At 39.1% G+C, this 135,592-nt stretch overlaps 1 protein-coding gene across 1 annotated transcript; it reads right to left on the reverse strand.

Moving 5' to 3' along the window:
• Nucleotides 1–28,004: 28,004 nt before the first annotated feature.
• On the reverse strand, nucleotides 28,005–83,900 carry LOC140598720 (rho GTPase-activating protein 20-like). Its single transcript, XM_072757246.1, has 18 exons — nucleotides 83,506–83,900; nucleotides 80,377–80,497; nucleotides 73,071–73,177; nucleotides 69,684–69,830; nucleotides 67,464–67,578; nucleotides 56,547–56,856; nucleotides 55,442–55,609; nucleotides 48,320–48,469; nucleotides 46,529–46,570; nucleotides 45,808–45,892; nucleotides 42,077–42,154; nucleotides 39,880–39,940; nucleotides 37,057–37,245; nucleotides 35,277–35,449; nucleotides 33,800–33,961; nucleotides 31,918–32,027; nucleotides 31,212–31,401; nucleotides 28,005–28,025 (listed from the first exon to the last, which is right to left on the reverse strand). Exons 6-18 carry the CDS (start codon nucleotides 56,609–56,611, stop codon nucleotides 28,005–28,007), a joined length of 1,494 nt encoding a protein of 497 aa, XP_072613347.1. The 5' UTR covers nucleotides 56,612–56,856; nucleotides 67,464–67,578; nucleotides 69,684–69,830; nucleotides 73,071–73,177; nucleotides 80,377–80,497; nucleotides 83,506–83,900.
• Between the last annotated feature and the right edge of the window lie 51,692 nt (nucleotides 83,901–135,592).

The raw sequence follows: 135,592 nt of genomic DNA on the forward strand, positions 1-135,592 counted from the left end.
AAATGGCAAAAGATAGAGAATGAGTAAGAACTGCAGTTTAAAACATAAATACGTGGCCCAAATTTTAAATGTCTGTACTGCTCTAAGATGTGCCTTCTTAAATGATGTTCTTTTTTTATTAAATTACTTTCTATAGAACATATGATCCTCTCAGAAACAGAGAACATTTCATTGTTCATTGTCATTGGAAAGAAAATACAGTTGGGGCTTTATCACTTTTGTTGTGGTTGTGCTTAAAGAAAAAAAAAACAATATAACCAACTTCAGAACTTACTGTAATATGTGTGATGAGTTTGATTTTAGTAAAACTAAGAACATTTTGTCACATTATTCGGGCCCCTAACTACACTGAAGTCCACAAATTCTGAGTTGGGCTGGGCTTGGAAGTCAGCATGCTGATGAGGACAGAATGGGAAAAATTAGGATTTGTTTCTAAAACAAAGGATGGATTTATATAGAGAGAACCAGTTCTGAGATTTCTGAGACCTATTATCTGGCCCATGAATGATAAATGAACTCATTTGAGGCACTGCAGATTAACTTTAGAGGGCCAGGAAAAAAGTTTCCTGTTTTCCAATCCATTTATCTCTTTGCCACTCTAGTCATTTGCAGTGACTTTGAATCCTGTTGCTCTTACTGGACTCTGTTTAACATCCTTCCAATGTCTAAATGGCTTAATTACTGGAATTAAGATTTTGAAGAATCCATTAAGAGTATCTTCTGGAGATAGGATACCCAATTAGGAAGCACTGAGAAGGCAGCTACTCTGCTCCCAGCATCCTTCATCTCAGTCCTAATGGAATTCTGCTTTTCCCTCTCAAATAAGAGTAAGTCTTTTGATCTCTGTGAAAGAAGCAAAGATCAAGCTGATCCTCTGAATGAATATCCTCCTTCCTCTACTTCTTCAAAGATGTAGTTAAGTGTGAGTTGTACTTATTTTTTAAAAATGTTTTCCAATGCAATTACCAGACACAAAAGAAAATTACTTCATTATCATAACACAAAACACCATTTCTTTTTTCTTCTAGTTTTTTTATGTTACATTTTAAATCAATGAGAGTCTTGTAAATTTAATTTTTTTCTCTGAAAGTTCACAGTAAGAGACTTTCATGGTAATGCCACAAATAGTTGCTTTTTTTTTTTTTTTCTTGTGTAAGAACTGTTACCTCTAACACAAGTCATTCGGGGCTGTTGGTTCATAATTTACTTTGGAAACATAATGATTTTTATTTCCCAGAACAGCAATTGAGAATGTTTAACAGACGAGATGATATAGTGGATAAAGCTGTGATCTACTTCTGACCCAGTATTTGCTATTTGTTTTCCGCAAGTGAAATCTGAATTCTGAGCCCCCAGTTTCATATCTGTCGAACAATATTTGTCCATGGTGCTATTTGGAGGAAGAATCAAATGTGGAAATACATATGTGCTGTTTTTAAACTGCCAAGGCTGCTACGATTAAGTTTTATTATTACCACGGTGCTAGAAGAAAAACGTGAAAGGGCTCATGAAGCATAGCAATAGTTAATCTCACGTTTTAGTGCTTACTTTATGCAGCTACTTGCATTCATTTGAATGCTTTCAAATGTCATTTTGAGAGTTTGAAATGCCCCTGATGCTGTATCAGTTCTGCTCTAAAAAAAATCCAGGAGATGACTGCTGAGATTCCAAATACAGAATGAAAGAGCAGCTCAGATCCACCCTTACCTAGCGACTCTCCATCAGTCTTGACATATGTATCAGGGTACAGGTTTAAAGACTTCAAGAAAATTTACTTCGAGCAATAATGACACAAATGATACACCATCCATGATGTGAATTCAGTGGCAAATGTGTATTAACATTTTGAGATCAGCCTGCCTCATAGACATTTGCTTTTTTCACTCATTGTCTCTTCCACCAAACCTACCATGCAGGAAAACCTCTGATACACAAAGCTGTTGGGAATTTGGTCTTTGTGGCTGTGTCATCTAGAGAGCTCTTTGAACTCCTGATTAGTTCAGAGGTTTTAGGTCTGTAGCAGATTGGAGACCCTTACAAAGCTGAAATCATATTGCATTTTATTTGGTGGAGTAAGGTGAAATGAAGTAGAGCTGAGTGAGGAAAAGAGGTAGAAAACAGAGCCTAATAGATAATGACACACCGTGATGGTTAATTTTATGTGTTATTGTGGTTATGCTATGGTGCCCAATAGTTTGGTCAAGAACTAGTGTAGACATTACTGTGAATATATTAGATGTGAATAAGATTTAAATTAGTAGGCTTTGAGTAAAGCAGATTACATTCCGTAGTGTGTGTGTGTGTGTGTGGGGCATCATCCAAACAGTTGAAGGCCTTAAGAGCAAAGACCAGTTTCCAATAGAAGAAGGAATTCAGCCTCAAGACTGTGCCATAGAAACCTTGCCTGAATGTCTCATTTGCCTGTGCAATTTGGGCTCAAGACTATAACATCAATTCTTACCTGAATTTCTAGCCTGCAAGCTTGCCCTATAGATTTGAGACTTGCCAGACTCCACAATTGTGTGAGCCCATTTCCTCTTTTGAAATAAAGATTTTATTGAATGATTGATTGATTGATTGATTGAGAGCATGCAGGAGAAGGGGCAGAGGGAGAAGATAAAAAGTTTCTAGATAAAAATTGTGGTTGTTTTTCCCTCCAAATTCTAATCTTCTCTTAAGGATAATACTTTCTTCTTAAATTATAGCCATTTACAGATTTTCTTAACACCCATTAATGTGCTTTGGAAAGAAATCTAAAATTTGCTGTCTGCAAAGAACCATTAATGCTATAAAATTTGTGTTCATTCTGGGAGGCCTGAGGCACCATTTTTTAAAGAAAATGTTAGAAGGGAACTAACATTTAGGAGATTGGCACAGAGATGTTTGAAAGATTAAGAGGAGTGATGACTATGGATGTAGTCTGCATGTTTGCACACAAACCAATCAAGAATAAGCTGACCCAATTATCTAGACATAACTGTGCCAGTCTCTTTGGGAGCAGAAGCCTGTGTTCTCCTAAGAGAGACAAAGCTAAAACATACTACACATTTATACCAATATTTTTGGGTTCACAAAACTTTTTGCTCAGATCCAAAAATGAAGTAATAAAGCAAAAAGTATAAAAAAAGAGTTGAGCTGCTTGTTCAAGGCTGTGGAGTGACCAGAGCAAGGCTCCACTGGTTTGCTTAAATTTCCCACTGCTCTAGCCCTGCTCTTGTACGTGCCATGTAGAACCACCTGAGAACCATTCAGCAGTCACATTTTCTATTTCCTCATATTCTAGAACCCATGGATTACATATGTGTTATCCATAAAAAGCATTTGATGGGTAAACAGAGAATTGCTGAAAAAGATATAGATATACACACAGACAAGAGAGTAAAATTGAAATTTCAATTTCAGAAAATGTAAAATTACAAAATGAAACGTGCCTTAAAGACTACATGTCACAAAAATCACAGGAAAATGATTATAAGGTTACAGAAATTCACAAGAGAAAATGCCAACATGACTGAACAAATCAAGACAGACTTTGTTGGGAAGCTGACTCTATAGGTCGGACATGGATGGGAAGAGGACAAGAAGGGAACTGTCTAGGGATAGCAAGAGCATGAGCACAAGTGCTAGAGCAGAAATGACAAACTGAGAAATTAGGAAACTTGAGAATTTTCCACATCTTTGAGTCCTGACTTCTTTTTGCTTAATACCTTCTTCAACTCATTTCTCTCTTCTTGCATTTTAGTATAAGCAGTCAGGAAGAAACAAGCTCCTTTAAAACTTTCCTGAGCAATCTACTCAGATAAATATCTGATTTTATTGCTTCCAAGTTCAAACTTCCACAAAATACTAGAACACTCGTTAAGCCAAGTTTCTGCCATTTCATGACAAGGTTCTCCTTGTTTATGGTTTCCAATAACACGTTCCTTATTTCCATCTGAGATCTCACAGAAAGATCTTCAACATCCATGTTTTGAACAATCTGTTTCTGATTAGTTATGTATTCTCTTAAAGATACAATCTATCTCTGAAGCTCTTGATTTTATTTCTGAACTCTTACCAGAATCGCCTTCAACATCTATTATTTCTACCAATAGTTCCTTCACAGCAATGGGGCTTTTCCCAGTGTGGCCCTCCAAACTTCTACAGCCTTCCCCCTTACCCAGTTCTAAAGCTGCTTTGGCATTTTTAGGTATTTGTCACAGTAAGACCTACTTCTTGGTACCAAAATCAGAGGGGAAAATGAATGAAATGAACTTTTTAAAGATTTTCATTTAATTAAGAGAGAGCACATGAGCAAGAGAGAGCAGGGAAGGAGAGAAGAAGAGAAGGTATCTCAAGCAGACTCCCCGCCCAGTGAGGAGCCCCATGTGGGGGCTCCATCTCATGACCTGAGCCAAAATCAAGAATTGTATACTCAACCGACTGAGCTACTCACATGCCCCTGAAATGATCTTTACTGAAAAAATATAAAATTGTATGAATAGGAAAAAGATCTGATTAGTAATCCCAGAAAACATATAGGTGTGGAGAAAAGAAAAAATAGGAAAGTAAAAGAATAAACTCTAGAATGACCAAGGTTAAGGAATTAATAAACTGGAAAAAAGAACTGAGAATTTTACCCAGGATGCAGTACAAAGAGAAAAAGTGAAAAGGTTGTTCGTATCGAGTGTTCTTTGAGAATCATTGTTTCAGAAAATTTTAATGGATTCTTGTAAAAGATAATAGAGGAATATTGGAACAAAGTGGTCAAAGACATAATAGCTGAGAAATTCTAATATAAATAAAAATTGACACAGAGGATACAAAAATATGATTTATGAATCTAACAAAACTTAGGAAAGAAGAAAAAAAGAACCAGGAGGAATCTTCAATGAAAAAGAAACACAAAATACGGTTTGTCAGTATAACTCGAAATACACTATAATGACAATAAATGTAATAGATTAAATCGCTTTAATAAACATCAGAAATTATCAGTGTGGGGATCCCTGGGTGGCGAAGTGGCTTGGCGCCTGCCTTTGGCCCAGGGCGCGGTCCTGGAGACCTGGGATCGAATCCCACATCGGGTTCCCGGTGCATGGAGCCTGCTTCTCTCTCTGCCTGTGTCTCTGCCTCTCTCTCTCTCTGTGACTATCATAAATAAAAAAAAAATAAATTATCAGTGTGGATATAAAAAAATCAGTTATATGCTGCTTACAGGGGACACTGCTACACACACAACCTAAAACAGAAAATATAAAAAGGGAAAAAAAGAAATAGACTAAGCATATATGAACCAAAAAAAAAAAAAAACGCTAGTGCAACAATATCTGTCAAAGTCGAATATGAAGTTGAAGCATTAATGTGAATAAACCAAATAAGCTATAATATATAATTCATGAAAAGGCTATAGAAATTATAAATTTGTATGTGCCTAATAATATAGACTTAAACCATAAAACACCAAAAGCCAGCAACTACGAAAACTCAGAATTACAAAATAAAAGTGAAAAGCTCAGAGAAGCATAGTGGCAAAATTTAACACCTCTCTCAGAAACTGCACATTCGGAGAATATATAGAGAATTTGAGTAACACGTATGACATAATTGTGAGTTTACATATCCCTGCACTCAAAAGAGGATACAACAGAGAATAGACATTCTCCTAAAGCATGCATGCAACATTGTAAATATTTATAAAATCAACTGTACACTCTCAGTCACAAAGAGTCATAGTTATTCAAACCATATTATCTGATTACAGTGCAGTTTAATTAGAAATGAACTATTACAACTAGTAATTAAAATCCTACAGGTTAGAAAATCTGAAAAAAAAAAAAAACCCAAATGCTTAAATAATGACTAGGTTAAAAAAGACTTCACAAGGAAAATCATAAACTGTAATGGCTTTATCAACAAACTAAAATATGAAAAATAAATTTGTGAGGTATAGCTAAAGCAATACTTAGAAGTTCTGAATAGTCTTAAATATATTTACTACAATCAGCTAGCATTTAATCCAAGAAGCTAGATGAAGAAATCAAAAGAGTAAGAAAGTTGAAGCAACAGAATTATAAAAACAAAACACAAAGAGCCTAGGAAAAACATTTATGGAGATGATTTAAAAAATCAATTTCTTTGAAAGCTAATAAACTAGGTAAGCCTCTAGAAAGTTTGACTAGATGTGCCCACACATACATGTATCATCATATAATGGAATACTACTGTTCAGCCACTTGGACTGAGTGAACCAGATCATCAATACAGAGGAATCACAGACAAAATTGCTGAATGATCAGAAATTCTGTTTTTTAGGGACCTCTGGGTGACTCAGCGATTGAGCATCTGCCTGCCTTTGGCTCAGGGTGTGATCCTGGTCTGGGGATCGAGTCCCGCATCTGGCTGCCTGTGAGGAGCCTGCTTCTCCCTCTGTCTGTGTCTCTGCCTCTCTATCGGTCTCTTATGAATAAATACAAAATCTTAAAATTTCTGTCGTTTATTTACTTATTCATTAAACAGTATTTTGTATGTTTACATATACAATTCAATGTGTGCGTTTGTGTGTGCATGGGTATGTGGTAGATATTTATATGATCAAGTTACCTACAACATGTTCTTCATTAGTATGAAGCACATGGTGAAGTGTAAGCATTTTGAAATCTTCCAAGAATTTAAATTGATGTATGTGTGCTTGGAGTTTCTTTCTTTCCCCTTTCTCCTAATCCTGGTCTTTCCTTGCCCAGAGATAAATATTATCCTGAGGATGATGTTGCTTTGTTATGTTTTTTTTTTCCCCCAACTAGTTTTACACTTTTACATTTTGGAAAACCTCCCATTCTTATAAAGCAGTTTCTCTTTATCCACTTTAAGAAATTACAATTTTCCTTTGGCAATTTGGTTTTTCTACTTGTTTCTTTTATTTGACAAAGGAATGACTTCATTCTTTAAAAGAGCAAGCCAACTAAATTAATACTGACATTGAGGCCCAAGACTACGAAGAAACCAATTTGTTCGTAGCACCAGTTATGCTATGGGTAAGTAAAACAAAACAAAACTGGAAAAGACTCACCATCCACTATAAATCTTCAGAGTATTTATTGGCCCATTTGACTAGCATAGAAAGAATTACAGAAAAATATAAAATGCATTGTTCAGTGCTCTCTGAAAAAAAAGCTGGTTTCTTGTACTGATATATATTCCATTCACCAAATTCTTACATGTTCCTCGTATGAATAAAAACTGAGTCTTATTAGAGAGAGAGAGAGAGAGAGAGAGAGAGAGAGAGAGAGAGAGATTCATCATGGTAATTGATCCACCAATTATGAGAATTAGCTTTCTTATACTGGTAGCCTGTGAGTAACTTTCTTTCTGGAATAAAGTCAGATAGTCATTCTAAGTACCTTTGTTTTACTTTTAGACATGTTAAACCTTAACTGTATCACTAAGTGCATATTAACTAATGATTACACACACCTTACTCCCAGGTATGGTAAAGGCCAATGGGGAACACCTAATTGCCTGTCATTCATTCTAGATTATGCAATTATCCTTTTACAGTTTATCAGTATTCTCAGGATCTTCTCTTCAAAATTAAGAAATGAATTGCTCAGTCCAAGTTAACTCTGTCCCCAGAATTTAGTTTCTGCTTTAGGATTCTGCATGATTTTATATTGGCTGATTTTTTGAAGATGCCTCTGTGACTGTCATTTAACAAATTCTGTTAGGATTCATGGATTCATATTTGGCACAGGATGTGTCTTTAGTCTTAGGTAAGATGTTTTCAGTTGTTAGATTAGGTAGACTCAGTTGAAAGAGACTGGAGACTACTGTGAGTTCAGAAGGCAATGGGAAAATGTGAAGATGATTCATGCACAGAGTCCATTTTGACTGATCTGAACAGGCCTACGTGGGTCTCTGGAAAAAAGTGGAATGGACAAAAAGTTGTCCTGCTGTATTGGCCTCATGACTCTGCAATAGATAAATCAAATGACACTACCAAAGCTTCTCAGCCACAGCCAGGGGCTGTCTATAGATTTCCCCATTTGGGGTAAGTTTGCATGAGAACACTTGGCCTCTCTGAGGTCCCCCTCCTCAGGAAGGCAATAAAAGACCAAACTGAGACCTACCAGAATTGGGAAGGGCAAGTTGTCATTACTACAGATATCCACGAGAGGGAACTCCAAAGCGCTGTCTGGGATCTGCAGAAGGCTCAGGTGTGCACTTGTTGTTGCAGCAAGTAGCACCGCAGCACCAAGAGGCTAACCTTCTGAAAAGACTTCTTTTAATGGTCTTCTGGCCTGAATCTAAGGAAGAAGGGAGGTTAGTGTATTTTCATTCACTTAGCCTTATTTTCACCATTGCCATTCTAGAGCGTGTTCATTGTAGTGGCTAGAGGAGGGAAACGGAGTCATTTGTTGGGTACAACTCTCCACGTTGTGCTGTTGGCTAATACCATCGTTATGGTGTTGAAGAGTTCTTCCTCATATCCTTCAGACTGATGGTTAAACCTAGAGACTCGATCAGATTGAAGGTCAGTATTTCCTGTGCCATCAGTTACTGTCTTTGCAATGCAACAGGAGACACTGAACCTGGAGATGTTTGTTTTCTACTGGAGTGATCAGTGGGTTCAGATGTCAGATCTGATTTTAAAGGCTAGAAGGATTTGGTACGAAGTCAAACTGAGTGTGGTGATCCTCTGCTTTCACAGCCAGTCTCCCCTCAGCCTCAGATTTCCTCTTTGGCTTTCTGAGTGCTCAAGTTCTACCATCCAAAGGATCTGCCTCTCTGGAAACAAACAAACTTGCTGACCCTACTTCTCTGTTCCTCTGCTCTGGACCATCTTCAAGGATGACTTTCTGCAGTCAGGGTCCTTGGGAAGTAGTCATTACATGCTGGCTATGTGGTGGCTGTGTTCCCTTGTGATACCACTCCAACCCACCCAGAGATGATGTTTTCAGTTAAATAGGTTTAACATTTACTGAAAAGAGCCTAAACCACAATGAAGTGTGGAAACACTTCCTCACACACACACTCAAACATACATGTATATATACACCTACACACAAGCACAAGGCTTGAAAGAGAACATAGAATAAGGAAAATAAGGTATCCTGAGTTTATGAATGCATTTATTGACCAACAGCTTCCAGAGATGATTTTTAATTACTCAACATTCCCTATTGAAGGAAGAACTTTCCAAAGAAAAGGTGATCAGCTGTGAGAAGCTGAGTTCAAAGTTTCTACTGCTCAGCTGTGAATGTTTCACTTTGAAGATACCTTAACATTGCTTAAATAACTGAATTCTTTAAGAGTCAGCAGATGAGCCAAGGTGTCGAAGGATAAACAGATGAGGAACATTTCACCAAATAACCATAAACACCTGGCCACTACTATGCACAAGGTAATAAATGTTCCCAGGATGATTAATTAAAGGGGTCACTTCAAAAGGGTGGAATAATGTCAAATATATGTGGAAGAAAACTGGGGAATTTGACTTCCAAAAGGAAAGTAAGAATTTCGTAGACCTGTTTAACAAGGGAACCGTTCCTGGGAAAGGGAAAACAACGCATGGATCATATATTCTATATGCACTGATGGCAATATCCGTCTATACACTGGCATGACTCAGAAATGTACAGTTCTGTAGCTCTAAATAGCTCACTTGATGTCTAGTTTGATTCTCTGTTCCAAGACTGGTAGTGATTTAGGTTTTCTTAATTGCCCCCATGAGTGTGTCTATGTTCCGGAGTCTTCTGGTGCAGGACAGGTTGTAAAATGGTGAGGTGCCACTTATCTGGTTGCTCTGTGTCATTGATGTACACTAATAGCCGCTGAGGTGTCCAAACAGCTCTCTGGTCCTGGGAAATTGGTGTGTACTCCTGTTGCTGAGGCATGTCTCTCACACCCAGTGGCTTTCGATTTCTTCCAAGTATTCTGGGACTGATGGAGATACTTTTACTAACTGATCTGTTCCATGTTGAGGTATAAGAAACTGCATGGACATAGAGTGCCCCATCTTTCTTAGACATGTCAGCTTGCTATTCTGTGAGGAATTTCTGCTTCCTTTTGGTATCTATCCAGGGAAAGATGCAGATATCCCATATACCAACCTTGTGGTTTTGGCTTCTCCCATGAGATTGCCACCTAAATCTTCTACTCTATGCCACAAATCATTTTTGTTTCCTAGAAAGCTAAATCTGTAAATCTCATAAGCAACATGGGGATCCCTTTTCCCCATATTCTCCTCTTGCCTGTATGCCCTGAGGAGGTGATTCAGTTGCCTCTTAAGTCAGCTTAAGACAAGAAGAAGGATGAGGGAAGGAATACCTGAGGTAAAAAAATTAGTTAGTATTTCAAAGGTACTTCTGACCCTATTTGGAATACCCCTGAGGAAATGCTGGTGCACAGAACTGAGAATGAGAAGCCAGTGAAGAAAAGGATATGTGTGGTAGTGGTGATGCCATGAGTTTTATGATGTGTGGTCTCAAGAAATAATGACCTCTCGACTTGTAAACCAACACCTTTGGCGTGGTCCTTTGCACAGTCCTCTCGCACATTAACTCTTGAAAAGTCCCTCTTGCTTCTGGGAACACTTCCTCCACCATATGAAAGGAGGAGAAGCTACCTTATGGAAGACATGGGGACCAATTGAGAGCCAGCGCCAATACACAGACACCTAGGTTAGGTCGACAGGAGCTGCAGGCTACCTGCAAGTGCACAGGTGACCACACCTGAAACCAGAACTGTTCAAATGAGCTTCCACTGAAGTGTTATGTGAATCATAAACAAAGAAATGGTTGTCTAACCTACTGAGCTATGGAATGATTTTTATTATCCATATAAAATTATACAACACAACACAGTACACTACAATTCAAAAAGTAGGTCATAGGATATGGTCGGCATTGAAGATAGAGGAGATAAATTGTGGGAAGATTTCTCCAATATGAATATATGGGACCAAGGAAAAAACTTTAAATGGAAATAGCTGGGTCTTGGAAGGGGTTCATTCTCATTCATTGGAAAAACAGATAAAGAGGAAGTGTCAAGGGTCATTATGGAGTCCAGTCTTCAGTGCCTTACTAAACTGTAGACATGTAGGTGGATGGACCACATGGGGACTTGGTAGCATTCTGCAGTTGTGCTCTTCTGGAAATCACTATCACTCTCACTGGCTTGGATTCAACAGTTTGATTTTCTGTCACTGACGACATGAAAAACAAACACTTGTCTTGCACCAGCATATTCTCAGACATGGTACTAGACTCATCTTAATTCCTGATGACACGGATTATCCAAAAGCTTCCCTCAACACAATGAGGTATATGTCGTAAAACGAAGACATGTCAAAAGTATGGAGGGATTGATGATATGTGTTTCCAGGTTCTGAATCTAAACTTCATTTTACAAAAAATGGGGTGTTACCAGTGAGCTGTGATTTGCTAGGCGCCAATAATACTCGCACTAGTCTCAGGGGAACTTCTCCTAGTTCTATTAATTACGTTTTAGAAATGTGTTTTACACCCTTTATCTTATTGAAACTTGACAACATTTCTAAGATTTAGACATTATTTTTATCCACATTTTAGGCATGAATAAAGTGATACGGAGCTAGAGTAATTGGCCAAAGGTCCTATAGCTGATAAATGGGGGCACTGGAATTTGTACCGTGGGGAGGTTGTTTGACATCAAGTCAAGTCCTTTTCTCTCAATGATGCTGGTTCTTTTCAACTTATTTTAAAGAGCACTGGAATCCTGTGGTGCCTCAAGAGCCACTGATCATAAAGAGGATGGAGCAGGAATAAAAGTCCCGTGCTATGGTTTCAACTAGAGCACATTTATATATTATTACTAGAAATAAAGAATTATGCATTATATGCTTACCTACATATATAATACAATATAGATGTGGGATCCATTTAAAATTGTGTTTTAAAAAATCCCCAAACACTGTATCATACCATGCTATCTCCTAATACTGCCAAAAACGTCTTGGAGTTTCTATGCTTTCGTGGGTCTCCAGTGTGTGAAACCTCCCTTGACCTGCTAGCCAGCCTTCAGAAGAAGGAGCAGCTGGGAATCATTGCCCTGGGGATGCTCTGGGCTCCAGAACAGGGTTAAGTATCTGCCATGACCCCTGGCAACCTTGCTGTCTGTGTCTCCCTAAAGCTTATTAAATTATCCACAGTACCTGCAGCCTTCTCATTGTAATGACAACTCTTTGAATTATCTCCCATGAGAGAACTGATGTCTTCACCCAATATCTTCAGACAATTTTCATACAAAAATTGTATCAGAGAAGCCTGTAATGCAAAAAGAACACAATGGGGTGCTCTTTTTCATATGGAAGAGTTATAAGTCACATTTTGTTTATAAACCTTGGATCTAACCAAAACTGTGAAAGACTTCTATGAAAAATTCAGAGTTGATAAAAATATATAGAAAACCAATTTCTCTAATAAAATAACATAGAGTGATACTTTCCATTGTACTTTGAGTACAGATTTTAAAATACTACTAGTCAGTGGGCTAAAGTCCTAATTTGTGGCATAATTTAATAGCTAATATTGTGATACCAATGGTTACACCTTAAAACTAGGATAGCTTTCAAAGTAATCTACCTTCTGAAAGTTTACTTATTTTGTAAATATTTGCTTCCAGAAAATATTGGGATGTAACTTAGTATAATATATGATTAAAATGTATAGGGCAGAGACAAATTCCTATGAAATCAATTTCTTAAATAGGGCAGAATATTTTTTGGAAAGTGCATAGTCCTGTGGATTTTTTTTCTATGTTTTCTTTTGTTTTGTTTTTGAGTAAAACCTCACAGGGCTGGGGAGAAAACATGTCTGTCTCTCTAACCGAAGTCCCTTCTCATGTCTCGCTTTGCCTAAAGCTGGCTCTTGGCATGAGCTTGGGGAAAAGCTGTCATCTTATTAGGCATGTGTGGCTTCATTAGGATGTTCTGGAATATCTCTCTAGTTTCTGTCTGATGTAGCGGAGGCAAAACAGTAGCCAAGTATTTTTCTAAATGAGCCAAGACTTGCAGAGCAAAGCCAATGTGTTTGGAGCCATAGGTGCTCATAGTGCCCGAGGCACCTAGGATGTGCCAGTAAGGACCACGGAAGCCGGGGGTTGTTATCATTGTGTCATGAAGAAACCATGGCTTTGCCCAAGGTTACAAGCTCCCGCCTCAAGGATAAGGCTGACATCTGACCTTGGCTTGTCAAACTCTGGAGCCCAGGTCTTTTCTACCATATTACATCATTCTTCTCTCTCTTTTGTTTAGTCAGTCTAGTATTGAATCTCCTGGATGGGAAAGAAGCAACTCAACTGCCCTGCGTTTCCCACTTTAACAACACCCCTTCCCAGATTCCACCAGAGAAGGATAACAAACTCTGCAATTCCAAGGAAGCCTATGAAGATGTGCACTTCTCAGAACTGATCCATCCAATTGACTACTACACATTTCAGGTTCAAAGCATGGATTCTAAACCTCAGGGGACACATATGAGAGCTCTCCCTACCTTTTTTATGAAGTTCTCTTCCAATTCCAAGCTGCCACAATTAGGTGGACAAAGAATGCTTGGGGCTATACACACTGATAAATCATAAGCTGATATCTGGTTGGGTGAGGATTCTTGCTCAATGTTGCGTAGCACTCCGAAAAGGTATCGCAAGACAACAACATTCACATTTGGCAGCTGAGCTAGAAGCCTAAAGTCAGAAAGATGTACTTTTGAATAAGGCAAGTCATTGCACTTAGCAGCTGGAAGTATAGAGATGGAGAGCACAGAACATCTTTCTAGATCTAGTACACAGCCTGCTGTAGCAGAGTTCCAGGCATGAACGTATACAAAAATGTTTTACCGAATTCAATTTCTGAGATAACCCACTCTGTTTAAATCATTGACAAACTGAAGGTTATACCACAGACTGTTGATGCTCTGGCATCTCTTTTAGGCCACTGACTTTTGTTTACCAGTTTCATATATACAGAAGTTGTATAATGGCTAAGGAGTCCACCACGTTAATAAGGTCTGGAGAAGAGCAATAATAGCCATAAGGCATGCCTGTATTCTGAAACTGGCCTCCATGGGTGTGAAGAATTGAAACTATTTGGCATTGAATATTGTTTTAGTGGTCAAAGAGGGAAGAAGGAAGCCAGTATTTTCCTAATAGTATATCGGCTGTATTTCTGAGCCATGACCAGAGTAGAGTACTTATTGCATCATTACCTCTGGGCTGCATTTATTTTCTCCTCCTCGGTCATTTCGTCAAGAACACCAAGCCATTTTTCGTAGAGTTCCGATGAAAGTAAACTTCCTTCGATATTTTCAAGAAAATCCTTATGTGGATAGAAAAATAAATCAATACATGCAAACAGACACACTCACACAGACGCAGACACACACACACACACACAAATATATAGGTATATATGATACAAAGTATATATTGGAAATATCACAGAGAAAACACTTAGTTCAAAACTTCAGTTCAGTCCCTAATTTCTTCCTAGATACCCGAACTGTGACCCACACGGAGTTCACCTCATACTCTCCATTGACTTGCACGTGCAAAAGCAGGTTGTGGATTTTCTCCAACAAAAACGAAAGCATCAAAGCAGAGCCTACGCTTCAGTGGAAAGGAAGACAAAGCTCCCTTCTATCATATGGCACTTACTCTCTTGTGTGCTTTTTTGCAAACTACTACAAAAGCTACTCTCATAATTGCTTCATTCTTCCTTTCCTTAACTATACAAAAGTAGATGGTCTAATGGCAAACTCATGATGTTCCTGTGGATGTATTCATTTCTAGTGTAGACCAATTCTCCAGATAGTTTGACATCATACTATTCAGGCCAAGGTTGCAGAGTCTGTTCCTCCACAAAGATTAGTCAACTTTAAGTAGGGAAAGCTTCAGAAATGTCTAAGAACTCTATGCACACGTGGTCACCATCCTCCTAGGCTGTGCCTATAACACGGAAATAGAAAAGACCCTACTAAACCTTGCTAGAAACATCAATTGCAGGTGTGCACCTTCAAGAGGGCAGCACTTATCATGCTATTCGAGTACCTAATGTATCATCATTCTTTCTCCTGTGTCTTGATGCCTATATATATATATATATATATATATATATATATTTACTGGTGTGTTTTACTGTAGCCCGGTGTAGTAGTGGTCAGGGACTTTTGCTATTTATCATATAGTTGGACAGTAATGGGGGACAAGGAAAGACCACTTGTGACAAGGAAGGACCACATATGACCTTGGTTCTAAGAGTGCCATCATTACTGCCTTCACGTAGTTTTGTTCAGAGCTGTTAGCAAGTGCCAAGCTAGATGGATTAAATTCTTTGTTCTAGTTCTCACTTCTTTTTCCATTACCATTTTAGCAATAGAATGGGATATCTGTGATGTAGCTGTATAATTTCCAAATTAATCTAGTTCTTGAGGCATTCTACTGAATTTTCAGAATACCAAAGTACTTTTGTCTCCTGCACCTACTTCAAAAGTTAGATTTATCAAAAGAGGCATGTAGCTAGAGCTGGTTACCGTGTCATTATAACCTTGGATGGTGGGCTAGACATCACAAATATTAACAAAAGGATACCTAAGATCTGGTGAAAGGAGACACAAATGGCGAAATCCTTCCTCCATGACTTATAAAGTAAAAGGCACTAAGAAACAGGAGACAATGATGGCTAAGAATGATTTGGTCGCCTCACTGAGGCTTTTTGTATTCCTCATAAAGTAAACTTTTGCTTACTATTGTGAACTTCTAGATCTATTCTCAAATTTTTCATGTGATTTTTCTTTTGGAAACTGCCTTCATTAGGAGTGTGGTGAGGTAATCATCAGGAACAGGATGTTTTCTTTGGTAAACGTTATGTGTCAATGTATATTTTGAAATTTCTTATTATTATAGTAGTCACATTAGTACTAGTATTTTGCATGGAGTCACCCGGTGGGAGGTGTGTGGTGAAAACAGAAAGTATCTCTAATGAAAGGGGCTTTTTCCTTCTACAGTATCTTCCTTAAATTTTTATTTCATGAAGTGTTTTCCATCTGACCAGTTCTTAATCAGTTATGCCTATGTTGGTTCTTGGGCAATCATAATGAAAGACACCATCACAGCTTGAGTAACTCATATGTGGATAAAGCTAGAACTTTCCCCACCTTTAAAACACATGCTACCAGAAGATCAGATTCACTGTTCAAGTTCACTCTGTGCCTAGAATTTAGTTTCTCTTTTAGGATTCTGCATGATTTTATACTGGCTGATTGTCTGAAGATGCCTTCCATGAGTGGTCCTTTTTGATTGATAAAGGAAAGCATATAATGTAGGAAAAAAAGAAGAGTATATGGCATTTCATATCTCAAGCCCAGAGCAAAAGCTTGCTTCCTTTTTGAAAGAGCTAGGCTATTGGATGGTATACAGTTTTAGAGCTGCAGAAGTAAAGTCAATTTAGATTCTTTAGTCAATGTGTCTCTATAGTTTCTACCCAAAATCCACGTTGCAGTCATACACTGAAACTTTTTAATCACTTATTTAAATCAGATTTTTTCATTGAATTTACTTTTAAATCAAGCTTCCGTGATTCAAGGTCTTGTGGAATCCTCACCGGTCTCCTACTTTATCAGTCTTTTTTCATTATTCCCTTCCATAGACGCACTTCCCCATATATGGAAATCTTTTCTATACTCATTTCCCATTAGTTGATTCATCTTTAAGTGATTGTATCCGGGGATCCCTGGGTGGCGCAGTGGTTTGGCGCCTGCCTTTGGCCCAGGGCGCGATCCTGGAGACCCGGGATCGAATCCCACATCGGGCTCCCGGTGCATGGAGCCTGCTTCTCCCTCTGCCTGTGTCTCTGCCTCTCTCTCTCTCTGTGACTATCATAAATAAATAAAAATTAAAAAAAAAAAAAAAAAAAAAAAAAAGAATATTTAAGTGATTGTATCCTCCAATCCTACCATCTCTATTTCCCTTCCTCTTTAAAAGAAAAGCTCAAATGCTCTCTTATTCTCTGATTACATTCCCTTCATGAGTCTTTCAACCGTCCTTTGCTCTATCTTCATGCCCTCTCCCTGCAGTGTAGAAGGATAATAAGGGCTGGAGTCAGATGGACCAAGGGTTCAGAAACCTACTCTGCTTCTGATCTATTGTGTGACCTGGGGCACATGCGAACTGTACTGAAAACTTTCTAATCCATTTATAATGTGTGGAGGATGACAGTTATAGCTACCCCCTAAAATTGCTGTGATGCAAGGACTGGGGTAGTAGCAAGCATGGAACTAACGTGGTTAATTTCTTCACACCTAGGATAACATTCCCAAATCTAGTGCAGGGTTGCAGAGGTCCTGGATACTCCGCAGTTTCCATACCGACAATTCAGTATACCGATTTCAGATAACACAGGCCAAACTCTGTGGCTGTCATTTAACATGCTCTTTTAGAATTAGCAGATTAATATATGCCTCAGGGTGAGTCTTTATGCTTAGGTAAGATGTTTTCAGTTGTTAGATTAAATAGACTCCATTGAAGGAGACCTGAGACTAAGGTGAGTTCAGGAAGACAAGAGCAGAATGTGAAGATGATTCATGCACACAGAGTCCATTTTGACTGATCTGAACAGGCCTACATGGGTCTCTGTGGAAAGAAGTGGAATGGACAAAACGTCGTTCTGTGTATTGGCCTCATGACTCTGTAGGAGGTAAATCAAATGACACTAGCAAAGGTTCTCAGCCAAAGCCAGGTGCTGTCTAATGATTTCTCCATTTGTGGGTAGGTTTGCATGAGGACACTTGGCCTCTCCGAGGTCTCTCTCCTCAGGAAGGCAATAAAAGACCATACTGAGACCTACCAGTATTGGGAAGGGGAAGTTGTCCTTATGAAAGATATCCGTGAGGGAAACTCCAAAGAGCTGTCCTGGTTTTTCAGACAGTGCAGCTCTGCACTGGTTGTTCTGGCAAGTGCCAGCACAGTGGCAAAATGCCGAGTTCGTGAAAGCACTGCTTTCCTTGGTGTTCTGGTCTGAATCTAAGGAAGAAGGGAGATTAGTGTTTTTTTAATTCACTTAGACATATTTTCACCATTGCCATTATACAGCATGTTCATTGTATAGGCTAGAAGAGGGAAACTGAGTCATTTCTTGTGCAGAGCTCTCCACGTTCTGATATTGGCTAACAGCATCCTCATGGCATTGGTGAGTTCTTGCCAATAACATTCAGACTGATGGGTAAACCTGGGACTTGATCAGACTCAGGGTGATTATTTCCTTGGCCATCAGTTACTGCCATTACACTGATCTGGAGGCACTGAAACTGTAGATGTTTGCTTTCTACTGGTGTGATCAGTGGGTTCAGGTATCAGACCTGATTTTATTTTTTTATTTTTTATTTTTTTCTGATTTTAAAAGCTATAAGTTTTTGGTATGCAAATCAAGCTGAGTTTGGTAATCCTGTGCTTTCACAGCCAGGCTCCCCTCAGCCTCAGATTCTCTCCTTGGCTTTCTGAGTGCTCAAGTTTCTACCAACCAAAGGAATTGCCTCTCAGGACACAATCTGCCTGACCCCTACTTCTCTGGTTCCTCTGCTCTGGGCCATCTTCAAGGACGACTTTCTGCAGTCAGGGTCCTTGGGAAGTAGTCATCACATGCTGGCTATGTGGTGGCTGTGTTCTCTTGTCATACCCCACCAACCCACCCATAGATGATGTTTTTGGTTAAATAGGTTTAACATTTACTGAAAAGAGCCTAAGCCACAATGAAGTGTGGAAACACACTTCCTCACACACACACTCAAACATACATGTATATATACACCTACACACAAGTACAAGGCTTGAAAGAAAACATAGAAAATGCAAAACAATAAGAGGTTAGGAATGCATTTATAGACCACCAGTTTCCAGAGATGATTTTCAACTACTCAACATTCCCTATTGAAGGAAGAACTTTCCAAAGAAAAGGAGATCAGCAGTGAAAAGCTGAGTTCAAATTTCTACTGCTCAGCAGTGAATGTTTCCCTTTGAAGATACCTTAACATTGCTTAAATAACCGATTGCTTTAAGAGTCAAGAGGTGAGCCAAGCTGTCGAAGGATAAAAAGATGAGGAACATTTCAACAAATAACCTTAAACACCGGGCAACTTGGCTTTTCTGGGATGTAGTACGTGCATCAGCACCTCCACCCATGTGGGGCCAGCACTGCACCAGAAGCATCCTGGTTCTGCCACTTAGCAAGCTCAGCATTTTAAAGCTTTGGTTTGCTCAACTTTAACGTAAATGATGCTGTCTACACCAAGTTAAACTAAATATATAAGATACTATTCGGCACAAGGCAATAAATGTTCCCAGGATCATTAATGAATGGGGTCGCTTCAAAAGGGTCGAATAATGTGAAATATATGTGGAAGAAAACTGGGGCATTTGACTTCCAAAAGGAAAGTAAGAATTTCCTAGACCTATTTCACAAGGGAACCCTTCCTGGGAAAGGGAAAACAATGCATGGATCCTATATTCTATATGCACTGATAGCAATCTCCATCTACACGCTGGCATGATTCAGAAATGTACAGTTCTGTAGTTCTAAATAGCTCACTTGATGCCTAGTTTGATTCTCTGTTCTGAGACTGGTAGTGATTTAGGTTTTCTTAATTGCCCCCATGAGTGTGTCTATGTTCCGGAGTCTTCTGGTGCAGGACAAGTTGTAAAATGATGAAGTGCCACTTATCTAATTGCTCTGTGTCATTGATGTATATAAATAGGTGCTGAGGTGTCCAAACTGCTCTCTGGTCCTGGGAAATTGGCCTGTACTCCTATTGCTGAGGCATGTCTTTCACACCCAGTGGCTTTTTATTTCTTCCATACTATTTTGGGACTGATGGAGATACATGTTCCATGTTGAGGTATCAGAAACTCTGCATGGACATAGAGGGCCCCATAGTTCTTAGACATGTCAGCTCACTATTCTGTGAGGATTTTCTGCTTCCATTTGGTTTCCATGCAGGAAATGGTGCAGATATCCTATGTACCTACCAAAGGTTTTGGGCTTTTTTCCCGTGAGATTGCCACCCAAATCTTCTACTCTATGCTATGAATCATTTCTGTTTCCTAGAAAGCCAACACTGTAAAACTCATAAGCAACATGGAGATCCCTTTTCCTCATATTCTCCTCTTGCTTCTATGCCTGGAGGAGGTGATTTAATTGTCTCTAAAGGCAGCTTAAGGTAGGAAGAAGGTTGAGGGAAGGAATATCTCAGGCAAAAAAAAAATTAGTATTTCAAAGATTCTTCCTACCCTACTTGGAATACCCCTTAGGAAATGCTGGTGTACAGAACTGAGGATGAAAAGCCAGTGAAGGAAAGGATATGTGTGGTAGTGGTGCTGCTGTGAGTTTTATGATGTGTGGTCTCAAGAAATAATGCCTCCTCGTCTTGAAAACCACCACCTTTGGCGTGGTGCTTTGCACAGTCCTCTCCCACATTAACTCTTGAAAAGTCCCTCTTGCCTCTGGGTACTCTTCCTCCACCATATGAAAGGAGGAGAAGCTACCTTATGGAAGACATGGGGACCAATTGAGAGCCAGCGCCAATACACAGAAACCTAGGTTAGCTCGACAGGAGCTGCAGGCTACCTGCAAGTGCACAGGTGACCTCAGCTGAAACCAGAACTGATCAAATGAGCTTCCACTGAAGGGTTATGTGAATCATAAACAAAGAAATGGTTGTCTAACCTACTGAGCTATGGAATGATTTTTATTATCCATATAAAATTATACAACACAACACAGTACAATAGAATTCAAAAAGTAGGTCATAGGATATGGTCGGCATTGAAGATAGAGGAGATAATATGTGGGAAGATATCCTCAATATGAATAAATGGGACCATGGAAAATCTTTTGAATGCAAATAGCTGGGTCATGGAAGGGGTTCATTTCTCATTCATTGGAAAAATAAAGAGGAGGTGTCAAGTGTCATTATGGAGATTCCAGTCTTCAGTGCCTTACTAAACTGTAGACATGTAGGTGGATGGACCACATGGGGACTTGGTAGCATTCTGCAGTTGTGCTCTTTTGGAAATCACTATCACTCTCAGTGGCTTGGATTCAACAGTTTTTTTTTTCTCTCACTGAGGACATGAAAAACAAACACTTGTCTTGCACCAGCATATTCTCTGACATGGCACTAGACTCATCTTAATTCCTGATGACATGGATTACCCTAAAGATTTCCTCAACACAATGAAGTATATGTTGTAAAACGAAGACATCAAAATTATGGAGGGATTGATGATATGTGTCTCCAGGTTCTGAATCTAAACTTTATTTACAAAATGGGGTGTTGCCAGTGAGCTGTGATTAGCTAGGCTCCAATAATACTCACACTAGTCTCAGGGGAAATTCTCCTAGTTTTATTATTTGCATTTTAGAAATGTTTTTACATCCTTTATGTTATTGAATCTTGACAATACTTCTAAGATTTAGGCATTATTTTCATCCACATTTTAGGCATGAATAAAGTGATACGGAGCTAGAGTAATTGGCCAAAGGTCCTATAGCTAATAAATGGGGGCACTGGAGTTTGTATTCGGGAGAGGTTGTTTGACATCAAGTCAAGTCCTTTTCTCTCAATGATGCTGGTTCTTTTCAACTCATTTTAAAGAGCACTGGAATCCTATGGTGCCTCAAGAGCCACTGATCAAAAAGAGGATGGAGGAGGAATAAAAGTCCCGTGCTCTGGTTTCAACCAGAGTAGAAATAAATAATTATGCATTATATGCTTATCTACATATATAATACAATATAGATGTGGGATCCATTTATAATTGTGTTTAAAAAAATCCCCAAACACTGTATCATACCATGCTATCTCCTAATCCTGCCAAAACGTCTTGAAGTTTCTAAGCTTTCCTGGGTCTCCAACAGTGTGAAACCTCCCTTGACCTGCTAGCCAGCCTTCAGAAGAAGGAGCAGCTGGGAATCATTGCCCTGGGCATGCTCTGGGCTCCAGAACAGGGCTAAGTATCTGCCATGACCCCTGGCAACCTTGCTGCCTGTGTCTCCCTAAAGCCTATTAAATTATCCACAGTACCTGCAGCCTTCTCATTGTAATGACAATTCTTTGAATTCTCTCCCAAGAGAGAAGTGATGTCTTCGCCAAATATCTTCAGACAATTTTCGATCAAAAACTGTATGAGAGAAGCCTGTAATGCAAAAAGAACACAGTGGGGTGCTCTTTTTCATATGGAAGAGTTATAGGTCACATTTTGTTTATAAACCTTGGATCTAACCAAAACTGTGAAAGACTTCTATGAAAAATTCAGAGTTGATAAAAATATATAGAAACCCAAGTTCTCTAGTAAGATAACTTAGAGTGATACTTTCCATTGTACTTTGGGTACAGATTTTAAAATACTAGTAGTCAGTGGACTAAACTCCTACTTTGTGGCCTAGTTTAATACCTAACATTGTGATACCAATGGTTTCATCGTTAAAACTAGGACAGCTTTCAAAGTAACCTGCCTTCTTAAACTTTACTTATTGTGTAAAATTTTGCTTCTAGAAAATATTGGGTTGTAACTTAGGATAATATCTCATTAAAATGTGTAAAACATACATGAAATCCTATGAAATCCATTTCTAAAATAGGGAAGAATGTTTTTTGGAAAGTGGATATTCCTGTGGATTTTTCTTTTTTGATGTTTTCTTTTGCTTGGTTTTTGAGTAAAAATCACAGGTCTGAAGAGAAACATGTCTGTCTGTCTAACCACAGTCCCTACTCATGTCTTGCTTTGCCGAATGCTAGCTCTCAGCATGAGCTTGGGGAAAAGCTGTCATCTTATTAGGTATGTGTGGCTTCATTAGAATGTTTTGGAATATCTCACTAGTTTCTGTCGGATGTAGCAGAGGCAAAACTGTAGCCAAGTATTTTTCTAAAAGAGCCACAACTTGCAGAGCAAGGCCAATGTGTTTGGAGCCATGGGCACTCATAGTGCCCAAGTCACCTAGGATGTGCCAGTAAGAACCACAGGAGCTGGGGTTTGTTACCATGGTGTCATGAGGAAGCCATGGCTTTGCCCAAAGTTCCAATCTCTCTCCTCAAGGATCAGGCTGAGAGTTGAACCTTGGCTTGTCAAACTCCGGAGCCCAGGTCTTTTCTATCATATTATGCCACTCTTCTCTCTCTTTTGTTTAGTCAGTCTAGTATTGAATCTCTTGGATGGGAAAGAAGCAACTCAACTGCTCTGCATTTCGCAATTTAACAACACCCCTTCCCATATTCCACCAGAGTAGGATAAAGAAGTCTGCCATTCCAAGGAAGGCAATGAAGATGTGCACTTTTCAGAACTGTTCCTTCGAATTTACTACTACATATTTCAGACTCAAAGCATGGATTCTAAACCACAGGGGACACATATGAGAGATCTCTCTACCTTCTTAATCAAGTTGTCTTCCAATTCCAAGCTGCAGGAAACGGGTGGACAAAGCAGACTTGGAGCTATACACATTGATAAATCATAAGCTGTCATCTGATTGGATGAGGATTGTTGCTCAATGTTGTAGAGCACGCCGAAAAGGTATCGCAAGAGGACAACATTCGCTTTTGGCAGCTGTGTTAGAAGCCTAAATCAGAAAGATGCACTTTTGAATAAGGCAAGTCATTGCACTTAGCAGCTTGAAGTATAGAGACGGAGAGCAGAGAACATCTCTCTAGATCCAGTATACAACCTGCTGTAGCAGAGTTCCAGGCATTAACGTATAGAAATATGTTTTACCGAATTCAATTTCTGAGCTAACTCTCTCTGGTTAAATGTTTGACAAACTGAAGGTTATACCACAGGCTGTTGATGCTCTGGCATCTCTCTTAGGCCACTGACTTTTGTCTACCAGTTTCATATATAAGAGAAGTTGTACAATGGCTAAGGAGTCTACTTAATAAGGTCAGGAGAAGTACAATAATAGCCATAAGGCATGCCTGTATTCTGAAACTGGCCTCCATGGGTGAGAAGAATTGAAACCATTTGGCATTGTATGTTCTCATTGATTTGGGGAATATAAATAATAGTGAAAGGGAATATAAGGGAAGGTAGAAGAAATGTGTGGGAAATATCAGAAAGGGAGATAGAACATAAAGACTCTTAACTCTGGGAAATGAACTAGGGGTGATGGAAGGGGAGGAGGGTGGGGGGTAGGGGTGAATGGGTGACGGGCACTGAGGGGGGCACTTGATGGGATGAGCACTGGGTGTTATTCTGTATGTTGGCAAATTGAACACAAATAAATAACAATTAAATATATTATTAAAAAAAGAAACCATTTGGCATTGAATGTTATTTTAGTGGTCAAAGTGGCAAGAAGGAAGCCAATATTTTCCTAATAGTATATTGGCTGTATTTCTGAGCCATGACCAGAGTAGAGTAATTATTGCATCATTACCTCCGGGCTGCATTTATTTTTTCCTTCTCAGTGACTTCGTCAAGAACACAAAGCCATTTTTCGTAGAGGTCCGATGAAAGTAAACTTCCTTCGATATTTTCAAGAAAATCCTTATGTGGATAAAAAAAAACACACACACACACAAATATACACAGAAACACACACACACACATATGTATATTTAATACAAAATATATATTGGAAATATCACAGAGAAAACACTTAGGTGAAAACTTCAGTTGATTCCTACTTCCTTCATAGATACCCAAACTGTGACCCACATGGGGCTCAGCTCTGACTCTCCATTGACTTGCACGTGCAAAAGCAGGTGTGTGGCTTTTCTCTGACAAAAATGAAAGCATCAAAGCAGAGCTTAGCCTTCAGTGGAAAGGAAGACAAAGCTCCCTTCTATCATAGGGCACTTGCTCTTTTGTGTGCTTTTCTGCAAACTACTACAAAAGCTACTCTCATAATTGCATCATTCTTCCTTTCCTGAACTATACAAAAGTAGAGAATCTAATGGCAAACTCATGATGTATTCATTTCTAGTGTAGGATGTATCCATTTCTAGTGTAGGTCAATTCTCCAGATAGTTTGACATGATACTATTCAGGCCAAGGTTGCAGATTCTGTTCCTCCACAAAGATTAGTCAACTTTAGGTAGGGAAAGCTTCAGAAATGTCTAAGAACTCTATGCACACGTGGTCACCATCTTCCTAGCCTGTGCCTATAACACGGGAATAGAAAAGACCCTACTAAGTCTTGCTAGAAACATCAATTCCATGTGTGCACCTTCAAGAGGGCAACACTTACCATGGTATTCAAGTACCTAATGGATTATCATTCTTTTCCTTGTGTCTTGAAGCCTATATATATATTTGCTGTGTGTTTTACTCTAGCCCAGTGTAGTAGTGGTCAGAGACTATTGGTATCTTTTGTGTAGTTAAACAGTAATGGGGGACAAGGAAAGACCAAATGTGGCAAGGAAGGACCACATATGACCTTGATTCTAAGAGTGTCATCATTACTGCCTTCACGTAGTTTTGTTCAGAGCTGTTAGCAAGTGCCAAGCTAGATGGATTAAATTCTTTGTTCTAGTTCTCACTTCTTTCTCCATTCCCATTTTAGCAATAGAATGGGATATCTGTGATGTAGCTGTATAATTTCCAAATTAATCTAGTTCTTGAGTCCTTCTACTGAATTTTCAGAATACAAAAGTACTTTTGTCTCTTGCACCTACTCCAAAAGTTAGATTTATCAAAACAGGCATGTATCTAGAGCTGGTTACCATGTCGTTATAACCTTGGATGGTGGGATAGACATCTCAAACATTAACTAAAGGATGCCTAGGATGTGGTGAAAGGAGACACAAATGGCGAAATCCTTCCTCCATGACTTATAAAGTAAAAGGCACTAAGAAACAGGAGACAATGCGACAATGATAGTTAAGAATGATTGGTTGCCTCACTGAGCCTTTTTTAGATTCCTCATAAAATAAACATTTGCTTACTATTGTGAACTTCCATACCTATCTTCAAATGTTTAATATGATTTTTCTTTTGGAAACTGCCTTCATTAGGAGTGTGGTGAAGAAGCCATCAAAAGCAGGATGTTTGCTTTGGTAAACATTATGTATGTATCAGTGTATATTTTGAAATTTCTTATTATTACTAGTAATCATATTAGTATTAGTATTTTGCATGGAGTCTTCAGGGGCGTGGTGTGTGGTGAAAACAGAAAGTATTTCTAATGTATTGGGCTTTTAACTCCTACAGTAGATTCCTTAAATTTTGAATTCATGAAGTGTTTTCCGAATTGAGAAGTTCTCAATCAGTTCTGCCCATGTCGCTCCTTGGGCAATCATAATGAAAGACACCAATCACAGCTTGACTTACTCATGTGCGGATAAAGTTAGAACTTTCCCGACCTTTAAAACAAATGCTACCACATGAACAGATTTGCTGTAATGCCTCACTCTGTCTCCAGAATTTAGTTTCTTCCTTAGGATTCTGCATGCCTTTATACTACCTGGTTTTCTGAATATGCCTTCCGTGAGTGGTCCTTTCTCATTGATAAAGGACAGCATATCCTGAGAGAAAAAAAGAAGAGTATATGGCATTTCATATCCCAAGCCCAGAGTAAAAGCTTGCTACCTTTTTGAAAGAGCTAGGCGATGTGATGGTATACGGTGTTAGAGCTGGAAGGACTAAAGTCAATTTAGATTCTTTAATCAATGTCTCCCTATAGTTTCTACCCAAAATCCACCTGACAGTCATACGCTGAAACATTGTAATCACTTATTTTAATCAGATTTTTTTCTCATTGAATTTACCCTTTTAAATCGAACTCCCGTGTTTCAAGGCCTTGTGGAATCCTCGCCTGATTCCTTCTGGAATCAGTCTTGATTCCTTATTCCCTTACATAGATGCACTTCCCCAAGTATGGAAATCTTTTTGCCATACTCATTTCCCATTTGTTGATTCTTCTTTAAGTGATTGTATCCTCCATTGCAACTATCTCTATTTCCCTTCTTCCTTAAAAAAAAAAAGCTCAAATGCTCTCTTCTTATTAACTGATTACATTTCCTTCATGAGTCTTTCACTGTCCTTTGCTCTATCTTCATGTCCTCTCCCTGCAGTGTAGAAAGATAATAAGGGCTAGAGTCTGATAGACCAAGGGATCGGAAACCTATTATGCTTCTGATCATTTGTGTGACCTGGGGCAAATGTGAACTGTACTGAAAGCTTTCAAATTCATTTGTAAAGTGTGGAGGATGATAGTTCTAGCTACCCCCTAAAATTGATGTGATGCAAGGACTGGGGTAGTAGCAAGCATGGAACTAACGTGGTCAATTTCTTCACACCTTGGATAACATTCCCAAATCTAGTGCAGGGTTGCAGAGGTCCTGGGTACTCCGCAGTTTCCATACCGACAATTCAGTATACCGATTTCAGATAACACAGGCCAAACTCTGTGGCTGTCATTTAACATCCTCTTTTAGAATTAGCAGATTCTTATATGCCTCAGGATGAGTCTTTATGCTTAGGTAAGATGTTTTCAGTTGTTAGATTAAGTAGACTCCATTGAAGGAGACCTGAGACTACTGTGAGTTCAGGAAGACAACAGCAGAATGTGAAGATGATTCATGCACACAGAGTCCATTTTGACTGATCTGAACAGGCCTACATGGGTCTCAGTGGAAACAAGTGGAAGGGACAAAACGTTGTTCTGCTGTATTGGCCAAATGACTCTGCAGTAGGTAAATCAAATGACACTAGCAAAGCTTCTCAGCCAAAGCGAAGGACTGTCTAATGATTTATCCATTTGAGGGTTGGTTTGCATGAGAACACTTGGCCCCTCCGAGGTCCTTCTCCTCAGGAAGGTAAAAAAAAAAAAAAAAAGACCAAACTGAGACCTACCAGTATGGGTAAGGGCAAGATGTCCTTATCAAAGATATCCGTAAGGGAAACTCCAAAGAGCTCTCCTGGTTCTTCAGACAGCACAGCTGTGCACTGGTTGTTCTGGGACGGGCCAATGAGCTGGCAAGCGGCCGAGTCTCTGAAAGCAGTGCTTTTCATCGTCTTCCGGTCTGAATCTAAGGAAGAAGGGAGATTAGTGTGTTTTAATTCACTTAGCCTTATTTTCACCATTGCCATTATACAGCATGTTCATTGTAGGGGCTAGAAGAGGGAAACTGAGTCATTTATTGTGTAAAACTCTCCATGTTCTAATGTGGCTAAGAGGGTCCTCATGGCATTGATGAGTTCTTGCTCCTATCGTTCAGACTGATGGTTAAACCTTGGGACTTGATCAGATTGAAGGTCAGAATTTCCTGCCATCAGTTACTGTCTTTGCAATGCAACAGGAGACACTGAACCTGTAGACGTTTCTTTTCTACTGGAGTGATCAGTGGGTTCAGCTGTCAGATATGATTTTAAAAGCCAGAAGGATTTGTATGCAAATCAGGCTGAGATTAGTAATCCTCTGGTTTCAAATCCAGTCTGAGACCAGAACTGCTCAGATGAGTCTCCACTGAAGTGTTATGTGAATCGTAACCAAAGAAATGGTTGTCTAACGTACTGAGCTATGGAATGATTTTTATTATCCATATAAAAGTATACAACACAACACAGTACAATACAATTCAAAAAGTAGTTCATAGGATATGGTAGGCAGTGAAAAGGGGAGATAATTTGTGGAAGATTCCTCAATATGAATATATGGGACCAAAGAAAAAACTTTAAATGGAAATAGCTGGGTCTTGGAAGGGGTTCATTCCTCATTCATTGGAAAAACAGAAAAAGAAGTGTCAAGGGTCATTATGGAGATTCCAGTCTTCAGTGCCTTACTAAACTGTAGACATGTAGGTGGATGGACCACATGGGGACTTGGTAGCATTCTGCAGTTGTGCTCTTCTGGAAATCACTATCACTCTCACTGGCTTGGATTCAACAGTTTGATTTTCTGTCACTGACGACATGAAAAACAAACACTTGTCTTGCACCAGCATATTCTCAGACATGGTACTAGACTCATCTTAATTCCTGATGACACGGATTATCCAAAAGCTTCCCTCAACACAATGAGGTATATGTCGTAAAACGAAGATATGTCAAAAGTATGGAGGGATTGATGATATGTGTCTCCAGGTTCTGGATCTAAACTCCAATTTACAAAAAATGGGGTGTTGCCAGGGAGCTGTGATTTGCTAGGCTCCAATAATACTTGCACTAGGCTCAGAGGAACTTCTCCTAGTTCTATTAATTGTGTTTTAGAAACGTTTTTACATCCTTTATGTTATTGAATCTTGACAACACTTCTAAGATTTAGGCATTATTTTTATCCACATTTTAGGCATGAATAAAGTGATACCGAGCTAGAGTAATTGGTCAAAGGTCATGTAGATGATAAACGGGGGCACTGGAGTTTGTACTCTGGAGAGGTTGTTTGACATCAAGTCAAGTCCTTTTCTCTCAATGATGCTGGTTATTTTCAACTCATTTTAAAGAGCACTGGAATCCTGTGGTGCCTCAAGAGCCATTGATCAAAAAGAGAATGGAGCAGGAATTAAAGCCCCGTGCTATGGTTTCAACCAGAGCACATTTATATATTATAAGTAGAAATAAATAATTATGCATTATATGCTTACCCACATATAAAATATAATATAGATGCGGGATCCATTTAAAATTGTGTTTAAAAATATCCCCAAACACTGTATCATACCATGCTATCTCCTAATACTGCCAAAACGTCTTGAAGTTTCTATGCTTTCCTGGGTCTCCAACAGTGTGAAACCTCCCTTGACCTGCTAGCCAGCCTTCAGAAGAAGGAGCAGCTGGGAATCATTGCCCTGGGCATGCTCTGGGCTCCAGAACAGGGCTAAGTATCTGCCATGACCCCTGGCAACCTTGCTGCCTGTGTCTCCCTAAAGCCTATTAAATTATCCACAGTACCTGCAGCCTTCCCATTGTTATGACAACTCTTTGAATTCTCTCCCAAGAGAGAAGTGATGTCTTCGCCAAATATCTTCAGGCAATTTTCGATCAAAAACTGTATGAGAGAAGCCTGTAATGCAAAAAGAACACAGTGGGGTGCTCTTTTTCATATGGAAGAGTTATAGGTCACATTTTGTTTATAAACCTTGGATCTAACCAAAACTGTGAAAGACTTCTATGAAAAATTCAGAGTTGATAAAAATAAATAGAAACCCAAGTTCTCTAATAAATAACATAGAGTGATGCTTTCCATTGTACTTTGAGTACAGATTTTAAAATACTACTAGACAGAGGGCTAAACTCCTACTTTGTGGCCTAATTTAATACCTAACATTGTGATACCAAAGGTTACATCTTTAAAACTAGGATAGTTTTCAAAGTAACCCACTTTCTAAAAGTTTACTTATTTTCTAAAATTTTGCTTCCAGAAAATATTGGGTTGTAACTTAGGAAAATATCTGATTTAGATGTATAAAGCAGTGACAAAATCCTATGATATCCATTTCTTAAATATGGACAAATATTTTTTGGAAAGTGGATATTCCTGTGGATTTTTTTTGAAGTTTTCTTTTGTTTTGTTTTTGAGTAAAAACTCACAGGGCTGGGGAGAAAACATGTTTGTCTAGCCGCAGTCCCTTCTCATGTCTTACTTTGAATAATGCTGGCTCTTGGCATGAGCTTGGGGAAGCTGTCATCTTATTAGGTATGTGTGGCTTCATCAGGATGTTTTGGAATATCTCACTAGTTTCTGTCTGATGTAGCGGAGGCAAAAGAGTAGTCAAGTGTTTTTCTAAATGAGCCACAACTTGCAGAGCAAAGCTATGTGTTTGGAGCCATGGGTGCTCTTAGTGCCCAAGCCACCTAGGATGTGCCAGTAACGACCACAGGAACTGGGGGTTGTTACCATTGTGTCATGAGGAAACCATGTCTTTGCGCAAGGTTACAAGCTCTCCCTCAAGGATCAGGCTGAGATTTGAACCTTGGCTTGTCAAACTCTGGAGCCCAGGTCTTTTCTACCATATTACATCACTCCTCTCTCTTTTGTTTAGTCAGTCTAGTATTGAATCTCCTGGATGGGAAAGAAGTGACTCAACTGCTCTGCGTTTCCCACGTTAAGACCCCTTCCCATATTCCACCAGAGAAGCATAACAAACCTGCCATTCCAAGAAAGCCTAGGAAGATGTGCACTTTTCAGAACTGATCCATCCAATTTACTACTACACATTTCAGATTCAAAGCCTGGATTATAAACCCGAGGGGACACATATGAGAGCTCTCCCTACCTTTTTTTTGAAGTTCTCTTCCAATTCCAACCTGCAGGAATTAGGTGGACAAAGAAGGCTTGGGGCTATACACACTGATAATTCATAAGCTGTCATCTGATTGGATGAGGATTGTTGCTCAATGTTGTAGAGCACTCCGAAAAGGTATCGCAAGAGAACAACGTTCACTTTTGGCAGCTGGGCTAGAAGCCTGAAGTCAGAAAGATGCACTTTTAAATAAGGCAAGTCACTGCACTTAGCAGCTGGAAGTATAGAGATGGAGAGCAGAGAACATCTTTCTAGATCTAGTATACAGCCTGCTGTAGCAGAGTTCCAGGCATGAACGTATACAAAAATGTTTTACCGAATTCAATTTCTGAGCTAACCCACTCCGTTTAAATGTTTGACAAACTTTAGGTTATGCCACTGGCTGTTGATGCACTGGCATCTCTTTGGCCACTGACTTTTGTCTACCAGTTTCATATATTCAGAAGTTATACAATGACTAATGAGTCAATGTTAATAAGGTCAGGAGAAGTACAATAATAGCCATAAGGCATGTCTGTATTCTGAAACTGCCCTCCATGGGTGACAAGAATTGAAACTATGTGGCATTGAATGTTATTTTAGTGGTCAAAGTGGCAAGAAGTAAACCAATATATTCCTAATAGTATATTGGCTGTATTTCTGAGCCATGACCAGAGTAGAGTAATTATTGCATCATTACCTCTGGGCTGCATTTATTTTTTTCTTCTCTGTCACTTCGTCAAGAACACGAAGCCATTTTTCATAGAGGTCCGATGAAAGTAAACTGCCTTCAATATTTTCAAGAAAATCCTTATGTGGATAAAAGAAAAATACACACAGACACACTCACATATACAAAATATATATTGGAAATATTACAGAGAAAACACTTAGTTGCAAACTTCAGTTCAGTCTTACTTCCGTCATAGATACCCAAACTGTGACCCACATGGAACTCTGCTCTGATTCTCCATTGACTTGTACGTGCAAAAGCAGGTGTGTGGATTATCTCCAACAAACATGAAAGCATCAAAGCAGAGCCTAGGCTTCAGTGTAAATGAGGACAAAGCTCCCTTGTATCATATAGCACTTACTCTTTTGTGTGCTTTTCTGCAAACTACTACATAAGCTACTCTCATAATTGTATCATTCTTCCTTTCCTGAACTATACAAAAGTAGAGAGTCTAATGGCAAACTCGTGATGGTCCTGAGGATGTATTCATTTCTAGTGTAGGCCAATTCTCCAGATAGTTTGGCATGATACTATTCAGGCCAAGGTTGCAGAGTCTGATTCTCCACAAAGATTAGTCAACTTTAAGTAGGGAAAGCTTCAGGAATGTCTAAGAACTCTATGCACACGTGGTCACCATCTTCCTAGTCTGTGCCTATAACACGGGAATAGAAAAGACCCTATTAAACCTTGCTAGAAACATCAATTCCATGTGTGCACCTTCAAGAGGGCAACACTTATCATGCTATTCGAGTACCTAATGTATCATCATTCTTTCCCCTGTCTCTTGATGCCTATATATATATTTAGTGGTGTGTTTTACTGGACCTCAGTGTAGTAGTGGTCAGGGACTATTGGTATCTTTCATATAGTTGAACGAAAATGAGGGACAAGAAAAGACCAAATGTGACAAGGAAGGACCACATAGGACCTTGATTGTAAGAGTGTCATCATTACTGCCTTAACTTAGTTTTGTTGAGAGCTGATAGCAAGTGCCAAGGTAGATGGATTAAATTCTCTATTCTAGTTCTCACTTCTTTCTCCATTCCCATTTTAGCAATAGAATGGGATATCTGTGATGTAGCTGTATAATTTCCAAATTAATATAGTTCTTGAGTTGATCTATTGAATTTTCAGAATTCCAATCTACTTTTGTCTGTTGCACCTACTCCAAAAGTTAGGTTTATCAAAACTGGCATGTAGCAAGAGCTGGCTAACATGTCGTTATAACCTTGGATGGTGGGCTAGACATCACAAATATTAACTAAAGGATGCCTAGGATGTGGTGAAAGGAGACACAAATGGCAAAATCATTCCTCCATGACTTATAAAGTAAAAGGCATCAAGAAACAGGAGACAATGCGACAATGATGGTTAAGAATGATTTGGTCACCTCACTGAGCCTTTTTGGATTCCTCATAAAGTAAACATTTGCTTACTATTGTGAAATTCCCTACCTATTCTCAAATTTTTCGTATGATTTTTCTTTTGGAAACTGCCTTCATTAGGATCGTGGTGAGGATGTCATCCAAAGCAGGATGTTTGCTTTGGTAAATATTATGTATGTGTGAGTGTATATTTTGAAATTTCTTAGTATTAATAGTATCATATTAGTATTAGTATTTTGCATGGAGTCCTCAGGTAGGCTGTTTGTGGTGAAAACAGAAAGTATTTCTAATGTATGGGGCTTTTAACTCCTACAGTAGCTTCCTTAAATTTGATTTCATGAAGTGTTTTCCAGTTTGACAAGTTCTTAATCAGTTATGCCTATGTTGGTTCCTGGGCAATCATAATGAAAGACACCATCACAGCTTCAGTTACCCATGTGTGGTAAAGCTAGACCTTTCCCCACCTTTAAAACACATGCTACCACATGAACAGATTTGCTGTAACAGTTAACTCTGTCCCCAGAATTTAGTTTCTCTTTTAGGATTCTGCAGGATTTTATACAGGCTGATTTTCTGAAGATGCCTTCCAGGAGTGGTCCTTTCCGATTGATCACGGAAAGCATATCCTGTAGGAAAAAAAGAAGAGCATATACATTTTGTATCCCAAGCCCAGAGCAGAAGCTTGCTTCCTTTTAGAAAGAGCTAGGCTATTGGATGGTGTACGGTTTTAGAGCTGGAAGGACTAAAGTCAATTTAGATTCTTTAGTCAATGTCTCTCTATAGTTTCTACCCAAAAATCCACCGTACAGTCATACACTGAAACATTGTAATCACTTATTTTAATCAGCTTTTTCATTGAATTTGCCCTTTTAAATCAAACTTCTGTGTTTCAAGGCCTTTGTGGAATCCTCGCCTGTCTCCTACTTTACCAGTCTTGGCTCCTTATTCTCTTACATAGATGCTCTTCCCCCAGTATGGAAATCTTTTTGCCATACTCATTTCCCATTTGTTGATTCCTCTTTAAGTGATTGTATCCTCCATTCCAACTATCTCTATTTCCCTTCTTCCTTAAAAAAAAAAAAAAGCTCAAAAGCTCTCTTCTTATTATCTGATTACATTTCCTTCATGAGTCTTTCACTGTCCTTTGCTCTATCTTCATGTCCCCTCCCTGCAGTGTAGAAAGATAATAAGGGCTGGAGTCTGATAGACCAAGGGATCGGAAACCTATTATGCTTCTGATCATTTGTGTGACCTGGGGCAAATGTGAACTGTACTGAAAGCTAATTCATTTGTAAAGTATGGAGGATAATAGTTCTAGCTACCCCCTAAAATTGATGTGATGCAAGGACGGGGTAGTAGCAAGCATGGAACTAACGTGGTTAATTTCTTCACACCTAGGATAACATTCCCAAATGTAGTGTAGGGTTGCAGAGGTCCTGGGTACTCAGGAAATTTCCACACTGACAATTCAGTACACCGATTTGAGATAACAAGGGCAAACTCTGTGGCTGTCATTTAACATCCTCTTTTAGAATTAGCAGATTCATATATGCCTCAGGATGAGTCTTTATGCTTAGGTAAGATGTTTTCAGTTGTTAGATTAAGTAGACTCCGTTGAAGGAGACCTGAGACTACTGTGAGTTCAGGAAGACAACAGCAGAATGTGAAGATGATTCATGCACACAGAGTCCATTTTGACTGATCTGAACAGGCCTACATGGGTCTCGGTGGAAACAAGTGGAATAGGCAAAACGTTGTTCTGCTGTATTGGCCAAATGACTCTTCAGTAGGTAAATCAAATGACACTAGCAAAGCTTCTCAGCCAAAGCCAGGGACTGTCTAATGATTTCTCCATTTGAGGGTAGGTTTGCATGAGAACACTTTGCCTCTCCAAGGTCCCTCTCCTCAGGAAGGTAAAAAAAAGACCAAACTGAGACCTACCAGTATTGGGAAGGGCAAGTTGTCCTTATCACATATATTTGTGAGTGAAACCCCAAAGAGCTGTTGTGGTATTGCCGATGGTGCAACTCTGCACTGGTTTTTCTGGCAAGTGCCAGAGCGCCGCCAAAAGGCCCAGTCTCTGAAAGCAGTGCTTTTCATGGTCTGGCCTGAATCTAAGGAAGAAGGGAGATTAGTGTATTTTAATTCACTTAGCATTATTTTCACCATTGCCATTTTGCAGCGTGTTCGTTGTAGTGGCTAGAAGAGTGAAACTGAGTCATTTGTTGTGTAGAACTCTCCACGTCCTGATGTTGGCTAACAGCATCCTCATGGCATTGATAAGTTCTTGGTCATATCCTTCAGACTGATGGTTAAACCTAGAGACTCGATCAGACTCAAGGTGAGTACTCCCTGTGTCATCAGTTACTGCCAGTTACAAGGCATCAGGAGGCACTGAACCTGTAGATGTGTTTTCTACTGGAGTGATCAGTGGGTTCAGGTGTCAGATCTGATTTTAAAAGCTAGAAGGATTTGGTATGCAAATCAGGCTGAGTTTGGTAATCCTCTGCTTTCACAGCCAGTCTCCCCTCAGCCCCAGATTTCCTCTTTGGTTTCTGAGTGCTCAAGTTTCTACCATCCAAAGGATCTGCTTCTCAGGACACAATCTGCCTGAGCCCTACTTCTATGTTCCTCTGCTCTGGGCCATCTTCAAGGATGACTTGCTGCAGTCAGGGTCCTTGGGATGTTGTCATTACATGCTGGCTATGTGGTGGCTGTGTTTTCTTGTCATATCCCACTAACCCACCCAGAGATGATGTTTTTGGTTAAATAGGTTTAACATTTACTGAAAGGAGCCTAAACCACAATGAAGTGTGGAAACCTACTTCCTCACACACACACTCAAACATATATGTAAATATACATCTACACACAAGTCCCAGGCTTGAAAGAAATCATAGAAGCGAAAAAAACAATGAGAGGTTATGAATGCACTTATAGAGGTTATGAATGCATATATATATTATATATATATACGAAGGCACCAGTTTCCAGAGATGATTTTTAATTACTCAACATTCCCTATGAAGGAAGAGCTTTCCAAAGAAAAGGTGACCAGCAGTGAAAAGCTGAGTTCAAAGTTTCTAGTGCTCAGCTGTGAATGTTTTCCTTTGAAGATTCCTTAACATTGCTTAAATAACTGATTTTTGAAGAGTCCAGAGATGAGCCAAGGTTTCGAAGGATAAGCACATGAGGAACATTTCACCAAATAACCTTGAACACCCGGCCACTTGGCTTTTCTGGGATGTAGTGAGTGCATCACCACCTCCACTCATGTGGGTGCCAGCACTGCACCAGAAGCATCCTGGTCCTGCCACTTATGAAGCTCAGCATTTTAAAGCTTCGGTTTGCTCAACTTTAACATAAATGATGCTACCTACAACTCGTTAAACTAAATATATGATATACTACTCAGCACAAGGCATGGCTCAGGGCAGCCTTGAAAGTGCTCTGAGGGTATAGAGAAAGACAGGAGTTAAAGGTCTTCCCAAAAGATTTAAAACAAGGAAACAACCTTCATAGAAATGAGTTGGGTCTTGATGTCAGACTTTTGAATTTTTCTAAGCTTGATTTTGGGTAGTTTTTGCATTCTTTCCTATACTGTTCCTCCTCATTGATGACAATAAGCTCACCCAGAAAGAATAAACTGTGTGTCTGAATTGTGTTTAAGCATGGAGACATGAGCCAAGGGAAGGCACTTGAAGAAAAGCAAGCGGCTCACCTCTCCCTTGCTTGTTCTGGGCTGGGTGCCTGGGCTTCAGTATGAAATGGATTTGCATCTCTGTGATCTTCTGCTCCAGAAGGAGGGCCTCCTGAGTTGGGGAAGGAGAGATGGAGTCCTCTGCTTCCTTTGGCAGTGCTTTAGTAGATGGAAGATGGCTCATTTTAATTCCATAGGGATGTTCATGTCCTGTATGGAAAGAAACCTGAATATTTAGGATGATGGTGATGGCTGTCATCAAACTACCTGAGTGTAAGCATCACCCTATTTGTATATGTTGGTATTCTTGTCATCAAGAAAAAATTTGTATATGTTGGTATTTTTGTCATCAAACCAAACCTGAGTGTAAGCATCACCCTATTTGTATATGTTGGTATTTTTCTGGGACTTCTAGATAAAGAAGGCTGTGCCTCCTCAGTGAGCATCATATGCACCCTTGTGGGAACACCTTACAGAAAGCGTGTGCCCAAGGGAAAGATTTTAAGAAGAGAAAACAATTGAAAGCATGTTACTTTGCTTGAAATACATATATTCATGAGTGCAATAAACAATGCTGACTTTTGCTGGGTAACTATCTGAGAATGTTGAAGGTTTTCTAGTTTGTGCCTTGACACTAACTACATCTATACATCGTAGGCAAATTACTTGACCCCGTCGAGCCTTACACTAATTCTTTGAAATGCTTGTCCACACACAAACTTATCAGAGTGAATATATTAATAAGCATTGGTGGTTAATATTCTTATTTTTTACTTTTATTTTTTGGTTAATAAATTTTTAAATATTTGGAGTATATATATAAAGAATTGCTATCTTCACTATTCTCTCCAACAGAATGTCAGTCGAACAGATTTTTTGTTCATTTCCTTTTGTCAATTCTCCAGCCAGAGCTACTCTAGAGTAATGGGATGGGTTGCCCTTATGCTTTATGGTTCCCTTCCACTGCTGCCCTCCCTCTATGGGGTGTCCTGCCAGGCAATGATCAGAAGGAAGGGTGTGCAGAGTGGGAAACCCAGAAGCAAACTGTAAAACGATGGTTAGAGAATAGAAAACCACACCCAGAGCTATCCAGAATTGCCTGCCAAGTGATTTGTTTTGCTCTTTTATGCTTTAAATTGTTTTTCCTCTCTAGAGAATTCTCAAAGACCCTATGAAATGATATGGATTTCATTTTTTAAGAATAGAATGAAAATTCTCATTCTGTCATTCCAGATTTATTACTGAATGTACCTAAAGGAGCTTTTGCTGTTCTTTTCATCCGTCATGAATGCAATGTTCACAAGAATCACAGGGACTTCGCTCCATTAAGGAAAAAGAAGCTTCTATGACAGCAATACAACCAAACCAAGATAACCAGGAGTTAATCCACAATTGAGAATTGAGAGTATGTTTTAAAAAATGCATTTTTGAATGCTCTAATGGATCATCATGAACGACAGGCTCTTCAGATTCCTTAGAGCTGCGTTCGTGTGTGAAGCTATTCAAAGTCTCAAAAGTTACCATCTACATCATTTTATCTAAATTAATGCACTTTATTAAAACATATATAAGTATTTAACTTTTTTCCTTTTTACTGCTAAGCAACTATTTTTTTAGATTTTATTTATTTATTCATGAGAAACAGAGAGAGAGAAAGAGGCAGAGACACAGGCAGAGGGAGAAGCAGGCTCCATGCAGGGAGCCCAACGTGGGAGTCGATCCCAGCTCTCCAGGATCACACCCTGGGCTGAAGGCAGCGCTGAACCGTGAGCCGCCAGGGCTGCCCCTGTCCAACTTTTACAAAGATGTCAACATTAATTCAAAACAGGAAGTGGTACTGAGGGGTTTTGTTCTCAGTGATGAGCTTTGTGACTCTATAGTCTAAGACTGGGAATGTATATTTTGCAGAAAGAAATTGGTTGTTTTTTAAAAAAAGGAAATTGGTTGTTTAGATTTCCAGATTATTTGAAAAAGAGTTATAGCTTCACAGGTTTATTAAAAGGATAAAAAAATTTCATGTAAGAAGGAATGCTTTAAGATTTCTAGAAGAGATTATTGTCACCATTACCATCCATTACTATACTTCAAGGCCTGCTACCAATCCTGTCTTCTTTTTCTTTTTTTTTAAACCCTTCCATTACTGGAAACATTAAACAATTTTGCTAATCCAAAGATTTTTTTTTTCAGAGAACTTGTGCTAATAACTATTTTAGAAGAGGTGCAATCTGTTTATCAATAACCTTAAGAACAGTGATGGAAAAAACCTGAGAAACAGCAAAGTGCAGGCGATTTCATCAGTGAAGATGAGAGGAGTTTAAATGTGATTATCTAATTTTCCTTATGGTGCAGAGAAAACTGGGCACAGGGCAGGGGTGTTAAATACATATCTGTACCTGGATTCAGAGACATAACTGGATTTTAGAGAATTCTCACAAATAGAGGCTTCTTAGCAGTTAGGAACTAGAATTCAAAATTGACATATGAAAAATAAATGTATGGGAAAAATTCCAATCCATTTTGCTTTCATACCTAATGAGTAAATAAGTAAGTAAATAGTAAATAATCACACTTTTTCAAGACAGCTCTGTTTGTCAGGTAAAAAGAAGTAGAAACAAAAATTTACATTTCTCTCCCTCACTAAATCATAGCTGCTGAATGAAGAGATGTTATCAATGCCTGGGCAACAGTACCTGGTAATTCTTTATTAAACATGTGAGTGAATATTGCATGTGATTTTCACTTTTAAGGATTTTGAAGCTTAAGAAAGAACAACCATTACTTTGAAACTTAGAGTTACAATTTTGAACCTAATCAATCCCATCTTAGATTTTCCCTGACACTTACCAATTAGTGGAAGTTTTTCCTTGCCAGAACTCGCCCACAGCTGGAAGTCGTTCTCAGAGCCCTTGGAAACAAAAAGAACTAGGTGTCAAAACATATCTTTCACAGTACTTGAAGAACACATTTCCTTAGCATATCTGTGTTTCCAAAAAGAAAGAATTGGGGCCAGGATAAATGGTATTTGGTCCATGGAGGTAGCTATAGTACTTGTTAACTAGTTCCCCTCACAGCTTCCAATAGACTGTCCCAGATTCTTGCAATTTTTGATAAAGACCGGGAAACCACAGTACAGCCAGCCCCTCACTTTGTGGGTGGCCCATGGTGTAAGAAATGAGATTTGTGTCCCTTTACTATGGAGTAAAAGTCTCATCTCAGAGTCCTCTCTTCTGCTGTCTCTAGACTCCTTGGATAGCGTTGGCCTTTGTCTCCAAATGTCCCTGCCCAGAGATGCATGTTGTCCAGAGAGCCATATACTCTGCTATGACTAATCCTGAGCAAAGTAACTTGAGAGGCATCAATAGCTCAGCAGCCCTGAGCCAAAGGAGACAAATGCCCAAGAGACATTGAGGAGATAGTGGACGGAAGTCTGCCACTGGCTTTGGGGCAGGCAAACTCCACTTTAGGGAGAGAAAGGATGAGGACTCTAGGCAGCATGTCAGATGCAGAAAATGATTACTCCCAGCACAATTATTGCCCAGTAATACTGAAAATCCCAATTGTTTGAAACAAACAATTCTAAATTATAAAGATTGCTGAACTATTTTAAAGAGTCTTCCTGGAGACGAAAGCAAAAAAACGTTTGAAATGGAATTATTGGTAATAGTTATCATGTGCCCTTGACTCCTGATTAAAAATCATGGCCTTCACCTTATGAAGGAATGTCATAGGTATGGGCACAGACACAGATACACACACACACACACACAGCTAAATCTGCTCAAGATTGTGTTGCAAATAAGAAGTAAGAGCTAATAAGGTAGGGTAGGGTTTGGAAATGCCATGCTGGAATCCTTTAAATCAGGTTTACATAAAGCCAAATAAGCCCAGTTCTTTATTAAAATAGAAATTCTTTGCCTAGTGACATTGATCGCTTTAAGTAAAGAAAATCACAAACATGAAATAAAATGAGTTAAATCATTAGTCAATCTCCCCACCTTCATCCCTCAAACCACTCACTCTCTTTTCCAGGATTTAATTCTTACTTAGGGTTTCTATATCATACAGGTTAGAAACGTATGTAAAGATGTGCTTTAGTCAGTACATATAAATTCAATTTTATCTTGGATGTATTATTAAATGTTGTTTGTACAGAAATCATTGATTTCTTCTGCCAAATTCTCATTGCTCTGAAATTTTAAAGGCCTATATTATACCATTGGCTCAGATAGAATTTACAAACCATCTTATGATTATGTCACATCACATTTACAGAGGATTTTGGATAAGAAGCTGTGCTTTCCAAGTGCTCCCTTTGGTTCTCTCCATCTATCACTGTCCCTCTTTTTTCCCTTATAAAACCTCATCCTCAAATATATTTCTCTTTCATAAAAAGAGATCAGCCCCAGATCCATGGTCTTATTCAGAACTTGTCTTTGTCTTTACCAGTTGCTAAAGGGTATGAGCTGCTTCATCCTCAGGATCTGCATCAAAAGGAGGTAGCTTGTAGCCATGTAGTCTTTATGTCAAAATGTACAACAGAACATGTAATTTAGGATTCATTAAACAGATTGAGTCCTTCCTTGTGTGATAACTAGGGTCAATAGGGATGGAGACGTATCAGAATTGAAAACACAGAAAGAAGAGTCCAATAGAGGAGGAAATATTTAGAAATTTAGAAACAACAATAAAAAAGAAACTTAGAAACATCTTTATTGTCTGTATTTAAAATATATACAGTAAACTGCATATTGTTATTAGCACTCTAAAATTATAGTCCAATTTTAGGCTATAACTTTGAATTTGCAGAAAATTTCAAATGGGAATATAAGAATAGCACTCATGTATAAGCTAATACTATAGCTTCACTGCCTTCAATTTCTAAAGTTGGAAGGAAAATATGAGTATGTTATCCACAATAATCAGCTGTCTTATGATGGGAGGTGCACAACACCTACACACACACACACACACACACACACACTCACAAAACTCAAAAGTCAAAGTTGGTTCGTAAACTAAAAATAGATAGTAGGCAACTTACGGTTATTCCCAGCATTGTTAGTAACATGTTGATAGTGTCATTTGCTGTGTCGGAATTTGTCACTGTTACAGTTACGGACTGTAAAAAATAAATAAGAAAAATTGCTACAATTTTTTTAAAATTTAAAGCATGTGACCAAATAATTGTCAAATTATTATCCATACTCCAAAAGTAAAGCTTGTTTCCAGGTAATGACAAAGTAAAGCACGTGTAGAACACGAACCCTTAATTATATTTTCATTTTTTTATATAACATGAAGCTAGTAGGAAACATGTCAGTAAAACATATATTTCCCTCCAGGAATTTGTGGCATACAAAATACAGCAGCTGAAGCAAGGAAGAGAAAAATTGAGAATTCTAAGAGGGCACATGGGGTGACCCTCAGCTCCATAAGGCTATTTCCAAAATGGTGGGAGGGGGATAGTATTAAAGGAAGGCACTAGATACTTTCCTCTCTTACTGAGTTGTGTTTGTATAGTATGGCTTAGTTCCTTTGTTTGTTTGTTTCTGGGGTTTTTTTTTTTTTGGCTTAGTTCCTTTGTAATTACATAGTCGGTTTCAGTAAAATCAGGTAAGAACTGGCTATGAAAGACACTTTTTAAAAACTACTATTTAGTCCATATTTTCTTTGTCAGGCATCATGGTTAACTAAGACTTCCATTGTTGCAATCTCTTAAGACTGATGAATCTAGGAAATGAGACTGGAAATGTTAGAAGTTGATGTTCCATTCACAACTCTGCCAGCGAGTAGGTACTTCTAATACCTCTCTATCAGACCATACATTGAGAAACTGCTCCATACAACTAGGAAAAGTTTAAAGAAAATTTTCTGAAAGGGGTTAATAGCAATCTGAGATGGATCTATAAGACTATCTGAATTACAAACTATCTGAATTACAAAAATTACGAAAGTCATATAAGAGAATATGTAACCAGAACATTTACTATGCATACAGTTTTTATAACATGTTTAGGCAATGGGGCCTGTGTCCTTCGGGAAACAGTGCATAAAGAAGAAACAGCACAAGTGGACACCCACAGGCCTTGAAAATATTAAAAGCAAAGTTAAAAGAAACTCTTTCATAAATCACTCCTTGTCCTTTCATTGTATTTTTCTTCTTATGAATTGAATGCAATTGCTTGATATCACAGATGGTCCCAAAGTAATTCAATAATCATTCAAATAGCAATTCAAATAGTAATTTAAGGGATGTATGTATATTTTCCTGCATGTTGTAGGTTCTCCCAACAGACAAATTCCATTAGATAGAACTCTCTCTAAACAAATAACTTCAGAAAAATAAACTATTTTTTGAAATAATTCAAAAGAAAAAGAAAACTTAGGTTATGTTCATGAGTCAAAACTGTTACTTAATATATGAAGAACCAGGAAAATGAGATCAATTTTCAAGAGCTGAAGCCACACCTGAGATGATCTCGATGCTTAGACTATTAGCCAAACACAGCTATTACAATAATGCTCAATGATACAAATGAAAATATGTTCACATTAAACAAAAATAGAGGCATCATAGTATAGAAATAAGAAGTATTAATGACTTTTCCTTATTTGAGAGGAAAAATATTTAACATAGAAATTTTTATCGGAAAAATATTTTTATTTATTTATTTTTTTTGAAAAATATTTTTAAAAAATTTATTGACTAGGCTACATTGCATAATGGAGATGATGAAAAGAAGTCAGTGATTTGAAAATAGATACTAGAAATTATCCAGTGTGAAGAAGAAAAGGGGGGAAAAGATTGAAAAAAAATTACAGAGCCTGAGGGATCTCTGAACAATGTGAAAGTGTCTGATATGGAAAGAATGGAACTGTCAGGAGGAGAGAAAGAGAAATAATGAGGAAGGAAATATTTGATGAAATAATGATTAAAATTTCCCAAATTTGGTGAAGACATAAATTTACAAATTCAAGAAATTCAGAATATGTCAAATAGGACAGATTCAAAGACAACCATGCTTAGGAACTTCATAGCCACTCTGCTAAAAACCAAAAATAAAGAGAAAACTTGAAAGCAGCTAGAGAAAAAATGACAAATCACCTACTGAGGATTAATGTTTAATCACAGACTACTCATCAGAAAGCATCAAGACCAAAAGACTGGAACATCTCTAAAGGACTAAAAGGAAAAAAATTTGCAAACAAAATTCTACACCCCCAAAAATATCCTTCAAGAGTCAGTGTGAAATAAAGCCATATTCAGATAAAAGAAATTAAGTAAATCTGTTTGCAGCAGTTCTGCACAAGGAATGCTAAGAATCATCTTTCTAGGATGAAGTGAAACAGTGCAGTGGGAAACTTGGATCTTTAAGAATGGGTGAAGAACATCAGAAATGTTTATTTCACCAAAACTATACCTCAATAAAGTTGATTTTTAAAAATCTCAAGGTAATTTTCCAAGGAAAGTTCTGAATGTAAACCACTGCCACAATTGATATCAAAGGCAGAGACAAGAATGTGCTCTGCTGCTAGAGAATTCTCTCTCCTTCATGCAGTGCATCTAGCTGGCACTTAACAACAGATCAAACTATTTGCATGGCTTTTGCTTTAGCCAGGAATACCTTTTTTGTTCCACCTTCAAATGCTGTTTTGTGTGATCTAGAGCTACTTCGAACTATAACAACAACCACAAAAAATACCATTTAAAGATACCCAAAGTATCTTGTTCATCACTGTAAATGTCTTGGTTACTGTACTACAATTTCAGAAATCAAATTTTACACACAAAACTGGGCCAATTGGTTTGATTTTTTCCTCCCCACAGTATAAAGAAATTGAAATAGAAATATGCTGATCCCTTAAAAGTGTCATCCCTCTTAGTTCAATTCAATCCTGATATTCCTTGGAACAAAAGACTTTTTGAAACTCCTCTGCATTTGACATAACTACTCAATAAAACACCTGATCCTTAAGTGGATCCTGTACTAGAAAGGAGACATTATTGAGGTCAACTGACAAAATGAGAATGGGAATGGCAGAGTAAAGTATTACGCCAAGGTTAAATTCACTAAAGGTGATAACTGTAGAATATCTTTATTCTTAAGAAATGCTTAGGTTTAAGGAAAAAGGGCTATAGTATATGTATGACCCTCAAACGTATGTATACACATACATGTAATAGACACAGAGAAAGAAAATAAATGATAAAGCAAATGGAATAAAGTGTTACCAATAGGTGAATCTGGATAAAGAGTATACGGGGTGTTTTTTGTATTACTTTTATATTTACAACTTTTCTCTGAGTTTATAGTTATACTAAATAAAATATCTGGAGGGGAAAAAGGACTGTGGAGACAATCCAGACCATTCTGTATGTAAGTGGTGGCCCTTGGAAAAAATGATGGTTCCTTCTAAATCACTGTATTACAAGCCACTATAAGCAATTAGAAGGATCCAGAGAAATGTCATAGACACATAACATCCAATACTCTTTCCTTGCTTAAGCACTGTAGTATGTATTCCTCTTGCTTCATGTTACCTAGGACACAGTTTTTAGGTCTATAAAGAAGTACATGGAGAGGGGGAAAATACATTTTTCCTCATGGCACTTTTCTAAATATTCTCTCTCTCTTCCTACCTTTTGCTCTCTCCTTCCTCTCTCCCCAACTCACTGCTTCCTCCCTCTCTGTGTCTCCACCTCTATCCCATTTTTTCATTCAGTCAGAATTAGGAACTCAGAATTTAATTGTTGGTCTTAAAAATACTTACACAGGCACAGTTCTTGATGTTCTCAGTGAAGATTTTGAGGGGAATGCTTTTTGGCTGCTCCTTCTCTTTGGCTAGCATGATGTACCTAATCCAATTCGATAGTAACCCAAAAGAGAGTAGGATAAATTACCTTACTTTCAAATCAATTTATGTTGATCATATTTTCAACATACTTCGTTATTTTTAAATGCATATAAATAAGCTCAGCAAAAAAAAAAATTGGGGGTTGGAAGGAAACATGCAAAAATATTTCAGGAAAATAAGCTGTGACTAGGAAAACAATAGATCACTCTTGTCATGTGAGATTTGACCAGCAGATCCAGGCACCAAAGCTTTCCTGCCTAGACCGGAGGTCATACTAGCACCTTCAAATGTAGGAATGAGAAGTTGCTTTGAGCATTACTTGGTAGGGTAAACTGCACTTATGGAAATTTAATATATGTTTTGAGAATAATGTTAGCTATAATCATGAGGTTGGAAAGTGGGGGAAGATGAGAGTAATAACCAGAATTTCATAAAAAAAAATAAGCAATATATGGATGTAAAGGAGAGCAGGTTATTTGTAGTAATGGGCAGGGTACAATTAAATAAGAAATCATTGGAGGATAGTGTAACAATTCGTACTAAGGGGAGGGAACATAGTTTGGGGGCACTGCTTTGAAGAGATCTACATTTTTTTCATCATGGGTTAAAGACTTATAATATTACACTGACAAAATACCTTTGAAGGTAAGAACGCCATTTTTCCTTTTGTTCTGAAGAGCTGCAATTTAAAAAATGAGAAGAAAAAAATTGAGGAACGTACGATACTCCTACTAACATATTAAGATCACCACTCCAGACTAAAAATATGAGCAGCCCGTTGTTAAGGGATGTGGATGTGTAAATTGTACTCCCCTTAGAGTGGTTTTGATGGACTCCACTCTTCTGTGAGTGGTATTAAAGCAATGGGAAGTAGATCCTAAAGAGGGAGAAAAGTTGATTTCAAATCTGAAAACTTAATTGTGACTATGTGATGCAAGCTATGAGATCACGGGCACGTTGTTAACCACTCTGATATTTAGTTTCCAGAACTGGAAAGGGGTTAAATTATAGCTCAGAGTGTTCCTGCAGCTGCAAGGGCTATTCAGATATAAAGAATATTACCATTCAAATTAAATCACATTTAAGAAATTTAGCAATTTGATGGAACTGTCTTGGCTCAGAAACAAGAATATCTTTTTTGGAAAAAAACACCTGTAATAGTTTTATTTCCTTATGCATATGGCAGATTGTAATATGTTAAATTAGTTCCTAAAAACCTTATTCTTCATCACTGTGATCTTCTGAGAAAGATCAATCCCCTGATGCAAAATTACTAAAGATTAATATTTTCTCTGCTAAAATTTTCACAGCATTTAATATCCAAAGTTGCAAATGTCTTAAGGCTCATTCACACGTGGACTTATCACTTACCAGCATTCTTTTTTATTGTGGTAAATTACACATAAAAGAAAATTGACCATTAGTGACCTTTACTATATTCATCGTTCTGTGCAACGATCGTGACTGAACATGTTTATCACCCCAAAGCAAACATGTGTCTATTAAGCAGTCACTCTCCCTTCCCTCCTGTCCCTAGCTCCTGTACCACATTTTGTTATTGTTGATAAAAACTTGGTTTCTTCTTTCTTTCTTTCTTTCTTTCCTTCTTTCTTTCTTTCTTTCTTTCGGGACAACTACAACAGAGTGAGGTTCAAGGTCTCCTCTCCAAGATCCTGCCCTCTGATTCCCAGGAGGTATCTGCATGTTTAAATCACCGGAATAGATTTCTTGAGCAAGTACTATTAAAGGGTCCCATTAAATTTGAGAAATTGCTTTTACACTCCCAAGTTAATTCCCTTAACAACAGTATGTAATTATACAAATAAATTGATCATGCCATTGAATACTAGGTTGCCTGAATTGCTGTGTACAGATTATCTTAGTTGGTAACGATCTGAAACAAAATATGATTCCATTGAGGCACTAAACTCAGATTATTCATTTGATTCCATTGAGTAGAGTTTAGTTGTGTAAGACACATTCTTAGGCTGACATGAGGATGGGAATGTGGCTCTCGACCCTGGATATCCTGAGCAGACACCTCTGAGTTTACAGGGATCATGCCACACTTGCATCTCTGTTTGAAACATCCACACCCCAAGCCTCATTCCTGTTTTACGCAGTTGCACTTAACACACTGCTTTCTTCTCCTCACCCCACTCCACCAAAATCTCGCAGGTCATCATAAAGGTAAGACAACAAAATTTGAAAAACCATTGATCAAAACCGAAGGAAATTACTCCAGTAGTTCCCACTATACATTATCTACTTGTTTCCTTGTGGATATAAGCACCTTCTTACGCAGAGTACAAGGCAAAACAAGTGTCATGGGAGGTCAAGAAGTGAGTCACCAGCTTGGTAGACAATAGATTACAATGTTATCCTTTTCAAGCCATGTAGATACAGGACACCAAGGCATCGGTCTTACCTGAAGGTGGCCACGAAGTTCACCGTGGGCCAGCCCAACACAAAGGACCTCCCAGAACGGATGTTGGCATCTCCCACTGTATCCATGCAGTTGGCAATCCACATGGTGTTCAGTGGTATTTTCTTTTTTATCTTAAAGTTTTTCTTATACCTAGAAAGATCCCAAACAAGACCTCTGTTAGTTCATTTCAAAAATGTTATGGGAGCAGCTGTGCTCTTTAGAGACCAGTTCTCACTGCTCCAGGGCAAATCATGTCTCCCGCATCTCTATTACCCTCTGTGCACACACAGAAAATGGTTAGATGGGCCTTTGCAATGTGTGTGTTGAGCAAACTCTGGCATGGAAACCTGAAAACACTTCCTCTAAAGGCAGCAAATAGCCATATTTTTGAATGGTGAGTATTGAGTAACCACTGTATATTTTAGAGCTTTGTAGGAAAACCATTCATTCATTTTCTATTGCTGGATTTGTTACTTATTACAGATAATTTTTATGGCTAATATTGCAGTTAATTATTCATTTATGACTTGCATACTTCAAAAAGTGTTTGAGGGGCTGAAGAAAGGTACCTGATACATGACTTATAAAAACAGTTATATGCTTTTTTTTTTTCTTAAGAGAGACAAACCAGGGGCACCTGGGTGGCTCTGTCAGTTAAGCATCCAACTCTTGGTTTTGGCTTGGGCCACGACCTCAGGCTCTTGAGATCATGCCCCTGTGTAGGGCTCCCCATTCAATGAGTCGGATTCCTCGCTCCCTCTGCCCTGCCCCCCACTCATGTTTACTCTCTCTCTAAAATAAATAAATAAATAGATAGATAGATAAATAAATAAATAAATAATCTTTTCAAGAGTGTGAGGAAGACAGATGAAATCGAAACAAAAACATAAGCTTGGATCAGAAAGATTTAAAAGTTACTTTCAACGTTAATTTACAAAATATTTTCTAGCCTTTGAAGCATAGGTTATTTTCAATTTCCCTTCTTAAAATTTTGTCCATACCATTTTCCCTTAGATTCTGGCTAAAACAAAAAAATTGTTAGCCTACAGACTGAGCCCAACTGAAAAATCATCCATCCATCCATCCATCCATCCATCTGTCCATCCATCAATCCAAGATCAGTGGTCCGGAGGTCTTATATGTAAGTCATGGATACTTCCCGTTTCTCTGAGGAGTAAGAAGGGGTGAAATGGGTTTTTGATAATTTCTGCCTAATCCTCTTTGACCTCAAAGATGAAAACCACCATTGATTTATTTTGGTTGATTAATTGATTAATTTGGTTAATTCATAACTTTGACTCGCAGGTGGGCTTGAGATTTAAATAGTTACAAGTCCTATAAGGAATGCCTGGGGAACGTGGATCCTCCACTCTGGAACTCCTTACTATTCAGAAACACATGTGGAAAACACTGAACTAAACTGAGATGAAAGCCACCTCATGTGCAAAAATCCCTATGGCTCCACTGATTCATGGAACAATTAGAGCTAAACTCTTCAGTGGGATTTATAAAATAAAAAAAATCTTTTAGGAAGCCCACTTGAAGGATAATCTAGATTCAAACTTAGGACACAATGAATATAAATATGATGGATACCAACATCTTTCCACATTTTTTTTATTTCAACATTACACCCAAGTGCCTGTATCTCTGTGCTTGGAGATTTTTATGGAACATAGTCAATTAACAGATAAAATCATTTTTCTAGATAGTAATTCCAAAGGCATTGTCACGTCAAAAATATATGGCCAAGGGGAATGATAGACAGGTATCTGCTTGTTCTTACACATTTTTTTCTTTCTAATATAGGTATCTGTGTATATACAGACCCCTAAGATCCTGTGTGGAAACTTCCAAATACATTGACCTGGAAAAATCCATCCAATAACTTTAGTTCAATAAGGCACCAGGATTAGTTGAACCAAGGAATTTTCCTAGAGCCCAGTGTGTGGTTTCTACTCTCCTACAACGTTTTGAACACTTATCATATGCCAAGCTCTGTTCTAAATATTTTATAAATATAAATATAAAAAATTTAATCCTCAAGCAACTACACTAGATGGTCTCTATTAGCTCCATTTTACAAATAAGGAAACTCACAGAAAGTTTAAATAAATTGTCAAATGCAGGAGACAGGGTGTGAACCCAGACAGCCTAACTCCTAAGCCCATGTTTGTAACCACTTGACCGTGAAGTAACCTTTTCATCTTTCCTACCCTCATCCTCATTTCTGTCCCCAGAGCCATCAGGTTTTCTCGTGGGATTTACACTGGGAGTGAGAGGATAAATCTCAAGGCATTATATCAATAAAACCAGTTGCTAGCTTGGAAATATTTACAACGTGTACAACTAAGCTTTATACTTCAATAGATTCTTCTAAGGTCTTACTGTGTTTCTTTACTCTCAATCACTGACCCAATTGGATTATCTCAGCAGAAATTAGAAAGTGTTAATCTACTGTAAACTGACTCAAGAAGAAGAGGAGGAGAACTGCAGTTTTTATTTCTAAAAATAGTCATTTATTATAGTTGTATTAACATGATGTCCTTCTTGCTTTCCACTACCTTAATCTTTATGCCAGAAGGTAAGCCCCAGTGAACTGTGGAGTTTTGCAGTATTCTAGGGAGATTTCCTCTGTTCTAAGATAGAGGCATTCTCTTACAAATGTTGGGAGAAGGGGTCATAGTCTATTCTGTAACTATTCGTCATTTCACCGACAGTGAGTTAATAGTCATCTTCATCTTTTGACCAAATTAAATTCATTTTTTATTTCATTTCTACATTCCTTAATAACTAATGATGAGGAATGTGATGTATAAAAAGGGTGTGATCTAAGTTCAGTCCCTTTTTCTAAATTATTCACGGGTCTCTACTAGTACAAATATCTTAATATTTTATCAAATAGATACTATTCTCTCTTTCTTAAAGATTTCATTTATTTATTCATGAGAGACACACACAGAGAGAGAAGGCAAAGACATAGGCAGAGGGAAAAGCAGGCTCCCTCTGGGGAGCCTGGTGGGGGACTTGATCCCAGGACCCCGGGATCATGACCTAAGCCAAAGGCAGACACTCAACCACTGAGTCACCCAAGGGCCCCAAGTAGATACTGTTCTTAAAAATAAAATAATTTTTATTTCAATTTTTAAAGTACTTTAAAGTACTTTAATTTTTAAAGTAATTTTTATTTGAAAAATAACTTATTTAGCATTCTAATGAATATCAAAAGTGATAAGGAAGGTTCCATTTGACTTCAATTCTTGCAAACACAACTTTCTAGTGTAGGAAAGAAGTGACAAAAATCCCCAAACAATTTTCACTATTATTAACATCTTGTACAACTAGAGAAATAGAATTTCTTTGTGAAGAAACAAACATTTAATTCCCCTCATTGTTACACACAAGCCAAAATTCACTAATTCTGACCGAAAAATTGGTAGAAATTAATCAAGTATTTATTCAATTTCTGTTAAATTCTGTAGTGTCAACCTAAAGATGAGAGAGTCTCCAGCTGAAGCCTGAGGGTGAGCTGAGGTAAAATGGAACCTGGGTCACCCTACCCCCTTTTTATTGCTAATTGGAAAAATTAGGCACTAAACTCAGATTATTCATTTGAATAGATTGATTGAGGGTATTGATTTCTCCATGTAAGACCAAGGCATGACAGGGATTAAATATGTTGGTTATTTCAGGGGCTATTTCTTTTTAGTTTTTCCTTCTAGAAAAAAAGGTAAATTTTTTCATGTTAACAGTGATCATAAATATACCCAAATATTTACTATGGGAATGATCTCATAGTAGTTTTCTAAAGATTGTGGCAGGCATTAAGTGCTGCCTGCTACTGCTATGGATGAAATGGTGTCTCCCTCCCACTGCTTTCCTGCCTTCTTACCATAAAGCCCTCTCTGCCAATATCATCATGTTTGGAGATAGAGCTTTTGAAGGTAATTAAGTTTAAATGGGATCATCAAGGTAAGGTCCTAATCCAGTAAGATGGATGGTCTTGTGAGAAGTGGGAGAGATCTGTATGTGTGTACATACATGCATTGAGGTAATGCCTTGGGGCACACAGTGAGAAGGCAGCCACGTGCAAGCAGAAAAAGAGCTCTCACCAGAACCTGACCATGATGATATCTCGAACTCGGAATTCTAAAATCTGTGTTCTCTCTATATCAAAGACCTTGGCTTAAATATGAAACTCAAATGCCTGTGATCACTTACATTTTCTAATATTACCAATGTATAATATAAAGTATATAAGATAAACTTTTGGGAACCGAGTCCCTTTCAAAGAACATTAACAAATAAATTGATAAAGATTTTGTCATATAAAAACCCTTGAGTAGACATAAGGACATATCTCAAAAGCAATATGTGAAAGATGAAAAATGTTCAACTTGTTTTGTCTTAATGAACTATTCGAAATAAAAATTCAGCCCTTCAATAGAGGCAACTCTCTAGTGGAAAAACAACACTATCTTTATATAAAAATCTTTTTAGCAGAATATCGTAGGCTCTGTAAAACCCGCTGAGAGGTAGGCAGCACCCAGGAGAAGAAATAGCTCTGGTAAGAAAAGGAAAGTCTTCTCCTCTCCCTAAAGGCTATAATACTTACAAAGATGAAAAAAAAAAAAAAAGAACATATTCCCCTTACAAATTGAATATGAGTGGTCTGCAAGGTCCTAACAACCAGGAAATGAGTTTGCTATTTGTTAGCATGTCTCTTGGGCTAAGGATGGAAGGGTACAACATGGTATGTGAGGAAGAACATGGCCTTGTGATGAAGGCAGGCCTGGGTAGGAATCTCTTGCATGGTTTCCCTATGTATGACTGGACCATTTCTGAGACTTCCTCTGTCCCCATTTTCATCTCTGCAGCCTGTTGATGATAAAAAATATGGGCCTTGGAGTGCTGTGAGAAAAATTTTCTTTATGCATGAGAGATACACAGAGAAAGGCAGAGACATAGGCAGAGGGTGAAGCAGGCTCCCTGTGGGGAACCTGATGTGGGACACGATCCCAGGACCCAGGGATCACGACCTGAGCCAAAGGCAGATGCTCAATCACTGAGAAACCCAGGTGGGTGAGGCATCTGTGATGTTCCTAGTGTGGTTCCCAGCATGCATCCCGCATATTTTGGTCTCCCATACTCACTTTGGTTAAATAAAGAGAATGGTAACTAGTCTGCATTTTTAAAATAATGACATGGGCCTCTATCAAGAGGAAGAGAGTCTTTCATATGGACCTCATGCCAAGGCCTGGACATCCTTTTTCTCTTTGGCCTCCTTATGACATCACCACCCTCGAAGTTACATCTATGGGCAATTTCCCTAGTCTCAAATATATTTTACTACTATCTTTGCCTCTGATTTTTTGATAGCTATATTTCCTTCATTTTTCAATTCGCTAAGCGTTCTGATCTATTTGTTACCAAGCAGACTGGAGTTAGTTGTTCACTCAATGTAAAGGAAGGGTTGCTTTCAATAGTGAAAGAATCTAGGTGTTCATGGAATGTTGTATGAAATTCAGGAAAAAAGAGAGAATAGAAATGGTAGCACCACATAGTGAATAAAAGCCTGTGCTTTGAAATAAATAGACCTGATTTCAAATGTAGACTCTGTCCATTACTAATATGGTAACCTGGGCAGATCCATTAGACCTCTGAGCATCAAGGTTCTCCAATATAAAAATACTCCCATCTCACAGGGTCGTTGTAAGGTTGGACAAAATTAGGTACATAAAGTTTTTTAGCATAGTATCTGACATGTAGTAAGCCCCTGATAAATTACTATTAATGTAACTCAGATGAGTATAGCATTTTGCCAAATTATTACTAGCATGTCTTACCTATGACATGGCATAACTGGGATCTAGGGTGAAAGCAGTAAAAAAAAGAGGGAGTTAGTTTTTTCGCAAGACCATAGCTTCTTGATATTTTGTTTGTGGGAGTGTTCTTTGTCTTCCATGTTTTGTGAATAATGCAAACAGAGATGGAGTAAGTAAACAGGTGACCTTCCATGAACTGCTCCCAGACGTTTATTGAGCAATCATCATGTTCTAGACTGGATATTCGATGCATTTGTGTTCAGGGTTGAGAGGAAAGTGCACACAGTCGATTCTTTCTCCTAGATTCCATCTATCTGCTCCATCTTTTTTTTTTTTTTAAAGATTTATGTATTTATTCATGAGAAACACAGAGAGGAGAGAGAGAAGTAGAGACACAGGCAGAGAGAGAAGCAGGCTCCCTGCAGAGAGCCTGATGTGGGACTCAATCCTGGGTCTCCAGGATCACGCCCTGAGCTAAAGGCAAAGATAAACCCCTGAGCCACCCGGGTTAACCTGCTCCATCTTTCCTTTTTACTAAACTGCTAAGATAGAGCCCTGATACCATCCATCAGGACTATGGCCTCCCCTAACTACTCTCCCTGCTTCCACTCTTGCTTACCCATCCATCTATTATCTAGCAACAGTCAGAAAAATTTGCTAGAAATATAAATCAGATTTGGTCAGTCCCCTAGTTAAAAATCCTTTGGCAAAATATTTCCACTTTTTTACCATGGCCTGTGAAGACCCTGTGTGACTAGACCCCTGAGCATAGTATCATATCTGATAGCATGGCCTATGCTCTGGGCTCTAGTCAAATCAGGCTTCCCTGAGCCCCTCTCTCTGAGGGGTCAGATTGTACCCACGTAGGCCTGCAAGTCCCTCAGCCTCGACGGCTCAGGCACATTGTCTGGGAATGTGGCTGCTTCTCTTCTCATAGATTTGGTTTTAATGCTCCACCTCAGAGAAGCCCTCCTAGACTATTCCTCTCTAACACGTTCCCACCCTCTCCGCACAGCCCCCTATCCACCTTCTATCAGCAGCACTAATCATTATCATTCCCCCTCTTATTTTGCCATTTGTAAGTCCCAGGCAGGAGAGACATTGGCCTGTCACATTGGCAATTGTATTTGCTGCAGGGACATGACACAAAACAAGACCTCCAGAAGTACTCATGGAATGAAGGATTCAAGCATTGGCAAACACAAAAGGGAAAAAATGTAATGTTTTCGTATAGTAAGGGTTAATGGGAATGCAATTTTTTGGAGAATCACAAGAGCACGAAACATGGTACACCTACTTGGTATTAGACATCAGTAATAAATCGCTGTACAAGAAAAGCTGCCACTTCTTCCTCCTCCAGCCTTTCTTGAGCTCAACGGGACCATGGATGAGCAGGGTACGAGTGGCACCCTCAGATGATGTAGTGCTTTCGCTGTGGGTGTCCACCTCCACAGACGAGCTCTTCCTACAACACATCAAACACAGAGCAGCTAGTTACTGGTCAAATACACAATATAGTTTAATGCCAAGTTTCAAGGTTCACACAACACTAAAATGTAGTCTCAACCCCCAAAGCAGAGCTCCAGAGCTCAGAATCAGGGATTCCTGAGTTACCGAAAGCTATAGAAAGTGGTGAGGTCACTTGGGAAACTGATGCAGAGGGAGGACAGTTTCAAGGACAAAGCCCTTGGGCCTGCCAATACTTAGAGGTGTGGTGGAGAAAGAAGCAAAGCTCATTGTGAGCCATTAGGTAGGCAAAAGCCAAGAAGCCAAAGGTAGAGCACATTACAAGAAGGTGAATGAACAACAACAATAAACAGGACAACTTGTGGCCTAATATAAAATAAAACAACGTGTGAAGAATCAATTACAAATTGCTTTTATGTTAAGATAAAATGAAGATAACTGAAGATCCTGGAAGTTGACCCCCATCTTATCTAATTCAATATTCAAAATTGGGGTAAAAATTCTCAAAGATCAGCAAAAATATTGGAAACCTCAGAAAGTTTCTGCACACAAGAGTTTAGCTATTCCTTGGCTGAGCTCTGACAGGAATTCCTGGTCAAAATAGGTACTAAAACAACACAATTGAACAGAATGTAAAAATTCTTTCATAACTAGGACAGGTATTTTCATAGACCCACTGAAAATTCTGTCTCATGGAGAGAGAGAGTTGGCTCTCTCGTGGAGCCAAGAAAGTGTCTCCGCCTCCCCCAAGGATGTATAAAGCCTGCTCCCTTCTGCTCAGCAGCACTGAATCTTAAGAACAGGAGCAGCTTTTCAGGAAGCTGGTGCTGAAGTGACTACTTAGTTTCTATGTATTAGAGGAAACAAAAGAAAACAACAGTTCCTGTTATTGCCGGTCTGTTTGGATGATCAGAAATAGTGTATCAGAAGACTACCTCATGCGCTGAAGCCTTGAATGACCACCTGTGAGCTCAGCATGCTTTCTGATTGACGGGAACATCCTTTTCTCTTCAATTCGTGGGACGGGAAATCAAGGGAGTCTACAGCACTTGGCAGAGTACTGTCAACTGCTTGAAGCCTCAAGATTCCGCAGCGGTCCGCGGTCACTGCCATTATGATGTCACAGATTCAAAGCTCATGCTGTAACTGCCAAACTGACATACTGGTTTCCTTTTCTTGGCCTCCAAGTTTTGATTTTTTAAAAGTAATCATTTTATTTTGAGATAACTGTAGATTCGTTTGCAGCTATAAGAAATAACACAGGGAGATGACATCAGTTTTTTTTACAGATGGAGTCTTCCAGAGACACTTCCATCACCACAAGGGTCCTTCCTATTCCCCATTTACAACCACACAAATTTCTTTCCCCCTCCACCACCTCCTTAATCCCGGGCAATCACAAAATCTGTTCTCCATGTGTAAAAGGTTGCCATGTCAAGAATGTTATACAGATGGGATCACATAGTTTATGACATTTGGGGATTTGCTTTTTCCCATTTGGTGTAACTGGAGATTCATCTAGATGGCTGCAAGGATTCACAGTTCATTTCTTGGTGTCCCTTAGTAGTACATTATGATATGGATGTATCACAGTTTGTGTAACTACCTGTTGAAGGAGTTCGAAGTGTCTGCAGGTTTTGGCTGTCACTAATAAAGCTACTATAAACATCTGTGTACAGGTTTTTGTGTCAGTGTGAAGTCTTCACTTCTCTGGGCTAAATGCCCAGGATGGGAAGAGCCAGGTCATATGCTAGCTATTTTGTTGTTGTTGTTGTTGTTGTTGTTGTTTTTATATTTTTTTCTTAGGAACTGTCCAACTGGTTTCCAGAATGGCTGTGCCATTTCACATTCTCCCCAGTACTGTATGAGTCGTTCAGTTTCCCCCCATCCACACGAGCATTTGGTGTTGTCATTTTTTATTTTAGCTATTCTGATAGCTGTGTAGTGTGATATCTCACTGTGGATTTCACTTGCATTTCCCAAATGGTTAGTGATACTAACCATTGATTTGCCACCTGGACATCTCCTTCAGTGTCCAAGCACCTACAGGAGCCTGTTAAAAACATGTTACATGAAGACAGTGTTCCCTTTCCACTAGGAAACTGATGATTTTACAGATGATGAGGCTCCTGCGCATACAGGTTGGGCTCTGAATCCAAGCAGCCGTGACGTAACATGAAGGATTCAAATCCAGCTGACTCAGGAGGTCACGCAGCTTCCTGTGAGGACCCCCCACCCCCACTCTTCCCACATGGACAGTGTCTTTCTTTGACAACTGTGGAGGACTGAAATTTGATCCTACAGACAAAGTTTGTGGTTTCTCTTACAGGCTCCTGTAACAGGCATGTGAAAACCTATCTTTTATGCCCCACTAGACTCTAGGGACCTCAAGGAAGGAGTCTATGTCTGATTTATCATTAAATTCTCACAAACATTGACGCATCAGAGGAATCAAAAAATTCTGTATTGAACAAGTGAATGAAATAGTTTTCTGGCAGGGATGGACAGGGGAAAAGGCATGACATAAAATAGTCTTTGTCTTATTTACTTTATTCATTCAACGGATAGTGTTTGAACCTGTACTAGGAGAAAGGCACTTGATAGGTCTGGGCAACAGGGAGCCAGGCCCAAGTCTCACAAAACCAGGATTTAAGTGAGGAGGGGGGAAGACAGATATTAAACAGAGAATGCCATCAAGAACTGCCTAACACAGCCTCTGGGAAGTACTGCAGAGGAAAATTAAAGAGTGAGATGAGAAATTTAGAGAGGGACTTGACACCTGATTTCAATTATGGAGAGGAAGACTTCTTTGACGAGCTCATTTGAAATGACCTTTAAAGAATGACTTGGGACTACACAGAAGAGAGAAAGAGGAAGAAAGGGGCAAGGGAGGGAAGATACATTTGTCAGTTGAAGGGACAGAATGTGACTAACTGATGTTTCAGAAACATGGAAGACTTTGCTGGATTGGAGACACAGGCAGAAGGTACAGGAGAGTGAAATCGGCCTGTAAATTAGGTAGAGGTGAGAGCACAAGTCCTGGTAGTCCTTTTAGACTTTATTAAGGCTTCTCATCTTAAAACCAAACTAACACAGAAGTGGCATGTAGATAGTGGCCTCCAGGCTTCAAACCACTTTTATTAAATTTTTATTATTTATTTTTTTAAATAAGTTGATTTTTTATTGGTGTTCAATTTACCAACATACAGAATAACTATTTTATGTATTTGAGAGAGAGAGAGAGAGAAAGAGACAGTGCATGGGCACAAGAGGGGGAGCAGAGAAAGAAAGAGAGAGAGAGAGAGAGAGAGAGAAGCACAAATGGTGCTGAGTATGGAGTCTGACCTGGGGCTCTCTCTCATGATCCTGAGATCATAACCCTGAGCGGAAATCAAGAGTCAGAAACTTAACCAAGTAAGCCACCAGGCGCCCCTTCTCACCACTTTTAAAGGACAAGTGCTAGTCTGGCCATGCTTGACTGTATTCAGAACCATGGAGGCTCATTGGGCAACACTTTCTGGCCTCCCATCAAGCACCTGTCAAAATCTATTTCAGGTAAAAAATAATCTATTTCAGGTAAAAAAATATAGGCAGATTTCTCTCTGCACCTTCCCCAATTCTCAGAATATGTCCCATTCTCTGCGTCTCCCTTCAGAGAGGTTAGAGATTTAGAGGCCAGGAAAACTTCTCTCCTTTTAGAATCTCGTCCTGTTGATCAATTCTGATATGCATCAGACTCACTTGGGAGGCTTTTCAGGCACTCATTCTGAAACTGCCTCCCCCAGAGCTTCTGATTCATCAGATCTGGAAAAAGCTCTTTGAGTGATTCTTACATGTAACCAGGATGGTGAGTCACTGGTTTTAAGGAATTAATTGAGAAAGATACAGTTTTTGATAGCATCTTCTCCTTGTAGTAAAGCAAAGGAGAGAAAAGTTTGCCTGAGAAAGCTAAAGGGAGCTTTCTTTTACCATGTCACAGTTACCTTTGCAGTAATAAAGCTTAATTTCTTCCATAATACCATTGTGATTTATTTTAATTTGATGAATGAGCTCTAAAGAGAATAATAATGATGGGGTCTGTTTTCTTTTTTCAAGACTTTATTTATGTATTTATTCATGAGAGACACAGAATGAGAGAGAGAGAGAGAGAGGCAGAGACACAGGCAGAGGGAGAAGCAGGCTCCATGCAGGGAGCCTGACGTGGGACTCCATCCTGGGTCTCCAGGATCATGCCCTGGGCTGAAGGCAGCGCTAAACCACTGAGCCACCTGGGCTGCCCGGGTCTGTTTTCATCTATTTCACCGAACACCTATGTTTTCACCCTAAATATCAAATAGAAGAGATACTGTAAGGTGATCTTTATGCCCATAATACCGTATTATTGATCTATTGTCCATTTTTGTCAATACCATACTGTTTTGATTATTACAGCTTTGTAATATATCTTGTAATCTGGGACTGTGATACCTCCAGTTTTTTTCTTTTTCAAGATTGCTTTGGCTATTTGGGGTCTTTTGTGGTTCCATACATCCTTACGAATTACTTGTTTTAGTTCTGCGAAAAATACTATTAGTACTTTGATAGGGATTCCATCAAATCTGTAGATCATTTTGAGTATGGAACATTTTATTAATACTTGTTCTCTCATCAATAAGCATGGAATATTTTTCCATTTGTGTTGTCTTCAATTTTTTTCACCAATGTTTTATAGTTTTTCAGTGTGTATATATATATATAGGTCTTTCACTTCCTTGTTTAAGCTTATTTCTAGGTATCTTATTATTTTTGGTACAATTGTTAATGGGACTGTTTCTTAATTTCTTTTTTTGCTCTTCATTATTAGTGTATAGAAATGCAGTGGATTTCTGTATATTGGTTTGTATCCTGTGACTTTCCTGAACTCATTTATCAGTTCTAGTCCGTTTCTGGTAGAATCCTGAGGGTTTTCTACATATAGTATCATGGCACTTGCAAATAGTGAAAGTTTTACATCTTCCTTACCCATTTGGATGCCATTTATTGCTTTTTCTTGTCTGATTGCTGGGGCTAGGACTTCCAGTACTATGCTAAATAAAAGTAGTGAGAGTGGAAATCCTTGTTTTGTTCTTGACCTTGGGGAAAAGCTCTCACTTTTTCACCATTGAGTATGACATTAGCTGTAGTTTTTTCACATATGGTCTTCATTCTGTTGAGGTATGTTCCCTCTAAACCTACTTTGTTGAGTTTGTATCATGAATGGATGTTGTACTTTTAAATGCTTTTCTGCACCTATTAAAATGATCATCGTTTTTACCCTTCTCTTGTTGATGAGATGTATTATGTTAATGGATTTGTGAATATTGAATCACATTTGCATACTAAGAATAAATCCCACTTGATCATGGTAAATGACTTTTTTAATGTATTGGTGGATTTGGTTGGCTAATACTTTGTTGAGGATTTTTGCATGTATGTTAATCAGAGATATTGGCCTGTAGTTCTCTCTCTCTCTCTCTCTCTTTCTCTCTCTCTCTCTCTCTGTAGTGTCTTCATCTGGTTTTGATATCAGGGTAATGCTGCCTTCACAGAATACATAGAAGCTTTCATTCTTTGTTTTTTGACGTAGTTTGAGAAAAGTAGGTGTTAACTCTTCTTTATATGTTTGGTAAAAAAAAATTTTAAGTATTTTATTTATTTATCCATGACAGAAAAAGACAGAGGCAGAGACAGAGGCAGAAGGAGAATCAAGATCTACTCAAGGAGCCCGATGTAGGCCTCAATCCCAGGACTCTAGGATCACAACCTAAAGGCAGATGATCAACTGTTGAACCACCCAGGCGTCCCTACATGTTTGCTGAAATTTACCTATGAAGCCATCTGGTCCTGTACTTTTGTTTTCTTGGGAGTTTTTTTTATTACTGATTTGATTTCACTGCTGATAATCAGTCTTTCAAATTTTGTATTTTTTCCCAACTCAGCATTGAGACGTTATATGTTTCTAGGAATTTATCCATTTCTTCTAGGTTGCCCAATGACTTTGCATATAATTTTTTCATAATATTCTCTTAAAATCCTTTATATTTTTGTGGTATTGTTTGTTATTTCTCCTCTTTCATTTCTTTTTTAAAATAAATTTATTTTTATTGGTGTTCAATTTGCCAACATACAGAATAACACCCAGTGCTCATCCTGTCAAGTGCCCCCCTCAGTGCCCACCACCGAGTCACCCCTACCCCCCGACCACCCCCCCTTCCACCACCCCTATTCATTTCCCAGGGTTAGGAGTCTTCATGTTCTGCCTCCCTTTCTGATATTTCCTACCCATTTCTACTCCGTTCCATCCTAGTCCCTTTCACTGTTATTTATATTCCCCAAATGAATGAGACCATACAATGTTTGTCCTTCTCCAATTGACTTATTTCACTCAGCATAATACCCTCCAGTTCCATCCACGTCGAAGCAAATGGTGGGTATCTGTCATTTCTAATGGCTGAGTAGTATTCCATTGTATATATAAACCACATCTTCTTTATCCATTCATCTTTCGATGGACACCGAGGCTCCTTCCACAGTTTGGCTATTGTGGACATTGCTGCTAGAAACATTGGGGTGCAGGTGTCCCGGCATTTCATTCCATCTGCATCTTTGAGGTAAATCCCAGCAGCGCAATTGCTGGGTCGTAGGGCAGGTCTATTTTTAACTCTTTGAGGAACCTCCACACAGTTTTCCAGAGTGGCTTCACCATTTCACATTCCCACCAACAGTGTAAGAGGGTTCCCCTTTCTCCTCATCCTCTCCAACATTTGTGGTTTCCTGCCTTGTTAATTTTCCCCATTCTCACTGGTGTGAGGTGGTATCTCACTGTGGTTTTGATTGTATTTCCCTGATGGCGAGTGATGCAGAGCATTTTCTCATGTGCTTGTTGGCCATGTCTATCTCTTCCTCTGTGAGAATTCTCAGGTTGTACTACAAAGCTGTGGTCATCAAGACAGTGTGGTACTGGCACAAAAACAGACACATGGATCAATGGAACAGAATAGAGAATCTAGAAGTGGACCCTCAACTTTATGGTCAACTAATATTCGATAAAGGAGGAAAGACTATCCACTGGAAGAAAGACAGTCTCTTCAATTAATGGTGCTGGGAAAATTGGACATCCACAAGCAGAAGAATGAAACTAGACCAATCTCTTGTACCATACACAAAGATAAACTCAAAATGAATGAAAGATCTAAATGTGAGACAAGATTCCATCAAAATCCTAGAGGAGAACACAGGCAACACCCTTTTTGAACTCGGCCACAGTGGCTTCTTGCAAGATACATCCACGAAGGCAAAAGAAACAAAAGCAGAAATGAACTGTTGGGACTTCATCAAGATAAGAAGCTTTTGCACAGCAAAGGATACAGTCAACAAAACTAAAAGACAACCTACAGAGTGGGAGAAGATATTTGCAAATGACGTATCAGATAATGACAGGAAATTTGCATCAGCTCTCAATGTGGGTAGGAGACTCCTGATACTTTACAGAACGAGATCTTAGGTTTTAGACAGGCTGGGAGTAAGAGTCAGGACTGTGAAAGTCTAATGATTCCCCTCCTAATGTCCAGTGGTTCACATCTCTTTGATAGATACCAGGCTATGAATTTGTGGCTAAACATTTCCACTGCCTTCTAAGCTTGATACCCATCCTGGATCAGTATTATGAGTAATTTCTATCCTGATTCTGGCACTCTGGATTTTCTACTACCACTAATTGATCTCTATAAAGAGGGAAAAAAGGGAAGCCCAGGCCTTGGCAGTTGAGTGTTCACGCCACTACCCTTTGCTGCCCTCTACTGACCATATCTGGAAATTACTTTTAACCTTCCAGGTCCTTGTCCCAAAGCAGATAGAGATACTGCAGTGAGTGAAACCAGGCACACAAAATTTGAGATGCACCAAAAAACTAAGTAAAGAAGATATGATATTTTAATGTAATATTTTTAGAAGTCAATTTTCAAAAAATACATGATGAACAAAATACCGAAATGTACCCTAAAACAGTACTACTAGCTTATATGTACAAAGACCCTGCCATCCATTTTTCATTCAAGAAAAAGGTCTAATACCACAGTGGAAAATCATGCTACCAGCGCTGATGAACCTTTTTCATCACTCGCATATTTGGGAAAAAGACCCAGAAAATTTAGAATAAACCAAAAAAAAAAAAAAAGGTGCAAGTGGAACAGATATTATAACAGTAGACTCCTGAGAAAAACAAGAGAACGGAAAAAAAAATTAAGAAAACAAAACCAACAAACATCTTTAGAGTCAAGAAGCCAAAAAAGAGGTGGCTACAAAATAAGAACAAAGGCAGATAAATATTTCTTGTATATTAAAGGTATCATCGACCAAATTGAATAGAAAGTCTTGAAGATTGAGTTCAAGGAATCCTATTTGACCTTGACACTTGGAACATTCATCTTTCAGTTTTCCTGACCTAAGGTTACCCTTTTTTTTTCCTCAATAACTAGACCTATTTAGTCCTTCAGTAAGGAGAAAATTAATCATTGGAATAACAGAAAAGCTATTTTAATTGGTAGAATCAACATACAAACAAAGCTTGGAAGACAACAAGTGTAAAAGAGAATCTGACTAATATTAACACTGATAATATGAAATACTGGAAGTCTGAATATTAAAGCAGCAGAGAGATATGGAAGATAATGTCACAGATTTTTCTCACCTATTTATTTATATAGCAAGAAATCAATTATATACCGTGTAAAATTGATGTAACAAAATAGAGTTTAAATATACTCTTTAAAATGATAATCACCAGAAATATCAAAGCAATGTAACTGGAAAAATGTAGACATGGATGGATCAAAGAAATAAGTTTCGCATCTTCCAATAGATGCTATCTAAGGTTGATAAACAAGATAAAAGGAGAAATCAAGTATTAACACATATTTCAGGGGTACTGTGATAACCACCAGGAGAACAGAAAGTACTTAAAAACAGGGAGCTGGAAATAAGTCGGGGTACAAGTTCAGGCTGAGAATTTACTTTTCTCTTGGTATCATTCTCTACTGCTTGATTTTTAAAACATGTGTATGTATTCAATTTAAGTTTAAAAGTTAGAAGAAACAAAACCAACTCGACTTTTTGCAGCTGCAGCTCTTGGCACCACTTCCTTCCCATCTGCAATCTCTCTCCTCACACCAGTAGTCCAATCCTATGGAGGCAGGAAGGAATAAGAGACTAGAAAAGTTCCTGTCCTGGGGATCCCTGGGTGGTGCAGCGGTTTAGCGCCTGCCATTGGCCCTGGGCATGATCCTGGAGACCTGGGATCGAGTCCCACGTCGGGCTCCCAGTGCACGGAGCCTGCTTCTCCCTCTGCCTGTGTCTGCCTCTCTCTCTCTCTCTCTCTCTCTCTCTCATAAATAAATAAAAATTTTTAAAAAGCTTCTAAAAAAAGTTTCTGTCCTGAATTTAAGTTTTTTGGAATATTTTTGTTTTGTGCTTGGGTTCTATCTTTTCAATGTGCAACTCTTTGGAATACTAACTTTTGACTACTTTAATCTGTGATATCTAGATCCTCTTTAAAGTTTTGCTAAACTTTGTTATCCTTCTTTTACTTCTTGACAAAAGACTAATCTTGACTCATTGCCTCTTACTGTGATCACAGTATTTTATTTTCTTAGAATCTTGATTCTGTCCAACTACTGCTTTGCCTGGCCCAACTCAACCTGCCTAGGTAGGAATGAAACATCTATGGAAGAGAGATGACAATTATCATTTTCAGAAAAAATAAAACTTCATATACTAGTAAAACATAGCACTAAGGGAGTAGGGTGATGTTCTTTATCCCATTCCTCATGCATTTTAAGAGGAGAGTGTACTTCCCTGTCCTAGAGAGAACAGACTTGGGAGAATGTGGGAGGAGAAATTCTCTCTAGACTTGTGGTCTCACAATCTTGTACCAAAGTAGCCAAAACATGAGACACAAGACACAAGGAAATGAAGAAACCAGAATACCTATCTACATTTTTGAAGAAGGCAATAATGTCTCAAATGTCACTCTCTGAGAGAAAGTAGGTAATATATATGGGAGACCACTGCACACATCACCAAAACAAAACAACAGCAAAAGCAAAGGAATACCTATATTAAACATGGGGAAGCACAACTATTGATGGGCACTTTCTGCTCAGTCATACAGATTCACAGGCCATGGATTCAGTGCTGGTGCAGCTGGCTGGCTTGCCACCGGACCTAGACCAGGTCCTCGCTGTCTCCAGCATAGGTGCTACTAAGTTATCTGCTGTGCTCCGATAGCAGTATCAGATGCCATTACATAGTCACTTAATTGGGGTACCACAGTTTTGTTTGTGACAACTTCTATAGTGGACAGTTTCTTTTGTGACTGCTGACCCCTTGGAGACTAGAACTAATTAGAGATTTGAAGCAACTTTGAAGAGGCTGAAGAAGCTATACTCATTCCTGTGAAATCCCAGGACACAGCTGCAGCTATAGGAACCTCGGCTCTAAGTAAAAGCCTCTGGCTTACACTGAGCCAATTGTATAAAATGGAGAGTGAGAGCATTTGGACTTTAAATAAAAGCTCCATGAGCTTTTCCTTGCAAGGGGATTTAGTTTGTGGGGAAGTTGAGTAACAAAAATCAGTTTCATATTGTTCAAATTTGGGACATTTTCATATTGATATAGTTCTCTGTATTCATTTCATAAAATCTGGTGAGCTATTTTGGACACCATGACTGGGCATAATTAGTGATAAGAAATAGAATTAGAGAGTGAACTTTCAGCTTAGTACTATCTGACTCATGGTGCTAGTCTTTTATGGGCAAAAAGCAAAATGCCCTTCAAGAAGTCCCAGAAGGACTCTGTGTAGGGAGAAGCAGACATGGGGTCTGTGTGAGCACAGCAGCACTGTGAGCATGCACCACTCGGCTGAGAGGGACAGCTGCCTGGTCCCCTTCTGATGCCTGAGTACAAAGGGTTATGACATTGTTTCTCAGCCTTCCATCATGCGTACACCGCCTTCATGACTTTTCTACAAATACATGTTTTTAAGTATTCAGCATGGACTTTACAATCTTTGCTCAGGGTAATATGTGTTAAAACATGTTAGGAAAAAAAAAACAGGTATCTTTCTGACTACAGATGAAAATGCATACATAATTAATAAAACTGAAAAAAAAATGCCTGGGAGTATGCCTACTTAAAACAACTCACATGATGCCAGTGGAATCCACAATGTAATATATTTAAAAAATTAAAAAGCTGGCAAGCATTAGGAGGGATGCGTGTTATTCCCCTCTTCAGGATTCGACTCCAATCCTGATGACACAACATGGTGTTGGAGAAGAGATTTGGGGTCGCTCTCTTCACTTTCTCACACCATCCCAAGCAACGTAGAGCAGACCTTTTTAAGACCTATAGAAGCTGTGTAGAGCTTTTGTACTTAAAGAGTTTCTTGGTCCCCTATTGGAGTGGGCTTGAGTGAGGACAACTGCAGTTGTCTGGCCATCCCATGGCTTGTTTATGGAGATGCAGTAGCAAACCCTGTTTTTGCATGACGTCTAAGCCTCTACCCAGCTTTACTAGGGAACCCTATAATTTGGATGATAACATACATTTCAATTGCCTGCTGTGTCCCCTTTCTCGAACTGGTTCCAACCCGTAAAGAAGCCCAAATTCCAACACAGCATGTAGTTACATAAACAAGTGAAAGAATGAGAGAAGAAAACATTGATGGAAGAAAATGCATGCTGCTATTATACAGCAAAAATACTATGTATATATAAACATTTAATGATAGCTTATTTTGAAAAAGTGTTTTTTAAAAAATGAATGCAACTCAATACTCAAATAGTGTTGAGTTCTCCTTCCCCAACTTGCAGGTACAGTCATGTAGTATTCCAGTCTTTCTGGCTGAGTCCCTGCAGCTGGAGCAGGGCACCTTCCGCTGTTGCCGAGTTTCTGAAAAACAATGAGAAAGAATATTGGTTTAGGGTCAGGCCTGGGGCTAGATCCTGGATGTCTGAAGTTCAGCAAATTACCTGGCCTTCCTGAGTCTCAGGTTTTATACGTGTAAAATGGGAATAACCCCTCTAGATTTGCTGTGAGGATTAAGTAATAATGCATGTGAGTCAGTGACACTGCCGTTCAGAAAGAAATTCAGATCCATGTCTAGGTATCCACTGGGTATGTCCATAACTAGATAGTTTTGGAAGAGGTTTGAGATCTTTCCCTTGCATGGATAGTGGAGTATGTGTGGTCGTGCCTATAATCAGAGGCTTTTGTTAGCACAGATAAAATGCCAAAACAATAAAGATTTTGATGTCATGTGTTCCTTTGTGCAAACAAGCTTGCCTAGCAAAATGGTGCAGATAAACACAGATGAATGGAATTTATACAAATAAATGAAAATTATGTTTCTCTAGTATAAAAATAGATCAAATGGTAAGAGCACAAAAATAGGTGAAATGGTAACATAAACTGACTTTTGTAATCAGAGGGTCAACTCTTGACATTTTCCTCTCTAAGCTTTTTCTGATAGTTTTGTTGCTAAGGCTACCATGTTTTTGCCAGATTGGAAGAGGACTGTCAACTCTAATGAAGATTAAGTAGATTTCCCAACGAGATTTTTTAAAAATAAACATCAGTTAATGCTGCTGGCTTTCAAAGCCATATTCATGAAGAATGGAAAGATCTTTAAAGAGTTGCTCTTAGAGACTCCTAAATCTGGGAAATGAACAAGGGGTAGTGGAAGGGGAGGTGGGTGGGGGGATGGGGTGACTAGGTGATGGGCACTGAGGGGGACACTTGAAGGCATGAGGACTGGGTGTTATGCTCTATGTTGGCAAATTGAACTCCAGTAAAAAATAAATAAAAAATAAATAAAAAACAAAGATCTGCTCTAAGAAGGTGTAACTAATAAAATTTGAAATTTAGCAGCATTTCTATTCCATAGTTATTCCAACACACAAGTTTTTATCATGGTTACATTGTACAAAAATAACTTAAAACAGAGCTTTACATATTTAATAAAAAGATGAAGATATTATTATTTACAACTTTAGCCAAAAATTAATTCCCTAAAGAGTAAAAGGTTATTTAATGAACAATTCTTTTGACTGGTTGGGAAAGTGTTGCACAACGGTTCACAAATTCACACTTGATTTATTCTTCGAACGATATAGATAACTTACAGGATTCAGTCCTCTGTCTTTTGGTTCCTGCCATTAATTGGTTAAAGTCATCCGAGGACAGTGTAATTACAACGCTCCCAAAGAAACCTGGAGTTTTGTAAATACAGTAAATGGAAAGTAATGTGTTATGGACATTCAATTGCTAAAAGGATGTAAAAGGGTAGGAGCCATTAGGAAAGGTGAATACACACTTCTCTTGATGTGCTTGCTGAGGAGCCAAATGAGCTTCTTGATCATGGACAGAAGAGACCACCTAAAGTTTAAAAAATGTAGAGCTGTTTGTGTGTCCATTGATCCTGCAATTCTACTTGTGCACTAAAGCAGGAAAATTAAATGAAAAATTACCTAGCCAATACACGTGCTGTGTTTTCTTCCTCTGATGTCTTTATATCTTTGTAGCCAGAAATCCCAATGTTAATTTCGAATAGGAAAGGCTGAATACTAAAGTTAAAAGTTCACCTTAATTTGAATATTGTAGCATTAGTGACATCTGATGGAAAACGAGTTACAGGGTAGCATTATTTAGGTATCCTGATCTTTCTATCACTTTCATCAGATTTTCGCACAGCCCTCTCCCCACGTCCATGGGAAGAGTGTACTTTCTGGCCCCATTGAAGTTTGGCTTAGCCTTAAGACTTACCTGCATCAGTGGAATATGGGCAAAAATGTCAGTGTGAAAGTTCTGAAGATAAGCTTTAGGAGTCCTGGTGAGCCATTGCCCCTTCAATAATAGAAGGAGACACGTGCCCTGCAGATTTGCAGGGGCAAAGAAGAAGACAAGCACTCCAGATAACCCACAGACTACACGGGAAAAAATTGTTATTCTATGGTTGTTTGTGCAAAAGCCAATTAATACATGAGACTATTACACACCTCTGTGTGAATTCCCATGGAAGCTTGACTCCTCTCTCCAATTGATGACACTGGGAGAAGATTCCTGGAGACGTGTGGTTCAGTCCCTTCTGGGGCTCTATTTCAGACCCGGATAGGCCCAGTCGGAACATGTTTCCATTCCTCTACCTATGGTAAGCAAAACTGAGTCAAGAGTCCAGGGCAGGCCCATTAGGCTCTCTTAGAATCTTGGGTTCACTGTATAACATGGTGTGGAAGTCATGTAGGGCTTTTTTTTTTTCTTCCAAACATTTATTTAAATTTTAATTAACATATAGTGTAATATTGGTTTCAGGAGTATAATTTAGTGATTCATCACTTACATATAATACCCACTGTTCATAGGTCATTTGCAATTCTTACATCTGTTGATTTAAATATCTTCCTCTTAAGGTGGACTTCAAGGTATAGGAAAAGAGGGCAGGACAAGTTTAGATGGAGCCATAGGCTAAAGCTTTTCCGGTTGAGCTTTGCCAATAAACCTTGTAGCTTGGCTCCCACTCAACTCTAATATATGTACTAGTAGGAGTCAGTAGTGGTATAAGCCACGAAGTATAAGTGGTAATATTAGGACTTTTTAATTTGGCGAATAAAAACAACTGACAGAAATTTAAGTATTATCCGTGATCTATTAAGAAAGTTGCTACTGGTGAATATTTTTCAGGGAATGACCACATTATTTCTGGTTATTTAGCAGAGGCATTTAGTGTTTCCTAAAGCAGTTACTGCTTTCTAAAAAGAATTTCAAACTTTTGTCCCAAAAGTAGGACCAGATTTTTTAACTCTTCATATTTTTACTGAACTTCCAGTTCTGCTTTCCGTCTCAACCTAATGTTTCATGTTTAGAGGTTACAAACAGCACAGAATTTAAATGCTTTAATCTTACTAGTGTCCACTTTGTAACATACCTCATGTTTGGAAAACCAGACTCTTGACCACACCTTAATTCAACATCATTTTCCTTTCTGCAGAACTGCTTTTCTTATTCAGGAAAAGGACATATGTGGGTGGACCTCAATTAGATAGCTTCAACAATTCTCCAGGCAATGGGCTTTCACAATAGCATTCACTATACCTGTCATCAAATACTGGCACTTATTTGTCTTGCAATGAGAGAATTGCCTTTTATTCTTAACAAGCAGGCAACTGGATCAAAGAGATTAGATTACTCAGGTGAAAAAACAAATACATAATGAGATAAACCTGTGTAGTAACTGCCTGGAAGCTTGCCATCTATTTTCCTCTCCATATCTCAAGCTTCAGAAAGACCAAGACTTTGTTTCATTCATCCTAATACTTGGAACTTTAACAGGTGCTCACTTTGTCATTTCTGAATGAGTGATACAGGCTATGTGTTTTTACTTTATAGTGAAGGTTAATGAGTTAATTCATATAAAAAGCTTAGAACGGTGTCTGATACTAAGCACTTAATTACAAAACAAGGTAACATTTAGAATAGAGATTAGAAAAGATGTCAGAAGTTTGCCTTAAACTGACCCTTAAAAAATAAGGAAAACTAGGCTGGCAATAAAGCTAAGAGGATAGAAAAGTTCTCCAGTCCACTATATGCTAAAATGAATTAATTCCAAATGACATGTATTATTTTATACAGAGAATGATGCTTATTTTAAGTCTAAGGTTATAAGATTAAAGGGATATAATCAAAGCTTGTTCGTTAAATTGAAAGTACCTCCAGATTTATTCAAGTTGGTATCCTTAGGCCTCAGTAGGCACAAGATATTATTTGCTATACTGAATCCATTCTATTATATGTGTTAATACCACACCAATATAAACATATTTAAGACAAATTTTAAACATACATATTTAACTTTATTTCATCATCATTTAAAGCTTGATTTTATAAAACAAAAAAATTAAGAGTTCTGTATCACAGGAATTTAAACAGTGGCAATACACATAGCTTTGTAGGTTCGAGTTCTACAACAAATCAAAATCAAATAATTGGAAGTGTTTTCAATATGGAAAATATACAAATGAAATAAATGGCAGAGACCTATTATGAGCAATGTTTCATTACTTGCAGGTTGTCATTAGATAATTTCAGAATCTAAACAAAGACTCTCAATATTCATACTTCTGTTGCTGTATTTTACATTTAATATCTCCCTACCTATAATCCAGAGGCAAAGTCCTTGACCAAAAGGTCTGATTTAAGAAGGCATTTAGTTTTATGGCAAAAGTTATCCATCTACAGTTACCACTTTCAAGGAATTGACAACAATGCTGATGTGATCTGCTAGTTCCCTTTTGAACAATGTGCAATAATTTATGCCAACCCTGTATCAAGTCATACAGGTAACAAAAAATGGGACAATTATGCACAGTTCAATAGATGTATAATGTTAAGTTTCCCCAGTCTAAAAATTAACCAGTGATACAAAATTTATCAACTATAGTTGACTTGGTTTCAGGAAAACCGCATCTGAGAACTACAAGTACATCACTGTCCTAATCTCATCCTCAGTCACTGGTCGGAATTTTATAGGCCACCATGCTATTTACTTTGTGGATAGTAGTAGTAAATGAATGAAGACAGACTTCCTCAGAATTGGTAATAAACTGTGGTCCCGACTCTTCCCATTATTCAAGTACAACCAAATCTTTGTATAAATAAGTAGGTCAAATGAACCTAAATTGGGGATAAGATCATTAAAGTACAATTAGTTTTTGAAAGGTACAACTATCCTTCCTCTCTCCCTCACATGTGAGCCACCTATCATGTCAGAAAAGCTAGTTTGGCTTGATCTCTAATCAGTTATATTAGCTAATTGCTTTTCTTCAATGGAAATTTTAGTACAGAAAATACTGTACTCCTTTTTACTTAATGAAAAACTCGATTGTTTTTTTTTCTTCAAAGAGAAAAGCCATTAAAGATATTTGCAGAAAGTATATAATTGATCACGAGACAGCATGAATCTAAGCCAGAGAAAAAGAACATCTTGGTTTTGTGACCGCTGTATCCCAATGCCCAGAACCATGGAAGGCATACAGTAGGCATTTAGGGTATATCTGATGAATGAAGGAGTAACTAAGCCAGAAAAGAAAGACACAGTTATACCTGTCTAAGTCTTAATTATATACAAGGAAATGTGTATAAAATAAAAGTAATGGAAGAAATTACGTCAAAATATTCAGGAGTACTGAATGAAAACTTTCATTCTTTCCCTATTCGGCACTTGTAAATAAAACACAACCAGCATCGCTTTAGATTCATGACGTTTTTCTCACTTATATACCATGACATGGATAATTAAGAAAAAACTCAACAAAACTGTTAATTCTTAAAGTAATAGCTTAATCTTTCCACAACAAATCTGAACCATCATGAAGTCATATAATACTTACAAGAGACTTCCAACAGCGGCAGAAACGTCACGGTAGCTGTGATCTGTCGGATTACGGAGAGGATCTCATCCTGGATGGCCTTCTGAGACTTTCCTCTGGGTGTGCTACTGAAGAAACCAAATGAGTTGATTCATTTTAAGTTTTAACAAGTTATTTAAAACACTGGTAAGATTATTTGTTTGATTAAATGCTTCAAAACTCAAATTAAGGAATGCATTCAAAAGGAGTTTTTAAAAAACAATTATAATTTCACTTATTATTCCAGTGATTAAGGCTGATCTTAGTATCAGGTCATTAAATAACAGATGACCAGAAAACCTGCCAAGTGCTTCAAGTCAGGAAACATTCAGCATATTGTAAAATAAAGATAACAATTAGTATCTAAGATCTTTAATTGGCATAATCATTTTGGCATTTTTAGGAATACATAAATGTCTAATTCTGTAGTGCTTCAAAGAAGATGTTATATCAAGTTGTTTTTATTATTAAACATTTTCCAGGGGAGGGGCAAGATGGCGGAAGAGTAGGGTCCCCAAATCACCTGTCCCCACCAATTACCTAGATAATCTTGAAATCATCCTGAAAATCTATGAATTCGGCCTGAGATTTAAAGAGAGAACAGCTGGAATGCTACAGTGAGAAGAGTTCGCACTTCTATCAAGGTAGGAAGACTGCGAAAAAAGAAATAAAGAAACAAAAGGCATCCAAGGGGGAGGGGCCATGCAAGGAGCCAGGCGAAGGCCAGGGCGAGTGTCCCCAGGACAGGAGAGCCCAGGCCCAGAGAAGCAGGAGCTTCACCAATCTTCCTGGGCAGAAAGGCCTCGCAGGGAGTTGGAGCAGGACCCCAGAAAGGCGGGGATGCCCGCAGGCTCCATGGGACACTAACAGAGCAACTGCGCCCCGGGGAGAGTGTGCTGAGCTCCCTAAAGGGCTGCAGCGCAGACACGGCTGGACCCGGGAGCAGCTCACAGGGTCTAGGGCCACAGTTCTGCAGAGAGGCGGCTGTGTGGTGGGAGCACAAATCCAACAGCACAGGCCCAGGAGCACAGGGCGCCAGGGACACAGCCCAGGATCCGGCCTCCTCCCGGGACAGGCAGAGGCCAGGCGGGTCCAGGATGGGAAGGACGCTCTTGCCCCAAGCTGAGCAGATCAGCGGCCCCGACCCCGGAGCATCCAGGCCCCAGCAGATGGAGAGCTCCGTAGTAACTGCAGGAGCTGACTCCAGAGCTCCAGAGCAGGCCGCTGCCACTGCAGGTGTTTCTTCTGTGGCCTCAAGGGGTAAACGAGCCCCTCTGAGCCCTGCACCAGGCAGGGGGTAGAGCACCTCCCCCAAGCGCTAACACCTGAAAATCAGCACAACAAGCCCGTCCCCTAGAGACCAACTAGATGGACAACTTCCAGGGGAAGTCAAGGGACTTAAAGTATACAGAATCAGAAGATACTCCCCTGTGTTTTTTGTTTGTTTGTTTGTTTTTGTTTTTTGTTTTTTGTTTTTTTTTGTTTTTGTTTTTGTTTTTTGTTTTTTGTTTTTTGTTTTTTTTTGCTTTTTGAATTTTATTTGTTTCCCTTGGCCTTTTTTTCCCTTCTTTTTCTTTCTCTTTTTCCTCTTTTTTTCTTCCTTTTTTCGTTTTTCTTTTTCTCTTTTCTTTCCTCCTTTCTCTCTTCTCAATTTCTCCTTTTCCCAATTCACCTTGTTTTTGGCCACTCTGCACTGAGCAAAATGACTAGAAGGAAAACCTCACCTCAAAAGAAAGAATCAGAAACAGTCCTCTCTCCCAAAGAGTTACAAAATCTGGATTAGAATTCAATGTCAGAAAGCCAATTCAGAAGCACTATTATACAGCTACTGGTGGCTCTAGAAAAAAGCATAAATGACTCAAGAGACTTCATGACTGCAGAATTTAGAACTAATCAGGGAGAAATTAAAAATCAATTGAATGAGATGCAATCCAAACTAGAAGTCCTCACAACGAGGGTTCATGAGCTGGAAGAATGAGTGGGTGACATAGAAGACAACAAAGAGGGAAACAGAGGAAAAAAGAGACAAACAATTAAAAGACCATGAAGATAGATAAACGGAAATAAACGACAGCCTGAGGAAGAAAAACCTACGTATAATTGGGGTTCCCGAGGGCGCCGAAAGGGACAGAGGGTCAGAATACGTATTTTAACCAATCATAGCTGAAAACTTTCCTAATCTGGGAAGGGAAACAGGCATTCAAATCCAGGAGATAGAGAGATAGAGAGATCTCCCCCTAAAATCAATAAAAACAGTTCAACACCTCGACACTTAATAGTTAAGCTTGCAAATTCCAAAGATAAAGAGAAGATCCTTAAAGCATCAAGAGACAAGAAATCCCTGACTATTATGGGGAAGAGTATTAGGGTTACAGCAGACCTCTCTACAGACACCTGGAAGGCCAGAAACGGCTGGCAGGATATATTCAGGGTCCTAAATGAGAAGAACATGCAACCAAGAATACTTTATCCGGCAAGGATCTCATTCAGAATAGAAGGAGAGATAAAGAGCTTCCAAGACAGGCAGGCGCTGAGAGAATATGTGACTTCCAAACCAGCTCTGCAAGAAATTTTAAGGGGGACTCTTAAAATTCCCCTTTAAGGAGAAGTTCAGTGGAACAATCCACAAAACAAGGACTGAATAGATATCATGATGACACTAAACTCCTATCTTTCAATAGTAACTCTGAACGTGAATGGGCTTAATGACCCCATCAAAAGGCACAGGGTTTCAGACTGGATAAAAAAGCAGGACCCATCTATTTGCTGTCTACAAGAGACTCAGACAGAAAGACACCTACAACCTGAAAATAAAAGGTTGGAGAACCATATACTACTCAAAGGGTCCTCAAAAGAAAGCAGGGGTAGCCATCCTTATATCAGAAAAACTAAAGTTTTTCCCAAAGACGGTAGTGAGAGTTGAAGAGGGACACTATATCATACTTAAAGGATCTATCCAAGAAGAGGACTTAACAATCCTCAATATATATGCCCCGAATGTGGGAGCTGACAAAACTATCAATCAATTAATAACATAAATTAAGACATATTTAGATAATAATATACTTGGTGACTTCGATTTAAGGCTTTCTCCACTGGATAGGTCATCTAAGCACAACATCTCCAAAGAACCAAGAGCTTTAAATGATACACTGGACCAGATGGATTTCACAGATATCTACAGAACTTTACATCCAAACTCAACTGAATACACATTCTTCTCAAGTGCACATGGAACTTTCTCCAGAATAGACCACATACTGGGTCACAAATCGGGTCTGAACCGATACCAAAAGATTGGGATCATCCCCTGTATATTCTCAGACCATAATGCCTTGAAATTAGAACTAAATCACAACAAGAAGTTTGGAAGGACCTCAAACACGTGGAGGTTAAGGACTATCCTGCTAAAAGATGAAAAGGTCAACCAGGAAATTAAGGAAGAATTAAAAAGATTCATGGAACCTAATGAGAATAAAGATACAATCGTTCAAAATCTTTGGGATGCAGCAAAAGCAGTCCTGAGGGGGAAATACATCACAATACAAGCATCCATTCAAAAACTGGAAGGAATTCAAATACAAAAGCTAACCTTACACATAAAGGAGCTAGAGAAAAAACAGCGAATAGATCCTACACCCAGCAGAAGAGAGTTAATAAAGATTCGAGCAGAACTCAATGAAATTGAGAACAAAAGAACTGTGGAACAGATCAACAAAACCAGGAGTTGGTTCTATGAAAGAATTAATTAAGATAGATAAACTATTAGCCAGACCTATTAAAAAGAAGAGAGAGAAGACTCAAATTAATAAAATCATGAATGAGAAAGGAGAGATCACTACCAACACCAAGGAATTAGAAACGATTTTAAAAACATATTATGAACAGCTATACGCCAATAAATTAGGCAAACTGGAACAAATGGACGCATTCCTGAAAGCCACAAACTACCAAAACCGAAACAAGAAGAAATAGAAAACCTAAACAGGCCAATAACCAGGGAGGAAATTGAAGCAGTCATCAAAAACCTCCAAAGACACAAAAGTCCAGGGCCAGATGGCTTCCCAGGGGAATTCTATCAAACGTTTAAAGAAGAAACCATACCTATTCTACTAAAGCTGTTTGATAGAAAGAGATGGAGTACTTCCAAATTCGTTCTATGTGGCCAGCATCACCTTAATTCCAAAAGCAGACAAAGATCCCACCAAAAAGGAGAGTTCCAGACCAATATCCGTGATGAACATGGAAGCAAAAATTCTCAACAAGATACTAGCCAATAGGATCCAACAACACATTAAGAAAATTATTCGCCATGACCAAGTAGGATTTTTCCCCGGGACAGAAGGCTGATTCAACACTCATAAAACAATCAATGTGATTCATCATATCAGCAAGAGAAAAACCAAGAACCGTATGATCCTCTCATTAGATGCAGAGAAAGCATTTGACAAAATACAGCGTCTATTCCTGATCAAAACTCTTCAGAGTGTAGGAATAGAGGAAACAGTCCTCAACATCTTAAAAGCCATCTACGAAAAGCCCACAGCAAATATAATTCTCAATGGGGAAGCACCGGGAGCCTTTCGCCTAAGATCAGGAACAAGACAGGGATGTCCACTCTCACCACTGCTATTCAACATAGTACTGGAAGTCCTAGCCTCAGCAGTCAGACAACAAAAAGGCATTAAAGACATTCAAATTGGCAAAGAAGAAGTGAAACTCTCCCTCTTTGCCGATGACATGATACTCTACGTAGAAACACCAAAAGCCTCCACCCAAAGATTGCTAGAACGCATACAGCAATTTGGCAGTGTGGCAGGATACAAAATCAATGCCCAGAATTCAGTGGCATTTCTATACACTAACAATGAGACTGAATAAAGAGAAATTAAGGAGTCAAACCCATTTACAATTGCACCCAAAAGCATAAGATACCTAGGAAGAAACCTAACCAAAGAGGCAAAAGATCTATACCCTAACAACTATAGAACACTTCTGAAAGAAATTGAGGAAGACACAAAGGGATGGAAAAATAGTCCATGCTCATGGATTGGCAGAATTAATATTGTGAAAATGTCAATGGTACCCAGGGCAATTTACACGTTTAATGCAATCCCTATCAAAATACCATGGACATTCTTCAGAGAGTTAGAATAAATTATATTAAGATTTGTGTGGAATCAGAAAAGACCTCATATAGCCAGGGGAATTTTAAAAAAGAAAACCATAGCGGGGGGCATCACAATGCCAGATTTCAGTTTGTACTACAAAGCTGTGGTCATCAGGACAGTGTGATACCGGCACAAAAACAGACACATAGATCAATGGAACAGAATAGAGAACCCAGAAGTGGACCCTGAACTTTTTGGTCAACTAATATTCAATAAAGGAGGAAAGACTATCCATTGGAAGAAAGCCAGTCTCTTCAGTAAATGGTGTTGGGAAAATTGGACATCCACATGCAGAAGAATGAAACTAGACCACTCTCTTGCACCACACACAAAGATAAACTCAAAATGGATGAAAGATCTAAATGTGAGACAAGACTCCATCAAAATCCTAGAGGAGAACACAGGCAACACCCTTTTGAACTCGGCCACAGTAACACCTTGCAAGATACATCCAGGAAGGCAAAAGAAACAAAAGCAAAAATGAACTATTGGGACTTCATCAAGATAAGAAGCTTTTGCACAGCAAAGGATACAGTCAACAAAACTAAAAGACAAGCTACAGATGGGAGAAAATATTTGCAAATGACGTATCAGATAAAGGGCTAGCATCCAAGATCTGCAAAGAACTTCTTAAACTCAACACCAAAGAAACAAACAATCCAATCATGAAATGGGCAAAAGACATGAACAGAAATCTCACAGAGGAAGACATGGACATGGCCAACATGAACATGAGAAAATGCTCCGCATCACTTGCCATCAGGGAAGTACAAATCAAAACCACCATGAGATACCACCTCACACCAGTGAGAATGGGGAAATTTAACAAGGCAGGAAACCACAAATATTGGAGAGGATGTGGAGAAAAGGGAACCCTCTTACACTGTTGGTGGGAATGTGAACTGGTGCATCCACTCTGGAAAAGTGTGTGGAGGTTCCTCAAAGAGTTAAATATAGAGCTGCCCTATGACCCAGCAATTGCACTGCTGGGATTTACCCCATAAATTCAGATGCAATGAAATGCCGGGACACCTGCACCCCAATGTTTCTAGCAGCGATATCCACAATAGCTAAACTGTGGAAGGAGCCTTGGTGTCCATCGAAAGATGAATGGATAAAGATGTGGTTTATGTATACAATGGAATATTACTCCGCCAATAGAAATGACAAACACCCACCATTTGCTTCAACGTGGATTGAAGTGGAGGGTATTATGCTGAGTGAAGGTAAGTCAATCGGAGAAGGACAAACATTATATGTTCTCATTCATTTGGGGAATATAGATAAGAGTGAAAGGGAATATAAGGGAAGGGTCAATAAATGTGTGGGAAATATCAGAAAGGGAGACAGAACTTACTTACTCCTAACTCTGGGAAACGAACTAGGGGCGGTGGAATGGGAGGAGGGCGGGGTGGGCGTGACTGGATGGTGGGCACTGAGGGGGGCACTTGACGGTATGAGCACTGGGTGTTATTCTGTATGTTGGTAAATTGAACACCAATAAAAATAAATTATTTAAAATAATAAAATAAACATTTTCTAAAATAGACCAAAGGCTTCAGGAACAAAGTACATTTCATTATGAGAGAGAGTTCTGAGTTTACAGGTAAGCATGCCTTGGACAATGCTAAGAATTAGCATATAATGAGGGGGCATTTCCCATCCAGAGGATCTAAGAACTTCAGTTCAGAGTGTCTTAGGAAGTTCATAGCATTAAATGAAATACAGTAGAGCTGCATATCAAGCTAGGAGAACGTCTAGGATAATACTTCATGGTTAAAAGTACCTTGACACAATCCATTAAATGGGCCACCTAATACATCCTAATACACCTAATACATAGCATACATATAGCACCATAAATACTAACGGTTGAAATTCATGGATTTTAGACTAAGGGCAGTTATGTTAAAAGTACACTATACAAGTCCATAATAGGCATGACTCTTTTGTGAGCACAGTTTGTGAGTCTTATTCTTCTCCACAGGAGATCTAACATAATTACAAACAAACTACCTTATACGAAACTAGTTCAATTTGGTTAGAACTCATTTAGTCAAGAAAACAAGTTTTGGGAAAAAAATCATGAAAATGGAAGCAGTTTAATTCATACTTACCTGTCATCTTTTGCAGTCTTGTCGCACTCAATGTCAACCTGCCACCTTTCAAGGACTTCACTGCTTTCATTATTTGAGATGAATACCACCAGCTTCTGAACTGAACACTTGTATAACCAATCTGCAATACAGAACAAGGCATCTGTTTTGGTTCACTGCATTACAAAGTAACTCTTCCCAGGTCTCACTTTCTACCCTTAGCAAATCCTACCACTGGTATTTTGGAACTCCTCCAACCTGTACAGAAAACTTGCCTCACGATAACCTAGCTCCCGTTTTCCAATTCTCAGTATCCATAGCAGATGTAGTTAGTACTGAATGCTAAGCACAGAGTAGTGAACATGCAGTATACTGTAATCCAAGGTAAATTGCAGAAGATGAGCATTAATCTAATCACTGCAGCAATGAATGTAAATTTTTAATTGTAATAAGTGCCAAGAAGGTGCAGTATGTGATCCAATGAGAGAATATAGGAAAATTTGACTCAGGGAATTCTCACTGGACTTCAGTTCTACAAGTAAATACAATTAAATATGCAAAAGGTTACAGAAAAGGGTACAGGTCTAAAATACTGGAAAGCAAAAAGTATCTGACCAGAGGATTGAAAGGGTAATACAGATACAGTTAAGAAAGGGAGAATGAACAAGGTCGGTTTGTGCAAGATACATAGGGGTCAGACCACACAAGGTCACATGGGCTAAACTAAAGAACTTATACTTCAAGTACCAGGGAAGTCATTACTGTGTCTGAAGCAGGGTGTGATGTGATTAAACTTATATTTCAGAACTATCCTTTTGGCTGTGATGTGTGGAAAGTAGAGTGGAAGTAAAGAGAGGATCTAGGGATGCTAATTGATTAGTAATTCAAGCAAGAGGTACTGAAGGCTTATAGAAGGATAAATTGGGAGAGATGGATCAGTATAGGTAGAGTGAAGAGATTTCGTGGTTAAAATTGTTAAGATTTATTGGATACTTATGAGACTAAGGAAGAGGAAATACTCAGGGATAGTTCCCAACTTTCTGGTTTATACCACTGGTTGGAAGGTTGATCCATTCATTGAGAGAAAGAGAATGGGAATGAGACATGATGCTTACAATTTTATAAGGTTCTATTTTTCTTCTTTTTTAAAGATTTTATTTATTTATTCATGACAGAGAGAGAGAGAGGCATAGAGAGAGAGGCAGAGACACAGGCAAAGGGAGAAGCAGGCTCCATGCAGGGAGCCTGATGTGGGACTCGATCCCAGGTCTCCAGGATCATGCCCTGGGCTGAAGGCAGTGCTAAACTGCTGAGCCACCCGGGCTGCCCTAAGGTTTTATTTCTAAGTAATCTCCACACCCAATGTGGGGCTGGAACTTACAACCCAAGATCAAGAGTTGCATGCTCTACTGACTGAGCCAGCCAGGACCCCCTTAAATTTAGTTTTCAAGTATCACTAGGATAGCCACATGTGGATATCAAGGGAGCCACTTACTATATGAGCAAAGAGAAGACTTGGGTTGGATGTATGTTTGTGAGTCAACTACACAAAGATTGTTAGTAAAGTTATGTATGTGTCAGAAGTCATCTTAGAGATTATAATAAGGGGACCTCATAATGAGCCCTGAATTAATCTTGGAACTGGGGATAATATACTCAAGAATACACAGTTGTTTTCTTTCAAGAGACAAAAACAATCTTGTAATATTTAGGACTTGTGGGCCCCCTAGGTCTCTTGCGTAGTCTTTTAAAAACTAGCCTTTCAAAATCTGAAAACACTCAGTTTGCAGGTAGTACAAAAATAGGCCACTTGTTGGATATGTGCCCTCAGGCTTGCCGACCCCTCGACAAAAAACAACCTTTTCTCAATTTTGGTCTGAAAAGGAAGAGATTGGGTAGTCACTTAAAGATCTGGGGTGGGTGGAAATCTTTTTCTTTTAAAACTGAAGACAAATGAAACCAATGAAAATATCTCAAAAGAAAGAAGTCAGAAATACCAGAGAAGAACTAGGGTAGAGTCCTTAAGAAGGCTAGAGGGATGGGGATTCAAAGAGATTGAACAATTTGCCTCTAAGAAGAGCAATTCCCCCATTCTAACTAAAATAAAAGGGACAAATTAAATAGGAAGGTGTACATACAACCGAGGTGAAATGTCATCAGTGTAGTCTTAAAGGAGACAACCTAAAAGCCAGTAACTTAGGCAGGGTTTGCTTCTTCATCAAATTAAGGTGACATAGATTCTTAGTTACTTCTATGTTGCAGGCTAAGTAATCTGAGTATCGCCCTGGGTGATTTAGCCCTGAAGATGATAAAAATATAATTAATAGAATTTTAAAAATAAAGCCTCTTGAAACAATATATATATATATATATGACTTAGGAATAAAAAAAAAATACTATAATGTTTTTTTGGGTTTTTTTTGGAACTAGCTTTGGAAGGTCAAATGAGGAGCCAGGGAGAAACATCCTATAACACAGAAAAATTAGAAGTGAGAATCCTAAGTAGAGAAAAACATGGGGGAAAAAGAGACAGAATAGATGGAGAACAAGTATTCAGGAATTTCTTGAGCTACGGAAAAACAAGGAGTGTTCAGATAGAAACGGCTAACTTACAGGCAGGATTTTAACAAAGACAAATGAAGAAAGTAAGACATTAAAAAACTTTATTGGGTACTCTATTAGTAGTATTTTTTTAAGTTTAGTTCCCAGGCTGGATCCAATTTCATTTTCTTTTATCTTAAAATAATGACGGTTTTAAACTCCAGGCAGCTATAGAAAATATGTCATGTAAAAATATATAGTGGATTTCTCTCCAACAATAAACATCATCATAGTTATGTAAAATTCCAACTTGTTCCACCTGGCTACACGAACTGCAAAAATCACTTCAAAAAGAGTTGATAGAGATTGTTTTGTGAAGCCAGATCAGATTCCTAACATCAACGTATTTAACCCACTCAAAATGTGGTAGGGAAGAGTGGAGTTTCTTTCACTTTATTATTTGCTTCCTTCCGATGGAGAATCGCTTTATTTGAGATTGCAGTGTTTTACACCTCTTTGTATAGAGCTGAAAAATGAACACCAAGATGCCAGAAAGTACGGGTCCAAGAAGGCCTGCGAAACTCAAATTGGTTTTCAACAATTAAATACCTTTCACTTGTTCCACTACATTACTGAGTTACTTTATGAGCTCAGGATCTGTTGTTATAAGCAAGGTGAATGCGTATTTCTGCACTCTGGTAGAGGTTTCAGGTGGATATATGCCACGCTGATATAAAATGCTGTTGACGCCAAATGCTGAAAACAAAAGGAATGTTAAAGTTATTTCCACTTTGTAACTCTGGAAAATAAAACCTATTTAGATGTGGCTGCGGTTTCATTCATGGCATCAAACTGAAAAAGCCTAATGTGCGTTTGTGGGTGTCTCGCTGAAAGCAGAGTAGGTGAAAAGTGCCACTGAAAATCCTTAAAAATGTTGCTTCTAAATCAAAAGAACACGATACGTGCTTTTATGCGGAAATAAAAATGCCAAACTGCATTAACCTAGCGTCAAAGTAGAACTACAGGCTCACGGTAATGCAAGCCCCAATTCAGGTTATGTGATCACAGGGTGTCCAAATAGGCTTTTGCGTCTGGATTAGCAATTGACTGATTAACCGGTCCAATTCTCCAGAGCAAGCCTCTCCCTCACTTTTCCCTCCTCTTCTCCTGCCAGAGTCTATCAGAGGGTGCAAACATGGCCTGGTCCAGGACAGAGTTTCCTAAATCCAGTCCATCGCCCTCAGTGCCGGAATCAAAGCTTGGTGGATGGGCTGTGCAAAATGTACTGGGGCTCCACCCTCTCGGGGCGGTGTCGGCCGGCCGGGCTGGGAAGCCTGTGGGATCCGCAGTTTAAAGCAAGGCTGCTGGGGAGGGGCCGGCGCGAGGCAGGCCTGGGCAGCACCTGGGCTTCCCGCTGCCCCAGGAGCAAGGCGCCTAGATTAGATTCTCCAGCCAGGCGGGCGCTGGAGCAGAGCCGCCCCCACCCCCGCCCCCGCCCCCGCCTCCGTGGCCCAGGGCCTCCAGGGCCGCCGGGCCTCAGCTCTCCCCGCCCTCTGGCCTGCGGGAGCGGGACTTGCAGAAGAACTCGGCCACGATGTCCGCGCTCCCGCGCAGGGCGATGCCTTGCTCGCGGGACAGCTGCAGCGCCATGACCAGGCCTAGGGACGAGGGAGCGCGCTGCTACCCGGCAGGCGGCGACCACACGGGCTCCAACGGTTCCCGCCACTCGTTTGGAAAGTAACGACGCTGCTCCCCGGGGCCTTCCGCGCAGGCGCGACGAGCCTCTCAGCCCGCCCAGCGCCAGTCTCCCTGCTCGCCGGAGGGGGGGCGCCTCGCGCAGGCGCAGTGGGTAGGCGTGGTCAGGCACTTCCGGGTTGTCGGGCTCCAAAGGGTCCTGGCAGGCCCCTGTAATTGTGGTCCCGGGCAGCAGCTGAGGCGAGAGGACTGCAAAACCTGCTTTGACGCCCGCTCCCGAGGCCTGCGGACTGAGCGGCCCAGGATCCCAGCTCGTCAGTGCCAAAGCGATTGTTTCTTTTTTTTTTTTTTCAAAGCCATTTTCAAAGTGATGTGAACCCCGCGGGTTGCCTCTTAACGTGGCCCCAGGGACCCCCGCCACCTCCCCAAACTTCTGCTTAGATGCTTCCGGAGTCAGTGAAGAACCCGCCTGCGTGGCTGCCCAGCTGCAGCTTGAGAGGGCCTGGTGACTGGATCCGGGCGCAGCTTTTAAGAAATTGGGTGCGGCCGGGGTGGCCCAGCGGTTGAGGCGCCTTCAGCCTGGGCCTGACCCTGGAGCCCTGGGGTGGAGTCCCGCGTGGGGCTCCCTGCATGGAGCCTGCTTCTGCATCCGCCTGGGTCTCTGCCTCGCTCTCTTTCTCTGTGTATCTATCATGAATAAATAAATTCTTCAAAAACAAGGGAATTGGGTTGGGGTTAAAGGGGTGAGCCGCAGCTCCTGTCCTGTGCTGTCAGCGGGGAGCCGCAGGGGCTGCCTCTGCGCGCGGGAATAAGTTCCTCGGGAATAAGTTCCCCCCCAATCAGGCCCAGACACGCGGAAGAAGTTGTCAGGGAATTCTGACCCACGAATTCACTATGTTATGTTAGGATGAGAAGTTTGAAAGAGAGCGCACAATCCGTGTCAATTGCAAAAACACTGTAGTCCTTGAAGCAGCTAGAAACATTATTTGTAAAAATCAAGTCTCAAAAACTACGCACCAGACATGCTATCCTACTTGATTATATGAGAAATGCCTTAGTGTCTTACTGTCTATGATTGCATGACAAATTACCGCAAATTGATGGCTGAAGATAACACGCATTTATTATCGCCATCTGGTACATCAGGGGTTGCTGTGACACAGCTGGATGCTCTACTCAAGAGTCTCACGCAGTTGAAATACAGGTGTCTCTGCAAGTGCAATCTCATCCATTTGCATCCATCAACCCAGAAGACCCAGGGTTCTCTTCCAAGCCCCTTGGCTGTTGGCAGAATTAATAACCTTGGACTGGGGTTACTGTTGTTTTGCTCCTTGGCCAGAGGGGAGTCTTGTGCCTTTGCCAGATGGCTCTTCCATAGACTTTCTCATACTGCGAGTCTGACTTCATGGAGATCCCTTTTAAGGATTCATCTAACTGGGTTAGACCTAGTCAGTTAATTTACCCTTAGCTAAATTTTTTTTTTTTTTTTACCTTTGATGAATTTAATCCGGGAAGTGAATCCTATCATATTCACAGGCTCTGGCCACACTCAAAATGAGGAGAGTATCTAAAATGTGCTCCTTGGGGGATCCCTGGGTGGCGCAGCGGTTTGGCGCCTGCCTTTGGCCCAGGGCGTGATCCTGGAGACCCGGGATCGAATCCCACATCGGGCTCCCGGTGCATGGAGCCTGCTTCTCCCTCTGCCTGTATCTCTGCCTTGTCCCTCTCTCTCTCTCTCTGTATGACTATCATAAAAAAATAATAATAAATTGAAAAGATTCCTTTAAAAAAATAAAAAATAAATAAAATGTGCTCCTTAGAGGATTTTTCTGCCATCTTAGAATGCTGCCTATGACAGTGTTATCAGATTTTGATCAGTTTGAAACATACCTAATAGGCCAAGTAGCCCTAAAATATTTTCCGTACACCCTTCAATCTTTTGTACCTGTGTATACACACAGGTGTGTTTAAATCACCATCTTTTCACTACTTCCACCAGGAATTTAGAGGCAGAACTCGGGCATTATACTGGTAGAGCCACATGCTCAGCTTACTACAAATAAAAATTGTTTCTCTTTCTGAGGAATTTTATATTGATACTGAGCACGTAACGAAATATTTTCTTCGGTTTCATTTTTCTGAATATGTAAATAATTGTTGGTATAATTTTGGAGATTCTAGAATTTACTTTTTTAATTTTTTTATTTAATAAATTTATTTTTTATTGGTGTTCAATTTACCAACATACAGAATAATACCCAGTGCTCATCCCGTCAAGTGCCCCCCTCAGTGCCCATCACCCAGTCACCCCCACCCCCCGCCCTCCTCCCCTTCCACCACACCTAGTTCGTTTCCCAGAGTTAGGAGTCTTTATGTTCTGTCTCCCTTTCTGATATTTCCCACACATTTCTTCTCCTTTCCCCTTTATTCCCTTTCACTATTATTTATTTTTCCAAAATGAATGAGAACATACACTGTTTGTCCTTCTACGATTGACTCACTTCACTCAGCATAATACCCTCCAGTTCCATCCACATCGAAGCAAATGGTGGGTATTTGTCGTTTCTAATGGCTGAGTAATATTCCATTTTATACATAAACCACATCTCCTTTATCCATTCATCTTTCGATGGACACCAAGGCTCCTTCCATAGTTTGGTATTGTGGACATTGCTGCTATAAACATTGGGGTGCAGGTGTCCCGGCGTTTCATTGCATCTGAATCTTTGGGGTAAATCCCCACAGTGCAATTGCTGGGTCGTAGGGCAGATCTATTTTTAATTCTTTGAGGAACCTCCACACAGTTTTCCAGAGTGGCTGCGCCAGTTCACATTCCCACCAACAGTGTAAGAGGGTTCCCTTTTCTCCGCATCCTCTCCAATATTTGTGGTTTCCTGCCTTATTAATTTTCCCCTCTCTCACTGGTGTGAGGTGGTATCTCATTGTGGTTTTGATTTGTATTTCCCTAATGGCAAGTGATGCAGAGCACTTTCTCATGTGCATGTTGGCCATGTCTATGTCTTCCTCTGTGAGATTCCTCTTCATGTCTTTTGCCCATTTCATGATTGGATTGTTTGTTTCTTTGGTGTTGAGTGTAATAAGTTCTTTATAGATCTTGGAAACTAGCCCTTTATCTGATACGTCATTTGCAAATATTTTCTCCCATTCTGTAGGTTGTCTTCGAGTTTTGTTAACTGTATCCTTTGCTGTGCAAAAGCTTCTTATCTTGATGAAGTCCCAATAGTTCATTTTTGCTTTTGTTTCTTTTGTCTTTGTGGATGTATCTTGCAAGAAGTTACTGTGGCCGAGTTCAAAAAGGGTGTTGCCTGTGTTCCCCTCTAGGATTTTGATGGAGTCTTGTCTCACATTTAGATCTTTCATCAATTTTGAGTTTATCTTTGTGTGTGGTGAAAGAGAGTGGTCTAGTTTCATTCTTCTGCATGTGGATGTCCAATTTTCCTAGCACCATTTATTGAAGAGACTGTCTTTCTTCCAGTGGATAGTCTTTCCTCCTTTATCGAATATTAGTTGACCATAAAGTTGAGGGTCTACTTCTGGGTTCTCTATTCTGTTCCATTGATCTATGTGTCTGTTTTTGTGCCAGTACCACACTGTCTTGATGACCACAGCTTTGTAGTACAACCTGAAATCTGGCATTGTGATGGCCCCAGCTATGGTTTCCTTTTTTAAACTTCCCCTGGCTCTTCGGGATCTTTTCTGATTCCACACAAATCTTAAAATAATTTGTTCTAACTCTCTGAAGAAAGTCCATGGTATTTTGATAGGGAATACATTAAACGTGTAAATTGCCCTGGGTAACATTGACATTTTGACAATATTAATTCTGCCAATCCATGAGCATGGAATATTTTTCCATCTCTTTGTGTCTTCCTCAATTTCTTTCAGAAGTGTTCTATAGTTTTTAGGGTATAGATCCTTTACCTCTTTGGTTAGGTTTATTCCTAGACATCTTATGCTTTTGGGTGCAATTGTAAATGGGATGGACTCCTTAATTTCTCTTTCTTCAGTCACATTGTTAGTGTATAGAAATGCCATTGATTTCTGGGCATTGATTTTGTATCCTGCCACGCTACCAAATTGCTCTATGAGTTCTAGCAATCTTGGGGTGTAAGCTTTTGGGTTTTCTATGTAGAGTATCTTGTCATCGGCGAAGAGGGAGGGTTTGACTTCTTCTTTGCCAATTTGAATGCCTTTAATGTCTTTTTGTTAACACTGATTTTCTAAGCACAGAGTGGGTATAAGACTGTCTACACGTCCATCACACGAAGAAGGCAAGCTGCCCAAGCACCCCACAGGATGGCTTCACTGTACACTATTGAAGGTGGATGCCTAATGATCTAGGGCAAAATGCAACAGCCACACACCAGTGACCTCTTCAGTTTCCAAAAATGCTTAGGAGCAATTCTAACTAAAAAAAACAAACAAAACAAAACAAACAAAAAAAAAACAACAACAACAACTGTGGATAAATAACCTCAAGAACAAACAATTTTACATCTTAGAAGAAGGTCAAAGCAATGCATGTGTAAGTCCGGGTGACCCTCTGTTGATATTCTCAAATTAAAAAGAACTTTCAAGGTGTTACCCTCAGCCTCCTGTGCTCCTCCCTTACTTTCCCTCTAAGAGGCTTAATACTTCAGCACTTTGGACCACGAGGAGTTGAAGAGGGCACCACTCCTAGAATATGTTCTAGCTAGACAAAGGAAAGCTGGGAAGAGGTGATAAAAGAAGTTGTAAAATTGTCATCCTGGTTCTGTGACTTCTAGTGAGTGCAACCTTATAATTTCAATTTACTACTCTGACTTGTAACCAGATCACGTTACTAGGTGAGAAAAGGGTCTCTTGTTGTTATACATTCTGAGAGAAAACAAAATTTAGGGCACCAGAGAACAGGGAGTCTTTACTCTTGGTTATCGTCTGGTATGCAACATATGTTTATTGAGCGCACACCAGATGCCGAGTGCTGTGCTTGGCCCTGCTGAAGAATAGATAAAGATAGGTTAGGTCCCTTCCCCCAAGCTTGCACTCAATTCAAGAGAAAAGATGAAAATACATCACTTTGATCATACCTAGCAAACAAAGTGAGGGTTAGTGGACCAGCGGCACTGGGTCACCTGAGATTTATTAGAAATGTGAATCATCAGGCTTTACCCCAGCCCTCCTGAGTCAGAAGCTATATTTTACCAAGATCCCCAGGTAATTTTGTATGCAATCCAAAGTACTTTGAGAAGTACTAACAAATAGAACACTATTTTCTCCTCCCATGGGTCTATTATGCTGCAACGTTAAAAATGGCCACTGGCCCAGCTACATGCCAAGACCAAATGTGTATGTTCATGAAAGACAAGGAATAATTTAAATGAAATATGCCTACGAGGCTGGAGATAACAGTAGACAAGCTTAGCAGAGATGCTTTTGTTCATTTTTAGTGCTATCAGAGTATAAAAAAAGAAGACATTCTTTTATTTAGCTTGCTATTTGTAGACCACTAAAAGGTACAAGTGACCTCATTAAAGGGAAGAAAAATCTACAGTTTGAAATATGTTTCCATTAGTTTACAAGGCTAAAAAGGATAGCATCTGGAGGTTATTCAATTTTACAAAAGATTTTGTGATTTAGTGATTAAAATTCTTGTCTCCTTATCCTCTTTCTGGAATTATCATATCTCTAGGATATGTCAACAAAAGGAGACCTATCAGCTAATGAGGATTTTTTTCAAAGGACGTTTCAGTTTGCATGTAAGAAAACCAAAAGTATCAGGGTGAGTTGTGGAAGGCTACAGCATGTAATTTAAGTACAACATATGTAATATAGTATCAAAATATTTTCATATTTAAAATGTATTCGAAATTAAAAAACAGCCAATTTTTGTACTCAGTAAAGATAAACAAAACCAATTTTAAAGTGATGGCTGATATCGGCAGAAAATGTACAACAATTGCTTTGTATCACTGGACTATGAGGGAAACACCTGAGAATTATTAATGATTACTAAATTGCTCTTCACAGTGTGGAGGCCAAGAAAAATCAAAGCCTTTCCACCTCAAGTTTAGCGTTAGCACAAGTACAGCCATTTTAGGCCCCTGTGAATAAGAGCTGAACTTTATGGGAAAACTGCAGAATGTCCTCAGTGTCCTCGGCAGGTAATCCCATATCAGAAAGACAACAGAGCCCACGCCCATGGTAGAAAGTCCCATATTAGAACAAGAACAGACCCCAAGCCAAGGGCAGGAAGCCCCTATTAGAATAAGAACAGAGCTCAATGCCCTTGAAAGCCCCATATCAGAATGTAAACAGAACTTGAGAAATTCCTCCATCCCTTCTGAAAATCCCCTAGACCAGCCCATAAAAACCCAGCTGTAACCCACTTCGGGGTCCAAGTCCTTGTTCCGCTGTGTCGGGTATACTTGGACCCAAGCTCGAGCTTGCTAATAAACCCTCGTGTGCTTGCATCGTTGTCAGCTCCTCGGTGGTTTCTCGGATTCCCTATCTTGGGCACAACAACAGTACTGATTACACTTTGCACTATATTCTGCAATTAGGTAGATGTATAATTATTACACATTACCATCATATTACTATTCTTATACATTCATTCTTTATTCTTTTAGGTCCCTTAAAGAATCAATGGCATTCCTGGAAGCTAAAGTAGATTTCATTTACATTAATGCAGGTTCTGATTAGTTCATGGAAAATAATTCTATGCAAGTTCCTGTATTGAATTATCCTTTATAGGTTTTTCACATGACTCTCTACTCTTTGTGTATTAGTATTTGTGGAGTGAAATGTAGTTCAAAAGAAGGAAGATGTTCTTCCTTTTATCATTTCTGACTCCTTTTTAAATGCAAGATTAATCATGTTACTCACTAAACATGACTTCTGAAAATCACATTTGGTCATTGAAGAACTATTTTTTCTCTTTTGTGGACTTCAATTCCCAATAGTGATGATATCTTACCATTTGCTGTGAGAAGGAAAACATAGCTGTGGTCCTAAAAGAAATTAAAAATATACTCTATTCTTGGTATATCACCATTAATGGGAATATAAATTTGTAAGAACATCACAAAGGCATTTGTTCTATCCAAAGTATTTGTCTTGTTTACCATGATGCTGTGGGATCCATGTTAAGAGATCCATGTTAAGGTCACATAAATGGCCTGCACCACTATAGAGTCTAACAATTGTGCTGTTGTCCCATTTACTTGGTTTGGGTGTTTAATGAGTTAACCATCACTATCTCTAAAGTATGAGGTAGGTCAAAAAATATAAATACCTTAGAAATGAAATATAAATATGTAAGCATATGTATAGGGGGAAATGTGAAAATATTTATATTTCTAGAAATGTCTATATTTATATAAAATGTATAAATGAACATAAAAATGTCAAACAGTAAGACTTTTAGTTCTAGAATATAAAAGTTCAGGTCTGTCATATTCTTTAGTTAGACACAAAGATATTTCTTCTCAAAGTAACACATTTATTGTAAAAATGCACTTTGGGTGTCATGTTCATCATGAGTGTTTCAGAATTTGAGACATATAAAAACTTTTTTTAGGTAATCTCTAGACCCAACGTGGGACTCAAACTTATAAACAACCCCAAGGTCAAAAGTCACATGCTCCACTGACTGAACCAGCCAGGCACCCTTAAAAATTATTTTTAATAGGGTGAGTAGTTTCTTTTTTCTCAACCAGATTTTCCAATGTTTATTTCATAATCATATCCTTATAGATACAGTTACTTTTAATTACAAGACACTATTCTAACATTTTGCTATATGCATGAAACAGTCAATATCTCATCTTCTCACAATGAGGTAAGTCGTCTTCTGGGGCAGTCTCATACAGATTCATGGAGATGTTGGTAATCAATACAAAGAAAATTTAGAGATCAGTGATTTTTCATGTCTCAAAACAGAAATTAATAAATCAGACAAATTCAGTTTTTACAAGAATGGCATAAAATAAAAAATCACAAAGGAAATATAACTATTACTCCAACAGCCTCCTGTAATCAAGCCAGTATCAGAGTAAGAAGAAAATTCTTCAAGGGAAATGTTTCACACTAAGGTTTTTTCTGTTCATTTTCTTGATGTTTATTTAGGAATCACAGCTGGGGTTTTTCCACATGCAATTTTCCATAAGTGGAAATCTGAATTTTCATGTTAACTTACATATTCTCTAAAATTGTGCCCTATGATTAGAGCTTCTATAATGATGGAATAAAGAAAGGGGCATTCTGGAGACATAATAAATGCCTATTTGGAGCCACAGGACTGAATTATCTGCTTTAGAGAACTCAGAGTAAATTCTCTGCAAAACTCTTATTATGTAACTGACAGCATTTTGCTAATATTTTTGTCCCTTCGCTTATTTATGTAAGAACTCATTAATGTATGTGATAAAGAACTGTGTGATGCTACTTTGTCCTACAATGCAGTATATGAAAGGGTCTTTTCTGGAATACAAACTCAATGGTATTTTCTTTACAATTCAGTTCATTTCATAACATATTACATATTATATACATATTATATACGAAGTACCTACTATGTGAGAAGTATAAGACCCTGTGTTTGACCCTACAAGGGATGGGATATAACAAGATAAATACGACTTAATCCAGCAAAATTACAATCTCTTTTTTTTAAGATTTTATTTATTTATTCATGTGAGACACACACAGAGAGAGAGGCAGAGACACAGGCAGAGGGAGAAGCAGGCTCCACGCAGGGAGCCCGACATGGGACTCGATCCTGGGTCTCCAGGATCAGGCCCTGGGCCGAAGGCGGCGCTAAACCGCTAAGCCACCTGGGCTGCCCAAATTACAATCTCATAAAGAAAACAGGACATGTAGCATTAGTTACTCTACTATAATCTCCCCCACAAAGGTGTCACGGGAATGATTTAAACATGGAGTAGACATATAGAGGACAGAGATAATTTCTTAATAGAGAAGGCTGAGGGAAAAAATATTTGATCCCATGACTTAGGTAGCAGTCACAATGTTTTCAATCCAAATATCAGGCATACATTAAAAAAAATTGGTACAGGCTTGGTTTCATAGTTTTTGGGCAATGGCATCATAACTCATTAGCATCTACTAAGACGTCAGAAATTCCCCCATGGTCTCCCTCAGCAGTCCTTCATTTATTGTCCTCTTCATCCCTACTCCTGGACCTCTTCCACACTGCTTCCATGGTACAGATGACTCTGGGATCATCCCAACCCTCTCTGCTTAGACACACTCAACTACCTCCTAGGAGTCCCAGTGGGAACAGGGACAGTCCTTTTTTGACTTCTCTATTCTTTAGAGTCCTCTAAATTTTTCTGCAGCTGTGATCACCTCTTACCTTTAGGGGACACTACCTTGAGGTAAAAAGATTTTGTGGCAAAGATCCACAGTGGTGTGCACAAATGTATAACATATTGAAAAATGGCTAAGATGTTGCCATGCTGATGGGTGCCTGGGTGGCTCGGTGTTTGAGCATCTGCCTTTGGCTCAGGGCATGATCCCAGGGCCCTGGGATCAAGTCCTGCATCAGGCTCCCTGTGAGGAGCCTGCTTCTCCCTTGGCCTCTGTCTCTGCCTCTCTCTCTATGTGTGTCTTATGAATAAATATATAAAATCTTTTTTTTTAAAAGGATTTTGCCAGGATCCCTGGGTGGCACAGCAGTTTGGCACCTGCCTTTGGCCCAGGGCACGATCCTGGAGACCCCGGATCGAATCCCACGTCGGGCTCCCGGTGCATGGAGCCTGCTTCTCCCTCTGCCTATGTCTCTGCCTCTCTCTCTGTGTGTGTGTGACTATCATAAATAAATAAAAAAAAAATTTAAAAAAAAAAACTTCGTCATTCTTTAAAAAAAAAAAAAAGGATTTTGCCATGACATGACAGAATGAACTACTCTTTACATATTGCAAATAGGAAAGTTTAGAGGTCAGTTTCAACGTGCCACCTCAAAAAATGGGCTGGGGGTAGTGGTACTTTGGTTCCAAGTCGCAATTGAGAGTTTGCCACTTAACTGACTGAATCACCCAGGCACCCCATGATGGTAGTTTTAAATGTATCTTAGGAAAAATATCAGAAATCCAATGGATATTTTCTTCGATAGATAATTAAAAAAACATAAATAAGTAAATACAATTAAGTACATTAATCACTCTGAACTTTAACTCATCTTGAGTCCCCTGTTTCTTCACTCTGATCTCCCTAATTTACTTTTACTTTCTGAATACCACACTAACAAATACAAGGTTTTAACTGGAAGGCAAATGGGAAAATTCTAGTTTTTTCAAGCAGAAGAAATGTATGGTATCCATGTGTTTCAGAGAAAAATAACCTATAGGTGTAATAAGAATTAAGTGCATTAACTGTTAACATAATTTATGGACCAGAGTTGTCAAAAAGAAGGCACTGGGACTAAAATAAGAACATAGAATCTTAGTTATGAACATTGATTTTTTTAATCGCACAGCCCTGAATTTCAGTCCTATTCTAGATTATTTACCATGTGAATTTGGAAAAGTTTTAAAATATTTTTAAGGGACACCTGGGTGGCTCAGCTGTTGAACGTCTGCCTTGGCTCAGGGCATGATCCCCGAGTTCCTGGATCGAGTCCCACATCAGGCTCTTTGCCTGGAGCCTGCTTCTCCCTCTGCCTATGTCTCTGCCCCTCTCTGTGTTTTTCATGAATGAATGAATGAATGAATAAATCTTGTTGCTTATGAGCCTTCAAGATTTAGCTTTCTAGGAAACAAAAAAGATTCATGGCATAGAGTCAAAGATTTCGGTGGCAATCCCATGGGAAAAGCCCCAAACCACTGGGTAGGTACATGAGATATCTGCACCATTTCCTGGATGGAAACCAAAAGGAAGCAGAAATTCCTCACAGAATAATGAGCTGACAAGTCTAAGAAAGAAGGGGCCTTCTATGTCCATGCAGAGTTGCTTATACCTCAACATGGAACAGATCAGTTAGTAAATGTCTTTCGATCAGTACCAGAATAGTATGGAAGAAATAGAGAGCCACTGCGATTGAAAGACGTGCCTCAGCAACAGGCGTACAGACCAATTTCCCATGGTCAGATAGCAGTTTGGACACCTCAGTGGCTATTAGTATACATCAATGACACAGAGCAACCAGATAAGTGCCACTTCACCATTTTACAGCCTCTACAGCACCAAAAGACTCTAGAACATAGACACACTCATGAGGGCAATTAAGAAATCCTAAATCTCTGGCAGTCTTGGAACAGAGAATCAAACTAGACATCAAGTGAGCTATTTAGAACTACAGAATTGGGATCCCTGGGTGGCGCAGCGGTTTGGCGCCTGTCTTTGGCCCAGGGCGCGATCCTGGAGACCCGGGATCGAATCCCACATCGGGCTCCCAGTGCATGGAGCCTGCTTCTCCCTCTGCCTGTGTCTCTGCCTCTCTCTCTCTCTCTCTGTGACTATCATAAATTTAAAAAAAATTAAAAAAAATAGAACTACAGAATTGTACATTTCTTACATATGCCAGTGTATAGACAGAGATTGCTATCAGTGCATATAGAATATATGATCCATGCATTGTTTTCCCATTTCCAGAGAAGGTTCCCCTGTCAAATAGGTTTGGAAAATTCATACTTTCCCTTTGAAAGTCAAATGCCCCAATTTTTTTCCATATTTATTTGACATTACTTGACCCTTTTGAAGTGACCCCATTAATTAATCATCCTGGGGACATTTACACTACATGAACATGCTGTATATTGGCCATGGTGAAAATAAGGCTAAGTGAATTAAAATACACTAATCAACCTTCTTCCTTAGATACAGGCCACAAGACCATGAAAAGCAGTGCTTTCAGAACTTGGCATTTTGGTGGTGCGCTGGCACTTGTCAGAACAACCAGTGCACAACTGCACCATCTGCAAAACCAGGACAGCTCTTTGGAGTTTCCCTCACAGATATCTGTGATAATGACAACTTGCCCTTCCCAATTCTGGTAGGTCTCAGTTTGGTCTTTTATTGCCTTCCTGAGGAGAAGGAACTTGGAGAGGCCAAGTGTTTTCATACAAACCTACCCCCAAATGTGGAAATTATTAGACAGCCCCTGGCTGTGGCTGAGAAGCCTTGGTAGTGTCATTTGATTTAGCCACTGCAGAGTCATGAGGCCAATACAGCAGCACAACTTTTTGTCCATTCCACTTGTTTCCATAGAGACCCATGTAGGCCTGTTCAGATCAGTCAAAATGGACTCTGTGTGCATGAATCATCTTCACATTTTCCCAGTGTTTTCTGAACTTACAGTAGACTCCAGTCTCCTTAAACTGAGTCTACTTAATCTAAAAACAGAAAACATCTTACCTAAGCATAAAGACTCACCCTGCAGCAAATATGAATCCATTAATCCTAACAGAATATGTTAAATGACAGCCACTAGTTTGGCCTGTGTTATCTCAAATCGGTCTACTGAATTGTTGCTGTGCAAATTTACTAAGTACCCAGTACCTCTGCAAGCACTACACTAGATTTGGGAATGTATGCTAGGTGTGAAGACATATACCACGTTAGTTACATGCTAGCTACTACCCCGGTACTTGTATCACGGCAATTTTTGGGGGTAGGTAGAACTATCATCCTCCACAATTTACAAATGAATTAGAAATGTTTCAGTACAGTTAACATGTGCCCCAGGTCACACAATAGAATAGAAGGATAATAGATTTCCGATCCCTTGGTCTTTCTGACTTCAGCCCTTATTATCTTTCTACACTGCAGGAAGAGGACATGAAGATAGATCAAAGGACAGTGAAAGACTCATGAAGGGAATGTAATTGGAGAATAAGAAGAGAGCATTTGAGCTTGATTTTAATAGAGGAAATGAAATAGAGGTAGTACGAATGCAGCATGCAATCACTTAAAGAGGAATCAACAAATGGGAAATGAGTACGGCAAAAAAATTTCCATACTTGGGGCAAGAGCATCTATGGAAGGGAATAAGGAGAAAAGACTGGTAAAGTAGGAGACAGGCAAGGATTCCACAAAGGCCTTGAAACATGGAGTTTGATTTAAAAGGGTAAATGCAATGAAAAAAATCAAATTAAAATAAGTGATTACAATGTTTCAGTGTATGACTGTAAGGTGGATTTTTGGGTAGAAACTATAGAGAGACATTGACTAAAGAATCTAAATTGACTTTAGTCTCCCCAGCTGTAAAACCACATATTGTCACATTCCCTAGGTCTTTCATAAAGGAAGCAAGCTTTTGCTCTGGGATTGGGATATGAAATGCCATATACTATTCTTCTTTTCCTACAGAATATGCTTTCATTTATCAATCAGAAAGGACCACTCATGAAAGACATCTTCAGAAAATCAGGAAGTAGAAAATCATGCAGAATCCTAAAGGAGAAACTAAATATTGGGGACAGAGTGAACTTGGACAGCGAATCTGTCCTTGTGGTAGCATCGGTTTTAAAGGTGGGGAAAGTTCTAGCTTTATCCACACATGAGTAGCTCAAGTGGTGATTGGTGTCTTTCAATCATGATTTTCCAAGAACCATCATAGGCATAACTGATTAAGAACTTGACACACTGGAAAAAACTTCATCAAATCAAAATTTAAGGAAGATACTGTAGGAGTTAAAAGCCCCAAACATTAGAAATACTTTGTTTTTACCACACACCGCCCACCTGAAGACTCCATGCAGAATACTAATGCTAATATGACTACTAGTAATAATAATAAATTTCAAAATATCCACTGGCACATACATGATGTTTACCAAAGCAAACACCTGCTTTTGATGACGTCCTCACCACCCTAATGAAGGCAGTTTCCAAAAGAAAAATCATATGATACATTTGAGAATAGACATAGAAGTTCACAATAGTAAGCAAATGTTTACTTTATGAGGAATCCAAAAAGGCTCAGTGAGGTGACCAAATCATTCTTAAGCATCATTGTCTCCTGTTTCTTAGTGCCTTTTACTTTATAAGTCATGGAGGAAATATTTTGCCATTTGTGTCTCTTTTTACCACATCCTAAGCATCCTTTTGTTAATATTTGTGATGTCTAGCCCACCATCCAAAGTGATAACAACATGGCAACCAGCTCTTGCTACATGCCTCTTTTGATAAATCTAACTTTTGAAGTAGGTGCAATGGACAAAAGTAGTTTGGAATTCTGAAAATTCAATAGATCGACTAAGAAATAGATTAATTTTGAAATTATACACCCTAAATCACAGATATCGCATTGTATTGCTAAAATGGTAATAGAGAAAGAAGTGAGAACTAGAACAAAGAATTTAATCCATCTACCTTGGTACATGCTAACACCTCTAAACAAAACTATGGTAATGCAGTAATGATGACACTCTTAGAATCAAGGTCATATTTGGTCCTTCCTTGTCACATTTGGTCTTTCCTTCTACCCCATTACTGTTCAACTATACAATAATAGCAATACTCCCTAACCACTACTACACTGGGCTACAGTAAAACACACCACAATGTATATATCAAGCGACAGGGGAAAGAATGATGATACATTAGGTACACAGATAACATGATAAGTGTAGCCCTCTTTAAGGTGCACACATGGAATTGACTTTTCTAGCAAGACTTAGTCAGGTCTTTTCTATTTCTGTGTTATAAGCACAGACTAGGAAGATGGTGACCACGTGTGCATAGAGTTCTTAGACATTTCTAAAGTTTTCCCTTCCTAAAGTTGACTAATCTTTGTGGAGAATCAGACTCTGCAACCTTGGCCTGAATAGTATCATATCAAACTATCTGGAGAACTGGCCTACACTAGAAATGAATATATCCTCAGGACCAACATGAGTTTGCCATTAGACCGTCTACTTTTATACAGTTAAGGAAAGGAAGAATGAAGCAATTATGAGAGTAGCTTTTGTAATAGTTTGCAAAAAAGTACACAAAAGAGTAAGTGCGATATGATGGAAGGGAGCTTTGTCTTCCTTTCCACTGAAGCCTAGGCTCTGCTTTGATGCTTTCATTTTTTTGTTGGAGAAAATCCACTCTCCTGCTTTTGCACGTGCAAGTAAATGGATAGTCAGAGCTGAGCTCCGTGTGGGTCACAGTTTGGGTATCTATGAAGGAAGTAGGGACCAAAGTGAAGTTTCAACTCAGTGTTTTCTCTGTAAAACTTCCAAGATATATTTTCTATTTTATATCTATGTTTGTTTGTATATATCTTTTTTAATCTACATAAGGATTTTTTTCAAGATATCCAGGGAAGTATATTTTCATTCGACCTCTATGATAAATGGCTTGGTGTTATTGATGAATTGACTGAGGAGGAGAAAATAAATGTAGCCCAAAGGTAATGATACAATAATTACTCTATTCTGGTCATGTCTCTGAAATACAGCAAATATACTATTAGGAAAATATTGGCTTATATTTTGCCACTTTGTCCTCCAAAATAACAATCAATGCCAAAGAGTTTTAATTCTTCACACCCATGGAGGCCAGTTTCAGAATACAGGCATGCCTTATGGCTATTAATGCTCTTCGCCTGAAGAGCATTATTAATGTGGACTCCTTAGCCATTGTACACCTTCTGAATATGTGAAGCTGGTAGACAAAATTCAGTGGCCTACGAGAGATACTAGAGCATCAACAGCCAGTGGTATAACCTTAAGTTTGTCAAACATTACCAGAGTGGGTTACCTCAGAAATCGAATTCAGTGAAACATTTTTGTATACATTCATGCCTGGAACTCTGCTACAGCGGGTTGTGTACTAGATCTAAAAAGATGTCCTCTGTTCTCCGTCTCTATGCTTCCAGCTTCCTAAGTGCAATGACTTGCCTTATTCAAAAGTGCATCTTTCTGACTTTAGGCTTCTAGCCCAGCTGCCAAAAGTGAATCTTGTTCTCTTGTGATGCCGTTTTGGAGTGTTATACAACATTGAGCAACGAACCTCATCCAATCAGATGACAGCTTTTATTTTATCACTGCATATAGCCCCAAGCATTCTTTGTCTGTCTAATTCCTGCAGCTTGGAATTGTAAGACAACTTCCTAAAAAAGGTAGAGAGAGCTCTCATTTGTGTCCTCTGGGGTTTAGAATCCATGCTTTGAATGTGAAATGTGTAGTAGTAAATCGGATGGATCAGTACTGAAAAGAGCAATCTTATAGGCTTCCTTGGAATGGCAGAGTTTGTTATCCTACTCGGGTGGAATGTGGGAAGGGGTGTTGTTAAAGTGGGAAATGCAGAGCAGTTGAGTAGCTCCTTTCCTATCCAGGAGATTCAATACTAGACTGACTAAACAAAAGAGAGAGAAGAGTGGTGTGATATGGTAGAAAAGAACCTGGGCTCCAGAGTTTGACATGCCAAGCTTCAACTCTCAACCTGATCCTTGAGGGGGGAGCTTGGAACCTTGGGCAAAGCCATGGCTCCTCATGACACAGTGGTAACAATACCTAGCTCCTCTGGTCGTTACTGGCACATCCTAGGTGGCTTGGGCACTATGAGCACCCATGGCTCCAAACACATTGGCCTTGCTCTGCAAGTTGTGGCTCATTTAGAAAAATACTTGGCTACTGTTTTGCCTCTGCTACATCAGACAGAAACTACTAGAGTATTCCAGGACATCCTAATGGAGCCACAATGCCTAATACGATGATAGCTTTTCCGCAAGCTCATGTCTAGAGTCCGCATTAGGCAAAGCAAGACATGAGAAGGGGACTGCCCTGCAGTTAGACACACGTTTTCTCTCCAGCCATGTGAGTTTTTCCTCAAAAAACAAAACAAAAACAAACAAACAAAAAAAAGCCCACAGGAATCTCCAAATTCCACTAAGATACTTCCTCATTTAAGAAATGGATTTCATCAGTTTTTGTCTATGCTTTATGCATTTAAATAAGATGTTATACATAAGTTACAACCCAATATAAAGTGGAAACGAAATTTTGAAAAATAAGTAGTTTAATAAATTAGGTTACTTTGAAAACCATCCTAGTTTTAAAAATGTAACCATTGATAGCACAATGTTAGCTATTAAACTAGGCCACAAATTAGAACTTTAGCCCACTGACTAGTAGTATTTTAAAATCTGTACCCAAAGTTCACTGTAAAGTATCACTCTATGTTATTTTTCTTAGAGAACTCTGGTCTCTCTCTATTTTTATCAACTCTGAATTCTTCTTAGAAGTCTTTCACATTATTGGTTAGATCCAAGATTTTAAACAAAATGTGACTTATAGCTATACTATATGATAAAGAGCACCGCTTTGTGGTCTTTTTGCATTACAGGCTTGTCTTGTACACTTTTTGATTGATAATGGCCTCAAGATATTTGGAGAAGACATCACTTCTCTCTTGGGAGAGAATTAAAAAAGAGTTGTGATAACAATGAGAAGGCTGCAGGTACTGTGAATAACTTAATTGGCTTTGGCCAGATATAGACAGCAAGGTTGCCAGAGTTCATGGTAGATACTTAGCCCTGTTCTGGAGCCCAGAGCATCCCCAGGGCAATGATCGATTGCCAGCTGCTCCTTCTTCCAAAGGCTGGCTCAGAGGTCAAGGGAAGTTTCACACTGCTGGAGACCAAAGAAAGCATAGAAACTTCAAGAAGTTTCTAGCAGTATTAGGAGATAGCATGGTATGATAGAGCGTTTGGCAATTTTTTCTAACAAAATTTTAAATTGATCCCATATCTATATTATATTATATTATATTATATTATATTATATTATATATGCAGTTAGGCATATAATACGCAATTATGTAAATCTATTTATAATATATAAATGTGTTCTGGTTGAAACCAGAGCATGAGGCTTTTATTCATTCTTCCTCCTTGTTTTGCTCAGTGCTCTTGAGGCACCACAGGATTCCAGTTTTCTTTAAAATGAGTTGAAGGGAACCAGCATCATTGAGTACAAAGGACTTGACTTGATGTCAAACTACCTCTCCAGAGTACAAACTCCAGTGCCCCCATTTATCAGCTATATGACCTTTGGCCAATTACTCTAGCTCAGTAACAGTTTATTCATCTCTAAAATTTGGATAAAAATAATGTATCAATCTTAGAAATGATGTAAACATTAAATAAGATAATGATGTAAAATACATTTCTAATAAAGCAATTAATAGAACTAGGAGAAGTTCCCCCTGAGACTAGTGCGAGTGTTATTGGAGCCTAGCTGACCACAGCTCACTGGCAACACCCCATTTTGTAAAACAGAGTTTAGATTCAGAACCTGGAGACACATATCATAAATCCCTCCCTACTTTTGACATGTCTTCGCTTTATGACATATACCTCATTGTGTTGAGGGAATCTTTAGGGTAATCCGTGTCATCAGGAATTAAGATGAGTCTAGTGTCATGTCTGAGAATATGCTGGATAAGACAAGTGTCTGTTTTTCATTTCATCAGTGACAGAAAAACAAACTACTGAATCCAAGCCACTGAGAGTGATAATGATTTCCAAAAGAGCACAACTGCAGAATGCTACCAAGTCCCTATCTGGCATGGGTCCATCCACCTACATGTCTACAGTTTACTAAGTCACAAAAGACTGGAATCTCCATAATGACCCTTGACACTTCCTCTTTCTTTATTTTTCCAATGAATGAGAAATGAACCCCTTCCAAGACCAAGCTATTTCCATTTAAAGCTTTTTCCTTGGTCCCTTACATTCATATTGAGGAAATCTTCCCACAAATTATCTCCTCTATCTTCAATGCCTACCATATCCTATGACATATTTTTGGAATCGTACTGTATTGTACTGTATGGTATTGTATTGTGTTGTATGTTTTTATATGGATACTAAAAATCATTCCATAACTCAGTAGGTTAGACAACCATTTCATTTGTTTATGATTCACAGAACACTTCAGTGGAGGCTCACCTGAGCAGTTCTGGCCGCAGCTGAGGTCACTTATGCAATTGCAGTTAGCCTGCAGCTCATCTGGAGCTAACCTAGGTGTCTGTCTATTGGTGCTGGCTCTTATTGGTCCCCATGTCTTCAAGTAGTTGGAATTCTGAAAATTCAATAGATCGACTCAAGAAATAGATTAATTTTGAAGTTATACAGCTAAATCACAGATATCCAGTTCTATTTCTAAAAGGGAAATTGAGAAAGAAGTGAAAACGAAAACAAAGAATTTAATCCATCTACCTAGGCACTTGCTAAAAGCTCTGAACAAAACTATGTTAAGGCAATAATGATGACACTCTTAGAATCAAGGTCATATTTGGTCCATTACTGTTCAACTCTATGATAAATCGCAATAGTCCCTGACCACTACTACACTGGGCTACAGTAAAACACAGCACTAAATATATATATATAGGCATCAAGAGACAGGGGAAAGAATGATGATACATTAGGTACTCAGATAACATGATAAGTGTTGCCCTCTTTAAGGTGCACACATGGAATTCATGTTTCTAGAAGACTTAGTAGGGTCTTTTCTATTTCCATGTTATAAGCACAGACTAGGAAGATGGTGACCACGTGTGCATAGAGTTCTTAGACATTTCTAAAGTTTTCCCTTCCTAAAGTTGACTAATCTTTGTGGAGAATCAGACTCTGCAACCTTGGCCTGAATAGTATCATGTCAAACTATCTGGAGAATTGGCCTACACTAGAAATGAATATATCCTCAGGGCCAACATGAGGTTGTCATTAGACCATCTACTTTTATACAGTTAAGGAAAGGAAGAATGAAGCAATTATAAGAGTAGCTTTTGTAATAGTTTGCAAAAAAGTACACAAAAGAGTAAGTGCGATATGATGGAAGGGAGCTTTGTCTTCCTTTCCACTGAACCCTAGGCTCTGCTTTGATGCTTTCATTTTTGTTGGAGAAAATCCACACACCTGCTTTTGCATGTGCAAGTCAATGGATAGTCAGAGCTGAGCTCCACGTGGGTCACAGTTTGGGTATCTATGAAGGAAGTAGGGACTGAGAGAAGCTTCAACTAAGTGTTTTCTCTGTAATATTTCCAATAAATATTTTATATTATATATACATATATATGTGCATATATTTATATTTTTTAATCTACATAAGGATTTTCTTCGAAATATCCAAGGATGTATATTTTCATTCTACCTTTATGATAAATGCCTTGGTGTTATTGATGAATCGAGTGAGGAGGAGAAAATAAATGCAGCCCAAATGTAATGATACAATAATTGCTCTTGTCTGGTCATTTCTCAGAAATACAGCCAATATACTATTAGGAAAATATTGTCTTACTTTTTGCCACTTTGTCCACTAAAATACCGATCAATGCCAAAGAGTTTCAATTCTACATACCCGTGGAGGCATGTTTCAGAATACAGGCATGTGTTATGGCTATTATTGCTCTTCACTTGACCTTATTAATGTAGATTCCTTAGCCATTGTACACCTTCTGAATATATGAAACTGGTAGACAAAATTCAGTGGCCTAAGAGATATCCTAGAGCATCAACAGCCCATGGTATAACCTTACGTTTGTCAAACATTTAACCAGAGTGGGTTACCTCAGAAATCGAATTCGGTGAAACATTTTTGTATACGTTCATGCCTGGAACTCTGCTACAGCGGGTTGTGTACTAGATCTAAAAAGATGTCCTCTGTTCTCCGTCTCTATGCTTCCAGCTTCCTAAGTGCAATGACTTGCCTTATTCAAAAGTGCATCTTTCTGACTTTAGGCTTCTAGCCCAGCTGCCAAAAGCGAATGTTGTTCTCTTGTGATGCCGTTTTGGAGTGTTATACAACATTGAGCAATGAACCTCATCCAATCAGATGACAGCTTTTATTTTATCACTGCGTATAGCCCCAAGCATTCTTTGTCCGTCTAATTCCTGCAGCTTGGAATTGTAAGACAACTTCCTAAAAAAGGTAGAGAGAGCTCTCATTTGTGTCCTCTGGGGTTTAGAATCCATAGTAGTAAATCGGATGCATCAGTACTGAAAAGAGCACATCTTCATAGGCTTCCTTGGAATGGCAGAGTTTGTTATCCTACTCGGGTGGAATATGGGAAGGGGTGTTGTTAAAGTGGGAAATGCAGAGCAGTTGAGTAGCTCCTTTCCTATCCAGGAGATTCAATACTAGACTGACTAAACAAAAGAGATAGAGTGGGGTGATATGGTAGAAAAGAACCTGGGCTCCGGAGTTTGACATGCCAAGCTTCAACTCTCAACCTGATCCTTGAGGGGGGAGCTTGGAACCTTGGGCAAAGCCATGGCTCCTCATGACACAGTGGTAACAACACCCAGCTCCTCTGGTCATTAAGGCACATTCTAGTTGGCTCGGGCACTATGAGCACCCATGGCTCCAAATACATTGGCCTTGCTCTGCAAGTTGTGGCTCATTTAGAAAAATACTTGGCTACTGTTTTGCCTCTGCTACATCAGACAGAAACCTGTAGAGTATTGCAGGAATTCCTAATGTAGTCACACCTACCTAATAAGATGACAGCTTTTTCCCAGCCCATGTCTAGAGCCAGCATTAGGCAAAGCAAGACATGAGAAGGGACTGCAGTTAGACAGACAGACATGTTTTCTCTCCAGCCATGTGAGATTTTCCTCAAAAAACAGACAAATGAACAAACAAAAAAACCCACGAGAATCTCCACGTTCCAACTAAGATACTTCCTCTTTTAAGAAATGGATTTCATAAGTTTTTGTCTATGGTTTACGCATTTAAATAAGATATTATACATAAGTTACAATCCAATATAAACTGGAAATGAGATTTTGAAAAATAAGTAAAGTTTAATAAAGTAGGTTACTTTGAAAACCATGCTAGTTTAAAAAATGTAACCATTGATATCACAATGTTAGCTATTAAACTAGGCGACAAATTAGAACTTTAGCCCACTGACTAGTAGTATTTTAAAATCCGTACCCAAAGTACACTGTAAAGTATCACTCTATGTTATTTTTCTTAGAGAACTCAGGTTTCTCTATATTTTTATCAACTCTGAATTCTTCTTAGAAGTCTTTCACATTATTGGTTAGATCCAAGATTTATAAACAAAATGTGACTTATAGCTATGCCATATAAAAAAGAGCACCCCTTTGTGGTCTTTTTGCATTACAGGCTTGTCTTGTACACTTTTTGATTGAAAATTGCCTCAAGATATTTGGAGAAGACATCACTTCTCTCTTGGGAGAGAATTCAATGAGTTGTGATAACAATGAGAAGGCCGCAGGTACTGTGAATAATTTAATTGGCTTTGGCCAGATGCAGACAGCAAGGTTGCCGGGGGTCATGGTAGATACTTCGCCCCGTTTTGGAGCCCAGAGCATCCCCAGGGCAATGATTCCCAGCTGCTCCTTTTTCCGAAGGCTAGCTCACAGTTCAAGGGAGGTTTCATACTGTTGGAGAACAAAGAAAGCATAGAAACTTCAAGAAGTTTCTAGCAGTATTAGGAGATAGCATGGTATGATAGAGTGTTTGGGAATTTTTTTTTAAACACAGTTTTAAATGGATCCCACATATATATTATATTATATATGTAGTTAAGCATATAATGCATAATTTTGTATTTCTATTTGTAATATATAAATGTGTTCTGTTTGAAACCAGAGTGCAAGGCTTTATTCCTCCTCCCTCCTCGTTTTGCTCAGTGGTCTTGAGGTACCATAGGATTCCAGTGCTCTTTGAAATGAGTTGAAAAGAACCAACATCATTGAGTAAAAAAGGACTTGACTTGACTTCAAACCACCTCTCCAGAGTACAAACTCCAGTGCTCCCATTAATCAGCTATATGACATTTGACCTATTACTCAAGCTCAGTATCAGTTTATTGATCCCTAATATGTGGATAAAAATAATGTCTAAATCTCAGATATGCTGTAAAGATTAAATAAAATAATGTATGTAAAATACATTTCTAATAAAGCAACTAATGGAACTAGAAGTTCCCCCTGAGACTAGAGCGAGTATTATTGGAGCCTAGCTGACCACAGCTCTCTGGCAACACCCCATTTTGTAAAACAGAGTTTAGATTCAGAACCTAGAGACACATATCATAAATCTCTCCATAGTTTTGACATGTCTGCATTTTTACGACATATACCTCATTGTGTTGAGGAAATCTTTAGGGTAACCCACGTCATTAGGAATTAAGATTAGTCTAGTGTCATGTCTGAGAATATGCTGGTATAAGACAATTGTTTGTTTTTCATCAGTGACATAAAAACAAACTCCTGAAAATAAGCCACTGAGAGTGATAGTGATTTCCAAAAAGGCAAAACTGTAGAATGCTACAAAGTACCCATCTGGCACGGGTCCATCCATCTACATGTCTACAGTTTACTAAGTCCTGAAGACTGGAATCTCCATAATGACGCTTGACTTTTCCTCTTTCTTTATTTTTCCAGTGAATGAGAAATGAACCCCTTCCAAGACCCAGCTATTTCCATTTAATTTTTTTCCCTTGGTCCCATATATTCATATTGAGGAAATCTTCCCACAAAATATCTCCTTTTTCTTCAATGCCTACCATATCCTATTACATACTTTTTGTATTGTATTTTAATGTATTGTATTGTACTGTACTGTATTGTGTTGTGTTGTATGTTTTTATATGGATAATAAAAATCATTCCATAACTCAGTAGGTTAGACAACTTTTTAACTTGGTTATGATTCACATAACACTTCAGTGGAGGCTCATCTGAGGTCACTTGTGCACTTGCAGTTAGCCTGCAGCTCATCTGGAGCTAACCTAGGTGTCTGTCTGTTGGAGCTGGCTCTCAATTGGTCCTCATGTCTTCCATAAGGTAGCTTCTCCTCCTTTCATAGGGTGGAGGAAGAGTTCCCAGAACCAAAAGAGACTTTTCAAGAGTTAATGTGGGAGAGGACTGTGCAAAGGACCACGCCCAAGATGGTGGTTTACAAGATGAGGAGGCATTATTTCTTGAGACCACACATCATAAAACTCATGGCAGCACCACTACTACACATATCCTCTTCTTCACTGGCTTTTAATCCTCAGTTCTCTACAACAGCATTTCCTAAGGGGTATTCCAAGTATGGTAGGAAGTATCTTTGAAGTACTAACTCATTTTTTTACCTCAGGTATTTTGTCCCTCATCCTTCTTCCCATCTTAAGCTGCCTTAAGAGGCAACTAAATCACCTCCTCAGGGAATAGAAGCAAGAGGAGAATATGAGGAAAAGGGAGCTCTTTGTTGCTTATGAGTCTTAAAGATTTAGCTTTCTAGGAAACAAAAATGATTCATGGCATAGAGTAGAAGATTTTGGTGGCAATCTCATGGGAAAAGCTCAAAACCACTAGGCAGGTCCATGGGATATCTGCACCATTTCCTGCATGGAAACCAAAAGGAAGCAGATATTCCTCACAGAATAGCGAGCTGACATGTCTAAGAAATATGGCCCTCTATGGTCACGCAGAGTTTCTTATACCTCAACATGGAACAGATCGGTTAGTAAAAGTATCTCCATCAGTCACAGAATAGTATGGAAGAAATAGAAATCCACTGGGTTTGAAAGACATGCCTCATCAACAGGCACACAGACCAATTTCCCAGGTCAAGAGAGCAGTGCCGACACCTCAATGGCCATTAGTGAACATCAATGACACAGAGCAACCAGATAAGTGCCACTTCACCATTTTACAGCCTCCCTGGCACTAGAAGACTCCAGATAATAGACACACTCATGGGGGCAATTAAGGAATCCTAAAACTCTAGCAGTCTTGGAACAGAGAACCAAACTAGACATCAAGTGAGCTATTTAGAACTACAGAACTGTAGGTTTCTTACATATGCCAGTGTATAGACAGAGATTGGTATCTGTGCATATAGAATATATGATCCGTGCATTGTTTTCCCATTCCCAGAAATGTTCCATTGTCAAATTGCTTTGGAAAATTCATATTTTTATTTTGAAAGTCAAATGCCCCAAATTTTGCCACATTTATTTGTCATTATTTGACCTTTTTGAAGTGACCCCGAAAATTAATCATCCTGGGGACATTTATTGCCTTGTGCTGAGTAGAATATTATATATTTAGTTTAAGAGTTGTAGGCAGCATCATTTATGTTAAAGTTGAGCAAACCGAAGCTTTAAAATGCTGAGCTTCCTAAGTGGCAGAACCAGGATGCTTCTGGTGGAGTGCTGGCACCCACATCAGTGGAGGTGGTGATGTACTCACTACATTCCAGAAAAGCCAAGAGGCCAGGTGTTTAAGGTCATTTGGTGAAATGTTGCTCATCTCTTTATCCTTCAACAGCTTGGCTCATCTGTTGACTTTTAAGGAATTCACTTATTTAAGCAATGTTAAGGTATCTTCAAAGGAAAACATTCATAGCTGACCACTCGAAACACTGAATTCAGCTTTTCACTGCTGATCACCTTTTCTTTGGAAAGCTCTTCCTTTGATAGGGAATGTTGAGTAATTAAAAATCATCTCTGGAAACTGGTGGTAAATAAATGCATTTATAACCTCTCATTGTTTTGCTTTTTCTATGTTTTCTCAAGCCTTGTACTTGTGTGTAGATGTGTATATACATGTATGTTTGAGTGTGTGTATGAGGAAGTGTGTTTCCACAGTTCATTGTGGTTTAGGCTCTTTTCAGTAAATGTTAAACATATTTAAACAAAAACATCATCTCTGGGTGGGTTGGTGGGGTATGACAAGAAAACACAGCCACCACATAGCCAGCATGTGATGACAACTTCCCAAGGACCCTGACTGCAGAAAGTCGTCCTTGAAGATGACCCAGAGCAGAGGAACCAGAGAAGTAGGGCTCAGGCAAATTGTGTCACAAGAGGCAGATCCTCTGCATGGGAGAAACTTGAGCACTGAGAAAACCAAAGAGGATATCTGAGGCTGAGGGGAGAAGGGCTGGGAAAGCCTATGATTAGCAAACTCCACGTGATTTGAATATAAATCCTTCTAGCTTTTAAAATGAGATCCGACACCTGAACCCACTGATCACACCAGTAGAAAACAAACGTCTACAGGTTCAGTGTCTCCTGATGCAGTGTAATCGACAGTAACTGATGGCACAGGAAATACTGACCTTGAGTGTGATCGAGTCTCTAGTCTTAACCATCAGTCTGAAGGATATGGGCAAGAAGTCTTCAACACCAAGAGGATGGTATTAGCCAACATCAGAACGTGCAGAATTCTATACAACAAATGACTCAGTTTCCCTCGTCTAGCCAGTACAATGAACACGCTGTATAATAGCAATGGTGAAAATAAGGCTAAGTGAATTAAAATACACTAATCTCCCTTCTTCCTTAGATTCAGGCCAGAAGACCATTAAAATTAGTGTTTTCAGAAACTTGGCCTTTTGGCGGTGCGCTGGCACTTGCAAAAATAACCAGTGCACACCTGCACCTTCTGCAAAACCCAGACAGCTCTTTCCATTTTCCCTCATTGATATCTGTGATAATGACAACTTGCCCTTCCCAATTCTGGTAGGTCTCAGTTTGGTCTTTTATTGCCTTCCTGAGGAGGGGGACCTTGGAGAGGCCAAGTGTTTTCATGTAAACCTACACCCAAATGGAGAAATCATTGGACAGCCCCTGCTGTGGCTGAGAAGCTTTCGTAGTGTCATTTGATTTAGGTACTGCAGAGTCATGAGGCTAATACAATAGGACAACTTTTTGTCCATTCCACTTGTTTCCACAGAGACCTACGTAGTGCTGTTCAGATCAGTCAAAATGGACTCTGTGTGCATGAATCATCTTCACAGTCTGCCATTGTCTTCCGGAACTCACAGTAGTTTCAGGTCTCCTTCAACTGAGTCTACTTAATCTAACACTAGAAAACATCTTACCTAAGCATAAAGACTCATCTTGTGGCAAATATGAATCCATTAATCCTACCAGAATATGTTAAATGACAGCCAAAGAGTTTGGTTATGTGTTATCTGAAATTGGTGTACTGAATTTTCAGTGTGGAAATTCACTGAGTACCCAGGACCTCTGCAAGCACTGCACTAGATTTGGGAATGTTATGCTATGTGTGAAGAAATTTACCACATTACTTACTTGCTAGCTACTACCCCAGTCCTTACATCATGGCAATTTTAGGGGGTAGCTAAAACTATCATCCTCCACAATTTACAAATGAATTAGAAAGTTCTCAGTACAGTTTGCATGTGCCCAAGGTCCCACAATAGATCAGAAGCATAATAAGTTTCTGGTCCCTTGGTCTATCTCACTCCAGCCCTTATTATCTTTCTACACTGCAGGGAGAGGACATGAAGATAGAGCAAAGGACAGTGAAAGACTCATGAAGGGAATGTAATTGGAGAATAAGAAGAGAGCATTTGAGCTTGATTTGAAAAGAGGAAATGAAATAGAGATAGTAGGAATGGAGGATGCAATCACTTAAAGAGGAATCAATGAATGGGAAATGAGTATGGCAAAAAGTATTCCATACTTGGGGGAAGAGCATCTATGTAAGGGAATAAGGAGAAAAGACTGGTAAAGTAGGAGACAGGCGAGGATTCCACAAAGGCCTTGAAACATGGAAGTTTGTTTAAAAGGATAAATTCAATGAAAAAATCGTATTAAAATAAGTGATTACAATATTTCAGTGTATGACTGTAAGGTGGATTTTTTGGTTAGAAACTCTAGAGAGTCATTGACTAAAGAATCTAAATTGACTTTAGTACTTCCAGCTCTAAAATGTATACCATCACATCCCTACCTCTTTCCAAAAGGAAGAAAGCTTTTGCTCTGGGCTTGGGATATGAAATGCTATATACTCTTTCTTTTTTTTCCCTACAGGATATGCATTCCTTTATCAATCAGAAAGGACCACTCACAGAAGGCATCTTCAGAAAATCAGCCCATATAAATTCATACGGAATCATAAAGGTGAAACTAAATTCTGGGGACAGAGTGAACTTTGACAGTGAATCTGTTCTTGTGGTAGCATCTGTTTTAAAGCTGGGCAAAGTTCTAGCTTTATCCACACATGAACAACTCAAGGTTTGATTGTTGTCTTTCATTATGATTGCCCAGGAACCATCATAGGCATAACTGATTAAGAACTTGACACACTGGAAAACACTTCATGAAATCAAAATTTAAGGAAGATACTGTAGGAGTTAAAAGCCCCATACATTAGAAATACGTTCTGTTTTCACCATTCACCGCCCGCCTGAAGACCCCATGCAAAATACTAATGCTAATATGACTACTAGTAATAATAAATTTCAAAATATCCACTGGCACATACATAATGTTTACCAAAGCAAACATCCCGCTTTTGATTACATCCTCACCACCCTCCTAATGCAGGCAGTTTCCAAAAGAAAAATCATATGAAACATTTGAAAATAGGTATAGAAGTTTACAATAGTACGCAAGTGTTTACTTTATGAGGAATCCAAAAAGGCTCAGTGAGGCAATCATTCTTAAGCATCATTTTCTCCTGTCTCTTAATGCCTTTTACTTTATAAGTCATGGAGGAAGGATTTTGCCATTTGTGTCTCCTTTCACCACATCCTAAGCATCCTTTTATTAATATTTGAGATGTCTATCCCACCATCCAAGGTTATAACGACATGGTAACAAGCTCTGGCTACATGCCTCTTTTGATAAAGCTAACTTTTGGAGTAGGCACAACATACAAAAATAGTTTCGATTCTTAAAATTCAAAAGATTGACTAAAACAATAGGTTTTTGAAATTATACAGCTAATTCACAGATATCCAGTTATATTCCTAAAAGGGAAATGGAGAAAGAAGTGAGAACTAGAACAAACAATTTAATCCATCTACCTTGGCACTTGCTAACAACTCTGAACAAAACTATGTTAAGGCAATAATGATGACACTCTTAGAACCAAGGTCATATTTGGTCCTTCCTTGTCCCCCATTACTGTTTAACTCTATGATAGATAGCAATAGTCTCTGACCACTACTACACTGGGCTATAATAAAACACACCAGTAAATATATGTATAGACACCAAGAGAAAGGGGAAAGAATGATGATACATTAAGTACTTGCATAGCATGGTAAGTGTTGCCCTCTTTAAGCTGCACACATGGAATTGACTTTTCTAGCAAGACTTAGTCAGGTCTTTTCTATTTCTGTGTTATAAGCACAGACTAGGAAGATGGTGACCAAGTGTGTGTAGAGTTCTTAGACATTTCTAAAGTTTTCCCTTCCTAAAGTTGACTAATCTTTGTGGAGAATCAGACTCTGCAACCTTGGCCTGAATAGTATCATGTCAAACTATCTGGAGAATTGGCCTACACTAGAAATTAATATATCCTCAGGACCATCATGAGTTTGCCATTACACTATTTGATACAGTGATTGAAAGGAAGAATGATGCAATTATGAGAGTATTTTTTTAGTAGTTTGCAAAAAAGCACACAAAAGAGTAAGTGCCATATGATAGAACGGAGCTTTGTCTTCATTTCCACTAAAGCTTAGGCTCTGCTTTGAAGCTTTCGTTTTTGTTGGAGAAAATCCACACACCTTCTTTCGCATGTGCACATCGATGGAGAGTCAGAGCTGAGCTCCGTGTGGGTCACATTTTGGGTATCTATGAAAGAAGTAGGGACTTAACTGAAGTTTTCAACTAAGTGTTTTCTCTGTAATATTTCCAATATGTGTGTGTGTGTGTGTGTGTGTGTATTTTTGTTATCTACATAGTATTTTCTTCTAAATATCCAAGGAAGTTTACTTTTATCTGACCTCTAGGATAAATGGCTTGGTGTTTTTGATGAAGTGACTGAGGAGGAGAAAATAAATGCAGCCCAGAGGTAATGATGCAATAATTACTCTACTCTGGTCATGTCTCAGAAATACAGGCAATATACTTTTAGGAAAATATTGGCTTACATTTGCCACTTTGTTCACTACAGTAATGATCAAAGCCAAAGAGTTTCAATTCTTCAGACCCATGGACGCATGTTTCAGAATACAGGCATGCCTTATGGCTATTAATGCTCTTCGCCTGAAGAGCATTATTAATGTGGACTCCTTAGCCATTGTACACCTTCTGAATATATGAAACTGGTAGACAAAATTCAGTGGCCTAAGAGAGATCCTAGAGCATCAACAGCCCGTGGTATAATCTTACATTTGTCAAACATTTAACGAGAGTGGGTTAGCTCAGAAATCGAATTCGGTGAAACATTTTTGTATACATTCATGCCTGGAACTCTGCTACAGCAGGTTGTGAACTAGATCTAGAAAGATGTCCTCTGTTCTCCATCTCTATACTTCCAGCTTCCTAAGTGCAAAGACTTGCCTTATTCAAAAGTGCATCTTTCTGACTTTAGGCTTCTAGCCCAGCTGCCAAAAGCGAATGCTGTTCTCTTGTGATGCCTTTTTGGAGTGTTATACAATATTGAGCAACAATCCTCATCCAATCAGATGACAGTTTATAATTTATCAGAGAGTATAGCGCCATGCATTCTTTGTCCACCTAATTCCTCCAGCTTTGAATTGATAAACAACTTTATAAAAAAGGTAAGAGAGCTCTCATTTCTGTCCCTTGAGGTTTAGAATCCATGCTTTGAATCTGAAATGTGTAGTAGTGAACTGGATGGATCAGTTCTTAAATGTGCACAACTTCATAGGCTTCCTTGGAATGGCAGAGTTCGTTATCCTACTCTGGTGGAATATGGGAAGGGATGTTGTTAAAGTGTGAAACGCAGAGCAGTTGAGTCGCTTTCTTCCCATCCAGGAGGTTCAATACTACACTACCTAAATAAACAAGAGAGAAGAGTGGTGTGATATGATTGAAAAGAACCTGGGCTTTGGAGTTTGACATGCCAAGGTTAAACTCTCAGCCTGATCTTTGAGGGGTGGGGGAGCTTGTAAAGGCAAAAGCCATGGATTTTGGGCAAAGCCATGGATTCCTGATAACACAATGGTAACAACACCTAGGTCCTCTAGTCAGTACTGGCACATCCTAGGTGGATCGGGCACTATGAGTACCCATGGCTCCAAACACATTGACCTTCCTCTGTAAGTTGTGGCTCATTTAGAAAAATACATGGCTACTGTTTTGCCTCTGTTACATCAGACAGAAACTACTAGAATATTCCAGAACATCCTAATGGAGCCACAGATGTCTAATAAGATGACTGCTTTTCCCCAAGCACATGCCGAGAGACAGCATTAGACAAAGGAAGACATGAGGAGGGACTGCAGTTATACAGACAGACATGTTTTCTCTCCAGCCATGTGAGTTTTTCCTCAAAAAAAAAAAAAAAAAAAAAACAAAAAACAAAAAACAAATACAAAGAAACCCTCAGGAATCTCCAAATTCCACTAAGATACTTCCTCATTTAAGAAATTGATTTCATAAGTTTTTCTCTATGCTTTATACATTTTAATTAGATATTATACAGAAGTTATAACCCAATATGTATTGGAAACAAAATTTAAAAAAATAAGTAAAGTTTAACAAATTAGGTTACTTCAAAAACTATCTTAGTTTTAATGATGTAACCATAGGTATCACAATGTTAATTGTGATGTGTTAATAAAAATATACAGAAAGAAGAGTTCCCAAAGAAAAATAACATAGAGTGATACTTTCCGTTGTACTTTGGGTATAGATTTTAAAATAGTACTAGTCAGTGGGCTAAAGTTATAATTTGTGGCCTAGTTTAATAGCTATGACTATTATGACTTATAGCTATGCCATATGAAAAAGAACACCCCTTTGTGGTCCTTTTCATTACAGGTTTCTCTTGTACACTTTTTGATTGAAAATTGCCTCAAGATATTTGGAGTAGACATCACTTCTCTCTTGGGAGAGAATTCAATGGGTTGTGATAACAATGAGAAGGCCGCAGGTACTGTGAATAATTTAATTGGCTTTAGCCAGAAGCAGACAGCAAGGTTGCCATTGGTCTGGCAGATACTTACCCCTGTTCTGGAGCCCAGGGCATCCCCAGGGCAATGATTCTCAGCTGCTCCTTCTTCCGAAGGCTGGCTCACAGGTCAAGGGAGGTTTCACACTGTTGGAGACCAATAAAAGCATAGAAACTTCAAGAAGTTTCTAGCAGTATTAGGAGATAGCATGGAATGATACAGTTTTAGGGAATTTTTTTGAGCACAATTTTAAACGGATCCCACATATATATTATATTATATATGTTGATAAGCATATAATACATAACTGTGTATTTCAATTTATAATATATAAATGTGCTCTGGTTGAAACCAGAGCATGGGGCTTTTATTCCTCCTCCCTCCTCTTTTTCCTCAGTGGCTCATGAGGCATTCAGAAATTCAGTGCTCTTTAAAATGAGTTGAAAAGAACCAGCAACACTGATAGAAAAGGACTTGACTTGATGTCAAACCACCTCTACAGAGTACAAACTCCAGTGCCCCCATTTGTCAGCTATATGACCTTTGGCCAATTAGTCCAGCTCAGTATCACTTTATTTATGCCCAAAATGTGGAAAAACATAATGTCCAAATCTTAGAAATTTTGTCAAGATTCAATAAGATAAAGGATGTAAAACACATTTCTAAAAAGCCAACTAATAGAACTAGGAGAAGTTCCCCTGAGACTAGTGTTAGTATTATTGGAGCCTAGTTAAACACAGCTCACTGGCAACACCACATTTATAAAACAGAGTTTAGATTCAGAACCTGGAGACCCATATCATCGATTCCTCCATAGTTTTGATATGTCTTCTTTTTACGACATATACCACATTGTGTTGAGGTAATCTTTAGGGTAATCCATGTCATCAGGAATTAAGATGAGTCTAGTGTCATGTCTGAGAATTCGCTGGTATAAATCAAGTGTTTGTTTTTCATTTCATCTGTGACAGAAACACAAACTGTTGAATCCAGCCAGTAAGAAGAACAGTAAATTTCAAAAAGGCACAACTGCCCAATGATACCAAATCCCGATCTGGCATGGGTCCATCCACCTATATGTCTACAGTTTACTAAGTCACTGAAGACTGGATACTCCATAACGGCACTTGACACTTCCTCTTTCTTTATTTTTCCAGTGATGATAAACGAGCCCCTTCCAAGACCCTGCTATTTCCATTTAAATTTTTTTCCTTGGTCCCATATGTTGATATTGAGGAAAACTTCCCACAAAATATCTTCTCTATCTTCAATGCCTACCATATCCTATTACATACTTTTTGTATTGTATTGTATTGTACTGTATTGTACTGTGTTGTGTTGTGCTGTATATTTTTACATGGATAATAAAAATGATTCCGTAACTCAGTAGGTAAGACAACCATTTAATTTGGTTCTGATTCATATAACACTTCAGTGGAGGCTCATCTGAGCAGTTCTGGTCTCAGTTGAGGTCACTTGTGCACTTGCAGTTAGCCTGGAGCTCATCTGGAGCTAACGTAGGTGTCTGTCTATTGGTGCTGGAACTCAATTGGTCCCTATGTCTTCCATAAGGTAGCTTTTCCTCTTTTCATAAGGTGGAGGAAGAGCTCCCAGAAGCAAGAGAGACTTCTCAAGAGTTAATGTGGGAGAGGATGTGCAAAGGACCATGCCAAAGATGGTGGTTCACAAGACAAGGAGGCATTATTACTTAAGAGCACACATCATAAAACTCACGGCAGCACCACTACTACACATATCCTTTCCTTTACTGCCTTTTAATCCTCAGTTCTGTACCCCAGAATTTCCTAAGGGATATTCCAAGTATGGTTGGAAATGTCTTAGAAATAAAAACTCATTTCTTACCGCAGGTCTTTCCCTCATCCATCTTCCTGTCTTAAGCTGCCTTAGGCAACTAATCACATTCTCAGGGAATAAAGCAACAGGAGAATATTAGGAAAAGGGAGGTCCATGTTGCTTATCAGTTTTACAGATTAACTTTCTAGGAAACAAAAATGATCATGGCATAGAGTAAAAGGTTTCTGTGGCAATCTCACAGGAAAAGCCCAAACCCACTAGGTTAGGTACATGGGATATCTGCACCATTTCCTGGATGGAAACCAAAAGGAAGCAGAAATTCCTCACAGAATAGCGAGCTGACATGTCTAAGAAAGATGGCCCTCTATGTCCATGCAGAATTCCTTATACCTCAACATGGAACAGATCAGTTAGTAAATGTATTTCGATCAGTCCCAGAATAGTATGGAAGAAATAGAGAGCCACTGCGATTGAAAGACATGCCTCAGCAACAGTCACACAGACCAATTTCCCATGGTCAGATAGCAGTTTGGACACCTCAGCGGCTATTAGTATACATCAATGACACAGAGCAACCAGATAAGTGCCACTTCACTATTTTACAGCCTCCACAGCACCAAAAGACTCTAGAACATAGACACACTCATGAGGGCAATTAAGAAATCCTAAATCTCCAGCAATCTTGGAACAGATTATCAAACTAGACATCAAGTGAGCTATTTAGAACTACAGAATTGTACATTTCTTACATATGCCAGTGTATAGACAGAGATTGCTATCAGTGCATATAGAATATACGATCCAAGGATTGTTTTCCCATTCCCAGAAAGAGTTCCCCTGTCAAATAGGTTTGGAAAATTCATACTTTCCCTTTGAAAGTCAAATGCCCCAATTTTTTTCCATATTTATTTGACATTACTTGACCCTTTTGAAGTGACCCCATTAATTAATCATCCTGGGGACATTTACACTAGATGACATGCTGTATAATGGCCATGGTGAAAATAAGGCTAAGTGAATTAAAATACACTAATCAACCTTCTTCCTTAGATACAGGCCACAAGACCATGAAAAGCAGTGCTTTCAGAAACTCGGCATTTTGGCGGTGTGCTGGCACTTGCAAGAACAACCAGTGCACAACTGCACCATCTGCAAAACCAGGACAGCTCTTTGGAGTTTCCCTCACAGATATCTGTGATAATGACAACTTGCCCTTTCCAATTCTGGTAGGTCTCAGTTTGGTCTTTTATTGCCTTCCTGAGGAGAAGGAACTTGGAGAGGCCAAGTGTTTTCATACAAACCTACCCTCAAATGTGGAAATTATTAGACAGCCCCTGGCTGTGGCTGAGGAGCATTGATAGTGTCATTTGATTTAGCCACTGCAGAGTCATGAGGCCAATACAGCAGGACAACTTTTTGTCCATTCCACTTGTTTGCACAGAGACCCATGTAGGCCTGTTAAGATCAGTCAAAATGGACTCTGTGTGCATGAATCATCTTCACATTCTGCCATTGTCTTCCTGAATTCACAGTAGTCTCAGGTCTCCTTCAACTGAGTCTACTTAATCTAACACTAGAAAACATCTTACCTAAGCATAAAGATGCATCCTGTGGCAAATATGAGTCCATTAATTCTAACAGAATATGCTTAATGAAAGCCACAGAGTTTGGCCTGTGTTATCTCAAATTGGTGTACTGAATTGTTAGTGTGGAAATTTACTGAATACCCAGTACCTCTGCAAGGGCTACACTAGATTTGGGAATGTTATGCTAGATGTGGAGAAATTTACCATGTTAGTTACATGCTACCTACTACCCCAGTCCTTGCATCACAGCAGTTTTAGGGGGTAGCTAGAACTACTGTCCTCCACACTTTACAAATGAGTTAGAAAGTTAGAAAGGTATTCAGAACAGTTTGCATGTGCCCCAGGTCACACAATAAGAAGCATAATAGGTTTCCAATCCCTTGGTCTTTCTGACTCCAGCCCTTATTATCGTTCTACACCACAGGGAGAGGACATGAAGATAGATCAAAGGACAGTGAAAGACTCATGAAGGGAATGTAATAAGAGAATAAGAGAGCATTTGAGCTTGGTTTGAAAAGGAAAGGAAATAGAGGTAGTAGGAATGGAGGATGTAATCACTTAAGGGGAATCAACAAATGGGAAATGAGTATGGCAAAAAGTATTCCATACTTGGGGGAAGAGCATCTATGGAAGGGAATAAGGAGAAAAGACTGGCAAAGTAGGAGACAGGCGAGGATTCCACAAAGGCCTTGAAACATGGAAGTTTGTTTAAAAGGGTAAATTCAATGAAAAAATCTGATTAAAGTAAGTGATTACAATGTTTCAGTGTATGAGTGTAAGGTGGACTTTTGGGTAGAAACTATAGAGAGACATTGACTAAAGAATCTAAATTGAATTTAGTCTTTCCAGCTCTAAAACCGTATACCATCACATTCCCTACCTCTTTCCCAAAGGAAGCAAGCTTTTGCTCTGGGATTGGCATATGACATGCCATATACCCTTCTTTTTTCCTACAGGATATGCTTTCTTATCAATCAGAAAGGACCACTCACAGAAGGCATCTTCAGAAAATCAGCCCATATAAATTCATACGGAATCATAAAGGAAACTAAATTCTGGGGACAGAGTGAACTTTGACAGTGAATGTTATTGTGGTAGCATCTGTTTTAAAGGTCGGGAAAGTTCTAGCCTTATCCACACATGAGTAACTCAAGGTTTGATTGGTGTCTTTCATTAAGATTTCCCAAGAACCATCATAGGCATAACTGATTAAGAACTTGACACACTGGAAAACACTTCATGAAATGAAAATTTAAGGAAGATACTGTAGGGGTTAAAAGCCACATAGATTAGAAATACTTTGTTTTCACCACACACCGCCCACCTGAAGACCCCTTAAAAATACTAATACTAATATGACTACTAGTAATAATAATAAATTTCAAAATATCCACTGGCACATACATAATGTTTACCAAAGCAAACATCCTGCTTTTGATGACTTCCTCACCACCCTCCTAATGAAGGCAGTTTCCAAAAGGAAAATAATATGAAACATTTGAAAATTGGTATAGAAGTTTACAATAGTAAGCAAGTGTTTACTTTATGAGGAATCCAAAAAGGCTCAGTGAGGTGACCAAATCATTCTTAACCATCATTCTCTCCTGTCTCTTAATGCCTTATACTTTGTAAGTCATGGAGGAAGGATTTTGCCAATTGTGCCTCCTTTCACCACATCCTAAGCATCCTTTGGTTAATATTTGTGATGTCTAGCCCACCACGCAAGGTTATAACAACATGGTAACCAGCTCTTGCTACATGCCTCTTTTGATAAATCTAACTTTTGGAGTAGGTGCAACAGAGAAAAGTAGTTTGGAATTCTGAAAATTCTATAGATCAACCAAGAAATAGATTAGTTTCGAAATTATACAGCTAAATCACAGATATCCAGCTCTATTTCTGAAAGGGAAATGGAGAAAGAAGTGAGAATTAGAACAGACAATTTAATCCATCTACCTTGGCACCTAACAGCTCTAAACAAAGGGATGTTAATGCAGTAATGATGACACTCTTAGAATCAAGGTCATATTTCATCCTTCTTTTTCACCTTTGGAATTTCCTTGTCCCCCATTACTGTTCAACTCTATGATAAATAGCAATAGTCCCTGACCACTACTACACTGGGCAACAGTAAAACACACCAGTAAAAAAATATATATAGCCATCAAGAGACAGGGGAAAGAATGATGATACATTACGTACCCGAATCGCAGGATAAGTGTTGTCCTCTTTAATGTGCACACATGGAATTGACTTTTCTACCAAGACTTAGTAGGGTCCTTTCTATTTCCATGTTACAAGCACAGATTATATGGTGTCCACGTGTGCGTAGGTTCTTAGACCTTTCTAAAGTTTTCCCTTCTTAAAGCTGTCTAATCTTTGTGGAGAATCAGTCTCTGCAACCTTGGCCTGAATAGTATCATGTCAAACTATCTGGATAATTGGTCTCCACTAGAAATTAATATATCCTCAGGACCATCATGAGTTTGCCATTAGACTGTCTATTTTATACAGTAAAGGAAAGGAAGAGTGAGGCAATTATGAGAGCAGCTTTTGTAGTAGTTTGCAAAAAAGCACACAAAAGAGTAAGTGCCATATGATAGAACGGAGCTTTGTCTTTATTTCCACTAAAGCCTAGGCTCTGCTTTGAAGCTTTCGTTTTTGTTGGAGAAAATCTACACCTGCTTTCGAATGTGCACATCAATGGAGAGTCAGAGCTGAGCTCCGTGTGGGACACAGTTTGGGTATCTATGAAGGAAGTAGGGACTTAACTGAAGTTTTCAACTGTTTTCTCTGTAATACTTCCAACATATATTTTCTATTGTGTGTTTATATTTTTTATAACCATAAGGATTTTTTTCAAAATATCCAAGGAGGTATGTTTTCATTCGACCTCTATGATAAATGGCTTGGTGTTATTGATGAATCGACTGAGGAGGAGAAAATAAATGTAGCCCAAAGGTAATGATGCTATAATTACTCGACTCTGGTCATGTATCTGAAGTATAGCCAATATACTATTAGGAAAATATTGGCTTAATTTTTGCCACTCTGTCCACTAAAATAATGATCAATGCCAAAGAGTTTCAATTCTACATACCCATGGAGGCATGTTTCAGAATACAGGCATGTGTTATGGCTATTTTTGCTCTTCACCTGACCTTATTAATGTAGAATCCTTTACCATTGTACACAATCTGAATATATGAAACTAGTAGACAAAACTCAGTGGCCTAAGAGAGATGCTAGAGCATCAGTAGCCAGAAGTATAACCATAAGCTTATCAAACCTTTAACTGGAGTGGGTTGGCTCAGAAATTGAATTCAGTGTAACTTTTTTTTGTATACATTAATGCCTGGAACTCTGCTACAACGCGTTGTGTACTAGATCTAGAATGATATTCTCTGTTCTCCGTCTCTATACTTCCAGCTTCCTAAGTGCAATGACTTGCCTTATTCAAAAGTGCATCTTTCTGACTTTAGGCTTCTAGCCCAGCTGCCAAAAGCGAATGCTGTTCTCTTGTGATGCCTTTTTGGAGTGTTATACAACATTGAGCAACAATCCTCATCCAATCAGATGACAGATTTTAATTTATCAGAGAGTATAGCGCCATGCATTCTTTGTCCACCTAATTCCTCCAGCTTTGAATTGATAAACAACTTTATAAAAAAGGTAAGAGAGTTCTCATTTGTGTCCCTTGGGGTTTAGAATCCATGCTTTGAATCTGAAATGTGTAGTAGTAAACTGGTTCAGTTCTGAAAAGTGCGCATCCTCATAGGCTTCCTTGGAATGGCAGAGTTCATTATCCTACGCTGGTGGAATATGGGAAGGGGTGTTGTTAAAGTGTGAAACAGAGAGCAGTTGAGTCGCTTTCTTCCCGTCCAGGAGATTACATACTAGACTGACTACACAAAAGAGAGAGAAGAGTGGTGTGATAAGATAGAAAAGAACCAGGGCTCTGGAGTTTGACAAGCCAAGGTTCAACTCTCAACCTGATCTGTGATGGGGGGTGGAGCTTGTAAACATAGGCAAAGTCATGGCTTCCTCATAACACAATGAGCTCCTCTGGTCATAACACTGTCTAATAAGATGACAGCTTTACCCCAAGCTCACGACGACAGCCAGCATTAGGCAAAGCAAGACATAAGGAGGGACTGCAGTTATACAGACAGACATGTTTTCTCTCCAGTTCTCTCCAGCCATGTGAGTTTTTCCTCAAAAACAAAAACAAACAAACAAAAAAAAACAAAATAGAAAAAAACCCCACAAGATTCTCCACGTTCCAACTCAGATACTTCCTCATTTAAGAAATGGATTTCATGGAGGAGGGGCAAGATGGCGGAAGAGTAGGGTCCCCAATATCCTGTCCCCACCAAATTACCTAGATAACCTTCAAATCAATCTGAAAATGTACGAATTCTGCCTGAGATTTAAAGAGAGACCAGCTGGAATGCTACAGTGAGAAGAGTTCACGCTTCTCTCAAGGTAGGAAGATGGGGAAAAAGAAATAAAGAAACAAAAGGCCTCCAAGAGGGAGGGGCCCTGCGAGCAGCCGGGCTGAGGCCAGGGCGACTGTCCCCAGGACAGGAGAGCCCCGTCCCGGAGAAGCAGGAGCTGCACCAACCTTCCCCGTGGAAAGGCACCCTTAGGGAGTTAGAGCAGGACCCAGGAAGGCGGGGATGCCCTCGGGCTCCCTGGGACACAAACAGGCACCTGCGGCGCACCAAGGAGAGTGCGCTGAGATCCCTAAGGGCTGTAGCAAACACGGCGGGACCGGAGCAGCTCAGAGGGTCTCGGGGGGCGGCTCCGTGGAGAGGGCTGCATGGCCTGGAGCACGAATCCAAGGGCGCAGGCGCCAAAGCACAGGGCGCCAGGACACAGCCCAGAATCCGGCCTCCCCCAGGGACAGGAAGAGGCCGGGAGGGCCCAGGAGAGCAAGGACGCTCCTGCCAGGAGCTGAGCAGATCAGCGGCCCTGCCCCGGGGCCTCCAGGCCCTGCAGACAGAGAGCCCCGGAGTTACTGCGGGGCCGAATCCAGGTATCCTGAGCTGCCACCCCACTGTGGCTGTTCCTCCTGGGGCCTCACGGGTAAACAACCCCCACTGAGCCCTGCACCAGGCAGGGGGCAGAGCAGCTCCCCCAAGTGCTAACACCTGAAAATCAGCACAACAGGCCCCTCCCCCAGAAGACCAGCTAGAAGGACCAGTTCCAGGGGAAGTCAAGGGACTTAAAGGATACAGAATCAGAAGATACTCCCCCGTGTTTTTTGTATTTTTTGTTTTGTTTTGTGTTTTTTTCTCTCTTTTTGATTTCTGATTGCTTCCCCCACCCCTTTTTTTCACCTTTCTTTCTTTTTCTTTCTCTTTTTCTTTTTTCCCCTTTTTTCTCCTTTCTCTTTTTCCTTTTTCTCTTTTTTTTCCTTCTCTCTCTCTCTCTTTTTCTCTTTTTCCCAATACAACTTGTTTTTGGCCAGTCTGCACTGAGCAAAATGACTAGAAGGAAAACCTCACCTCAAAAGAAAGAATCAGAAACACTCCTCTCTCCAACAGAGTTACAAACTCTGGATTACAATTCAATGTCAGAAAGCCAATTCAGAAGCACTATTATACAGCTACTAGTGGCTCTAGAAAAAAGCATAAAGGACTCAAGAGACTTCATGACTGCAGAATTTAGATCCAATCAGGCAGAAATTAAAAATCAATTCAATGAGATGCAATCCACGCTAGAAGTCCTAACGACGAGGGTTAACGAAGTGGAAGAACGAGTGAGTGACATAGAAGACAAGATGATGGCAAAGACGGAAACTGAGGAAAAAAGAGACAGACAATTAACAGACCATGAAGACAGATTAAGGGAAATAAACAACAGCCTGAGGAAGAAAAACCTACGTTTAATTGGGATTCCCGAGGGCGCCATAAGGAACAGAGGTCCAGAATATGTATTTGAACAAATCCTAGCTGAAAACTTTCCTAATCTGGGAAGGGAAACAGGCATTCAGATCCAGGAAATAGAGAGACCCCCCCCCCCGCTAAAATCAATAAAAACCATTCAACACCTCGACATTTAATAGTTAAGCTTGCAAATTCCAAAGATAAAGAGAAGATCCTTAAAGCAGCAAGGGACAAGAAATCCCTGACTTTTATGGGAAGAAATATTAGGGTGACAGCAGACCTCTCCACAGACACCTGGAAGGCCAGAAAGGGCTGGCAGGATATATTCAGGGTCCTAAATGAGAAGAACATGCAACCAAGAATACTTCATCTAGCAAGGCTCTCATTCAAAATGGAAGGAGAGATAAAGAGCTTCCAAGACAGGCAGGAACTGAAAGAATATGTGACCTCCAAACCAGCTCTGCAGGAAATTTTAAGGGGGACGCTTAATATTCCCCTTTAAGAAGAAGTTCAGTGGAACAATCCACAAAAACAAGGACTGAATAGATATCATGATGACACTAAACTCATATCTGTCAATAGTAACTCTGAACGTGAACGGGCTTAATGACCCCATCAAAAGGCGCAGGGTTTCAGACTGGATAAAGAAGCAGGACCCGTCTATTTGCTGTCTACAAGAGACTCATTTTAGACAGAAGGACACCTACAACCTGAAAATAAAAGGTTGGAGAACCATTTACGATTCAAATGCTCCTCAAAAGAAAGCACGGGTAGCCATCCTCATATCAGATAAATTAAAATTTACCCCGAACACTATAGTGAGAGATGAAGAGGGACCCTATATCATACTCAAAGGATCTATCCAACAAGAGGACTTAACAATCCTCAATATATATGCCCCGAATGTGGGAGCTGCCAAATATTTAAATCAATTAATAACCAAAGTGAAGAAATACTTAGATAATAATGCACTTAAACTTCGTGACTTCAATCTAGCTCTTTCTACCCTCAATAGGTCTTCTAAGCACAACATCTCCAAAGAAATGAGAGCTTTAAATGATACATGGGACCAGATGGATTTCACAGATATCTATAGAACTTTACATCCAAACTCAACTGAATACACATTCTTCTCAAGTGCACATGGAACTTTCTCCAGAATAGACACATACTGGGTCACAAATCGGGTCTGAACCGATACGAAAAGATCGGGATAGTCCCCTGTATATTCTCAGACCATAATGCCTTGAAATTAGAACTTAATCACAACAAGAAGTTTGGAAGGACCACAATCACGTGGAGGTTAAGGACCATCCTGCTAAAAGATGAAAAGGTCAACCAGGAAATTAAGGAAGAATTAAAAAGATTCATGGAAACTAATGAGAATAAAGATACAACCGTTCAAAATCTTTGGGATGCAGCAAAAGCAGCCCTGAGGGGGAAATACATCACAACACAAGCATCCATTCAAAAACTGAAAATAACTCAAATACAAAAGCTCACCTTACACATAAAGGAGCTAGAGAAAAAGCAGCAAATGGACCCCACGCCCTGCAGAAGAAGCGTTAATTAAAATTAGAGCAGAACTAAATGAAATCGAGACCAAAAGAACTGAGGAACAGATCAACAGAACCAGGAGTTGGTTCTTTGAAGGAATTAATAAGATAGATAAACCATTAGCCAGCCTTATTAAAAAGAAGAGAAAGAAGACTCAAATTAATAAAATCATGAATGAGAAAGGAGAGGTCACTACCAACACCAAGGAAATACAAACGATTTTAAAAACATATTATGAACAGCTCTACGCCAGTAAATTGAGCAATCTAGGAGAAATGGACACATTCCTGGAAAGCCACAAACTACCAAAACTGGAGCAGGAAGAAATAGAAAATCTGAACAGGCCAATAACCAGGGAGGAAATTGAAGCAGTCAACAAAAACCTCCCAAGACACAAGAGTCCAGGGCCAGATGGCTTCCCAGGGGAATTCTATCAAACGTTGAAAGAAGAAATCATACCTATTCTACTAAAGCTTTTTGGAAAGATAGAAGGAGATGGAGTACTTCCAAATTCGTTCTATGAGGCCAGCATCACCTTAATTCCGAAACCAGACAAAGACCCCACCAAAAAGGAGAATTACAGACCAATATCCCTGATGAACGTGGATGCAAAAATTCTCAACAAGATACTAGCCAATAGTTCATTAAGAAAATTATTCACCATGACCAAGTAGGATTTATCCCCGCGACACAAGGCTGGTTCAACAGTTGTAAAACAAACAATGTGATTCATCATATCAGCAAGAGAAAAACCAAGAACCATATGATCCTCTCATTAGATGCAGAGAAAGCATTTGACAAAATACAGCGTCCATTCCTGATCAAAACACTTCAGAGGGTTGGGATAGAGGGAACTTTCCTCGACATCTTAAAAGCCATCTACGAAAAGCCCGCAGCAAATATCATTCTCAATGGGGAAGCACTGGGAACCTTTCCCCTAAGATCAGCAACAAGACAGGGATGTCCACTCTCACCACTGCTATTGAACATAGTACTGGAAGTCCTCGCCTCAGCAATCAGACAACAAAAAGACATTAAAGGCATACAAATTGGCAAAGAAGAAGTCAAACTATCCCTCTTCGCCGATGACATGATACTCTACATAGAAAACCCAAAAGCCTCCACCCCAAGATTGCTAGAACTCAAACAGGAATTTGGTAGTGTGGCAGGATACAAAATCAATGCCCAGAAATCAATGGCATTTCTATCCACTAACAATGAGACTGAAGAAAGAGAAATTAAGGAGTCAAACCCATTTACAATTGCACCCAAAAGCATGAGATACCTAGGAATTAACCTAACCAAAGAGGTAAAGGATCTATACTCTCAAAACTATAGAACACATCTGAAAGAAATTGAGTAAGGCACAAAGAGATGAAAAATAGTCCATGCTCATGGATTGGCAGAATTAATATTGTCAAAATGTCAATGTTACCCAGGGCAATTTACACGTTTAATGCAATCCCTATCAAAATACCATGGACTTTCTTCAGAGAGTTAGAACAAATTATTTTAAGATTTGTGTGGAATCAGAAAAGACCCCAAATAGCCAGGAGAATTGTAAAAAAGAATACCATAGCTGGGGGCATCACAATTCCAGATTTCAGGTTGGACTACAAAGCTGTGGTCATCAAGACAGTGTGGTAGTGGCACAGAAACAGACACATAGATCAATGGAACAGAATAGACAATCCAGAAGTGGACCCTGAACTTTATGGTCAACTAATATTCGATAAAGGAGGGAAGACTATCCATTGGAAGAAAGACAGTCTCTTCAATAAATGGGGCTGGGAAAATTGGACATCCACATGCAGAAGAATGAAACTAGACCACTCTCTTTCACCGTACACAAAGGTAAACTCAAAATGGATGAGAGATCTAAATGTGAGACAAGAGTCCATCAAAATCCTAGAGAACACAGGCAACACCCTTTTTGAAGTCGGCCACAGTAACTTCTTGCAAGATGTATCCATGAAGGCAAAGGACACAAAAGCAAAAATGAACTATTGGGACTTCATCAAGATAAGAAGCTTTTGCACAGCAAAGGATACAGTCAACAAAACTAAAAGACAACCTACAGAATGGGAGAAAATATTTGCAAATGATGTATCAGATAAAGGGCTAGTTTCCAAGATCTATAAAAAACTTATTAAACTCCACAGCAAAGAAACAAACAATCCAATCATGAAACGGGTAAAAGACATGAACAGAAATCTCACCTAGGAAGACATAGACATGGCAAACATGCAGATGAGAACGTGCTCTGTATCATTTGCCATCAGGGAAAGATAAATCAAAACCACAATGAGATACCACCTCACACCAGTGAGAACGGGGAAAATTAACAAAGCAGGAAACCACAAATGTTGAAGAGGATGTGGAGAAAGGGGGACCCTCCTGCACTGTTGGTGGGAATGTGAAATGGTGCAGCCACTCTGGAAAACTGTGTGGAGGTTCCTCAAAGAGTTAAAAATAGATCTGCCCTACGACCCAGCAATTGCACTGCTGGGATTTACCCCAAAGATACAGATGCAATGAAACGCTGGGACACCTGCACCCCGATGTTTCTAGCAGCAATGTCCACAATAGCCAAACTGTGGAAGGAGCCTCAGTGTCCCTCAAAAGATGAATGGATAAAGAAGATGTGGTTTATGTATATATACAATGGAATATTCCTCAGTCATTAGAAACGACAAATACCCACCATTTGCTTCAACGTGGATGGAATTGGAGTGTATTATGCTGAGTGCAGTAGGTTAATCGGAGAAGGACAAACAGTGTATGTTCTCATTCATTTGGGGAATATGAATAATAGTGAAAGGGAATATAAAGGAAGGGAGAAGAAATGTCCGGGAAATATCAGGAAGGGAGACAGAACATAAAGACTCCTAACTCTGGGAAACGAACTAGGGGTGGTGGAAGGGGAGGAGGGCGGGGGGTGGAGGGAAATGGGTGACGGGCACTGAGGGGGGCACTTGATGGGATGAGAACTGGGTGTTATTGTGTATGATGGTAAATTGAACACCAATAAAAATTAATTTATTAAAAAAAGAAATGGATTTCATAAAGTTTTGCCTATGTTTTATACAGTTTAATAAGATATTATACAGAGGTTACAACCCAATATCTACTGGAAACAAAATTTTAAAAGAGAGGTAAATTTTAATGAATTGGGTTACTTTGAAAACTATTGTAGTTTTAAAGATGTAACTATTAGTATCACAATATTAGCTGTAAAAATAGGCCAAAAGTTAGAACTATAGCCCACTGATGATAATTACTTCAAATCTGTACCCAAAGTACACCAGAAAGTATCACTCTATGTTATTTTTGTTAGAGAACTCTGGTCTCTCTATATTTTATCAACTCTGAATTCTTCTTAGAAGTCTTTCATATTAATGGTTAGATCCAAGATTTATAAACAAAATGTGACTTATAGCTATGCCATATGAAAAAGAGCACCCCTTTGTGGTCTTTTTGCATTACAGGCTTGTCTTGTACACTTTTTGATTGAAAATTGCCTCAAGATATTTGGAGTAGACATCACTTCTCTCTTGGGAGAGAATTCAATGAGTTGTGATAACAATGAGAAGGCTGCAGGTACTGTGAATAATTTAATTGGCTTTAGCCAGAAGCAGACAGCAAGGTTGCCATTGGTCTGGCAGATACTTACCCCTGTTCTGGAGCCCAGGGCATCCCCAGGGCAATGATTCTCAGCTGCTCCTTCTTCCGAAGGCTGGCTCACAGGTCAAGGGAGGTTTCACACTGTTGGAGACCAATAAAAGCATAGACTTCAAGAGGTTTCTAGCAGTATTAGGAGATAGCATGGAATGATACCATTTTGGGGAATATTTTCAAACACAATTTTAAATGGATCCCACATATATATTATATTATATATGTAGTTAAGCATATAATACATAATTATGAATTTCTATTTGTAATATATAAATGTGCTCTGGTTGAAACCCGAGCATGAGGCTTTTATTCCTCCTCCCTCCTCTTTTTGCTCAGTGGCTCTTGAGGCACCACAGGATTCCAGTGCTCTTTAAAATGAGTTGAAGTGAGACAGAACATAAAGACTCCTAACCCTGGGAAACGCACTAGGGGTGGTGGAAGGGGAGGAGGGTGGGGGGTGGGGGTGAATGGGTGACGGGCACTGTGGGGGGCACTTGACAGGATGAGCACTGGGTGTTATTCTGTATGTTGGTAAATTGAACACCAATAAAAAATAAATTTCCTATAAAAAAAATAAAATGAGTTGAAGACTCCTAACTCTGGGAAATGCACTAGGGGTGGTGGAAAGGGAGGAGGGCAGGGGGTGCGGGTGACTGGGTGGCAGGCACTGAGGGGGGCACTTGACGGGATGAGCACTGGGTGTTATTCTTTATGTTGGCAAATTGAACACCAATAAAAAATAAATGTATTATTAAAAAGGAAAGAAAAAAATGAGTTGAAAAGAATCAGCATCATTGAGAGAAAAGGACTTGACTTGATGTCAAACCACCTCTCCAGAATACAAACTCCAGTGCCCCCCATTTATCAGCTATATGACCTTTGGCCTATACCTCAAGCTTGCTATCAGTTTATTCATCCCTAAAATTTGGATGAAAATAATGTCTAAATCTTAGAAATGTTCTAGAGATTAAATAAGATAATGGATGTAAAATACATTTCTAATAAAGCAGTTAATAGAACTAGGAGAAGTTCCCCTGAGACTAGTGTATTATTGGAGTCTAGCTAATCGCAGCTAACTGGCAACACCCAATTTTGTAAAACAGAGTTTAGATTCAGAACCTAGAGACATATATCATCAACCCTCCATAGTTTTGACATGTCTTCATTTTTTTTCTATAGTGTAATTCATGTCTTAATGAATTAAGATGAATCTAGTGTCAGGTCTGATAGTATTCTGATATAAGACACAGGTTTGTTTGTTTTTTTCATCAGTAACAGAAAAATCACCTGTTGAATCCAAGCCAGTGGGAGTGATAGTGATTTCCAAAAAGGCACACCTGCAGAATGATACCAAGTCCCCATCTGGCATGGGACCATCCACCTACATGTCTACAGTTTATTAAGTCACTGAAGACTGGAATCTCCATAATGACACTTGACACTTCCTTTTTCTTTATTTTTCCAATGAATGAAAAATGAACCCCTTCCAAGACCCAGCTATTTCCATTTAAAGTTTTTTTCCTGGGTCCCATATATTCATATTGAGGATATTTCCCCACAAAATATCTCCTCTATCTTCAATGCCTACCATATCTATCATATTACATACTTTTGTATTGTGTTGTGTTGTATATTTTTATGTGGATAATAAAAATCATTCCATAACTCAGTAAGTTAGACAACCATTTCATTTGGTTATGATTCATATAACACTTCAGTGGAGGCTCATCTGAGCAGGTCTGGTCTCAGCTGAGGTCACTTGTGCACTTGCAGTTAGCCTGCAGCTCATCTGGAGTTAACCTAGGTGTCTGTCTATTGGTGCTGGCTCTCAATTGGTCCCCATGTCTTCCATAAGGTAGCTTCTCCTCCTTTCATAGGGTGGAGGAAGAGTTCCCAGAAGCAAGAGAGACTTCTCAAGAGTTAATGTGGGAGAGGATGTGCAAAGATGGTGGTTCACAAGACAAGGAGGCATTATTTCTTGAGACCACACATCATAAAACTCATGGCAGCACCACTACTACACATATCCTCTTCTTCACTGGCTTTTAATCCTCAGTTCTGAACTCTAGCATTTCCTAAAGGGTATTCCAAGTACGGTAGGAAAAATATTTGAAATAATAACTCATTTTTACCTCAGGTATTCCTTCCTCATCCTTCTTCCTGTCTTAAGCTGCCTTAAGAGGCAACTAAATCTCCTCCTCATGGAATAGAAGCAAGAGGGGAATAGGAGGAAAAGGGAGTTCTTTGTTGCTTATGAGTTTTACAGATTTAGCTTTCTAGGAAACAAAAATGATTCATGGCATAGAGTCGAAGATTTAGGTGGCAATCTCATGGGAAAAGCCCAAAACCACTAGGTAGGTACATGGGATATCTGCACCTTTTCCTGCATGGAAACCAACAGGAAGCAGAAATTCCTCACAGAATAGCGAGCTGACATGTCTAAGAGAGATGGGGCCCTCTATGTCCACGCAGTTTCTTATACCTCAATATGGACAGATCAGATAGTAAAAGTATTTCCATCATTCCCAGAAGAGTATGGAAGAAATAGAAAGCCACTGAGATGGAGAGATGCCTCAGCAACAGGAGTACCGACCAATTTCCTAGTACCAGACAATCAAACTAGACATCAAGTGAGCTACATAGAACTACAGAACTGTACATTTCTGACATATCCCAGTGTATAGACTGAGATTGGTATCAGAGCATATAGAATATATGATCCATGCATTGTTTTCCCTTTCCCTGAAAGGATTCCCTTGTCAAATAGTTTTGGGAAATTCATATTTTCCTTTTGGAAGTCAAATGCCGCAGTTTTTTCCCATATTTATTTGTCATTATTTGACCCTTTTGAAGTGACCCCGTTAATTAATGAGCCTTGAAACATTAATAAACATTTCTCTAAATTTATTTTAAGTCATAGTTTAACATTCCACTCCCTGCTAAGAAGCCATCAATGGATTTCAATAAATCTTTGGTTTTTTTTCCTCTTTTCGTGAAAAAAAAAAAAATGTCGTCTTTAAGATCCTCCACAATGCAGCCTGCTCTAGTAATTAGTATTGTCTTCACTCTTTCCCAGTGCAGATCCTTTACTTAACTGGTTCAGACATTTCCTTGGCTCTTGAACAAATCACACTCACTTTTCTACTATAATTCGCACCTCTTCTTGGACTCTGCATTGCCACACACAAAGTAGGCTAGCCATTTGGGCTCTCCACTCCGAGAAATTTCACAAAGCCTTTCGGATATCAATTTAATTGTTCTTTATAAAACATGAGCACTTGACCCTACTAGACATTGGCTGATATGCTGCTTTGACCATCAGGAATTATGCTGATGTGCTCATACATTATCCAGAAAATCCAAACTCCTGTGGTAAACAACTGTATCTTGTGTTAGTTTTATACTACTTTTAAAGCCTGGCTAAATGTCTACTCAAAAAAATGTACAGATGAATATGTTCACTTTCCTACGAGTATAGAGATTTTATAGATACTGGTAAAAACTGCAAGTTTTAAAACAAGAGGTAGAACACAGCACATGAAATTTTAGGGGGTGACAATAAGACATAGGTTTGAGTAATTGTTTTAGATATGACTTCACAGGCTGATTCACATGTGCTTGGATATACTATTTTCATTCATTATACCAAAAAAAGTGATATTGGTGTGATATATTTGGGAATGATTGCAAGTTTGTATGAAATTTCTTTTAAATATCAACAATCCAGAATAAAAGGGGCAAAAAACATAGCTGGGCAATGCAGCTATGAGTTTTTAAACCAAAGAAGATATTGAAGAAAGAAAGAAAGAAAGAAAGAAAGAAAGAAAGAAAGAAAGAAAGAAAGAAAGAAAGAAAGAAATTGAAGAGGATATAGAAATACAAGGAGGCATAGAAAAGCTGAAACTGAACTAATTTGTCAACTGTGACTCAGAGAAGAGATTTCTCACATAGGGAAATAGTTAATAAGTGTTAGTTTTTCCCTCAGGATACTCAAGCATAATATCTCTGAGAACAGCAATTCATTTCCTATTTTTGAGGAAAAGATCCTGAGAACTCTGATAAACTGCAAAAGGATCTAATTGCGTAATCTAGAATGAATGACAGGCAATTAGGTGTTCCCATATTGGCCTTTACCATACCTGGGAGTAAGATGTGTGTAATCATTAGTTAATACGCACTTAGTGATACAGTTAAGGTTAAACATTTCTAAAAGTAAAATAAAGGTACTTAGAATGACTATCTTACTTTATTCCAGAAAGAAAGTTACTCTGAGGCTACCAATATAAGGAAACTAATTCTCATAGCTGGTCTGGATCAATTACCATGATGAATAAAATTATATATATATATATATATATATATATATATATATATAATCACTCAATTTTTATTTATATGAGCAACATGTAAGAATTTGGTGAATGAAATATATCTTAGTACAAGAAACCAACTTTTTTTTTCAGAGAGCACTGAACAATGCCTTTTATATTTTTCTGTAATTCTTTCTATGCTAGTCAAATGGGCCAATACATACTCTGAAGATTTATAGTGGATGGTGACTATTTTCCAGTTTTGTTTTGTTTTACTCACCCATTGCATAACTGGTGCTATGAACAAATTAGTTTCTTCATAGTCTTGGGCCT

This window comes from Vulpes vulpes, chromosome 4 (assembly GCF_048418805.1).
Source record: "Vulpes vulpes isolate BD-2025 chromosome 4, VulVul3, whole genome shotgun sequence".
NCBI classification, from domain to species: Eukaryota; Metazoa; Chordata; class Mammalia; order Carnivora; family Canidae; genus Vulpes; species Vulpes vulpes.

Coding starts and splice junctions, on each gene's coding strand:
- LOC140598720 (XM_072757246.1), bottom strand. CDS start 56,611: ATGTTCCCGTCAATCAGAAAGCATGCTGAGCTCACAGGTGGTCATTCA. Junction 37,246..39,879: donor GGAAAAACTTCCACTAATTG/GTAAGTGTCAGG, acceptor CTTTCCATACAG/GACATGAACATCCCTATGGA. Junction 32,028..33,799: donor TGGTAGCATGTGTTTTAAAG/GTGGGGAAAGGT, acceptor TATCCACATAAG/GATTTTCTTGAAAATATTGA.